At 43.0% G+C, this 141433-nt stretch overlaps 4 protein-coding genes across 11 annotated transcripts; 3 read left to right on the top strand and 1 right to left on the bottom strand.

Moving 5' to 3' along the window:
- Positions 1–10818: 10818 nt before the first annotated feature.
- Positions 10819–41209, top strand: NCK2 (NCK adaptor protein 2). Of its 2 annotated transcripts, XM_069970943.1 has the most exons (5): positions 10820–11073; positions 22772–22857; positions 31290–31529; positions 32755–33476; positions 40142–41209. In XM_069970943.1, exons 3-5 carry the CDS (start codon positions 31304–31306, stop codon positions 40334–40336), a joined length of 1143 nt encoding a protein of 380 aa, XP_069827044.1. In that variant the 5' UTR covers positions 10820–11073; positions 22772–22857; positions 31290–31303; the 3' UTR covers positions 40337–41209. The 2 variants fall into 2 exon arrangements, with proteins under 2 accessions (XP_069827045.1, XP_069827044.1); XM_069970944.1 differs by lacking the exon at positions 22772–22857 and having other exon boundaries at positions 10819–11073.
- A 2690-nt stretch (positions 41210–43899) lies between these two features.
- On the top strand, positions 43900–57176 carry LOC138793730 (otospiralin-like). Its single transcript, XM_069972416.1, has 3 exons — positions 43900–44147; positions 53814–53840; positions 56731–57176. Exons 1-3 carry the CDS (start codon positions 44087–44089, stop codon positions 56913–56915), a joined length of 273 nt encoding a protein of 90 aa, XP_069828517.1. The 5' UTR covers positions 43900–44086; the 3' UTR covers positions 56916–57176.
- Positions 57177–77065: 19889 nt separating this feature from the next.
- ECRG4 (ECRG4 augurin precursor) lies at positions 77066–95827 on the top strand. 3 transcript variants are annotated; one of them, XM_069972413.1, is made up of 5 exons: positions 77066–77145; positions 87838–87953; positions 92606–92653; positions 94736–94896; positions 95210–95827. In XM_069972413.1, the coding sequence occupies exons 2-5, from the start codon at positions 87869–87871 to the stop codon at positions 95369–95371; spliced, it is 456 nt and encodes a 151-aa protein (XP_069828514.1). In that variant the 5' UTR covers positions 77066–77145; positions 87838–87868; the 3' UTR covers positions 95372–95827. The 3 variants fall into 3 exon arrangements, with proteins under 3 accessions (XP_069828514.1, XP_069828516.1, XP_069828513.1); XM_069972415.1 differs by lacking the exon at positions 77066–77145 and adding an exon at positions 83513–83590 and having other exon boundaries at positions 94739–94896; XM_069972412.1 differs by lacking the exon at positions 77066–77145 and adding an exon at positions 83513–83590.
- A 5527-nt stretch (positions 95828–101354) lies between these two features.
- UXS1 (UDP-glucuronate decarboxylase 1) lies at positions 101355–141034 on the bottom strand. Of its 5 annotated transcripts, XM_069970939.1 has the most exons (16): positions 140769–141028; positions 131659–131686; positions 129693–129744; positions 129226–129269; positions 120833–120893; positions 119307–119487; positions 117386–117490; positions 116319–116378; positions 115913–116034; positions 110476–110595; positions 108986–109029; positions 105597–105657; positions 104332–104389; positions 102974–103077; positions 102191–102302; positions 101355–102086 (listed from the first exon to the last, which is right to left on the bottom strand). In XM_069970939.1, the coding sequence occupies exons 1-16, from the start codon at positions 140860–140862 to the stop codon at positions 102070–102072; spliced, it is 1263 nt and encodes a 420-aa protein (XP_069827040.1). In that variant the 5' UTR covers positions 140863–141028; the 3' UTR covers positions 101355–102069. The 5 variants fall into 5 exon arrangements, with proteins under 5 accessions (XP_069827040.1, XP_069827038.1, XP_069827041.1 ...); XM_069970937.1 differs by having other exon boundaries at positions 101355–102302; positions 140769–141034; XM_069970940.1 differs by having other exon boundaries at positions 101355–102302; positions 129693–129741.
- Positions 141035–141433: the final 399 nt, after the last annotated feature.

The following is a 141433-nucleotide window of genomic DNA, read 5'->3' as shown; positions in this document are numbered from 1 at the left end:
AGTAATATTAATCAGCTGAACTAGAAAGAATCTAGGGAAGGAATAGTGACCTTATTCACTTCTATGGGAGAGTTTTCTAGGAATGCTCTATGACCTGTTAACAGGCAATTGTGCAGTTTGCTGACAATGTGTAGTTGACAACGTTTTTATGTACCTCAAAATTAAATTTACTGCATTTTCCACATATGTTCATTGGTATGGGAGATTCATGGACAACAGGCTCGGACTGTGCCACCGGGGAGCCAGGGAAATCCCTGATGGGCCCCGCCCCCCAGTCAGGGGACACAGGGCTGGAGACTGCAGCAATGTAGTCTCCACTCCAGCACAGTCGGGGCCCAATGCTCCTGGGGGGCCCACTTGGGGCCCCCTGCTCCTCGGGGCCCAGTTGGTCGCCGGGTTCCTTTTGGTGCGCGCTGGCCGGGACTCCACAACAGAGCTGCTCATTGGGCAGTGAAGAGAGAAGAAGAAGAGACCAGCGACAGGGGAACGTGTGGTTAGGTGAGTTATGTGTTGTTTTTTTATCAGAGGGGGGAGCTGGGCAACAAAAGGGCTGTATGAGGAGGGGGGAGGCTGGACAACATAAGGGGGCTATATGAGGAGGGGGGAGGCTGGACAACTTAAGGGGGCTATATGGGGAGGGGGGAGCTGGGATAGACAACATAAGGGGGCTATATGAGGAGGGGGGAAATGGGCAACATAAGGGGGCTATATGAGGGGGGGGGGGGAGGCTGGGTCAACATAAGGGATATATGGAGAGGAGGAATCCTGACAACATAAGGGGGCTATATGAGGAGGGGGGGGGAGACTGGACAACATAAGGGGGGGAGGCTGGGCAACATAAGAGGGCTATATGAGGAGGGGGGAGGCTGGACAACATAAGGGCTATATGAGGAGGGGTGGGAGGCTGGACAACATAAGGGGGCTATATGAGGAGGGGGGATCTAGACAACATAAGGGGGCTATATTGGGAGGGGGGATCTGGACAACTTAAGGGGGCTATATGGGGGCTGGACAACATAAAGGGGCTATATGGGGAGGGGGGATCTGGACAACTTAAGGGGGCTATATGGGGGTTGGACAACATAAAGGGGCTGGACATCACTGGGGGCTATATGAGGGATGGGCAACAGAAGTGCTATCTGTATGGGGGATGGATAACACAAGGGGGCTATCTGTATGGGGGATGTACAACATAAGGGGGACATTTATAAGTGGGACAACACAGGGGGGGCATCTATAAGGGGCACTACACCGAGGGACATCTATAAGGGAGGCAATCTATAAGGTGTCTCCATAGAGCAGGCATACACTATAAGGGAGATTATATATATATACACACACACACACACACATATATACTACAAAAAGTCAATGCTACCCACTGAAAGAGGGTGATATACATGTGCAGTTTGTAAAGAGATGAGGATGGTGAGGAGTGAGGAGCCTAATATTTTTCTCTGGCAGATTCTGTGGATTTGTGGCTTGGAGAAGTTCTCATAATGGCCCAGGACAGATGGAGAAGAAAATAAAAAGGGAAGAACTCCGATCAGAGAAGACGTCCCCTGTGATTCACCTGATGTAACTGCACTGTAATGTATATGGTGTATAGAGCCTGTGTAGAGCTGGGGCTACCTCTTTATGACTGGATGAGGTGATAGTGATCTGTGCACAGTGAATCAGTATCAGCGGTGGTGTTAGTCAGTATGTGGTGGTGTTATTCAGTAGCAGCGGTAGTGTTAGTATGGTGTGGTGTTATTCAGTAGCAGCGGTGGTGTTAGTATGGTATGGTGTTATTCAGTAGCAGCGGTGGTGTTAGTCAGTATGGTGTGGTGGTATTATTTGTTACTTGTTAACTGGTACAGTGTTTATTGGATTAAGTATACTGGATTTGGTCAGTAACATTATAGTGGTGATGGTTGTGGTGTGGCGGTAATATTTCCCCCCTTGTATACTGGTATTATTGGTCATAGTACACAGGATCTGGTTAGTAACTGTATGGCGGTAATATGTATGGTGATAATATTTCCCTCCTATATACTGGTTTTATTGGTAATATCAGTCTTGGTATACAGGATCTGGTCAGTAACAGTATGGCGGTAATATGTGTGGGGATATTTGCTCTTTATATACTGGTGTTATTGGTGGCTGTACAACCTATGTATCTAAGCATACAGTATTATCATGCAAAGAAAATTGTCTTATAGCCCGATTATACAGGCCAATTATTGGTAATAAGCGCTATCAGGAAGCCCCATGTAAAAGTGCCAGAGATCAGCTGACAAGCAAATGCCCCATAGTCGGCTGATTTGATCTTTTATGCATCTTTAAAAATCATTGCTGTTGGCCGCACATCTCTGTGTATTCCTGCCCTGCGGATTAGCAATCGTTTGCAGCCCTACTCTGCCCCATATCACGCAGTGTAAATGGACCCTTATTAAAGGGGTAGTGCGGTGTAAAGCATTTATTCACTAAATAACACACATGTAATGTGTGTTATTTAGTGAATAAATTCTTTACACCGCACTACCCCTTTAATGTTACCATAGATAAGTATGGTGGCTGAAGGGTGGGCCCCAAGAATGATTTCCCCTGGTGGGCCCAAGGCACTCCAGTCCGACACTGGTGGACAATCTTACTCATTTGGAGAGGCGACGCATCTCCTATACCCAGGGCCGATTCCAGGGTTTCTGCCGCCTGAGGCAAACCTCATGCGACCCCCGCCCCCTTCCCCCCCGCAGCCAGCTGCTCACCTGTCCCATGCTGCAGCCGGCCCGCGCTCTCCGCTGTCTCCACATCCCGTCAGGTCCCGCGACGTCACCCTGCAGCTGTCACGGACCTCCAGGCTGTGGTGAGTGAGTGGGGTGATCGGGTCACGCGGGGCGACCCGATCACCCCAGCGCGTCCCCCACCGACCCCGGGCACTCACCACAGCCTGGAGGTCCATGACAGCTGTAGGGTGACATCGCGGGACCTGACGGGATGTGGAGAGCGCGGGCGACAGGACAGGTGAGCGGCCGCTGTCATTTTTGTTAAGTGATACTTAACAAAAATGACAGCAGGGGGGACATAATGCCGCCCCCTGCCGGACCTCAAAATCTGCCGCCTGAGGCGGAAGGCTCATTCCGCCTCATGGCAGAAGCGGGCCTGCCTATACCACTGTTCATGCAATACTGTACCTGAACAGCAATCAATATAATCAAAAATTTAGCCATAATTTATTGCAATTAAAGGGGAACTCCAGGTAGAGGTTAAAAAAAGAAACTTCTGCAGAAGCATAACGCATTACTTACATATCTTTCCCAGTTTTCAAACTACCAAAAATCCATTTGTTTGGGGGGTTTTGTTCTGTATTGTGTTTCTGTACTTCCTGGTTGAGCAGTTCCCAGAATGCAGTACTGGTTCCAGAATGCAATGCTATCCCTCAGCTGTTCATCACAGTCCACGTTGCACCTGCTTCTGGCCGGTCAGAGATGGTGAATCACTAAGGGGATGCAGCCAAGCCTCCTGAGACATCACGCCCTGCCCCCTGTCTGCATCATCAGCCTGTGCTCAGCAAACACACACAATGTGACACAAAAGCATGGAAGATTTGTCTCCTAAGGTGGGAGAGCAGAGGAACAATGTAAAAGGCACAGGGGCCATTTTTCTTTACTTCCTGGATTTCTATCAGCTACCAGTGTGGCAGAACTGTACAGGTATGGTAATACATTGTATAGACACATTTATATAACCTTTAAAGGGGTTATCTAGTGCTACAAAAACATGGCGACTTTCTTTCAGAGACAACATGACTCTTGTCTCCAGTTTAGGTGCGGTTTGCAATTAAGCTCTATTCACTTCAATGGAACTGAGCAGCAAAACCGCGCCCAAGCTGGAGACAAGAGTGCGTCTCTGGAAGAAAGTGGCCATGTTTTTGTAGCACTGGATAACCCCTTTAATGTACTATGAATAGAAAACAAATTTTCCTTATGTGGAGTTTCCCTTTAACAGGGTAAATGGATGTAAAATACTTTCTACATATCTTAAACCCATTTAGGGTAATACTGTATGTGGAGGGCCTCAGGTTTTATTTTTTATTTTTAATGGCAGGGCAAAAACAAACGGCACTAATTTACCTCTGTACATACCCTCAATCAGCTATTTGACCGGCCTCAGGACCCCTGCTGGAAGGCATTTTTCCATAAGTTGTGATGACTAGAGATGAGCGGACCGTCGGACTTTTGGTCCGATGGCATCGGTGCTCTCTCGTCATGCCTGTGATCTCGGCCGAATAGTTGCGATTCCGCGAACATCGATTCCCTGGAATATCCTGGCCGCATATTCCCGGAAGCGCAACTATGCGGCCGGGATCACAGGATTACGAGAGAGCGAACTGCTTTCGGACCAAAAGTCCGAACAGTTCGCTCATCTCTAGTGATGACATCATGACGGTGGGGAGGGGGGGGGGGGGAGAGAGTGCTTCTTCCGGCAGCCTCTCCTGTTCTGAGGTGGCTTCCTGGAGGATTGGGCTTACTCTAGTGGCAGGCGTGCACCTGTTCATCTGTATTTATAGCTCAGCCCACAGGTTATGGAGAATTCCAGGCTGTTCAACAGAGGATATATATGTCCACAACCTCCACACTTCTGTGCTCAGTTGTTGATGTCCCCCTTATAGATGGTCCCCCTTTCCCCCCTCCCTTATAGATGGTCCCCCCCTCCCTCATAGATGGTCCCCATCTCCCCCCTCCCTCATAGATGGTCCCCATCTCCCCCCTCCCTCATAGATGGTCCCCCTCTCCCCCCTCCCTTATAGATGGTCCCCCTCTCCCCCCTCCCTTATAGATGGTCCCCCTCTCCCCCCTTCCTTATAGATGGTGCCCCTCTCCCCCCTCCCTTATAGATGGTCCCCCCTTATAGATGGTCCCCCTCCCCCCTCCCTTATAGATGGTCCCCTCTCCCCCCTCCCTTATAGATGGTCCCCCTCTTCCCCCCTCCCTTATAGATGGTCCCCCTCTTCCCCCCTCCCTTATAGATGGTCCCCCTCTTCCCCCCTCCCTTATCGATGGTCCCCCTCTTCCCCCCTCCCTTATAGATGGTCCCCCTCTTTCCCCCCTCCCTTATAGATGGTCCCCCTCTTCCCCCCTCCCTTATAGATGGTCCCCCTCCCCCCCCCCCCCCTTATAGATGGTCCCCCTCTTCTCCCCCCCCCCCCCGCACAGCAGATAAAACAAAAACAAAAAACAGCACACAACTCACCTGCCATCCGTTCCCTCGTCGAGCCTCTCTGGTCTGGCCTCTCTGGAGAGCTCCACGTGCGCCTGTGGCTGTGACTTCCGGCGCACGGGGAGCTCTCTGATGCGCGCGCTGCCGGGGACAGGATGGGACACCTCCGGCAGCCACGCATCACCCCGGGGACTAAGGCTGCATTCCCACGTTCCGTGATCCTGACCGATTACACACGTGGAATGCCGGTACCGGAGACCCCCGCGCCCGGACAGCATCTGTAATTAGATGCTGGGAGCGGGGGAGACTGTATTCATAAGCGCCGCGCTGTAGTATCAGCACCGCGCGGCTGATTCATTACGCTTATGAATACAGTCTCCCCCGCTCCCAGCATCTAATTACAGATGCTGTCCGGGCACGGGGGTCTCCGGTACATGCATTCCGGGAATGCAGCTAATCAGTGGCAGATTATAATGTGGGCGACGGGGCATGGGCCCCCCGGAGCCTCGGGCCCCGGGCGGCCGCCCAAACTGCCCATATTATAATCCGCCATATGCCGCCCCCATGATGACAGCTGGTGGCGCCGCCTGAGGCAGACGACTCAGGTCGCCTCATCATTGCGGCGTCACTGGGTCAGTTCATAAATGGTAGCAGTTTCCTGTTCTGCGCAGTCAAGCTAGCACAATGTGTAATTTTCCATAAATTGTTTATAGATTACCGTCTCTCTTTTGCTTGTGTATTGTGACAACAAGTGATAATTTTCAAGGAGCTGTGCTCATTGGTGTGCTGCCGGCATTCCTTTTCTTCTTCCAGACCATCTCTCTGTCACCCTCTGATCATCTCCTAATTCAGAGGGCAGTATATATAGGTGTTGTCATATAGGTATGGTGCAAGTAGGTAAAATCACATCACCTAGCCTTATCCCAGGGAATCAAACTCCTTGTGCCTGGTCCATCTTTTACACTTTTGTAGTAACTTACACATCATGTGCACAGTGACTGCATTCACCTGTAGTTTATAACTATTTAAGGAAGGGTGTGACATTATGGAGCATCTATGATCAAGAGAATCCAGTGCTCGAAACAGGTCGTTCATGCTGCGGGGTGAATGCACTGAGATGTAATGTCGGAATTCTGTTGGAATATGGAATAAAGCTTATTGATTTTATTGACAACTTTTTCTTCAACGGAAACAGTGAAATGGAGACAAAAACAGTTAGGAGTTGAAACAGTTACTAAAAGTTCTTTAAAATATGTTTAACATAAAAAAACAAGATTTAATAGGCTCTTTTCAGATGAAACACTCCTTTTAGGGTAGATGCACACATGGCAATTTTACCTAAAAAGGTTAAAAAGAAAAAAACAAAACACTATGGGTGATACATGACTTTTCTTTTGGCAAAAAAGCCAGATTACTGACAGCCAGGTAAGGTTGAAATCCAGGGCAGCCGAAGATGATCTGGCTGTCATTTATTCTCCAAGGAGGAGGCCTGAAGACATAGTGCTGGCCATAGAGTGGGGTAGGGCAGACAGTGTCAGACCCGCCTCTGTGATATTGTCAGTGAAACAAAGACCGTTTTTTCCAAAGACGTGGGATCACAGAGACAAGCCAAAGGTATTTATGATATGCCTGCTTAGTAGGTAACTGAAAACTGGCAGCAGGGATATAAGCACATCTGTGCTATCAGTTTCCCTTTGAAACATATGTAAAAGTATTTAAACGCATACCACAAATGTAGTTGTATATGTTACAAAGTATACAAATGTACATCATATTTATATACATTTTTGACAAGATGTTTTACATACACCAATGCAACTTATGTGTGGTATAGATGTCTACACCTTACCACCACACTATGGTTTTTCTGTTTATTTCAATACGTTTAGTTTTAACGTGAAGAAGAACATGGCCAACCACATTTTGTGTGCAGGCTCAGGAGCTGAACCAGGGTGTATGTTACTGACACCTGCCTGCAACAACCGGGTGCGGACTTCTGTCCAAACCCAGCAGTTTAACAATCTGTATGCCATGATCAATAATGTCAGTACTGGACCTGTGGGGGTTCTGATCGGCAACACAAAAATGGGATGCCAATCAGTTGCTGTGGTTGCCAGAGGGTTATACTTACCTTCCGTAACAGCCATAGTGTCTCTGTTGATTAAAGTGACTGTACCACCAGGCCTAGGCTGAAGCACTGGAGGCGGGCCGACCCACCCTTAGTGGGAGGAAACCCCTGCCCCTCTATGATAGGGTTCCATTGATTCTAATGGAGTCACGTCATGGAGGGACTGGGGTTTCTTCCCACCAAGGGTGGGTCGGCCCGCCTCCTGTGCTTCGGCCTGGGCTTGGTGGTACAGTCACTTTAAGTCTTAAGTTATTGGCAAAGCATGGATCTAACCTGATCAATGATCTGCAATGTCATAGCATTAATCAGTAAATTCCCCTGGGGGGGAGTGAGAAAATAATAAATACTTTTTTAAAAGTACAATAAAAAATCTTTTCCAATAAGTAAGTGGGTTCACATGTAACGGAATCTCAGCAAATTTTACACTGAGTTTGCAGCTAAATCTACTGCAATTCCATTCCTGTCAATTTCAATAGTATTAGATACAGTGGAATGGTCATCCCGCTACCAATATGTCAGCGATAGCCCCCCCCCCCCCGGTGCATACATTTTTTGTCCACGCTCTGGCTTGTTCTGTGGCTCCCTGTGTCTTGATGTCCTGGCATCCTGCTCTGCCACTCAGTGCGCTCTCCCACCAAATCGCACTGATTGGCTGATCGGTTTGTCCAGATGCTTGGAGCCACAGAACATGCCGGTGCATGGACAGGGTAATGTATGCAGTGGGTCACAGGGGGTTAAGGGGGCTTCCTCTTACATATTTGCAGTGGGATAACAATTCCGCTGTGAATATGTAATCCTATTGAAACTGACAGGAGGGAGCAAACTCGCAGCATGAAATGTACTGAGATTCCGTTATGTGTGAACCTGCCCTAAATCACCTTTTCCCCCATTCTTCATATGAAAAATTTAAACAAAAAAACACCAAAACATATTTAAAATCGCTGCATGCGGAACTGTCTGAATTATTAAAATAACTATTATTGATCCAGCACAGTGACTGGCATAAACAAATAAATGCCAAAATTGCTGTTTTTTAGTCATTATAATCCAGGGTCCCGCTGACGGCCACCAGCAGTCATTTTTGTCTGAAATCCGGGTATCCCACGTACCCGGCTCTTTTAACTGCAACATCGCGTACATGGGCGACTGCCCGCTCAGCCAGTCAGTGACAGCAGTGGTGTACCGCCCCAGTTGCCGATTGGCTAACTGGCAGTCACTCACGTACGTGATGCTGCAGGTGGAAGAGCTGCAGAAGGCCGGTGGCTGTCAGCTGGACCCAGGAGCAGCGATACGGGGCATGAGCATAGGTAAGTATACTTTATTATGTTTCCACACACCCCTGTCTTTCTGCTTTTTTATCTTTAATGGGACTTCTCCTTTAAGGCCCAAACTAACCACAACATGGGAAAGGGGTATTCCACTAAAGAGCTAAAATCTAGTTTGTCTTACTCACCAAGTCCCCGAGTAATTTGAGACATATCCCATCTTTCTAGCTGCCGCTGTTCCTGAGCTACAAGTTTTTCTAAGGGTACAAACACACACACCGTATATGCAGCAGATTTGATGGAGAAGACTTGATGCTGTGTTCTGTTATTTAGATCTAATCTGCTGCATATCTGCTGCGTATCGCAGCAGTAAATACGCTGCGTATACGGTGTGTGTGTTTGTACCCTAAAAGCCACTCTCTATCCAAGATGGTGCCAACCAAGAAGCTACATTTCCCAGCATGCATTGCATCTTAGAGCCAACTGCCAAGTATCTGCCCATCACTGGCTCAATCTGCTTCTTTTTTACACTGTATACAAAATGTATATCAATCTGTTATCCACAGCCACTCTTTTGGTATGACAGCATGGGGCGTTGTGAGTTCTTTATCCTCTCTATAGCACACCTCATGAAGTTAGGGTGAACTGAACGCAGCATCAAATCTGCTGCGGATCCTGTAGGTGTGAACACACCCTGAAACAAACTCCATTGTAGTGAAGTTTACCAGGATTTATAACAGAAAGGAACATCAGTTGTGACAATAATGAAATGCCCCCTAGCACCCACACAGTCCGGCTGCCTCTCGCAGGGGGATACTTACAGGTACCTGAGTGTCACCAGTCTATCCTATAATCCACCTGATTCCCACTGGGCTGAATTCTCTCCCGTTATGGCAAATCCAGCTCCTGTGCTGTGATCTCTGGCTGCTGTTTCCACATAATCTGTACTTCTCTGTCCCGGTTTCTGCCTCATACACACATGTGAGCTTCATTTTACCTCACAGAACACTGACTGGACTCCCTTCCTGATTGCTGTTAACTCTCTCACTGCTGCACAACTGGCAATATTGTGTGCTGGCACTTTCTCTAATTGCCAGACAGGGGATTAATTTCCCCTTGACAGTGACAGACAAGCTTATGGTCATTTTACACGGAGCGATAATTCGCCCAATGGAACGATTAACAATTTCAAAGTAACAATGTGTTTTTTTTATAACGATCAGTGTTTAGACGGGACAATATCTCATTCAATATCAATATCTCATCTCATAACTGAACACACCATCAAATCTGCTGCTGATAGCCCCTAGCCCCTGCTGCACACTCAGGTCACCCCCTAGGAGCCGGTGTCCGCAGGGTCCTAGCCCCTGCTGCACACTGAGGTCCCCCCCCCCAGGAGCAGTACTCCGGGACCCCGTGCAGCGAGGAGAGGTAATGTATACAGCGGAGTGGGAGCAGGAGTTGGGCGGCAGCAGTCGTTCAGACAGCTGCGAGTATGTAGTGAAAGTGATCTGCCAGGACCTGACAGACTCGCAGCGAGATTTACGCTGCAAGTCTGTACGTGTGAACTGATCCTTAAGGTAGCTTCACACGTACCGTATCGCAACGGATTTTCTGCTGTAGATCCGCAGCAGATCTTACCCAAATAACTGAACACAGCATCAAATCTGCTGCGGATCCTGTACGTGTAAATGAACCCTACGGCTAGGTTCACACTACATTTTAGCAATCCATTTTTTTCAGTGTGCATGTTTTTTGTTTTAGTTATAAAAAAAAAGGATGAAAAATGCATCCTTTTTTTACGTACACAAAAATAAGGTCATAAATTTTCGTGTATGTTAAAAATCCGTTTTTTATCATGTAGGTTGAAGGAAAAACGGATCAAAATAGATGCACACAAATTCATCCGATTTTTAAAATAAAAATAAAAAAAATTCCAAAAATCTGTGAACCCAGCCTTAACCACAAGTAAAAGTACACACTGTACTGTACATTTCTTTATAATGTGAGTAGACGGGAAATAGATCGTGAGGGATAGATGCAAGCAATGTGCCAGGGATGTGAAAGTGACTATGAGGAAACTTGTAGTGCTCTCATTGGTGCCCCCGCTGTCAGGCTGTACCCCACATCGGAGGACAGGACAGCAGGGGATGAGCAGCCACATAGGGAGCGGGACCGGTCACGTGACGCAGGGTCCCGGGAGAGTACCGCGGTCAGGTGACGGCTCACTAGGAGGAGGCGCGGGCGCGCTGACGTGTGCACGCGCAGGCGGGAGGTGACAGCTGGGGAGCGCGCGGTGTCGGTTGGCCGGAGATCGCTGCCAGGAGGTGGTGGAGGAACGAGAGAGGAAGAGAAGGGAGCAAAGTGGGCAGGCACCGACAGGAAGAGCCGGAGTGGGAGCCGGGCCTGACACCGGGGGTCCCGTCACACAGCGAAGCTCCCGGGCGAGCAGGGTGGTGCGGGCTGCGGAGCCGGGAGGTGAGTGTGATGGAGATGATGGACCGGAGGTGTCTCCCCGAGGTGTCTCCCCGAGGCCTGCACGCTGGCCGTACAGTGAGCCGCCCCTGGCCGCCAGCACGGAGCCCCCCGATCCGCTGCTCTTTGTTAGGCGCCCTCCCCCTCCCTGCTGCCTCCGTGTGCGGCGCTCGCATCCCCCCATCTCTCCTCCCTTGGGGTCTCTCTTCCTGTCAGGGTCTCCTGTCCTCGGGTGACATATGGAGCGCCAGGGATGCGGCCCCCCCGGCCATATGCTGCTCCACTGCGGCCGGGGAACAACTTTCTGGCTGCTGGAAGTTTCCCGTACAGGGACCGTTATTAGTGTAGATGGCGGAGCGTGGCCGGGAGCCGGTGTATGCGGGGTCCTAGCCCCTGCTGCACACTCAGGTCACCCCCTAGGAGCCGGTGTATGCGGTGGCCCTAGCCCCTGCTGCACACTCAGGTCACCCCCCCTAGGAGCCGGTGTATGCGGGGTCCTAGCCCCTGCTGTACACTCAGGTCACCCCCCAGGAGCTGGTGTATGCGGTGGTCCTAGCCCCTGCTGCACACTCAGGTCACCCCCTAGGAGCCGGTGTCCGTGGGGTCCTAGCCCCTGCTGCACACTCAGGTCACCCCCCAGGAGCCGGTGTATGCGGTGGTCCTAGCCCCTGCTGCACACTCAGGTCACCCCCTAGGAGCCGGTGTCCGCGGGGTCCTAGCCCCTGCTGCACACTCAGGTCACCCCCCAGGAGCCGGTGTATGCGGTGGCCCTAGCCACTGCTGCACACTGAGGTCACCCCCCCATGTAACCGTAACCTTCCTTGCTGTGGTGCTGGCCGGTAGGTACAGGCCGGTGATGCACCTGCCCACACCTTCCACATTGTTGGGTTTACCTCAGGCCTCCTGTGGGAGACATGTCGCAGTTAGATGATGAGGTATTGAAGCCTGGGCGGCAGTGGCCCGCTCGGTCACTAATGACCTATATACACATTTCCGCCTTGGCTCAGACTCTTAAAGGTTTGGTTTGCTGTAAGTCTGTACACCTTCAGGAGTCACTGACGTTAATGGGGCCTGTGTCCGTCTGAGGTTGTGTATCCTGGCATCTCATTGTGACAGTGCCACGGAGCGCACACTTGTGATGCTTCTTTCTAGTGCCGGTGATTTTCCCCATCAGGTTGGCGCCCCTGTTGTAGGGCGGTTACACACACACCTATTACACGCACCTTTTTGCATCCGTGTAATGGGTTTATTACAGACATAAATTAGTGACAACCCTGACAGCTGTCAGTTAAGGTTATAAGACCTGCGCTCAGGTGGAGAAGTGGGTCCGTATAATACTTGTGTGAATCCAGCCATATATCGTGTGGTAACAAGCCGCCTTCTATCCTGTTTCCTGTCATTTTCTATTGGTTTACATGCTCGCAGCGGATTTTTCATTCTGCTGCGAGTATGTAAAACACCTTTCAACTTAAAGGGAACCTGTCACCCCCTCACCTGAGGTGGAACCCACCTGACCACCCCTAATAGAGCCCCCATACTTACCCACCCATACTTACCCTTAGGCCAGTTTCCCACGTACAGCATTGCAGCGAATTTCACGCTGTGAAATCTGCTGTGATTTCCGGTACTGTCATTTTGTATGGGTTTACATACTCGCACAGGATTTTTCATTCCACTGAGAGTATGTAAAGCCCTTTCTCCCTTAACCTGAAGCGATTCGGTAAATACTTTACCTGTCAACCCACCGGCCATCTTCTGTGGCTCCTGGCTCCCTTATGTCCCACTCAGCCAACCAGTGCGCTCTCCAGCTTCAGCCACCGATTGGCTGAGCGGGATGTCAGGGAGCCACAGAAGCAGGCCGGAGCATGGATGGGTAAAGTATTCACAGGGCAACAGTGAGTTAGGGGGATGGGGCTTTACATATTCACAGTGGAAGGAAAAATCCTCAAAATGACAGGAGACAGTCCTGGCACCCCTGTTGGCACCTGTAAAGCCATGCAAAATGACAGGACATGTGAAACTAGCCTAGCCTAAACTAGCCTACATGTAAGGGCACAGTCTGAGGCTGCATTCACACATTCCTTGTTCCGCATAGAACACGGACGTGGAATGCCTGTAACGGACTTCTCCTAAGCCCAGGCAGCATCTGTGATTAGATGCTGGGAGCGGTGGAACTGTACAGGTATGCGCCGTGCTGTAATGAATCAGCCGGGCAGCTCTTGTCATTACAGCGCATATCTGTACAGCTCGCCCGCTCCCAGCATCTTATCACAGATGCTGCCCAGGCTGGGGAGAGTCCGTTACAGGCATTCCGCATCCATGTTCCGTGAGGAACACGAAACGTGTGAATGCAGGCTTAGGGTACAAAGACACACAGCAGATACGCAGCAGATTTGATACTGTGTTCAGTTATTTAGATCTAATCTGTTGCGTATCGCAGCGTATAAGCCGTGTGTGTTTGTACCCTTAGGCTGTTTTTGTTTTAGGGTACAAACACACTGTGCGAATCCGCAGTGGATTTCTCGCTGTGGATCCCTGCCCTGTGCACTGAATGGCAGACAAACTTGCAGCAGGATGCAAATCCCACTGTATGTCAGCCCACCCCGTTAACCCCTGGCCGCAGGAGTGTATACATCACCTGGTCCCACCCCCCAAGCAAGCCGGACTCTGCGGATTCGCCCAGTGTGTTTGTACCCTTATGGTGCAGAAAATAAGCCACAAAAAGAATCAAAAGCAAATATTAGCTAAAAAAAAGAAACCAAATGGCTTTTATGGTGTTTTGTTGGGTGGGGGGTTGCAAAAATAACCTGTGAGAACATAGACTAACTGGCAAGGTAGCAGGCATTGGGGAACAGGGAGATTAATAAACATTTTTGCATGTAAAGCCGGTAACTGTTAGCCGCTGGCGTATCAAGATTGCGTCAAAAAGCAAGTTTTATTTGGGCCCAAGTGCCCTGAAGATGTTACCATGCTGCCTCACTGTCCTTTACGCCCCTACCTGTCTCCTTCCATCTTAAGTACAGCTTGGGTTTGGCTGTTGGTCCCAAGCTCAGTCTTGGAAGTCCTGTGCTTGATGCTGAAAACCAAGGACTACTGTCTCCCAGAATGGAAAGGGAGTGGCAGTGGAAAGAGGCTTGTGACACTTGAGTGGCCACACCTCCAGGACACTTGAGTGGTCACACCTCCAGGACACTTAGAAGTCTGAATAAGTTTGCCCAGTAACAACATCTGAGTATGACAACTGATTTACTAGCAGCTGTCCAGCAGTGGTTGTGGTTTTATATGTGGGTTTCAAAACCACATACCTATCACTTTTAAAAATGGAAATATATGAACACACTCGACTTATTTGCGTGTGCATGTTTATGAAGGAATTTGGGGTGAGAGTAATATTGGGGAGAGGGTGGGGAAAGTAGGTATGAGAGTAGTGCTATGCATGAAAGGTTCCCAGTATCTGCTGCCATGGTTTTTGTTGCTGCAGAAGACACAGGGTACATACAGTACCATCATCTGCATTAACTGCTTTCCTGTGAAAAATGAATATCAAGTAGTAGTATTGCTCCCACAGGGGTTTTCACTTGGTTTCCCTATATTCCTGAATGGTAAATCTCTCTGATTATGCAATTTACGTGTGTGTGTGTGTGTGTGTGTGTGTGTGTGTGTGTATATATATAATATTATATACACACACACACTCCAGCAGTGTATCCTATTTCATTTCATGCCAATGCTTGAAATCACTACCCTAATTGTAACTACAGAGGTCCCACACATAAACTTATCTACAAAAATTGGTATTTTATGCAGGTATTGGTGCAATTTTTGTAGATCAGTTTACACATATATTACACTCATTGAGAAATAAAATAATGTACCCAGATAGAAAAGTTAGTAGAGATGAGGGAATTTACAGTACAGGTACAAAGTGAATTGCTTTGTTAGCTCGGCAATCTGCTTATCAGCCAGCTGCTTTTGAAGTCTGTGCCGCTTCACCTCAGGCGCCTAGTAAAGCTGGATCCTTTCCTGGGAAACCTGTAATATTGTATTTGCTTACCTATATCATGATTACAGTCACATGTGTAAAGTTTTATTCCACTCCAACATCGCGGTGCATTATGGTACAGAAGCGCCAACATTTAAACTGTTTCAGAGCTCCACACATGATTGGATAGTGATGAGCAAAATGACAGTAATAATGAAGTAAAGTGCTTTGTTATCTCTGCAATCCGCTCATCAGCTGGCTGCTGCCTTATAACTGACTGCCGCTCCTCCCCGGGTGCTGGGGGAAAGCTGGATCCAGTCTTAGAAAACTTCTCCCAGTTTCCCCCGACAGGATCTAGCTTTTCCAGGCACCCAGAGGGGAGCAGCAGTGGGTTAAAAGGCAGCAGGCTGATGAGCGGATTGCAGAGATGACAAAGCACTTCGCTTCGTTGTTACTGTAAATTCACTCCCCTTTAATAAGGAATCATGGTGCCGTGATTCCAGTCTGTAGCATGTCTTCTTTGCATGGGCTGTAATCACAGAATATGTGAATGCCCCCTTAACCCGGACACTTTATTATCTTTACCTGATCTGCGTGCAGACGCTCCTGCTGCTCGAAGATCAGGTAACTATAGATAGGACCATGCTGGGTGAGTTCTGTGCCTGAGCCATTTTATGATGGAGTTTGTGCACAGAACTTGCCCAGCGTGGTTGTGTCTATAGTCGCCCTACCTTCTGGCGATTGAAGCGACTGCATACTCATCGGGTGAAGATGGCGAATGACGGGGACTCGCAATACTGCTGGCCAGATGCTGCGTGTATTGGTAGGAAATCTCTTGTCTGGTATATTGTCTTTCTGCTCTCCTCCTTTCACACAATGAGTATCTGGTAACCTTTATTATGTATCCCCTTTCCATATAATTGTATTATGTATATTTTCTATTACCCTGACCTATTCTGGTGTGCTAGTAGTTGTAAGGCAGCTGCTCTGCTGTCTTGGGTTTTGATGCAGGTTTCCGATGTGTCAGTGCATGTTGGCACACATACCCTCCACACCAGCTGTACTGTGTGCTGTATTAGAACATACCTGCTGCAACCCAGGCAAAAGCACTTATCGGAAATAGGGCCTTTGTGTTGCGTGACACATTGGAAACATTAAGCCACACGTACTTAAAGCTGTCATGAGATTTTCATATGACTGTCATGTGACAGATCTGTCAGTGAGAAACTGGAGGAGAACACAATCGCTCACAAGTTACCCAGCAAATGCTGTAGATGCGGAGTGTAATTATAACCTTAGGTCGGAGGCCCCACGGCCAAATATCACCTGTGCAGTCATTGTGGGATTGTGTACTTTTCCCTCTCATGGCAGCTTTATAGTTAACATTCCTGCAGAAATAAGGAAATGCTAAAGTACTTTCTGTGCTCCTTATCGATTCATGTCGGCATTTCTTTTAGCCTTAGATTCACCCTTTATTTACTATCTTCTTCTTAAATACATTGCTTCTGGGGTTAGTAAATGCAGCTCCACATGGGGTTAATAGGTTTGGCGCTGGGATAATATCCGTTGGCATTGATATTATCCGCTGGAGTTTCTGCTAAACAAAAACGAATATGCAGACGGTGGTAAATGGATTTCTACCCTCGATGCATTACATGTACATGCATTACCTCCGTAAAGGTGCCACCTATAAGCTGAATTTAGGGTTAAAAGGAAATGTGTACGCAGCAAATGATTACATTTCTAGTGTACAATTGCAGTGACATTTGATTTACACTTTTTGCACTGCCGCTTGCACTTCATTTTTGGGTTTTTGTTTTTTTTCTTTTGCTCACGTTTTCTATGAACTTTTATTTTCACGGGACAATAGGAGCGGATGTGGTGCTGTATGTATGTAGATTGTCCCTGTAGTATTGCAGAAGTGTTTACTGCTAGTTGTCTACTAGAGATGAGCGAACCTCGAGCATACTCGAGTCCATCTGAACCCGATCGTTCGGCATTTGATTAGCGGTGGCTGCTGAAGTTGGGTAAAGCCCTAAGGCTATGTGGAAATCATGGATATAGTCATTGGCTGTATCCATGTTTTCCAGACAACCTTAGAGCTTTATCCAACTTCAGCAGCCCCCGCTAATCAAATGCCGATCGTTGGGTTCGGATGGACCCGAACCCAGTTCGCTTATCTCTATTATCTACTCTTCTCTTTTTACGAGATTGCTGCTGGACCACGTGTGATCCAGTGCGCATGTGCAGCTGAAGAGTAGTGACGTGCGGAGGTGGCTCTGGCTGATGGCGTTGTAACTCAGGAGGCCACTTCTGGGTCCGTTTGGTGCCATGTTCAGGCACAGGGGCATGTTCGTGGAGCGCCAAGTAACAGATGGAACAACTTTTTTGATAAATTTTTGGTCAATCAGTATGTGGATGAGAGATATATAGGGATCCTTGGGCCCCCTTCTCACTACTCCCTGAGGAAGCAGGAGCTAAAGAGCGTTGGAGTGTGAGGTGGGGGCCATTACTCTGGGATAACAGGTTGCACACTGTCATTATCTGTGTTTGTGCATTAATTTTTTTGAATGGGTCGTCAGTGAGCTGGGATCCAGAGACTCATGCAGGCGCACAGGCAGGTAAGCATGGGTTGTTTATTATTTTTGCCGGCAGGGCAGCTAATCAGTTAAACATGGCTGTCACTACGTTCTTGCGGCAGAATGAAAATCTGCTGTGAGAATGCAGGGCCATAGACTATAATAGTACTGACTATTGCAACAGATTTCAATGCAAAACTTAGAATGCCGCTGCCAACTCATTATGTGGGAATCTAACCTTTAAGAAAGAACTTACACGTCTGTCAGAGTCAGAATTCTTGATGATTGGTAGGTGATCAAATTCTTATCTCATGCAATAAAATGCAAAGTAATTATTGAAAAATGAAACATTTAGATTTTCAGACAAAACACAACAATCACTGAGCTCAGGGAGAACAGCAAAAAAAATCTCCATTGATACTTTGCCCACTATAAAATTTGAATATGCAAGAAAGGGGTCCGTGGAGGCTCGGTTGCTCGTCTCAAAACACGGGAATAGACCGATATCCCTCGAGGGAGGGAAACCTGTTGCCAAGGGGTGCCTCCCAGTGGGGAGATCCCCAAACGACCCTGATATGTAGCCTCGTAAGTCCCACTCGGTTGCGAGTATTTTAAAACAAATCGCCAAATGCCAGAATGGCCACTTTATTGCATCAGTCTAACTCAGTTGCGAGTATTGCGACATGACAAGGGATTACCAGAGCAGGCATCCATCCACAGACAGCTGTTTTGAGGTATTGCCCCTCGTCCGTATGGAGCAGGATTCTGGCTAATGGTGTATTTACACACAGAGATTTATCTTTTAAGCTAAAACCAGGAATGGATTTAAAAAGAGGAGAAATCTGTCTTTCCTTTATGACCTGTTCCCTGCTTAGAGTCTGTTCCTGGCTTTGGCTTCAAAGATCTATATGATGGTACAGCTTTTTCTTTGTTTAACAGTGTCAATAATGTAGTCTGTCCAGAAAGTAGTTAGGTTCAGCACCGCTCCTTTTTAGGCCCTGTTATATTAATCTTCATATACTGCTGGTTAGTAAAGCCATTAAATCCTGCCGATGCCGTCACAAAGGTCAGTGGTAGCCTTCATAGACAGTGTGCTCATTCAGTGCCTGCCTCCGGAGACAATGGGGAACAGACTGCTTTCTATAGAAGCTGACGGAGATCACACTGCTATCATCTGTCCCTGGCCCACTATTTTACCCGGTCACACATAAAACCTACGTTGTTCAGCGGATATAAAATCTAAATGGAACTTCTGTTGTTCCGCACATCTTACAGCCCTGATACTCCTCAGTCTGCATGGGGACATGTTTCATGTGTGGGATGAAACCTTTGGACCAGATTTATTGCACTTTTAAGAGGATTCTTTTAATATAAGATTTTATATTTAAGATTCTCCCTGTTGCCCATACTGTCCAATCAGAGTCAAGCTTTCATTTCTTATTGCTATGATAAAATGAAGGCTAAGCCCGGCTTGGTTGTTATGGGCACAAAGTGAATTTTTCTATAGGACAGAACCATAAATTTTGTTGTCCAGCACAAGTGTGACTGCCATCACCAGCCCTGACTACTCAGATCTGTAATTGTAGTCCTTTACTTACTGAATCTGGACTCTCTGCCCTTTACTGACAACATTAAAGTAGAGCGACTTATCTGTATTGATGGACACTTTGGGTGGTATTACACGGAACGATTATCGTTCGGATTTGAATGACAATCGTGTAGAGTAATAGCAGACAACGCAGTGGCGACAACCGGACAAACGCAATAACTATCATAAGTTACAATCATCGTTCCGTGTAACTGGGTGAACGATTTCAGGTCATTCGCCATAGCCGTCGTTTGAGTTTGTTTATTGTTATTGGTTGACCGTCAAAAAAATCACTTCATGTAATTGTACACTTACCCTGGCTTAGATCTGTCAACTTTTTCACTCTACAGCAATATGAGTATAATACATTTAAATGAGAAAATTTTTTTGAAATCAACTGGTGCCAGATGAGACTAGTAAATTACTTCTGTTAAAAAAAATAATCCGCACAGTACTTATCAGCTGCTGTATGTCCTGCAGGAAGTGGTGTATTCTTTTCACTCTGATACAGTGCTCTCTGCTGACACCTCTTTCTGTGTCTGTGCAGAGCAGCAAATCTCCAAACCAAACCTCTCCTGCTTTAAACCGTTCCTAACAGGGGAAGAGGTGGCAGCAGGGAGCACCTTGTCCGTCTGGAAAAAATAAACCACTTCCTGCAGGACATACAGCAGCTGATAAGTACTGAAAGGCTTGAGATTAAAAATAAAAATCTGTATGACTTTCTGGCCCCAGTTGATTTAAAACCATGTTTTCCTCCTGAGTACCCCTTTAAGAACACCTTTGTATTCATAAGCTGCGAGCATAGAGAGAAAGCTGTCTATAAGCAGCAGGTGTACAGGGGGAACTTCTGAATATGCTGAACAACTACTTCACAGCGTCGGCATCACACTGCACCACATAAACTATAGAGTTCACCCTATTGACTGGTGACTGACAGCTGGCTGACATCACTGTCTGCCACTGCTTGTTTCCCTCAGAGAACTGCCTGGTCCCCTTTAAATCCTCTTGGTCTTGAGCAATAGATTATAAATAGCGGTGTATTAGTGATGTCATTAATTAGAGAGCGGTGCTGGATGTGGGGATCGCCTGCTGCAAGGAATTAATTATAAGATGAAATCAAATGTTGCTGTTGTATGGAAGCGCTTCAGAGGCGGCTGAGGAGCTGCACAATATCAGGAGAGAACTGATTTTTCAATTTGCATTTCTGCTTTCCTAATTAAATGGCTCTATAAATACAGTGTGAATGATGCCGTTCATCAGGTGGAGCTGGAAATAGCATTGCCTGCACCACATCTCACTCTGATCCTGCAAAGCCATTTGTCTACCTTCATTGTGTACCTAAATTTTTATTTCTTGATCTTTTGACTATTTGCTTAACTGCAGGATTGCATGCAATAAGTTACATGCAATGACTAGTGAGGAGGCCTAGGGACCACCATGATTTTCTAGGTAAGGCCCCCAGTAGAGAGGTTAAGAGAGCCCTGCTATACTCTCCTGCTTGTGGGTATGTTAAAGGGGTTATCCAGTACTACAAAAACACGGCCACTTTCTTTCAGAGACACAGCGACTCTTGTCTCCAGTTCGGGTGCGGTTTGAAATTAAGCTCCATTCACTTCAATGAAACTGAGCAGCAACCCCCCCCCCCCCCCCCCCAAAGCTAGAGACAAGAGTGGGGCTGTCTCTGGAAGAAAGTGGCCATGTTTTTGTTGCGCTGGCTAACCCCTTCAACCCTTAGGGGACACAGCCAGTTTTCATTTTTGCATTTTCGTTCTTCCCTCCTTGTGTATATAAGGCAATAGCGCATGCATTTTTTTCACCTAGAGACCCAGATGAGCCCTTATTTTTTGGACCACTATTTGTACTTTAAAATGGCAGACGTGATTTTTGCCTAAAATATGCTGTGACACCAGAAACATATTATATGTGTGGTGAAATTGAAAACAAAACACAATTTTTTTTTTTATTTGGGGGGGAGGGTTTGTTTTTACACCGTTCACCCTGGGGTATAACTGACTTGTGGAACATGTTCCTCAAGTTGATATGATTACAACGATATGTAACTTGTATAACTTTTATTTTATTTGATGGCTTTTAAGATTAAAACCTTTTAAAAAAATTTATGTTCCTTAAAGAGGATGTACCACCAGGTACATCCTCTTTAACCTGAAGCCACGGATCGAACGGCGCCAGCACGGGGAAGCCGGTATTGCGGTCCGTTTTTCGAACCGAGGCCCGCCGTTCTATGCACCGGTTCTATGTGCCGGCCCGCCTCCAGTGGGAGGGAATTCCCTCCCCTGTATGACGCGGCTCCCTTAGAATGAATGGAGCCGCGTCATACAGGGGAGGGAATTCCTTCCCACTGGGGGCGGCCCGGCCTACCTCCAGCTTGAACACAGGCTGGTTCCAGTGCATAGAACGGCGCCGTGCACGGGTACCGGCCTCGGTCCGGAAAACGGACCGCGGCACCGGCTTCCCCGTGCCGGGGCCGTTTGATCCGTGGCTTCAGGTTAAAGAGGATGAACCTGGTGGTACATCCTCTTTAAAATATTCCCATGCTTATAGCGCTTTTATCCTTTGGTCTATGGGGCTGTGCGAGGTGTCATTTTTTGCGCCATGATGTATTAATAATTTTTTTTTTTTTTTTTAAATTTACACACACATACTAGAAGTCCCCCTGGGGTTAGGGTTATTCCCCCTGGGGCACTTCTAGTATTACTACACTGATCTTAGCACACTTGCTGTTATTTTTTGTGTTTATTAAATGTTTAAACCTTCTTTTGCTCTGATAACCTAGCATTTTTTTTTTACTTATACCATTGAGCATGCAGTAAAAATAACATGTCAGCTTCCTTATTGTTCTAAATATTTTGGCCCAATAGAAACACTTGTTTCATTAAATAAATAAATATTCTCCAGATCCCTAACTTTTTTTTTCCCCCCTTTTTTCTTTTCGGACCTGTGTGTGGGTTTACGATTTATGTGAAAACCTTTCATTTGTGTACTCAATTAAAGTGTACCTGTCTCTGTCCAGTCTTCTAAAGTTCAGATGCGGCTTCCCACAGAGGTTTGCCATGGAAATGTCCTAAGTGTCTCTGAGTTCTGTGCAGAAGCTTCCGTTCTTCTTAAAGGGGTTATCCAGTGTTAGGAAAAACTTAGGCACTTTCTTTCAGAGACAGCAGGACACTTGTCTCTAATTCTGGTGTGCTTTACAATTAAGCTCCATTCACTTTAATGGAAGGGAGTTGCAAAACCTTCACCCAAACTGGAGAAAAGAGTGGTGCTGTCTCTGGATGAAAATGGCCACTGTATAATCCCTTTAATAGACCTTTCATCAGCAGCTGCATCTGCGCACACACAAGTTACGAAGACTGATCTATGACTAGTACACTTTATAGGTCAGGACATGCAATTACATTCCCTTCACTTGTGTGCTCCTCTTCAATGTATTACCTGTGATGGCCTTATTTATGGTCAGGCATCTGTATTAGGGAAGAATAGCACAGATCGATTTCAATGTTAACATATGGTCATTTTGTTCTTTTTTTTCTTTAGTACATCCATGTGGTGACATTACTACGTTTCAGTGGATTGCTCCATTGTTTTTTTTTATATATATATACTTGACCAACGTGAATCGTGTAAGTATTGAATGTTTTTTGGTAATTTTATGTACTTTAATGAAAATCCAGTATTTAACAACAATATATAACCTGAATCAGAGCTGTAACACCCTAGGTAATCTCTTATTAAACCCCCAGCGCCAAAGTTCTTGTTGTAGTAATTTTACAGCACTTTGTTATAACACTTTTTTTTAGAGCTTTGAGCTCGGTTTTACTCATCCAGAGTACTGGCACCCCTTCCTTTTTCACACACAGCTAGCAGAACTTTGGCAGCATGCCACCACATCTAGGGGATGTGTTATACAAATCATCAATATACACTTATTGCGGGAAATGCTTATACTGTGCTTTTTTCCCTGCACTTACTCCGTGCTCAGTGTCCCTTCAGTGCCCTGGGTCTTTCAGTGTCCCCCTGCCATTATCCTCTCCAGCAGCCACAGCCCGCACAGCTTTGGGAGTCGGGTCGTGACATCACCATGTTATCCAGGAAGTGAAGCCTTGATGCAGTAGTAAGTGCAGGGAAAAAAAGCACTTTATAAGCATTTCCTGTAATAAGTGTATATTGGTGATTTGTATAACCTTTGGGGGCAATACAATACTTTAATAAAAAAAAATTTGCCAGACTTCCCCTTTAATGTGTTTGACAACTGGTTATAAATCGGTTTCTGAGAGAGCTTCTAGTTCTTACATATTAAAGGGGTACCCCAGCGTGGGGGCTATTTTGGGATCTGGCCGGGGAGGAGGTGGCTGAGAGAAAAGACCTCCAGCGGCGGGTCCCGTATCTCAGCGCTCCGGTGCCCGGCCGCTTCCTGGTGTCTGACGCGGGCTCAAGACTTGACGTCTCAAGTCCGCTCAGCCAGTCAGTGACAGAGACGGGATCTGTTTCAAGTCCGTTCAGATCCCGCCTCTGTCACTGACTGGCTGAGCAGATTCGAGCCCGCGTCAGACACCTGGATGTGGCCCGGGACCGGAGCGCTGCGATACGGGACCCGTCGCTGGATCCGGGGAGGTGAGTGGACGTCTTTTCTTTCAGCCACCTCCTCCCCGGCCAGATCCCAAAATAACACCCCCCGCTGGAGTACCCCTTTAAGGAGAACAGCGCACTGGAGCCTATCTGAATATTTGGCCATTATATGGAATGGTCAAGAATTGACCAATCAAGGTCCTTTGATGGCTTTTAGAGTTGCAATATATCCAACCTTGATAATGTGGAAACTGTTGACACGACCAAGCTGCTGAGGTCAGCTGACAGCCCCCTACCCAATGGTAGAGTGTGCATTTGTTTTTATTGGAGAAAGAAGGACTCTGAAATTGCATCGAAGGCAGTACATTCCAGCTGTACATCGGAATACTGTCAAAGTGTATGCCATCGTATAGTGGGGAGGCCACATACCTTAATAGACTGAACATAGTCTGCTTTTTATTTTTGCGGGACACTGACCACTGAGTAGCTTTATTATGATGTCATCATTTTGACATGCTGGGGAAGATGTCCTAGTTGAGTTGGGGAAAGTTTATAAAAATAAATGATAGATAGCAAATCTTTTGGCCAGCTAGGGACGAATAGACAGAAGACAAGCCAGGCACCAGTGCATGATCTGAATGCTGTCATACGTGCCGTTGGCTAATAGCTCCTAATGATATGTGTGTTAATGACAGGTTTCAGGCAGACAGGTAATGAATGTTTACATACTCAGTACTGTCTATTGTGGTCACTTTATAAATATCAAAGCAACTTCTTAAACCTTTGTTGAGTGAATATTAAGGGATATCTATAGATATTTTTTTTTTTTTCTGTATGAAATTTTGCTTTCATGAATAAACAGCTTTTTAAATCTGCCTGCAGTCTGTCCACATCCCCACCATTGTCTCTAGTGTTTTCAGTTACTTTTAGGGTAAATATGCACCTACCTATATGAACCTACAATTATATATCAAGGAATTTGTGTAAGCAGCACTTCTACATGCAAAGGGTTTTTAGGGGAATCGGTCAAACTCACCCTGTTAAAATTTTCCACCGTACTATATTGCTGTAGGGTACAGCGTTTGGATGCTGTACCGAGTTGTCTGCTGTAGTGTGGTAAAATAACAAGCTTAAATCCCCAGTGCTTAAGGCCCTATTCCACCAACAGATCTGACGACAGATTATCTGCCAAAGATTTGAAGCCAAACCCAGGAGTGGATTTGAAAAGAGGAGAAATCTCAGTCTTTCCTTTATGACCTGTTCTCTAATTATAGTCTGTTCCTGGGTTTGGCTTCAAATCTTTGGCAGATAATCTGTCCTCAGATCTGTTGGTGGAATAGGGCCTTTAGTTAGTAGTCAGGGGGGTGGTGCCTCAGTGGCATGTAGTCATGCTACCTCTGCCCTCCACCCAGTGAGTGGGCAGTTCCATAATAATGGCATGGTTAGGGGAGCAGGGAAGGTGAGTATAGTTTTGTCTTCAGTCTAATTATTTATAAGGAAAAATACCTTATAAAATCTGACATACTTTGGATCTTACAGTCCATACCACAGGTCTCCCTAGCCTAGAGATGAGACTTTATAAAATCTTACCCACTTTCCTGTTAATGTATTCCACTGTGGATTGTACCTGCACAAACCTGCAGCATTTCTGTCCCATCTGAATTTACTTAGAGTGGACAGGGTTTCTGCCCTAAGGTGTCCTCATGTCCCACGTGCCACAGCCACCTCTGTTTAGTGATTGCGGGCGGTGCTGGCTCACATACCCCTTATTGATTGCTTATTCTGACATGTCACAGTGACTTGCCAGCAGATGTATTTTCCCTATTAATAATTCATTGCTGTTACAGATCCTTAAATATTTAAGCAGGAGTGAGTGCACAGATTAGCAGCGGTTGTAATGTTACCTACTCATCCAGCACCATCATGGTGTGGGACCTAGAAAGATTAGTTGGCCAATTAGATCTTTTTGAGAGGTAATATGTCCACATGTAGTAGTAAAGCCATTGATTCAAGCATCTTATTTTATCCACTATAATACTGGTGAACAGCAGTGTGATAGTTAACAAGGGCCAGAGCTTGTTATTTACTTTCTCTGTCCTCAAAATCCCTGAATCGTTCTTCCCTTCTCTATGGAGTTTGCTTGCTGGTGACCTGCTAAGAAGCTACCTTCTGTCCTCCTCGAAGCCCTATGGCTGTCAGATAGACCAGCAGCAGCTGTGATGTCCCTTCTGCTCATCCACCGCTTTTATCATATAATCCAGCAATGTTTTCTACATCACTTGATGCACTCTCCGCTCTCAGTGATGCCCTGTCTGTGCACAGCTTGGCCGTACAATAACACTGGGCAAGTGGCGGGAGCCCCGTCAGCATTTAGCAGTAGGAAAACGTGACAGGATGAGATACATTGCACCCCTCCCATGTATTTCTCTGGCTGTTGGTATATTGTGCTTCAGTGGCACACATCAGAGATCAGCCTGCCAATGTAAGTCCGCATGAGAGGAGAATATTACAATATGTTTCTCGCTGAGATTGTTCGGAAATTCAAGCAGTAACTGGGGAGATGGGAAGAAATTGGTTATCTTTAATGTTTTAGTCATGACTTTTTAAATTTCCTGTCTTAGCTATCTTTTTTTGATGTGCACATATTATAAAGCCAGCTTTATAGGACACCTATTGATCTGAATGTTTCTATGTTACACTACTGGGCATGCTAACCCTAGTGGGAGGTTATAAATTGGGAGGGCCCTATATATTTTGTATGGACTGTTTACCTATTTGTAGAAGTTTATCATGTCTTAGTAGATGTCCATTCTAGAGTCCAAATAAATTATTATAATCTGGTTCTTCATTCCCGTTATCAGCTTTGCCTGTGTGCTTTTTTTCCTATCTCCAGGACATCCTTGTTCTGTCCTGAACTGAACTGCATATTCTACATGAGGCTGCACTAATGCTTTCCAAAGCTGTAAGATTAGGTCTGTGTCTCTTGAGTCTATGCCTCTTTTATACACTACAGTATCACGCTGGCCTTAGAAGCAGCACATTGGCATTGCAAGCTGTTACTTAGGGTCCTTAGCAATTTTTTTTTCTTTAGTTTTCTCCGATAAAAGATTACAAACGAGCGCTTTTGCAAACAACTTAAAATTGTTAACCATAATACACAGAATGATAGTCGTTACTTACGATCGTAATTACATGCTTTTATACACTCTAGTATGCAAACAATCGTAATAATGAACGATGTGTACATACACTAAGGTTTGCAAACGATCAACAGTGATATTATGGTTAGCCCAAACGATTCGATCATTGAGACACAAACAAATTTTCATTAGCTGTTTGATCGCTGCCTGGAAAGATTATCGCTTAAATCTAATGATTTTTTGCACTATAACCTTAGATTTGATTATTGCTGTTTGGTAACCCCCTTCCTGCACCCTAGCATAGTAGTACCTCAAAAACATTTGAAGTTGAAGAAGACTGTCTGTAAATACACATATAGATATTTGTGGAGTCTGTATGTACAATTAGAGGTACTTATTAGTTGTCCTCTCCAGAGATAAGCGAATCGCAGATTTAAACAAAGTAAATTGTTTCACTTGTTTCATCTGCGCTCTGCTCATCAAGCCGCCGGACTGTCAGTGCTGCTTCCCCTCCTGACACTTCTCCCAGGATGCCGGGAAAAGCTGGACCCAATCCTGGGAAACTTGTCCCAGTTTCCCAGGATTGGATCTTGCTTTTCCTCAGCACCCAGGGTGGAGTTGCAAGGATCGGAGCAGTGCTCACAGCGCGGCGGCTTGATGAGCAGAGCGCAGATCAAACAAAGTGCTTTGCTTTGTTTAAATCAGTGATTTGCTCATCTCTAGCCTGTCCAAAAAGGGCATAGTTATTAAGGGGGCTAAAGAAAACCTGTATCCAGCTCTCAAAAAAGAACAAAAAAAAAGGTCTAAAAAAAAGGCAACAAACCGCAAAACGGTGTGTACTCATGATATTAACGTCTCGGCTTGTTGCCCTTTCATTCTTAGCTTATATGTGGGTTTATAATTTGACAATTTAGTTAATAGTCAGATGGGTGTTAATTTGATTTAAAGGGAAACTCCAGGTAGAGGTTAAAAAATTAATGAAACTTCTGCAGAGGCATAATGCATTACTTACCTGTCTATCCCAGTTTTGAAACTACCAAAAATCCATTTTTGGAGGGGAGGGGGGGGGGGTTGCTCTGTTTTGTATTTCTGTTCTTCCTGGTTTAGCATTTCCCAGAATGCTATGCTTTCCCTTATCACTGCACCCACCCATTACAATCAGTGAAATTAGTGCAGCAGCTGCTTCTGGCTGGTCAGAGATGGTGGATCACTCAGGGGATTGGGTTATCCAGCCAAGCCTCCTGTGACATCACACCCTGCCCCTGTCTGCATCATCAGCAAACACACACAATGTGAGACAGAGCCATGTAAGATTTGTCTCCTGGGGGGGATAGCAGAAGGAGCAGGAGACAATGTGAATTGGCACAGAGGTCATTTTTTTCACTTCCTGGATTTCTATCAGCTACCAGTGTTGCAGAACCGTACAGATACAGTAATACATTGTATAGACACATCTATATAACTTTTAATGTACTTTTAATAGAAAACAAGTTTTTCTTATTCGGAGTTCCCCTTTAACATTGAGGGACTTGTATGCCCAATACACGCCCCTTGACTATATAATCATGTCCATTATCTGTTATTTACCCTTTTAAAAAAAAAGTTAAAGAAGCGGGACTTGGCGAGATTGGTTAAGTATCAGAGGCTCTAGCTTGGGGTCGGGCGGCCTTCACCCCAGCACGAGGGGTGACAGGTTCCCTTTAACTGAAATGTCAGATAAGCCCACATACCTCAGAATGTATCGAGAAATTGTAAAAAGATTTGTGATCTGGGATCTACGCTTCTTTTTTGTAGATAAAACGTAGGCGGATTTGAGCACCGATTGCGGTCACAGAGATCCCCACACGACCTAATACCATTACGAATATAGCCTACGAAGTTTGCTTCTTTTCCTCCTTGCACATCTCTTTAGTAAGAAGAATTGTTTCATACAGTTTATTTTAGTCCATCTTTTCTCCTGGTCTCCTCTGCTGTGTGCAGACAGCAGGTGCTCTGTAGCATTAAGACTGAGATGTAATTGAAAGTATTGATTTTGTTATCTTTCAGCCATTTCTATACTGCAAGGTGTGTTTGAGGGCATTATCATGTTGCAATGTCCATCAGCACCCAAGTCATTGCTTCCTGCCCTTGGCTTCCCTGGTTTCTGTTCTTTAGTGGTTTTGCATTTCTAGCCTATTATACAATAGTGTATCTATATTTATGTATCCCATGCAAGGCCTTGTCTTTACCTTCCTCACTTATATACAAATCTCTTACCTGCTTTGTATCTAAACAGCACTGTGAGTGACAACTATGGGAGGTGTACACAGATTGAAAAAGAACAAAAAAAAAAAGCATTATTTCCTCTTAAAAAAATCTTTTTTTTTTGTCTCATTATAAAGGTTAGGGCTTTGGTGGCAGGTTAGGGCTTTTTTCTAGCCTGGAGCCCTGTTTTATAGACATAGATGTAAAACCTAGTATGCATTATGCATACTGTGTTATTATAAAAAGGCACCTATAATTTTACAAACTACGGACGTGTTGTCATAGGTTTGATTGGTGGGGACCAGTGTGCTGACACCCACATGTTGCTGAAATAAAGGGGGCTGAAGCACTCAGGTGAGCAATATGCTCTTATTCTTTCTGGCTCTCCTCCATGTATAGTATATGGGTTCATAAGAGGGTTTTTAGAATCTGAATCTGTAGCTGAATGCTCGGCATATGAAAGTTGAAGAGGCTCTTCTCAGCATGCATGTGTTATTGGGGGAAGGGCCGCCATCAGACACCTTTGGCATTGACTTATCACCTCCAGAAACAAAAGGATTTGGCATGTTGAAGTCTAATGGCAGATGTTAATGGAGACCCTCATGCACATTATTTAGATGGCAGTTTCAATAAATGCTAATATTATGTGTACAGCCAGCTGAAGAGTTATCTGTATACGGTTCTGAAGTTGGGACTTTAATCTAGGGATTTATTCCCTAGACAACCTGGAGGAGAGAAGGAATTTTTCCCTTAGTATGGGGTGGTTGGTGTTCACCTCCATAAACGTGGAAGATCTAAGGCAATAGCCTGTCACATTCTGTCATGTGAAATCTATCATTGAACAACCTTAATGGTAAGCCATAGTGCTAAGGAGTGATGACATAACGTTCATAAAACACAGTAAGACTATGTTCACACTACGTAAAAGTACGGCCGTACTTTTTGCGGGGTGGAACAATGCCTTATTTTCAATGGGATCCCGGCTGGAGCGTATACACGTCGTACACGCTCCGGCCGGGATCTGTGCGCCGCCACAAATAACTGACATGTCAGTTTTCTGCGGCCGCAATTCAATGAATTGCGGCCGTAGGAAACCCTGTCGGTTCACACAGTGAAGCAAGCGGCCGAGGTCACAGAACGGCCTGTCCGTCAAGTTGTGTGAACATAGCCTAAGAAAATTACGATTCAATACCCACAGCATGAATAGGGCAGAAAGGCAATTGTGTGCCGGTATTCAGTTTTGGAATGAGCCTTTTTTTGTCTACAGGCACATACCATTGTTGATGGTGAAATTTTAATGTCTTTATTTGCAATAGATTGAAGGGGTTGTCCAGTGAAAATCATTTTCTTTCAAATCAACTGATATCAGAAAGTTATATAGATTGGTAATTTACTTCTATTAAAAAATCTCAAGTCTTCCCAGCTGCTGTATGTCCTGCAGGAAATGTTTTATTTTCAGTCTGACACAGTGCTCTCTGCTGACATCTCTGGCCGAGACAGGAACTGTCCAGAGGGAGAGGTTCTCTATGGGGATTTATATAAAACCGAGACAGAGTTCCTGTCTTGGACAGCGATGTCAGCAGAGAGCACTGTGTCAGACTAAAAATAAAACATTTCCTGCATGACATACAGCAGCTAATAAGTATGGGAAGACTTGAAATGTTTTAATAGAAGTAAATTACAAATCTATATAACTTTGATTTGGGGAAAAAAAAATTTCCGCTGAGCAACCCCTTTAATTTCATTAATTCTCCTGGAGCATTGTACAGTGTCAGTCTACCTAATTCACAATCACTTGCTTTTAATTTCCAGATGAATAACATTTATCTCCTGTTCAGGAAATTCATTACACATTTTATTACAACATTTGATTCTCACTTCCGGAAAAAGTTACTGCTTTATTACATTACAATTTTTTTTGTTATTCAATGTGCTAAATTCCAGAGTGATCGGGCATATGTTTCTTGTTTGATAGAATTTTGTTTAATTACTTTTTTTTTTTTTTTCTTTAATTCTTAATTTCTTTTCTGTAGTGTTCTTTTTTCTCTATTAGATATCTCTAACTTGTGGTTATTAATTTAAGTCTTAACTTTTACTACCAGTGACTCCATGAAAAATGACAGAGGAGGTCATTGTTATTGCCAAATGGGATTATATGGCACAGCAGGACCAAGAACTTGATATTAAGAAAAATGAGCGCTTGTGGTTGCTGGACGACTCCAAAACATGGTGGCGAGTAAGAAACGCGGCTAACAGGACAGGATATGTACCGTCAAACTATGTGGAGAGGAAAAACAGCTTAAAGAAAGGATCGCTGGTTAAGAATTTAAAAGACACCTTAGGTAAGCCTATTCTTATTTGAGACCGCCATGGCTTATCAAAAGTATTAGAGTCTGCTGTAAATATTGTTCTTGTTGTGTTGTTTTTTTTTGTCACTAGTATATGGTTATAATGAAAGGAAAAAAAAACTATGCAAGGACATGCATGTAAATTTAAACACCTGTAATTACTTTTATTTTACAGTCGGACTGATCCTGTGTCACAGTTTTCTAACTTGTCCAGTCACCAAATACCTAACTATAACTTGCATCCTCCGGGGTTTATGAAATTTGCTGCTATTTGATCACTTACCGACCTACCATTGAGAGAAAAGCCTGTGTATTTTTCCTGCCAAACTGTGAACTCCTGTATGTGGGTTCTAGTCTGCCTGTGCAGCGTGAATACAGATTTATCCTATTACTATGCTAATATTAGATTACAGAGAACTAGATTTCTGCGTGGCTTCACTACGATTGTGGATCCATGGCCATATCATGGTAAGAATGTATAGCGTCCATGTCCGGATAATTTAGACTTCATTTAGATATTTTTTGATATTGAGATTTTGTGATGGAGCTTTTTTTAAAAAAAGGGTATTTTCATCACTTAGGCTGCGTTTACACAGAGAGATTTATCTGACAGCCTAAGCCTCTCTGTGTAAGTATTATGGCATAGCCCAATAGCCCAAGGATGTGCCGTCATGCTTAAAGTCAGACCCCTGTGGGTTTCCCGTCGATCAGCACAGCTTTGCCTGTACCTTTTTGTTCAGTGAACTACAACACTGCTCCATTCAGTTAGGTATGGTTTTGAAAAAGCCGTTGGATAGATAGATCCCCACTAGTCAAGTGATAGTATAGCCTAGGCATTCTAAAGTTTTACCTCCAGTGATGCCAAAGCAACCTGTACCACCCTACAAGTTCCATGCTCAAATTCTATTAATTGGAGTCCTGCCTGCACTACCCCTTTAAATTTACTTGTAATGGTGAAAAAAGCCCAATAAAGCTAAATGTCCTACTGCAATAATGCCTTTTACATATAAACTGGGAAAATGTTATCAGCTTGTTCCTTTTCATAGGATACATAAATACTTCTATTTTTTTTTTTACTTTTGCAGATAATTGTCCTATCATATCTTAAAATCATAAATTGTTGCTGTTCATAGTTAAATTGGATGGGACCTATTCATATTTTCCACTTCTGGTTCATATTTGGTTGTGGATCACTATTATTTCCCCTTTATTTTTTCAGGGCTTGGAAAGACCAAGAGGAAGACTAGCACTCGAGATGCGTCGCCCACTCCAAGCACTGAAGCGGAGTATTCATCAAATGGTACCAATGCAGATAGGATCTATGACTTAAACATTCCAGCATATGTAAAATTTGCATATGCGGCAGAGAGAGATGATGAACTCTCCCTTGTGAAAGGTTCACGAGTTATTGTTATGGAAAAGTGTAGTGATGGCTGGTGGCGAGGAACACATAATGGGCAGGTTGGGTGGTTCCCATCAAACTACGTAGTGGAAGAAGTTGATGAAGCCACAGCCGATTCCCCCAGTTTTCTAAGCTTAAGGAAAGGAGCATCTATAATCAATGGCCAAAACACTAAAATTCTCCATGTTGTTCAGACACTCTACCCATTTAGTTCGGTAACAGAAGAAGAGCTGAACTTTGAGAAAGGAGAAATCATGGAAGTCATTGAGAAGCCGGAGAATGACCCTGAATGGTGGAAATGTAAAAATTCCAGTGGACAGATTGGCCTTGTTCCTAAAAACTATGTTGTCATTTTAAATGATGGTCCCTCCATAAATAGTTCCCACGTTCACCAAATAAGCTATACTGGTCCTGCCTGCATAGGCCGCTTTGCTGGGAAACCTTGGTACTATGGAGGGGTTACAAGGCATCAAGCTGAATGTGCCCTGAATGAAAGAGGAATGGATGGAGACTTTCTTATCCGAGACAGTGAGTCTTCAGTGAGTACATTTTTTTTTTTTCCCCACCTCCATATTGCATACTATTTTTCCTGCACACCATATCACTTAAATAGCTAAATGTTTACACTTAATGTTCTGAATGTTCTGATTTTAACCTAGATTGAGACTATAATTTCTTTTGAAATCATCAGGTTTCTGTATAGTCATTTCTTCTTGTGGAAAAATTTACGTTGTGAAGTTACACATCTATTTGCATATGTGAGGCCCAAATTTTGTGTTTCATCATCAAGACGTTCCTACTTTTTGTAGGATTTAAGGGTTTCATTGCATGAAATGTGTCAGAAGTTTTTGTTTTTTTTTTCTCGCTTTCCCGGTATTCATTGGCTAAATTGATAAGTAAAAAACTTATTGTACCAGTAACAACATTTCATCTTTATAAGACCAAGATGAAAAGGACATAATTTTAGAGTCTAAGGCAAGCCTTCAAAAGGAAAGGCGTGCCATTTGGTTTTAGGAGGCTTGATTTAGCGGAGATGGATGTCAAGGGCTAAGACAGTGGAAACCCCCCACAAGTGACCCCATTCTTGGAACTACACCCCCTATGGAATCTAACGGGGGGGGGGGGGCTGTGATCATTTGGACCCCACAGATATCTAAAGAATTTTAAAACAATGGGCCATGAAAATGAAATTTTATTTTTTACAGTACCACTTTTTGGTCTACCCTTAAATCTTTCATTTAAATAAGAAAAAGCAAACTAAAATGTGTACCAAAATATTTGTTTTGACTCCACATCTGTTACATAGAAATTATCACTGGGCAGTGACAATGAACCATTGCAAGTCCAGGTCACATCTGCAGTTCACAACCAGGACTGGTAGGTAGTCACTAATGTAGTAGGGAAGAATGCTCTCCATTTACTAACATGTGCCCCCCCCCCTTCCCCTAAGATACCAAAATCCAGAGGACTACAGCGATGAGTGGCAATTTTATTTAAACAAAATGGTCAATGAGGAGGTGGAGGTGTTTTTTTATTTCAATAAAAAAAAAAAAAAAAATTATATATATATATTAGTGTTAGCCTGTAAAATGGCTAACAGTAACCCCCACATTATTGGGTACTCGGAAAAGACGTGTCCCAGTAGTCATGGAGCGTCAGAAAATGGCGCTCCTGGACTGGAGCGGTATTTGGCTGGGGAGGGCCAAAATAAATATCCCTTTCCACTGCCAAGTAATGCCAGAGTGGGAAAGGCCATTTATTTGGCCCTCCTTATCCTAAGAATAAAAACACCAGCCTGCTACTGTGCAGTCCAGAACGCCATATCTTGACGCTACAGGACTACTGGTACCTGGTTCTTCCCAGTACCCCTGGGGCATTGGGTACTGGGATAATAGTGTGGGTGTTAGTGTAAGCCATTTTACGGTCTAGTGCTAAGCTCTGGCTTAGTATTGGATGTCATCGATCAGACGACTTCCACTACTAAGCCTGTAAAGTAAATAAAAAAAGAATACACAATAGAATTTTTTTTAAATCGAAATAAAAGCACTCACACACCCATCATTGACCATTTAATTAAATACAGCAATTTTATTCAATACGGTATGCAGCAAGACTGTTCTCCACTTGCTTTGCTGAATGCACTAATTTACTTAACCCCCTTCCCTGCTGGGGCAGATGCAGTGCACTCAGCACAATAGGTGGGCTCTGGGCCCTGCACTAGGCTCACCCAGCAAGTGGCGTAAGAACTTATCCTATCTGGTCCTCAGCAAGCAAAGGGTTAAGTTGCAGAGGCTGGACCACCCCAGTCAAGTGCATGCAGCTGTGTTACAGTTCCCTGTGTGGTGCCCAGGAGTTGTTACTTGTGCCAGAACTGTGTCAGCACTGTATTGGTCACATGCAATCAAGCTCACACATACACCTATATGGACAAAAGGACTGGGACACCTACAGGAACTTTTAGAACATTTTAAATCTGTAGGCGTTAATATGGAGTTGGTCTCCCCTTCATAGTTAACAGCTTCCACTTTGCATTATTATTTAGAGCATTTGAAGAGCAAGAAGAGCATTTTTAGTATCGGTTACTGTTTGACAAGAGGGTCTAGCTCACAATCTCCATTCTAGTTCATCCCAAAGGTGTCACTGTCGTTACAACTTTCAAAATCTAAATCTGGGGTGGGGAACCTTTTCCCTGCTGAGAGCCAGTCGGCATTAATAAAATCATTTGAGGGCTGCATACTGTGCGGAGCAGTTAGTAGTGGGGGTTAGCAGCACCCGGGGCAAGGCAAAGTATTGTTCCCCTAATGCCCCTGCTTTTGTAGTTAACCTTCCTGTGATGCCTCTAGTACCGGATGTGAATCCTTAGTTATGCGGTTCACGGAAGAAAAAGAGCGCTGCACCTCACACCTATGGCTGATACTAGTGCCCCTAGGCTAAATAAAAAACACATCAGAATTTTGTGTATGAATTGATGAAGCCATACTGCCCCATGTACCTCGTGCCGGTATCTGATACACATGGGTCCCTACACTAAGTCCACACCGTGCCAGTCAGTGGCCACCAACCCCGCAGGCGCGCACAGTCAGGGAACGGGGGCCATGGGACGGCCCTGCGACCCCCATGCCACAGGACCAGACCCAAAAACACCACACCAGAACCCGGCCAGCACCGCCGGCGGAGAAGGTCGCCCCCAAACAGCACAAGTCTGGATGAGGTATTGCGCTCACCATAGCTGCTGCAGACAGAATGGGAAAAGACAGGAGGGATTAAAACCATGTGCACTCAGGTGTCTCCTGCTAATTGCGGTCATGTGGGTCTCACCAGGAGGAGTGCAAAACACTGGGAAAAGAGAGAAACAAAATGCGGTTCACGGAAGAAAAAGAGCGCTGCACCTCACACCTATGGCTGATGGTTTGGCCAAATTATATACTAACTTCTGATGTTGGTTTTAAATGTAGCTGAACAAGCTTTCGTGTCAGCCATGGGTGCGATGTGCAGCCATTTCTGTCTTTTTGGCTTGTGCATATTTTATGTATTCTGTCCCTTTTTTCATTGTGGCTAGCACTCGTGCTGTGTAAGACCCATGTGATCCAAATTAGCAGGAAGCACCTGTGTACATAAGGGGAGGATCTCCTAGTATTCTCCCATTCTACCTGCAGAGGAATGGAGAGAGGTAAGAGCTTGTTCACACTTGTGTTGCTTGGCGTCCACTTTTTCCGCTGGTGGCGCCTGCGGGGTTCGGGGGTGCCCTTTTGGGTCTGGTCCTGTGACAATGGGGTTGCAGGGCCATTCCGTGGCCCCTCTTCTCTGCTTGCGCACGTCTTGCGGGGATTGTGGTCGCTGACCGGCACAGTGATGAGGTTTGGTTAGGGACTCATGTGTATCAGAAGACCTGCACGTGGTACATGAGGCAATATGGTTTGGCCAAATTATATACTAACTTCTGATGTTGGTTTTAAATGTAGCTGAACAAGCTTTCATGTCAGCCATGGGTGCGATGTGCAGCCATTTCTGTCTTTTTGGCTTGTGAATCCTTAGTTATGCCCGGTAGCAAGAGTCAACCCCTAGTGATGCCCCTGGTAGTCCTAATTAACCCCCAGTGATGCCCCTGGTAGTCCTAATTAAAGGAGATGTCCGGCCAAAAATTTTTTTTTATGTTATTACTTATGGAAAGTTCTACAATTTTCTAATGTACATTTATTATGGGAAATGCTCATATACTGCTATTTCCCTTAATTTAGTGTATCAGGAAGTGTTAGAATTCTCTCCAGAAGCAGTGACGTCACGACGAATGGTGTAATTCCTATGGAGTGTCCAGCAGGGGGCGCTCTATATATAGAAGTCAATGAGTACCATTGACTTCTATATATATAGTGCGCCCCTGCTGGACACTCCATAGGAATTACAATGGATGTGTGTATTTAATGGAATGTTATGTACTGTACTTTGCGATTGAATACATTTATGGAATACTTTGGGGAGCAAGTGTCCTTGCTCCCCAAAGTATCCCATAAATGTATTCAATAAATACATTTGCAGGGCACCGAGCCGGGAGGGAGAGAAGTGCCATCTACCTCCCCCCTCCTTGCTCGGTGCTGGGCACATATACAATGTACTACTCTCCCATTATCTGCAGATAATGAGTGAGTAGTACCCGTGCTATCTATTGCCGCCCGTGCCGCCGCTCACACAAGTGCCGCTCTTCATGCCCCCTCCTCCTCTGCTCCCCCTCCTCCTCCCGGCTTCAAACACTATGGCACCGCTCACTCCCCGCCGCCCGTGCCGCTCCTCACACTATCCGGCCGGCCGCCGCTCTCTGCTCCTGCATGCCGGCCGCGTCGGCTCTCACCCACCCCCTCCGGGAACACTGCGCTCCCGGTGCTTCCTGGTGTCCCCGTATAGTGTGAGGAGCGGCACGGGCATCGGGGAGTCAGCAGCGCCATAGTGTTTGAAGCCGGGAGGAGGAGGGGGAGCGGAAGAGGAGGGGGCATGAAGAGCGGCACTTGAGTGAGTGGCGGCGCGGGCGGCGATAGATAGCACAGGTACTACTCCCTCATTATCTGCAGATAATGGGGGAGTAGTACTTTCTATATGTGCCCAGCACCGAGCAGGGAGGGGGGAGGTAGATGGCACTTCTCTCCCTCCCTGCTCGGTGCCCTGCAAATGTATTTATTGAATACATTCATGGGATACTTTGGGGAGCAAGGACACTTGCTCCCCAAAGTATTCCATAAATGTATTCAATCGCAAAGTACAGTACATAACATTACATTACATACACACATCCATTGTAATTCCAATGGAGTGTCCAGCAGGGGCGCACTATATACAGAAGTCAATGGTACTCATTGACGTCTATATATAGAGCGCCCCCTGCTGGACACTCCATAGGAATTACACCATTCGTCGTGACGTCACTGCTTCTGAGAGAATTCTAACACTTCCTGATACACTAAATTAACCCCTTAGCGACCCATGACGTATCTCATACGTCATGGCGCCGCGGGGGGTGTTCAGAGCGGGGTCCCGCCGGGACCCCGCTCTGAAAGGCGCTGATCCCGGCTGACACGTGCAGCCGGGCAGTGCCTCTGTTAGCCGGCGTGGGTCCCGTTGCCGCGCCGGCTAATTAAGCACTTCAATGCAGCTGTCAAACCTGACAGCTGCATTGAAGTGCTTTATGCACAACATCCCTGGTGTCTAGTGGGTCGGATCTCCCCCCCGCGATGCGATCGCGGGGGGGAGATCCGTTCTTCTGCCAGTGCCGGGCCTCAGCGTCGGAATGACGCTGATCCCGGCTCGGCAATAGATTGCTATGGCCTGCAGCAGGCCATAGTAATCTATGACCGATCTGATGGATCTTTGCTGTGTATATACACAGCATTGATCTCTATGAGAGATCAGTGCTGTCTATATACAAGTCCCCCAGGGGGGCTTCTAGTCCATTTAAAAAAAAAAGTAAAAAAGTGTTTTTATTAATAAAAAATCCCCTCCCCTAATAAAAGTCCAAATCACCCCCCTTTTCCCATTTTATAAATACAAATTAATAAATAAATAAATAAACATATTTAGTATCGCCGCGCGCGTAATCGCCCGAACTATTAATCACATTCCTGATCTCGCACGGTAAACGGCGTCAGCGCAAAAAAATTCCAAAGTGCAAAATTGCGCATTTTTGGTCGCATCAAATCCAGAAAAAATGTAATAAAAAACGATCAAAAAGTCGTATATGCGCAATCAAGGTACCGATAGAAAGAACACATCATGGCGCAAAAACTGACACCTCACACAGCCCCATAGACCAAAGGATAAAAGCGCTATAAGGGTACAAACCCACACACCGTATACACAGCAGATACGCAACAAATACGCAGCAGATTTGTTAGTACAGATTTGATGCTGTGTTCAGTTATTTAGATATAATCTGCTGCGTATTTGCTGCGTGTTTGCTGCGTATCGCAGCAGTAAATACGCTGCTTATACGGTGTGTGGGTTTATACCCTAAGCCTGGGAATTGAGCGATTTTAAGGAACGTATATTTGTTAACAATGGTTTGAATTTTTTACAGGCCATCAGATACAATATAAGTTATACATGTTATATATCATAGTAATCGTAACGACTTGAGGAACATGCATAACAAGTCAGTTTTACCATAGGACGGACGGCGTAAATGCAAAACTCCCCGAAATCAAAACAAATTCTTTTTTTTTTTCAATTTGACAGCGCAAATGATTTTTTTCCGGTTTCGCACCATATGTTATGGAAAAATAATGCCGGTCATTGCAAAGTACAATTGGTTTCGCAAAAAATAAGCGCTCATATACGTCTCTAGGTGAAAAAATGCAAGCGCTATGGACTTTTAAACTTAAAATGGAATAAGCAAAAGCGCAAAAACGAAAATAGGCTTTGACCTTAAGGGGTTAAGGGAAATAGCAGTATATGAGCATTTCCCATAATTAATGTACAATTGTATAACTTTCCATAAGTAATAACATATAAAAAATAAATTTTGGCCGGACCTCTCCTTTTACCCCCAGTGATGCCCCTGGTAGCTGATGTTAACCCCCAGTGAAGCCCCTGATAGCTCTAGTTAAGAGGGGAGTCTCTGGCTCACATAAAATACACAATTCTTTATTATAAATTCATTTAAAATGATTCTGTATGTATATTTGGGTATAACATTGTATTTTTTCCTTCTGTGTTCCAGCCCAGTGATTTTTCCATATCATTAAAGGCATCAGGAAAAAACAAACACTTTAAAGTGCAACTGGTGGACAGTGTGTATTGTATTGGACAGCGGAGGTTTAAGAGCATGGATGAACTGGTGGAACATTACAAAAAAGCCCCCATCTTCACTAGTGAACATGGACAAAAGTTATATTTGGTGAAAGCACTACCATGACACTGGCCTCACTCACACTGGCCTCTCAATCTTCAAGCCTTAGTTCCGAAAAATGACTTCCATGGAACAGAGCCATCATCACACAGGAATCAGTCTTAACAGTACGGGCTCCTCTGATACCGCAAACACTCTGACATAGTACTTTTATCTTTTTTTATTTGTGTTTGTTCTGTAATTTCTGTTTTGTAAGTCATCTTGCCCTCAGGTTAAAGACCTCACGTAAGTGACCATTGTAAGCACTCACTGTCATGCCTTGGTTGAAAGTCTCCTATTCTGCACATGTTTACAGTTCATAGCTAGGTATGACTAGCAAGAGGAATAGGGGGCAACTTGAAACAGTGTTAAGATACTCTAAAATTGTTTTTTTTTTTATCATATAAAAAAAAAAATCTTTATTGAAAGACATTAGGCACAATGAAATGCACTGAAGCTGCAGCAAATAGTAATAATAATGTAGACATGCTGTATCGGTTGTGGCTGTGAAACTTGTAGCCTTGTTGCTTACCAGGTAGTTTATTAAAACAGCTTCTAGGCTCTCGAAACACTCTCTACAATGTCCAGTGCTCTGCCACTACAATACAATACCTCCTCACCTCTTTGCAGAGTACATACAGTATCTCAGAATACCCTGGTAACATGATTCTAGTAAATAGTGTATTTGATATGTCATTACTGCAAAATAATAGACAGTTCATAAGCAAGTTATTTAATTCAAGGTTCTACATGAAAAGTAACCAAATGTGCCATCCTCATTTTTTCTATGCCCTATTCCCTGCCTGATATAAATATACTATTAAGTATTTAATTATAAAAGTAAAATGTATGTGTAGCTGTCTATGCTAATACAGACAAATAAAATTTTGTTTTTTGAAATTGTTGCAGTGGTTCTAATATTCCACTTGTAAAATCTGCCTATGGATTCCTTTCTTTATGAATGACATGTTATATTTGTGTACAACCTTTGTGGTATATGCCAGGTATGGTATAATATATTCATTACGACCAACATCAGTAAAGGTATATAGGGCAGTCCTTGTGATATATATCAGTGTTGTCTAATATTCTCTTCGGTGCAATTGGAGCCCATAAAGTAAAGGCACTATTACACAGGGCACTGTCAGCGCTCGTTTGCTCCTCGTTCTTTGCTCGCTGCTATTGCATGCGGGGGGGCTGCCCGGGTGATTGCTAGATAGTCCGGGCAGCCCATAGAGGATAGTGGCCGGTCTATTCCATGGAGTAACGGCAGCAGATCGCTGCTCTCACAGTTGTATGTTTTTCAACATGGTTGAAAGACAAACCACTGCAACGATCAGCCAACATGAACGATGTCGGACGATCGTTGTCCTCTATTCCACGGGACAATTATCGGCTGAATACGGTCGATAAACATTCCGTGGAATAGAGCCTTAAGGCCTGCCGTGTTGTATACAATTAGAAGTTAAAAAAATATAAAAAGGGAGAGACAGTCAATGTATTCAACTATCTTGCATAGATTGGGGCTATATTGTTGGTGTATGTATATGTACCACTTAAGGGGAATCTGTGAGCATTTGAACCCGTCTAGAGTTGCTGACAGTGTTATGTTAGGTCACAGCATCCTATTCAACATGGTACCTGTATCTTATCCGTTCATGTAGCCGGTAATGTGTAATCATAGTGCGACAAAGATGTTGCGGCTCTCCGGCTCTGCCATGCTCTGTCACGCTCCTCCTTGGTTCCTCTGCCCTCCTCCTTTTGAATAATAATTTCATATCAGCTTCCAGTTCCCATGCTGCTGTAGACGCATGTGTCCTAAACTCATTCAAGCGTCATAGCCAGGAAGAGCGTGAGCAGTGAAGCTTATTTCCATCAATGTGCAGGCTCCGCTCCTCCTGGCTACAGTGCTTGAATGAGTTTAGGATGCAGGACGTACAAGTCATCAGCGGCGTGACAAAGCGGGGCACAGCCGGAGAGCCACAACTCCTCTTTGACACACTATGATTGCACATTATTTGCTACAAGGACAGATAAGCTACAGGTACCATGTTGAATAGAGTGCTGTGACCTGTATAAAGGGTAGGTTCACACTACGGAATTCTCGCGGATAAAATCAGCGGAATTCCGTCGGCTGTCCGCGTGCCTTTCCACCGGCCATGCGCGCGGACAGCCGACGGAATTCCGTGGATATTATCCACGAGAATTCCGTAGTGTGCACCCACCCTAACACTGGTCGTGTCAGAGTGCCGGCAGATTCCCCTTTAAACCAGACAGATACATATTAAAGCTCTCCAACTGTTGCAAAACTACAACTCTCATCATGTCTGGACAGCTAAAGTTTTATCTAGTAGCTTTATGGTGGTCAACAGCACCAATGGGCCCAATAGTGCCTTATTAACGGTTGCCTGCTGGTGAACCCACAATCCCGCAGGTGGGTCAAAGCAAAGTATCCTAGAGAAGATCCAACAGCATCCACAGGAAATCTTCAATGCTTTATTTTGCAGAACAGCTTACATAAAATACGACGTTTCGACCCCGTCCAGTGGTCTTTTGACAAGGACCCTGGACTGGGTCGAAACGTCGTATTTTATGTAAGCTGTTGTGCAAAATAAAGCATTGAAGATTTCCTGTGGATGCTGTTGGATCTTCTCTAAGCTAAAGTTTTATGTGTCTAGGCATGATGGGAATTGTAGTTTTTCAACAGCTTTCGGGCTGTGTGTTTTACACCCCTGTGTTAAAGAATCTTGGGGGAAATTACTTAGACAAGCTTTGTAAGTGAAAGCTGGCCAGTGTCAGATGCGACAGATCTGTCGAAGCACCGACTTGTCAATAAACCTGTTGCATCTATGGCTGCCAATATGGAACACTTTCTATGACAGTAATAGGCTGGCATAGATTTCTGCTACAATTTATGGTGTAAATAATAGTTAATGTACTGGGCTAGTGGGACCCTGCTCCCTTTTTTTTTTTTTTTTTTTTTTTCTGCAAAGCTTCACCCACTTTTCAAAACTGGCGGAGGTGGTATAATGGGCAAACAATAGAATTATAAATATTAACAATACTTAGTGTTAAAGGGAACCTGTCACCCCCCATGCCGGGGTGACAGGCTCCCGACCCCCCGCTACAGCCCCCTATACTCACCTGATCCCGCCGGGTCCCGCTTCTGGATCCGGTCGGGTCACGGAGATATCAGCCACAGCAGCCCGGCGCGCGCGCTGAGAGATGAGTCCAACGCTCATAGAAAATGACGGAGCGCTGGACTCTCCGTCATTCTCTATGAGCGTTGGACTCGGCGGGATCAGGTGAGTATAGGGGGCTGTAGCGGGGGGTCGGGAGCCTGTCACCCCTGCACGGGAGGGGTGACAGGTTCCCTTTAAGTTACATATGAGACAGTGGAGTGTGGTCCACAATCAACAAGGACAAAGCAAAGTCCTACAAACATTACCTTTGTCATGTATAGTACTCATTACAGTACTCAATAGTGGCTTTAATATTATAATATAGTATGCTATTATAATCTGTGTAGAACCAGATGCGTACATGCTCCAAATCTCTTTTCTTTGCAGTTCAGATTCCTAGGTCACATTTTTAACACAGTCTTGTAAGATGTCGCTCTGACCATACAAATCTCGCAAAGCTACGTTACCTGGTAAAAGCTTAGTTGTTTCCTTACCCAAGGAGGGTGTGCATTATAGACTCAGAAGACCGCCGCTTACCGCAGTATATAAAAGTGTGCATAGGGATTTTCTAGCATTGAGAAACCAGACCATAGCCATGACTCCCACCAAAGTGCTGTTGCTGACCGTCATCTGCCTGGTCTACTTGACTGCATTTAGTAAGTACAATTTAATCAGAAGTTAGTATTTTGGAATAATCACTTATACACAGGTCTTTCCTCCACTATAATTAAGGAATGTCTTACAGTCCCAAACTCTAGGGGTTTTAGGTTTGTTTTTTTTTGTATGAGCTTTATTTTACCTTTTTAGTCACCGCATCGTACCATTTCTGAGGTCTGTTTGCTATCTGTGATTGGAAAAATTGAAAAAGGTTTTTCATATGTGATCAGTACAATTGTCATTGTAACACAGTGCAAAGTACTGCAGACCCTGACTGTCACTGGACTATGGGACTAATAGTGTGTTGCTCAAGCATCTTGTCTCTTTTGAAGGGTTTTATTTTTCTTCTTTCTTTAGCAAGTCCCTAAAGTACCTTTTCAATGACTAAGACAAGACAGGAGACAAGCTGCTTGGTTCAGTAAGCATGTATGAACAAAATTTGAAGAATATTGTCTTTGTCACCATCTGTCATAAATGAAGAATGTCCTTGCATTGCATTGGCTTACGTCTGGTCAGTACCAGATAAATATTCTTGCGCACTTTTTGCATTTTTGTGGCTTTTCGTGTGACTTTTTTTTTTTTTTTTTTGCAACTTTTTACTTAGATACATTTACTATGGCAGTGCTACATGTTAATAAATCAGTTACAAGATATTGGACCAAAATACACACCAGTCCTCATTCGATTAGTTGCACACATTAGACTCCTTAGTAAATGTCTCTCTTAGTGGCAAAGACGTAGTTTAAGAGGTAAGAAGTCACTTCTACAGATATTTTAGAAATTACATAGACAATCAAATAGAAAGAAGTTGCATGAAACAACACTAACCATTTATCTCTTCCAGCATTTCCCCAGTTTCAGGCCTCATACAATGGAAGAAGTGTCCCCTTTCTGGATAAGACAACATACATGTGATGTCTTGTCCATTAAAATGTCTGTCTCCTTCTAGACCTATTAATTAAAACTACACATTGTTTTCCTCAGTCTAAGACCATTCTTTATCTCCTGCCTAACCTGCTTTTTGTTCTCCTTGTCAGATCTTTCAAACCTGTATAGAAGAACTTGTCTTGTTACACCTGATCATCTCCCCTGCCGCTGCCAGCCACTAGTCGGGGCTAAATGTGCTCTGTTTCTAGTTTGATCTCTATGATAACACTGTGTCTGTATTACCTTAACTCCCCCTTAGTTGTGGCCAGAGACAAAATGTTGTCCTTTATATCTATGGCTTATGCATTATGTGAAGCACTGTACAGATACATAGACTGCTATAAAGATATGTCAAGGAACTACAATTTAGATACAGCTAAAAACTGTGTGATTGTAAAAGGAGAAATTTACATAAAGATTTCCCATCATGAAAACACCTCTAGGCATGTCTACTGCTCATACTACACTTGTATCCGCTCGTAAAAAGTTTTTGATCTGTTTTCTAGTGACCTGTAATTTTTATACAATTATCCGTACTGTGGACATTGGTCCTGGCGAGTAACAATACACAATCTCTAGTTATGGTTTCAAGTCTCTAGATTGTAAGCACCTGTGAGCAGGGTCCATCCCCCATTTTTATTGATGGTGGTTGTTTCTTTGTTTTCACAGGATAGTGTTCTGTTTCATAATTACAGGGGGATTACATTTATTAGTCTGGGTACTAATAGAGGCCTGTAACATTGTTAGAAAGCATGAATTGTCTACATGTAAGCCCAAAGGGCAAACTGGCTTATGTTCACACTCAATGACAGGTATTAACCCTATTTTCCTGAAAGGGCTCATTCTGATATTGTATTTAAAGAGATTTCTTGGATTAGCATAACAATGGTTACTTTCTTCCAAGAACACCTATCCGCAGGTAGTGACTTGTATTATAGTTTTACCCCCTTCATTTTGTGCAGAATTTAAAGGCACATCCCCTAGTTAGAACCAAAATATTTAAGATAAGGGGAGAGCATCTCTTTCGGGCATAGCTGAGTCCTTTTATTAATCATAATTCTATTTCTTTACACTACCGTTCAAAAGTTTGGGGTCACATTGAAATGTCCTTATTTTTGAAGGAAAAGCACTGTACTTTTCAATGAAGATAACTTTAAACTAGTCCTAACTTTAAAGAAAAACACTCTATACATTGCTAATGTGGTAAATGACTATTCTATGTTTGTTTTTTGGTGCAATATCTACATAGGTGTATAGAGGCCCATTTCCAGCAACTATCACTCCAGTGTTCTAATGGTACAATGTGTTTGCTCATTGGCTCAGAAGGCTAATTGATGATTAGAAAACCCTTGTGCAATCATGTTCACACATCTGAAAACAGTCTAGCTCATTACAGAAGCTACAAAACTGACCTTCCTTTGAGCAGATTGTGTTTCTGGAGCATCACATTTGTGGGGTCAATTAAACGCTCAAAATGGCCAGAAAAAGAGAACTTTCATCTGAAACTCGACAGTCTATTCTTGTTCTTAGAAATGAAGGCTATTCCATGCGAGAAATTGCTAAGAAATTGAAGATTTCCTACAACGGTGTGTACTACTCCCTTCAGAGGACAGCACAAACAGGCTCTAACCAGAGTAGAAAAAGAAGTGGGAGGCCGCGTTGCACAACTAAGCAAGAAGATAAGCACATTAGAGTCTCTAGTTTGAGAAACAGAAGCCTCACAGGTCCCCAACTGGCATCTTCATTAAATAGTACCCGCAAAACACCAGTGTCAACATCTACAGTGAAGAGGCGGCTGCGGGATTTTGGGCTTCAGGGCAGAGTGGCAAAGAAAAAGCCATATCTGAGACTAGCCAATAAAAGAAAAAGATTAAAGGACAAGTGCCATGAAAACCTTTTTCCCAGTAATTGAAGCACATTACAAAGTTACAGTGAGTCCAAGAAGTATTTGATCCCTTGCTGATTTTCTTTGCCCACTAATAAAGACATGATCATTCTCTTTTAATGGTAGATGTATTCTTACATGGAGAGACAGAATATTAAAAAGAAAATCCAGAAAATAAATCTAAGGAATATATATTAATTGATTTGTATTTCATGGAGTGAAATAAGTATTTGATCCCTTAGTATTCATTAGCAGTTCTGGCTTTTACAGACCAGTTAGACACTCCCAATCAACTTGTTACCTGACCTGAAGCCCCCTGTTCTCACTAATCACTTGTGTGAAAAACAACTGTCCACAGAATCAGACAGATCGCACAGATTTCAAGTCTCCAACATGGGTAAAACCAAAGAGCTGTCACAGGACCTCAGAGTCAGAATTGTTGACCTTCACAAAGCTGGAATGGGCTATAAAAAGATTAGTAAGGTGTTGGATGTGAAAGTAACAACTATTGGTGCAATTATCAGAAAGTTTAAAGAGTATAACATGACAATCAACAGACCTCGGCCCGGTGCTCCAAAGAAGATTTCGCCTCATGGGGTGGCAATGATGCTGAGAACAGTCAGAAATCGTCCTGCAACCCACTCGGCAGGAGTTAGCAAATGACCTGAAGGCAGCTGGGACCACAGTTTGCAAGGAAACAATTGGCAACACTTTGCGCAACAATGGATTCACATCCTGCAGTGCCCGAAAGGTACCCCTGCTGAAGAGAGCACATGTGGAGGCGCACCTCAAGTATGCCAATGATCATTTGAAAGATGAACCAAGTTATTGGGAGAAGGTTTTGTGGTCAGATGAGACCAAAATTGAACTTTTTGGCCTCAACTCCACCCGCCATGTGTGGAGGAAGAAAAATGCTGCCTATGACCCCAAGAACACTGTGCCCACCGTCAAGCATGGAGGTGGAAGCATGTTTTGGGGGTGTTTCTCTGCCAAGGGTACAGGGCTACTTCACCGCATCACTGGGAAGATGGATGGAGCCATGTACCGCACAATCCTGAGGGACAACCTTCTCCCCTCTGCCAGGGTTCTGAAAATGGGCCGTGGTTGGGTCTTCCAACATGATAACGACCCTAAACATACAGCAAAGGCAACAAAGGATTGGCTCAAGAAAAATCACATTAAGGTCATGGAGTGGCCCAGCCAGTCGCCAGACCTCAATCCGATCGAAAATCTATGGAGGGAGCTGAAGGTCAGAGTTGCCAAGCGACAGCCCACCAACCTTCATGATTTAGAGAGAATCTGCAAAGAAGAGTGGGCCAAAATTCCCCCTGGTGTGTGTGCTAAACTTGTGGTTAACTACAACAAACGTCTCACCGCTGTGCTTGCAAACAAAGGCTTTGCCACTAAGTATTGAGTGTGTTTGGCAAGAGGGATCAAATACTTATTTTCCTAATTGAAATATATCTACCATTAAAAGTGCTGAAGGATAGTGTCTTTATTAGTGGGCAAACAAAGAAAATCAGCAAGGGATCAAATACTTCTTGGACTCACTGTATATAACTGTGTAATATGCTTCAATCACCTATCTGCCTCCCTTCCCTGTCTTTTCCCCCCTCCTCCCCCCACCAGGAAGTGTCCTGACTCACACAGACCTGATTACTGTCGTCGCCGTCACCAAGCTCTTCTCTCAGCTCCTTCTCTTGTTACACTAGCCTTCCCCCTCCCCTGCCTTGTCAGGTGACAGGCTTGCTCACCTCCGATTGGCTGAACAACTGCAAGCCATCACTTGTCACATCTCCCTTGCTTATCTTCCCTCAGACTGACTCCGGCACTTAGGCAGCTCCCCCCTCCCCTCATACCCTCTCTCCCCTCATACCCTCTCTCCTGCTGCCGTGAAGGAGTCATGTCACTAGAGAAGATAAGCTGAGCAAGCAGAGTCACCTGACAAGGAGGGGAGGGGAAGGTTGGTGTAACAGGACCTAGAGCAGCCCTCCTGCTGATGACTCATCCTCACAAGAAGGAGCTGCCTGGTGTCAGTGACGACAGTAATCAGGTCTGTGTGAGTCAGGACACTTCCTGGTGGGGGGTGGAGGGGGGAAAAGACAGGGAAGGGAGGCAGATAGGTGATTGAAGCATATTACAGAGTTATATAACTTTGTAATGTGCTTCAATTACTGGGAAAAAGTTTTTCATGGCACTTGTCCTTTAAGATGGGCAAAAGAACACAGACATTGGACAGAGGAAGACTGGAAAAAAGTGTTGTGGACGGATGAATCCAAGTTTGAGGTGTTTGGATCACAAAGAAGAACGTTTGTGAGACGCAGAACAAATGAAAAGATGCTGGAAGAATGCCTGACGCCATCTGTTAAGCATGGTGGAGGTAATGTGATGGTCTGGGGTTGCTTTGGTGCTGGTAAGGTGGGAGATTTGTACAGGGTAAAAGGGATTCTGAATAAGGAAGGCTATCACTCAATTTTGCAACGCCATGCCATACCCAGAGGACAGCGCTTGATTGGAGCCAATTTCATCCTACAACAGGACAATGACCCTAAACACACCTCCAAATTGTGCAAGAACTATTTACAGCAGAAGCAGGCGGCTGGTATTCTATCGGTAATGGAGTGGCCAGCGCAGTCACCAGATCTGAACCCCATTGAGCTGTTGTGGGAGCAGCTTGACCGTATGGTACGCCAGAAGTGCCCATCCAACCAATCCAACTTGTGGGAGCTGCTTCTAGAAGCGTGGGGTGCAATTTCTCCAGCTTACCTCAACAGATTAATAGCTAGAATGCCAAAGGTGTGCAATGCTGTAATTGCTGCAAAAGGTGGATTCTTTTACGAAAGCAAAGTTTGTTTTTACATCAATGTTATTTCAAAAGCAAATCATTATTTCTAACCTTGTCAATGTCTTGACTCTATTTTCTATTCATTTCACAACGTATGGTGGGGAATAAGTGTGACTTTTCATGGAAAACACAAAATTGTTTGGGTGATCCCAAACTTTTGAACGGTAGTGTATATGTAAGGCCTTTCTCAGTCACGGCACACACCCCTACCTTTTTGCAAGATTGTTGAACCCTATGGACTGGCCTCATTCCCTCTCCCATCAACTATGTACGTGGTACCATCCTGTTCAGCTTTAGTCTTCAGCTTGATAATGTACAGTGCCACCTAAGCCTTTTCTGTTCTGCCTGGTAATATCTGCTTTAGGTGCATTTACAGGTTAAACAAGTACATTTTGCAATGCTTAGTGCAGCGTCTTAGAAGGCAGAACATGATACAAGGCTTCAAAGAGCATCAAATCCATAATACTCCTTATCTGCTGTCCTGTTAGGGGGATTCACTTGTTCCATGCACAGTCTGTAAATATAGATTATGTGTAGAGATGAGCGAACCTGAGCGTTCAGCATTTGATTAGCGGTGGCTGCTAAAGTTGGATAAAGCCCTAAGGCTATGTGGAAAACATGGATATAGTCATTGGCTGTATCCATGTTTTCCAGACAACCTTAGAGCTTTATCCAACTTCAGCAGCCCCAGCTAATCAAATACCAAACGCTCATGTGCTAAAGAACAGAATTCAGAGTTGCCGGCTTATCATTCATAATGATGCTGGGAGCTCCGAAACTTAAAATCTTTGCACTGCTGTATTGACGTCCCTAAGAAGCCATCCAACTTCTGCAGCTGCGGGGAATCAAACGCCAAGCATTTGGGTTCAGAGAACGTTTCCCGCACTGTTTGACAGGTCCTCTCAACACAAATGAAGACTGCTTTGAACGTTGTATTGAAAAGAAAGGATCACAATAAAGATCTGTGCCAGTAGTAAAATAAAAAGCTATATAAACTAAATTGTGCACTGCATAAACCCCCGCAAATTTCAAATTTTTTATTTATTTTTTTTTTTTATCCTGATTTCACCCCTCAAATATATAAATTTTGTTTTGCCATAGATTTTATGGTAAAATTAGAAGATTGATTACAGCTTAAAGTCTGTCCCACAAAAAAAACAAGCCCTGGTATGGCACTAGATGGGAAAATGTGAAAAGCGAGCATGAGAAATATAAAATTGGCTGCATCGTGAAGGAGTTAAGCGGCCATTTTTCCTGCCTTGTACGACATCTCTTAATTTTAAGGACTAAGGAATGTTTGTGGATGAAGGTTAGCTGTCGGTATGTGACATCGATGTCTCTCCATAGGGAAAAGCTTGGTGCCTCAGCATGTTCACCGTTGATAGACTACTTCTCATCAATGGGCCGTCTTGTCAGCTGTAGCAGCAGGAGAGCAATAGTTTAATTAACGCCGAGTTAATGATATCTGGTAAATGAAAGCCTGACATTATCGCACATCATTCCACTCTCCCATGAGTTGTAGCAAACAACTATTAAGTGATAATGCTTTGCACGTCCATCATACAATTGACTAGGAAACTTCTGGGCGCTATGTAACCTTGGCACACGGATGACATCTTATGGCTACATCTTCAAGGACTTATACTGACTATTCCTCTGACCTTCACATCCCGCACACTGAAGTCCTTGCCATGCGAACAGAAGTGTTTTTAATGAGATTTCACACTTCCTCTAGAAAGAATTTATTTGTGAAAATATTTTCAAGTAGTAATGGCTTGTTTATATATTGTGAAGATGTGACTAAAATTCCATTAACATTCCTTGTTTCTATAGGAAATCTATTTTGGCACATAACACAAACTTCATCTGATTGTAAAGCCTGTTGAAAAATAGCCCACATTCATTAAATAAGTGCAAGCTGTATATTTTCATGGCCATAAATATGGAAGCAGAAAAATACATTTTGACTAGAGAGGAGCTCAATGCAAGCGTGGTCAAGTCCGATCGTTCGGCATTTGGATCCTGGTGGCAGAAGAAGTTGGATGCAGCCGAGAAAAACATCTATACAGCCTATAGGATACGAACAAAAAAGGGCTGGTCCCGAACAGTTTTGACAAAGTCGGAAGCATATTCATATCTAAAATACTCCACCCCCACCCCCGGAAGTCCATAAGTCTAAGGGGGAGATTTATCAAACTGGTGCAAAGTAGAATTGTCTTGGTTGCCCAACCAATCAGATTCCACCTTTTATTTCTGACAGGTTCTTTGAAAAATTAAAGGTGGAATCTGATTGGTTGCTAGGGGCAACTCTACAATTCTACTTTACACCAGTTTGATAAATCTCTCCCTAAATCTTTTTTAAATTGCATTGGCTTGACTGCCATCTTGTGCCAACGCGTCATGCTGTAATGATTTGGGGGTCGGCTGTTCCCTATTAAGCCAGCCCCCAGCTCTGCCCCTGTTTATAACATGGGTGCCAGTGGTCAAATCATCTGCAGATTCCATAAATCTCTAGACAGTGCAGTTTTTGTGATGATTTTTATGTAATAAGGAAAGTCCACAGCTTCTTAAATTCATGTTTATTTCATATCCCTAAAAATGCTATAAATATGCCAACGCTATTTGGAGCTCAGTCCCTTAATCTTGGCATGACTGCGGCCTGAAATGCGTTGGTGTGTTTTTTTTATCCAGGTTGTACCATTTTTTTAAGAAAATGAAATGTATGTTTTTTGGGGGGAGCTATAGACTCTCCTCATTACATGATAATGTAGCTGGTGAACGGCCTGGTTTGGATTCCTTGGCCTACTGGGCTCCTACTCTCTATGGGTACCATCATTAAATGGACTACATTTGCACATGTTGAGCGGACATACCTCATATATCTGCTTTCAAGCTTATTTTTATTGCCAGATGAGATTTGGAACTCTGCAGTGTGTTCGGGACTTTTTGCAGTGGTGGCATCCTATTACAGTACCACACTCGATTTCATTGAGCTCTTTACAGCGACTCATTCTTTCACAAATGTTTGTTAAAGGGGTTGTCCAAGGTTGTCCAATCTGCTATGCTGCCAGGGTTTGCGGAGGAGTGCGGTACTCTTACTCAGAGGCAGATTATAATGAGTGCAATCTGGGCAACGGCCCAGGGGGCCCAGTGAGATTGCTCCCATTATAATCTCCATGCCACTGCTGCCCGCCATCGAATGGGGAGCTGGACATGTGGAAAACTGGGGGAGCTGTACATGTGGAAAACTGGGGGAGCTGGACCTGTGGAAAACAGTGTGGGACATGTGAAAAACAGGGGGGTTGGACATGTGGAAAACAGGGGCGTGGGTGGAGTGTGTGTGTGTGGGGGGGGGGGACAGGGGCCCATGCATTGTAAACTGCCCGGGCCCATAGGATCCTTAATCCACCCCTGCTCTTACCTGTCCTGCCCTGCTGCAACTGCCAGTTCCTGGGCCTGCTCTTTGCCATTGTCAGCGTTTTCACAACGTCCGGTCATGTGCCGTTCTAACTGGAAATGGATGCACAGTATATAGTGCCTATACAGTCTATAGTCTACAGTATAGGACCTCCTATGAAAAAACACCAAAGGCAATAAAAAAATGTTCATCGCACCTTGTCACCTTTTGGCAGTTTTTCAGTTTTTTTTTTTTTTTTTTGGGGGGCCAAAAAAAAGGCCACAAAAATGCTGTATCTGGGGGCATCCTGAGGGAGCCTGCTACTGATGAATTTATATAGCCCCTTTTGGGGACAGGTAAGTATGAATTGCTTTTTTCTTTTTTAAATCGCCTTGAGACAATTGTAAATTTTTCCTGGGGCTAGAAACATTTAAACATTTCTCCTAAATACAGTACTTATATGCTTTCTATTAATACTGAACAGTATCTAAGCAAACAAATATATAAGCCATTCATCTGGCACTGTAATCTCAGTAATATTTGATAATGTAATTTTTTCATTTTATAATGAAAGTTTAATTCACATTAATGTATAAATTGTTTCCCCTCAGGCCCGGCTGCCGTCATAAGAAACAAAGGTATGTGTTTCACATTCTGCATCTACTCATGCTTGCATCTGCAATTCCATTTCTTACAGTACATCATATTAAATGTGTGAAAATGCTTACGACCGTATCTGTATCAAAAACATTTCAATCGTTCTGCATGGTCTGTTGCTTTGTAAAAGAGAATATATTAGTCCATAAGTGATAACAGCAATGTAATGTGTCTTACCCCCAATGGGCTGTTAAGGCTGTGTTCGCTTCGAGTAAAGAAAAATATCAAAATATGGTCATAATTTTGAGTGGGAATAAAACAATGTGTGAACAGAAAAAAAATATCCATATTTTGTAAAAGCAGATGGTAAATATTATTTGGATGATTGTAATCAATTACGGCTAATATTCTATACTGTGTGCACTGCCGGCCAATTACCAATTGACTTCAATAAAGCCCATTATTATGTTGAAAATTTGGCTGTATATTAGCCTCAAAATTACGACCCTATTTTGTCATTATTTTACAGTGTGTCAACATAGCCTTATCGTTGTTCATTGCCCAATGAGAGAACAATAGTTACATAGTTGACGAAGCTGAAAAAAAGAAATACTCGGGTCCACCAAGTCCTGCCTGTAATCCTACAGAGTTTATTAAGATCAAGGCAAAAATTCCTGTGAAATGAATGCCAATTGCCCCATGTGTATGTGCACACTATGGAATCCCGGCGGATCATCTGCCGCAGATTTCACGGCTCATCCCCGCTCGCGGACACTGACGGCCATGTGCATCGCTGCTGCTCCTATAGGCCTCATTCTATGGTTTGCTGGTTCAGGTTCATTCTGCAGGCGAATGGTGTAATCTGACAAACCATAGAATGAAGCCTATGGGAGCAGCGGCGATGCTCGCAGCCGACAGCGTCCGCGAGCAGGGGTGAGCTGCGAAATCCGCGGTGGGTGATCCGCTGGGATTCCGTAGTGCGCACATACCCTTACTCTAAGGCATGGGTCTCCAAACTGCGGCCCTCCAGCTGTTGCAAAACTACATTTCCCATCATGCCTGGACTGCCAAATCCAAAGCTTTAGCTGCCCAGGCATGATGGGAGTTGTAGTTTGCAACAGCTGGAGGGCCACAGTTTGGAGACCCTTGCTCAAGGTCATGTTCCCACACAGTATTTTGCCACCAAAACCAGGAGTGAATTGAAAACACAGAGAGGCTATGTTCAACTTCAGCTATTTTATCCAAACTTACATGAAATAATAACAGCGAGAATACAGAAAGAAGAAATTCCCATTTTGAGGAGTCAGTTTATAGTCACTGCAGAATATTTTATATTTGTGTTCCTCTATCTTTATATTTTGTTTCTCCAGTGTTAGTCATTAGCAGTGATACTGTCCATCCACAAGATGGAGCCTTGTACTCTGCTAGGGATAGAAATGATGGAAACTTGTCTAGCAGCACTAGTAGATACTGAAATATCATTTGCCTCAGTCTTTTACATAAATCTTCAGTAATCTACTGACTCTTTACATTATTATTATATTGTATAAAGTACAGATTACAGTGTATAGGAATAAATGGAGAAAGTACTATGTATGGGCTGTAAGGTTTACACATGGCATATTTATTGCCAATGCTATGATCTCTGAGCTCCTGCCACGATCTTGCTTCACACTTCAGGTGCATTAATATTGTGAAAGAAGACCCTTTCATTTACAGATTGCCATGAAACAGACCCAAAGTGCATGCTAGGTTTGACCTGTTCCACATGCTTTCCACTTTTTAGTACAAAATATTGACACATTTGTCGCATATCTGATTAGTAATGGACTTCACCACCACCACCACAGCCCTTACTACTACCTCAAACCCAACAGGGTCACACATGGAAGAATGCTGTGTATTTTCCACAGTACATAAAAATCCTTAGCTTTTACAGTAGCAGAAAATTTAATGCAATTTTAAAAAGTCAGTTCCCTGCTTCAAAGAAAAAACGATTCTGCACAGAATTTGTGGGAAAATTGACCCGTGGCAGGGATTTCTAACCACGTCAGTTTTGGAATCTTATTTGCTGCAGCAAAATCCAAAACTGATTTTTGGATTATGGAATTAGTAGCATTTCCACAACTCCATATTTGCTGTCTTTTCTACATGTCCCAGAAACAATAATTTTTTACAGAAATCCTTTAAAGAACTATTTCTTAATGATCTCCAGTCCTTGTTGCCCTTGCTGCTAAATGGATCAGAGGGCTGCCAGGTGTCTTAAAGCAATAGACAAGATGGCAGAAATGAGGGGGAAGACATGGCTGGTGGCCTGAGACACATATAGAAGAGGCTGACTGTACATGTTGTGGCCATGGAGCAGTAGTCTCATAAGACTGAAAACTATGAGGTAAAGACACCCAGACACGTCTTACTGCAGACTGCTGCTGATAGGTGTTCTACACAAACTATCTAGTATTAATAGAAAACTTAGAGCCCCATTACATGGAGCGATAATCCGCTGAATCAGGCCGATTATCCGATCAGGCTTCAGATAAACCTTAGCCACCACTGGGAAAAACCTAAAAAAGGCACAAGAACATCATAAATAACAACTAGAGATGAGCGCGACTCGTGCATGCTCAAGTCCAGTCCTTCAGCATTTGAATACCGGTGGTTGAAGAAGTTGGATGGGGCCATAGGCTGTACCCATGTTTTCCTGGACTCCCTAGGGCTGCATCCAACTTCTTTAGCCACCAGTATTCAAATGCCAAATGATCTGACTCGAACATACTAGAGTTGTGTTCATCTCTGAAAACAACCTAATGGTGGCTTGGGTGGGTGACACATGCTTAGACCAATATTGCTTCTTTTGGAACACCAAGAGGTAAGTTCTTCACTTTAATAAGACAAGAAATGCATTGATTACTTTTTGTCATTGCTTTTTAGATGTTATTCGAGAGAAGCGAGCAATGCCAAACTGGAGTATGTCTGCTTCTGATTTCGAAGGCTGGGTGGATGAACTTCGCAGACTGGCTGCTTATGACAAGACAGATGAAATGGCCAGGATCTACTGGGCTCATTTTCCTATTGCATCTCATTTAGGTTACGAGGATCCTGAGGCTGAAGAATAATTTGATCTCTTTTCTTAATACTGTATATTATTTATGTTACCACTGCCTGTTTCTGTTCTCTACTTATGCAAATGTAACCCCTTTCTAATGCTGAAATATCACAACCTTAACAATATGCCATGTATGAAAAGACTGGGGTTACACAGTACTGCTATGCAGAGTCAAAAATGTATAAGTTACTCTATAATATGTATAAATTATGTCATTGTGTAAAATATATTATCTACAAGTGAACACGGCAAATAGATGTATGTGTAGGACCTGGATATTTGATATGTGTTTTATGTACTTTTTCATTAATTAAATGAAAAACTAATTTACAGTCTTGTTTTATGCCTGCATGTTTGGGTGCACCTTGTGCCCATATACCTATTGTCTTGCTAAAACCAATAAATGTCTGCCAAACTGGTCCTTCAGCCGAACTCCACATGAAAACCCACTTTTCTATAACTTATAATACATATAAAGTTTTTTGCAGCATTTAAAGTGTCACTGTCGTTTTAAATTTTTTTTTCAGAAATCAATAGTACAGGCAATTTTAAGAAATCTATTTGGGTTTATTAGCCGAAAAATGCATTTTTATCATGAAAAAGCAGTTTGAAGCTCCCCCCTGTCTTCATGGTTTTAACGAGAGGGGAGGGGATGAGGGAGATGAGGCACCAAAACAAGACACCAAAGAGTTAATTTAAAGCTACATCACCAGCTATCTCCTCTGAAGTCAGCACTGACCTCTGAATACCGTCTTTCACAGAGGTCTCGCTGTGTAATCCTTTGTTCTCTGCTCTCTGCTGGCGACTAATCTCCCTCCTACCCTCTCCATAGGTTACACAAGGCTTTTTAAATGCAGATAATGGCATATTTAGCTGAATAAACCCAATTACAAAGTTTTTTAAAATCGCCTGTACTATTGGTTTCTGCAAAAAAAAGAAATAAAAATACAACACAACATTTTAACATGTCAATTTTTTACTCTAATCCTCTCACTTGTATGCTCTAGTGACAATGTTCCTTTTAGTCATTTACTACATCAGGGGTTACTAAGATACTCATGGACAAAAAAAATAATGCACCCAGATAGAAACGTTGGATTGCTGCAAAATATAATGCATTTATGTCTCCGGAAGATATGTAAATGATTACAGGTTAGTGTGGTGAGATACTGGGTTTTGCCACAAAATGTTGTAAATGTGCTTTCCCTGCTGCCCTAGGAGGCTACTTTAAAGTAGTGAAGCTCTTGGTGTAAGATCCTTGACTGGTATATATGTCTCTACCACACACTCAAACACATTTTGGCCAGTTGGCAGACATTAAGAGGGGCAGCCTCATTGGACTGAGAGAAGCAGGGTGGTCATTTTAAGGAATTGCAGGATTTACAGGTCCAGCTTCAATTTCTATGTTCTATGGGTAATTGTGCCACAGGATGTCATACAGAACAGGTACTGTATGCCTCCATATCCAACCACATCTCATCCTGTATCTAGGCTACAGGTACTAGAGCCTCCTTAGTATAGTAGTATAGTTTTGCCCAGTAATCATATCCGTTACGCTTATATTGTGATCACTTACATATATTATACATAAATTGACATATAATGCTTCATTCGATTACAACAATTCCATCTCAATGTGTTATTTTTCTGCCCAGGGATGCATATGTGTGTTTTGTTTTTTCCAATTCCTTGGGGGAGGGGAATCAAAGGTGCTTTAAAAATCACATCTTTCCACACACCTCCACAGCTGCCACAATGCTCCCATCCCTGCTTGGCACCACTTCACCACCACTACTGCTACTTCCTGGTTCACCACAGGGATTGCCCCACTCAGCCAACAGGCTCCAGCAGTGTCTAGTCAGTGATTGACTTAGCGGAGTAATTGTTGCAGGGATGATGCATGAACAGGAGCCAAGTAGCAGTGATGAGAAGTGAGCGGGAGCATCAGGACTGCTGCTGAGGTGGTTCAAGGTAGGTAAGTATTGCTTCTTTATTATTATTTTTCCACCACCATCAGGCATGTATGATTCTTTTTTTTTTTTTTTTTTTTTTTGTCTTGTTTTTTTTTTGTTTTGTTCTTATCCCTAGGCAATCCATTTAACTAAATTAACACTGCAGAAGCTGGCTTGAAATCTAGGTGGATTGTTAAAATGTTTCAGTACAGATAAGAACAAGCTCAATGGCTAGCATTATGAGCAGTCCCTGGACATATACGGGAATATTTCCACTCATTGACAGCAAGCAGAGTTCTTACATAAAAGCAATTCAAATACAAACAATATAATTATTGCACCATCCCGTAAATGTGACCATCTTTAAAATTGGATAGCCATTTTAGTTAAGGAGATGTTTATGTGGCGTGACTTACCAATAATGCTTCCAACCTTAAACAAGTACAGTGTAAGCAGTCTTGTCTTAAATCTCTAAAAACTGCAATAATCCATGAACATTTGGCAAAGTAAAGATCACCGAGACAGTGACCAAGGCAGAAAATCACCCACTGTAAAATCAAATGAGTATACGAGCTCTGTGATATCGCTGTCAGCAAAGTAATAACGGGATCAGCCAAGCACGAAATATCAATTATACATCCACACCTGTGCACCAAGTTACTCTGAAGATGTTGAATCCTAACGCTGAGAAACACATTTAATTTAGCAAGATACTGGTCCTGCATAACTAATAATTGCTGAAAACAACTGTCAGGGGAGCAGAGTACATTACATTCTACCTGCAGGCTGTTAGCATGCCACATGCTTATCCCATGACCCCTAATAAGCAACAGAAACCTAAGACTGACACTTATAAAGGTGCAACCATCTGCACATTTGACACAAAACCGTTTTTAAGCCCGGGATTGCCCAGGGATCCTGATTTGGAGATCTCTGTGCTGCGTGCCATATTATGTGGCAGAAAGGTCTTCCTTCCGGTTAGGCATCAGGACCTGCATCATTTGCTCACCATTTAGTTACACCATAAGGCTATGTTCCCACACAGTATTTTGCAACCAATTCGAGGATTGGATTGAAAAGACAGGTTATGTTAACACACTTGAAATTGAGCAAATGGCCGACATTTAATAGCAAATAACGACCATTGTTTTCAAATGGTAATTATTTGCCATTAAATGGCGGCCATCCACTCAATTTCAACATTGTGTGAATATAGCCTTTCTGTGTTTTCAATCCACTCCTGGTTTTGGATGAAAAATACTGTGTGGGAACATAGCCTGCTCTCATTATATACGGCAGCACAGATAAGGCAATGCGGAGAAGGTCTGTGGGATAGCTGAGCATTGGAGTCATTACACTGGTCACTACGGCTTGATAACTTTCATAGAGGCTTCTCACACACAGGGGGCTGGCACAGGGTGTTGCACGAGGGATAGAGTTACGTGTAATTCCCTGAGGGCATACACTGTGTAAGTGTCCAGATTGGTGGCATTTCAGGGTGTCAGTGATTAATGTGCATTGAAAGAGCCAGGCACTGTGGTAACTTGTAACAACACTTTACTGAAGATCGTCAAGAGTATCCAACATTGAGGCACAAGTCTTGAACTTCAAAACAATCAGGCTTTAGGCTGAAGTTATTGTCTCTAGTGTTCCTGGAGCTGGTATTCTTTAGTCTAGATGTTTGTCATCAGTCCTATGACTTTTTTCCTAAGGCAAGCCACAGCTGCTTGGCTCATGGCTTTCTCAATAAATAAGCAATCATGGCAGACGTAGAGAGACAACATGCACTTGTTTCGCTGCTACTGCACTTCCCTAATGCTGGTTTCACACATGCCACTTTTTTTTTGGGGGGGGGGGGGGGGGGGGAGAAACTGCCACTGCAGTGTGTCCAGCAGACAGGAGACATATATTTTATGTCTTTATTTTGAATCCACTTCTGATTTTGACGATAAAACTGGCATTTGTGAAGCCAGCATTAGGCAGGTGCATATTCTGAATAGTTAGCGGCTTGAAAGGCATCATGCACTAGGCCTGGATGGAAATCTACTCTATTCTAGATTTTTTGCTCTGGGGCCCTTGTTCAACTTTCTCCACAAAGTCTCCTCATCTTTTCTGCTCTTAAAGTGTCACTGTCGTGAAATTTTTTTTTGCAGAAATCAATAGTCCAGGCGATTTTAAGAAACTTTGTAATTGGGTTTATTATCCGAAAAATGCATTTTTATCATGAAAAAGCAGTTTGAAGCTCTCCCCCCTGTCTTCATTGTTCTCCTATGGAGAGAGCTAAAGAAAAGACCAAAACAGGACAACAAAGAGTTAATCTACAAATCCCTCACCCGTTATCTGTTCTGACCATCACCAGTGACCTGTCTGAGCTCGGATTACAGCTGTCACCCAGCTCTGTGCCTGTAATCCTCTGTTATCTGCTTTCTGCTGCCGGCTAACTCCCTCCTTCCTCCTCCCCCCTCCCCTCTCTATAGGAGCAGACTGGGGACGTCTCCTGCAACAAGTCACAATTTTCAGATTTTTCAGAGTGGATGAAAAAGAGGAAGGAGGGGGGGACCTGGGAAAAGGCTTTTTACATGCAGATAATGGCAGATTTGGCTAATAAACCCAATTACAAAGTTTCTTAAAATCGCCTGGACTATTGATTTCTGCAAAAAAAAAAAATACGACAGTGACTCTTTAACTTAGGTCCAAGTGCAACTGGTGTCCTGAATTCTTGTCAGGAACTGTCATTTTAAAGTGTACCTGTCATTAACTACACCCGATTGGCATACAGTCCTTCCTGCTGCCAGAAAATTGGGTAATTATGGATACAACCACGCTGGATGAGTTTTGTGCACAAGCCCTATTCTGATTCAATCAAACTTGTGAAGGGAACTCATCCGGTGTGGTCATATCCATACTTACATGATCTTCTGGTGGCAGGAGCGTCCACATGCCGATCAGATGTAGATAGCTAATGACAGGTACACTCTTAGCTTTCTGAGACTACTGTTTACTGATAACCTCACATGTAAACGTATACTTTTTATATTGTTATTTTGAAGCAGACTTTGGGGGGTCAAGCTACTGTCTCTCTCTGCTGAGATATGAATGACACAAAATATTTTTTTATGAAGCATGAAGAGCTATATAAACCTGTAAATTAAGAGACTGTTACTGTTTAATGCATTGACACCACCTGTTGCTGGAGCTATGTAAACAGTAATTCTATTACATCTAGGAAAAGGCCTTGCTCACTGGTTAGGTCACAAGCTACAAGTCCTGTCCTGCTAAAATCTCCCTAGCCCTGCAGTGATGGAGTTTTGACCTCTTTACACTAGAACACTGTATGTATTCTTGCACAAGAGCCTTGACACAAAAGTTAAGCCTGGGGGCCACAGGTGTTACACATATACCTCTTTACATTCTAATAAACTTTATGGACGTCACAATTTCACTTTATGAACTTTTACCAACGGCTCATACATAAAATCTTTTGAGATTTGCTGCATTTTGTCTGGCCTATTGAACTGTAATTTCCTCTGTATTATCATAGTGTAGAGTATAGACAAGATAAAGATACACATAATTCTCCTTCGGATAACATATTTTAAGTTGTTTCATAAATATGAAGCTCTCAGAATGCTGGTTTCTAAGTTTCTAAGGGGACAACCTCTTGAGTTGTCTGCTCATTTGTACTTCGAAACCCAGCATATCCTGAGGGCTGCAGACTGTGAGTAAATGCTGGGAGTTGTATTGTTTGCAGCTGTTGTGGTAGAGGATCCTAGGTGCATTGTACACTGGATACTGTATGGGAAATGAGAATATATAGTTCTGTGGGGGCTCAGTGTGTGGAAGTGACCCCAGAACAGTGATAATATCCATCCATTGATTCACACATACAGGATCTGCAGCAGAATTTACAGTGTATTCCATCATCACGTTACATTGATATCTGCAGAATCAAATCTATGGCAAAATCTGTACCTGTGAATAGACCTTTAGGGCCCTATTACACAGCCTGATTTGGAGAAACAAGCGAGTGTCGGCCTGTTAGGTCAGCGCTCGCTTGCTCCTCATTCCCAGCTTGTTTTCGGTGCTATTACATGCACTGACAGTGAGCAGAGTGCCGGCCACTCTCTTCTGCCGCCGCTCCTAATATGCAGAGTGACGGCCAGCAGACCTTTGCTATTAGCATAGGGATTTTGGTTCTTGTTGTAAACCAACAATCAGCTGACATCATACATCTTGGCTGATCATTGTTTTAAAACATGAGCTACTACACAAAGTAATTGGCCGATTATCGCTTTGTGTAATAATAGTCTTAGGCTGTTTTTTTTTTTTTTTTTTTTAAGTCCTCACTTTATATTTTTCATCCCCTTTGAATTTATTTCTGGCTTTGGCACAAAAACTGCCAATAAACTGCCATGTGTGAAACCAGCCTAATCACTACATCCAGTAAACCAAGAATTAGTGACTCTGCCTACACCGGAAGTCCCGTCCACCTGTCAGCAATCACTCAATTGTCTATGCACGCACAAACAATTGAGTAGTGTGCACGGCAGCAGGGGGTCCAATGGGCTGTGGGGCAGGAGAAGGCTGTCACATCCTATCAGGTGCCTGGTGGCCTGTATCGGCAGTGAAGATAACACGGGTGGACAATATATATTGCCTGTGCAGCAGGGCCCAGGGCAATGGAGGGGCCCACCAGGCTCAGAGCCCAAGCCTGGCGGGCCCCTCCACTTCCCCAGGCTCCTGTGCAGCCTAACCGGCTGTACAGGTGATATGTCCACACCTGAATGTCAGGGATGTCACAATAATTATCGGGGTGCCTGATTTAAACCAAAATTAATGTTTGTAAAGTTGAGCCCAATAAGTATAGGTTCTACAGTTGTCCTTTTTAAAATGATTAAAGAATAAATTACTAGATAAGATTACTATTCAGGGGCCTACTTTCCCTATACACAATAGGGAACAGTTGGCTGAACTCTGCCCTGTTGACCTGGGAGGGATCGGCTGACTAATGTGTATGGGGCCCTTCCAACTCTTCTCCAACAGTCAGGGGAGAGAAGCATTGGGGATGTTGGGTTTCAGCTGCCCAACCCCTTTGTTTACAGACGCATGCCAACAGCTTATCCCTCCTCTTCACTAACATTATATAAATGTCTGGCCGAGCTGAAGGTTCATATGTATGTGTGGATCAGGAGGGAGAGCCGTTCTGCTGAGTGCTATTAAAATTATAAATTGTAGACTTACTTCAGGATGAAATAAATGCAATTTTCTTTACTTTATCACCAGGAATTGTTTCCCTCTAGCTGAATGGTAAGTAACATCATGCTGCTTGATATTTTCCAAGAAGTTCGGTAACCCAAAGTGTGCACATTTTATTCTTTTGTTTCTATTTCTAACACATAATCATCAGGCCTTCCAGATTCCACTGCTGACCTACTTTAACTACATTTCCATATTGTATTTCACAAGACTTGACCTCACCATGATCCTGCCAAGATTTTATGCTGACATTGACATTTTTGGGAACATGTCAGATGCCAAGTAAAAACTCATTTTCTCATGCTCTACAAAAGCAGTGAATCTATTCAACTGAATAAATAAAACTGCACCGTCTCTATGGAATACTCAAGTACAGATCTGTTTAACATTACACACTGGTTTATCTCATATGCTTGGCTGGAAGCTCAGTTTCATTCATTTTCCCCCATAGTCAGTGAAAGGGATGATTGGTGGTGACGTGTGACTTCAGCTGGATTTACATGAGGTCATCCAAAGATTTAGGGATCAATTAAAACAAAGAGGAAAATGAACAGGAAATGCTGAGAACTGCGGGTAATGGATTGGATGTCAGTATGAGAATGTCGCCTCTATCCAGAAAAAGATCTGAATATACAGTATGGCTGGATCAAGCCTATACACAATTAAAACCGTGAAAAAGGAAAGGAATAACTAATGGACCCTTTTCAGGGATAATGTTAAGTACAGACTTGAAAGTAAAATGCTTCTCTCCATTTTAAGACTGCTAAACCATTTAAAGGGGTACTCCAGCCAAAATAATAATAATAATAATAATAATAATAATAATAATAATAATAATAATAATTCTTTCAAATAAACTGGTGTCAGAGATTTGTAATTTACTTATATTAAACAATTTTCCAGTACTTATCAGTTGCTGGATGTCCTGAAGGAAGTGGTGAATTATTTCCAGTCTGGAGAGCAGGAGAGCTTTTCTATGGGGATTTGCTACTGCTCTGGACAGACCCTGTCATGGACAGAGGTGGCAGCCGAGAGCACTGTGCCAGACTGGTAAGAATACACCACTTCCTGCAAGACATACAGCAGCTGATAAGACCTGAAAGACTTGAGATTTGTGAATGCAAAAACAGATGCAATTCTGTGCAATTTGTTTGGATCCATTTTTCCATTGACTTCTATTTTATTTAAAAAAAAACGGATCAAAATGGGGTTTTTTTTGTCTGTTTTTTTTTTAGCGTACATAAAAACATGGTTGACGTTTTTGTACGTTAAAATTTACCACAATGGGATTTTACGCCCATCATTGCCGACAGGTGTCAAACAACGTCTGTTATTGCAATGAAAATGGCAGCTGTAAAATCCTGTTGTGTGAACATAGCCTTAGGGTGTATTATTGGGCCAATAAAGGTCTAATAATTAGTGTAAATGAGCACCGATCTAGTTTACTGGGCCTTTTACAGGACCCGATATTCGTTTAGAAAGGTCTGCACGGACATTGGTAGCAACCCAAACAGTTACCTGTCCCTTGTTCCCCGTCTTCTCCTGTGTCCTGTATGCGTCCTGGCACAACGTGCTGCAGCTTCAGAGTGGCCTGTCCCAGCTGACAGGACGCTCAGACAATCACAGCCCCGGGACACATAGAGAGCGCAGGAGAACACCGGGAACATGGACAGGTAAAGTTAACTGTTTGACCAATCATCAGCCATCAGCAGCACATTGCTATTACACGTAGTGATGCGCAGTCAGCGGCCAATGATTTTAGGTCTGGGCCTAAAGGAACAATCAGCTGATGATCATTTCATTAGCTGATGGTTGTCTCTATTACATGGAGCAATAATCGGCCAAATCGGACGATTATTGCTCAGTGTAATAGGGCCCTTAGCCTGTTGAGTCTGAGTTGAGACTTACTAGTTGGACCCAAACATTTGTGCCAGAACTTGGGCACATATTTGTTCCCACGGTGGCACATTTTAAGTCATGCACCCTTTACTATGGCCACACCCCTGCCTCACAAATCACACAAAGTAATTTTGCAGAAATTACAGCTTCAAGTTGCTTTGGATAACTCTTGCAACATCTTGCTTCTGAGATTATTGCCCATTCCTCAAGTTTAAACTGCTCCAGCTCCTTCATGTTAGATGGATTTCCCTGGTTAGCAGTAATCTTCATGTCTGACCACAGATTCTCCATTGCATTAAGGTCTGGGCTGTGACTAAGCAATTCCAATACATTTACACGTTTCTCCTTAAACCACTCGAGTGTTGCTTTTAGCAGTATACTTTGGGTCATTGTTCTGTTGGAAGGTGAACCTCTATCCCAGTCTAAAGAAATTGATTCAATCCAGAGGCATCAGAGCTTTTCTTTACTGTGTCTGCCTTGTAGCCCCATCCTGTAAGAAAAAGGAGGGCATGCACAGTTGTAGTCCTCAGTCCTCATGATTTGTAGGGTCAAATCATGCACTGTACCCCCCCCCCCCCCAACCCATCAATAGATTTGGCCACTGCTCACGACTAAACACCACAGGAATCTTGGATATAAGAGTCCCTGCCTCCCCCTGGCCTGTCCTTACAGGAAAAGACTCTAACTAAAGCCCTTAATACATGGGGCAATGCAGAGGAGCAAATGAGCACTGTCAGCGCTCACTTGCTCCTTGTTCCCAGCTCCCTGCTGGCGCTATTACACGCGTCACCAGCGCGTAACAGTCGGGGGGGAGGGGGGGGGGTTATGTGGCCGTCATTTAATGGCAAATAATTGCCATTATTTTAAACCAACGGACATTGTTTTAAAATAATAGAAATTATTTACTATTAAATGACGGCTATCCACTCAATTTCAACAGTGTGTGAACATAGCCTTTCTGTGTTTCCAATCCACTCCCGGTTTTGGTTCTAAAATACGGAGCAAAAATACTGTGTAGGAACATTTTTTCAGCTACTTCTTACATGGGAAAGAAAGAATGTAAGAAAGGTGGTCTATAAAGATGGGGGAGATTTATCAAACATGGTGTAAAGTAAAACTGGCTCAGTTGCCCCAAGCAACCAATCAGATTCCACCTTTCATTTTCCAAAGAGTCTGTGAGAAATGAAAAGTGGAATCTGATTGGTTGCTAGGGGCAACTGAGCCAGTTTCACATTACACCATGTTTGATAAATCTCCCCCATAGTATTTAATCCCCAGCAGTCCTGTGTAAAATCTCTAATGATGCTATGTGGTATGATATCGTATGTTTAATCAGGACAGAATTACAAAAAGTCTCAACCATCGCTTTACCCCCTTGCACAGCACCAAATCCTAGTAATGGTCCTAATGATGTTTCTATTAAAAACCACATGCTGTACTGCAAATAAACATGTCATGCGGCTTCTACATGTGGTTGTTAATACTGCAGTTTTCCCTCATTGAAGTCAATACAGAAATCACCACAGAGCATGCCACAGAATGATCTGCTATAAAGCCAGAGAAAACAAAATATGATAGTGTATGTGCATGGCAGTTCCTAAAATTCCACTTCACTAACCTTACACTTCTGGCTATGGCAGGAAAAGACCACAGTGGTGACTAGGATATGAATGGGCCCTGTGTAAACCCAACCAAATAGGAAATGAAATCAAACATATGAGGTTGTGTGGAAGTTTAGGGGTTGTGAAGTCTCCTGACAAAACTGATGTGTCTATAGGAAAGAAGACTGCAGAGGTGTTTAATATGACTCTATAGTGTGAGCTGTTCTATTGCATGGGAATCCACAAGGAAGCTCAGGTATGAAAGCTTTTCACTGTAGAAGCTACTTCCAGGAAATCCACTCCATCTGAGTGAGGTTTTTAAAAGATTTAAAACACCGAACCCTATATTCTGAAAAATACAAGGTATAATCCTTTTAGGTAATGAAAAAGAATGAGGTTATGTTCACATAACATAATTTTTCAGACTTTTCTTTATTGGATACCTGTCATTTTCAGGAACAATTACGGCCATATTTTCAGAATACAGCCGTATTTTTGCCTCAGAATGATAGCTGTCCAAAAAATGGCAACACCCCCCCCCCCACAGACACACACACACTGTGTGAACAAAGTCTGCTTATTCTGCAGCAGAGGTGCCAAATCACTCCCATGCAGTCACCCTCACTGCACTTGTGCTGCACAAATGACAGATCACGAACACTGGTGAAGAAAATGGAGCAGGAGCAATGACACATTAGCCTAGACTAAGAAGCCCAGCCCCATTAGTGTACCTGCGCCACTTTAGATCAGTACGGCACATGCACAACATTTCAAACAGCACTGAATAGGACAAATCCCACTTTGGGGCATTACTAAAGACAAGGAAAGAAGATAGTAAGACCCAAGAGATGTTGCAGGCCTAGGGCACAGACACTCTAGGCACTGCCTTCAAAAAAAGTTTTTTACCACAAAGAATGATTTTTTGGCATTTTTGATGTGATTTATTGACATTTAAGGGCACTTTTACATTTCTTTGCCCCATTATTTTGGCTAATTTAGTGTTCTTGCACACAGCGTATCAAGGCGTTTGCTCGAAGGCTGAAGCTTTTTTCATTTTTTTGCACAGAGGGGGCGTGGTTTTATGTTAGTTACTTTATTAGCCAGATTTATCACGTGCAATTTTTTTTAGTTTTTGTGCAAAGAATTGTGCAACAGTACTCCACCCTGGCATAGTTTTTTAGCCATGTTTTGTTAGCCATAAAATTGCACAAACATACAAAACAATGCAGATACATTTTGAGCAAGGTCTGTGAGTTTTTGAGCAGTACGGACAAAATGTGCAAGTGCAAAAAAAAAAAAAAAATGCGCAGATGATAAATGTGCCCCTTAGCTTTGAAGTATTTAGCCACATTCTTTAGCATAATGTGCCCGAAACCAGCCATATAAATTTTTATTTTAATTATGGCTTTAAAATAGTTATAAACTAATGGCATAATATGACTATATTGCACCCAAAAATATATCTAAAAATCCACCACAAAATCAACATCTTACAGGCAGATTTTCCTCAGACTTGCTGCGGTTTTACCCTGTGCATTGTTTTGTCCACATCATGAAATTATGCCATGTGATAAGACCTTATTTGGGATTTTATAATGTGGCTACATTTTAGCGCCTGTATTGGGGCCGCAAATTGCAGAACAGATGTAGGTCTAGTGAGCCAAACCAACAATATCATAGCGATCTATGATGCTGTCAGTTTGGGTCATTGAGATCTGTGATCGTAATATATGCAACAAATTATGGCAGCATTATAGCCGTAAATGAGTCCTAAGGTCTTTTTTGTTTTTAAATAAGTTATGAATTTAGAAGAGATAACTGCAAGCAGAGGACACCTGGGGAGATTTAGTCTTGGTGTCATGATTTGATATTACTGTGCTGATTTATTTTTTCTTTTCCAAACACCTCTCCTGACAGACACTTGAGATCCTGTATGTAAGAGTGCAAGTAAGAACAATGCTGTGGCCCAAGGTAACCTGATCTCACAGCTGCTGAAGGCAATATCACTATCTGCCTGTGTCATTCATATATACATTATGCCCAAATTGTTCTACTGTCAGTCACAATCAGCTATGTCAATATCAACCTCTTTACATATGGTCAATGACTGAATAATATATAATACAGTAATAGTAATATTTATATAGCACCATTGGCGGGTGACTAGCTCACCCAACACTTAAGGCCCTATTACACCAAATGATTATCAGCCATACTTGGCCAATTACCGTCCATTCCGGCCAATAATTCTTTGGTGTAATAGGTTATGTTAAAAGATGAGCAAATTTACAGTAATAAGAAGTGCAGTGCTTCATTATCTCTGTAATCCGCCTGCTGTCTTTTAACTGACTAACCCTCAGTGCTGCTCAATCCCCGGTGCCTGGAAAAGCTGGATCCAGTCCTGGGAAACTGGGAGAAGTTTTCCAGGACTGGATCCAGATTTTTCCAGCAACCATGGAGGAGCAGCATAGAACGGCAGTCAGTTAAAAGGAAGCAGGCTGATGAGCGGATTGCAGAGATAATGAAGCGCTGCACTTCATTATTACTGTAAATTTGCTCATCTCTAAAGGTCACGATCAGTCGACATTCGCAATGTTGGCTCATCATGGTCTTTCAACATGTTAAAACGCAACTATCAGTGCAGCAATTGTCTGCTGCCGGTTGCTCAGTGTAATAGGAACGACGGCAGTAGACTGATGCTGACTCGAATAGGCAGCCTGGATGATCTAAGGATATGAAGGAAAATCACAGCTTGACCTCTTTGTTCTGGAAGAGGTAAGCCACAGCCAGACCTCTCTGGCTGCAGCTTAAAGCGTAACTATCATTTCAGGGCCATTTTTTGAAAACATTAAATATCAACAGTTCAAGCGATTTTAAGAAACTCTGTAATAGGTTTTATAAACCAAAAGAGTTTCCTTCTGGACTGAAAAAGCAATCTCCCAGCCTCCCCCCTCACTGCAGAAGCAGCAGTATTTCTGTGTCAATTATGTGGCTATGGAGAGGGGAGGGGCTGTTAGGAGTGACTGAGCACGGAGCAGTCCTGCACAGCACAACACCCTGCAATCTTCTCTCAGTAAGTTCATAGATAAGCACTGACCTTTCTGACCCCAGAATCCTGCGGTTTAGGTGCCCAGAGAGTCTACAAACAGCTGACCTTCATGTCACCTCTTCCTGCTCCCTCATCTCCCTCAGCCCCTCCCCCCTTCAAAGGCTTACAATGGAGAGGAGAGAACCAGTCTTCACTGGCTTCTCTGTAATGAAGACGTGTTTGCCTGATAATGCACAGATAAGAAGTCAGGGGGGGGGGGAGGCTGGGAGATTGCTTCTTGAGTACAGAATGAGGCTTTTTTGGCTGATAAAACCTACTACAGAGTTTCTTAAAATCGCTTATACTACTGATTTCTGCAATAAAAAAAAAAAAATATGACAGTTACGCTTTAACCCTTCCCATAGTAAACACTTGGCAGTGTAGAACGTTCCTGTGTATGAGGAGAACAGGAGCCAGACAGGAAATATAATTGATGGCCAAACTATTGCTTCGCCATCTGTTAATGAAGGTGTATGCCACCTAAAGAGGTATTCCCATCACCTTTTTTAGGTTATATATTTTTTTGTAATATTGCTTTCTTTTAAAGTTTGCTCCCTTTACTGTTGTCAGCTCATTGCCTAGGTTCCCGACCACCGCTCTCAGCCCTGAGAACAGTGGCCGGACTGTGATGCACTCAGGTGCCTGAATTACTGCTTCTAGCTAGCCCACAGCATAACTCTCACCATCCTCTGTGTGTACCACATATCTAGAGGGGATTGTGCTTTCTGCCTCCCATAAGTGCTGAAATGGAGAGGACACCAATTTCACCATTATGTTTTTGCTGATTAAAGAGAAGTAAACGTTTATTCGAGAATCACCTTTCCCAGCCAAAGCCACATTCATTTTTAATTATAAGGAGGAAGAAACATTGAAGACAAGGTTATCATTTATTATTGTGTGCTGAATAAGATCATGGTGAAGAACAGATGCCTGCTACCTTTCATCTTAGAACTGTTTGATTGCATAAAGGAAGCTTGTTATTTTACCAAATTGGATCTCAATGGGGGCCATCAATGTGAGTTGACTTAAGGAGGGAAACAAATTGAAAACTACCTTCAATACGTTGGCTGTGACTGTTTTTTCTATATGTCAAATTGGAGACAGGTCAGTTTCTATTCCTTGGCTTTATGTGGTGAGCCCCCGGATGGTGTTATAGCGGTGGGAAGGCTGGTTACTTGCTAGATGGAAGTGTGACCGAGATATAGCCGGACCTTAAGGTTTTGTCACGTGACGCCAATGCCAGGTGGGCACACAGGTGTGATGGCACGCCTGCTTTTAAGGTGTAAGGCCAGTTGTCCCCTTTTTCCCTGTGGTCGGTGTCCTGTCGGGTTGCTACTGGGTCCCTTGAGATAGTGTAGTCACAGATGATGTTGTCACAGGTGGCCAAAGCGGTGTAATGACTCTTCCGGATAGAAACACCTGCCACCAACAGAAAGGGCTAATGTCCCGAGGTTGCGGTGTATATGCTGTGTAGGTGGTAGTGAATAATCACAGGCTCCGTGGATAACGTTGACTTGATTTACTATTGGCAAATATGCAACAGGTAATACAGATGAGCTCGGATATACATTTGATAAAGTTCCAATAACTACTTGAACATAGAACAATCAGATCTGTGTGATAAGTGCTGAGCAGGATGTAGTAGTGTTGGTAGAGCTGTACTGAGGTAGCGTAGTAGAGAGGAGGGTACTATGAGAGTCTCAACCCATAAAGTAATGTGCTCTGCCGGGATGTTAGAGTATATAGAATACTTTTAGAAGAAGAAGAAGAAGAATGAGACAACCTGTACCTGTGTATTGACCTTTCTATAGTCTTCACACCACTCTACGCCCACTAGCGTTGCTGAACCGTACTAATAGGTGACACAGGCCCCAGACCTTGTTACTTGGGATGAGAAGAGTGCTGAGGGTGCCCTGGCTGACACTCGCGCTGCGAGATGGAGTTCCTAGACTTTTACAGTAACTTTGCTCCACCCGGATCAGTTCCTAGGCTTTTTTTTAGTAAATACTGTCCTGCACTATTGTTTCTCCTAGTCCATGGCGTGGGTTGAGGTGATCTGTTGGCTAGTCCTCTCCTGAGAGGTTAAACACTGCATCATAGTGGGTATAGGTTCTGAGAGAGAAGTTTGTAGCATAGCACTGTCTTGCGTCCTACCAATGCGGGGCACTGACTAAGACTACTCCTCTTCCTTTCAGGGGGACCTGGCAGAGGGCCAGGGCCCAGGTAGGACCACTGTGAAGAGCAATCCCATCTGTGTCCTTACTCCACAGAATCCCGACTAAGACTCCTCCTTCACCCAAGGGACTAACTTCTTATCCAGCGTGTAAGGTGCGCTGTGGTTGGGTGAAAAGGGTGCAACAGAAGAATAAAGAGAAGAGGTGATAGGACAGAACAAAGTGAAGATCCTACTGGTCCACAGATTCTGGTACACACAAACACAATAATCCTTTGAGACACTTCAGCTGTGCAGCTTCCATACTTCAATACATAAAAAAGCGACATCTAGTGGTCATCTCTTAATACTACTTTGGCTGCAATAAGGCCACAAAACGTACAGACTCTTGCAAAGGGTGTAAACAACAGTAACACCCCTAGTGGGACACCACATATATCCTCTCCTCTGAGGGTCTTCCTATGGATCTAATCAAGGGTTCTGCTATCGAAAATTGGCCTTAACCAAGAGATTCCTGGGTATCACAAACTATTATATAACAATTTATAGAAAAAAACTTCTCAGGCGGTTTCTTCACTGATCACCCTAACCTCACAAGGAATTAATAGCTAGGATTGGCCATATTATTCAGTATACACTCTCTATTTCAAGACTACTTGGTTCATCTAGTCGGTCCTTATATTATTTTTACCATGGGATAGGTACTAGTGTTGCATATGTTGGCTGCCCCCCTAGGGAGTCTAGGAAAACATGGATACAGCCACAGACTGTATCCATGTTTTTCTGGCCGACTTAAGGGACATCCAACTTATACAGCTGCAGGGAATCAACTAACCCAAACCCGAACATTGTGAATGGTTTGCTCAACACTAATATGGACAGTAAATGATTCGGCTCTAGGCCTCTATCATCCTGGCCCCAAGACAGTTTTTCTCAGAAAGTAGAGTAGGAGTGCCCTATTTCTTCTTAAACAACCTGTTAATAATAAACCTTGCCATGGAGGACGGGAGATATTGACATTTCCACTATTTTATTTCCATTGACCAAAAATCTACCAAACATTACTAAACATGCTCTATCCAAAGTAGATTCTGGCTGGTTGAGGGTTCTCCTTATCCCACAGGCTGATGGATAGCTTTCCCTGTATACATATTGGCACAGAAAAAGCTGTCAACCTGTGTGAATGGGTAAGGTAGACTCTCTCTCCCATAGGAGGACTGAAAAACCATTTACCAACTCCTGTAAACCTACATTATACATATCATGGAGTCCAGCATTTCTCCTATCATTTCCTGCACCCAGACAGCGCAGCATAATGCGTATTAATTTATCCCTACCTAACATATGATGTACATGTATGTCATTTGTTGGGTGAGAAATTATGTAAGGGTCTCAAGAGCTTAGCCTGCTGCTTACTCATGAATACCAGCTTAGGCATCTGGTAAATCTCCAGTCTATGGTTGATGTTCAAACATATCTGCCAACATGGCAGTTTGCGATAACTTATGGACAGAGATCTATAAGAATCTAGAGATTGCTGCTGCTGCTAAGGTTAAAGGGTCTGCATTTAAAAGAGCTATTCCACATTCTTAAACACATCATGCAATGTATGTATGTATGTGCATACCTAATAATCTTCACATACTCATATACATATACACCAAATTGCCCTAAGTATACTAATGGAGTCCCTAAGCATAGAAAATACCTATAAAAAAAAACATAGATCACAGAAAAAAATGCAGGACAAGCATGTCTCCTGAAGGTGGCCACATTCACTAGGTGGGCAACCAGACACTTCTCATCCCACCCAAGAAATGGATCCTGTCATTTGCCTTTGCCCTGCAGCTCTCTTCCTTTGCACACTTGAGGGCTTTGCATCCAAATACTTTATGATATCAGGCCCAGGCTTTCTATTTGGAAAGGGCTCCAAGCTTCTACATCTTCTCTACAATCCTTGTCTGGATATTTGTAGCTGTATTAGTGACTCTATTCTTAACTCCTGATTCTCACTCTGACCTTGACTCTGGCCTTGTTTTCAGATTACTCCTCTGCCTCACTCTCTGCTTTGCTGCTTGGATCTCATGGCTCCATTCGGAGTACAGACCCTAACTTGTCTACTGACTATGTTTCCATTTCATCCTGACTGCTGCTCTGACCCCTGAATACAATAGTTCTTTGCTGCACCACACTTGTCACCTATCAGTAACTAGTCCTAGAATGGTTATATGTAGAATACAAAATACAGAACACCAGCACCAGAGAAAATGTGCAATCCAACTATAAAATATATGTATGAACATCCACTAGGCATATGGACTTACTATGGGGAAAGTAGCAAATAACTAAGATAGGCTGCTGTCCTCTCATGCACATACACCAGGTGAGGAAATAGTAAAAATGGGGCTCATCCTGAGTTTAAAGGGGAACTCCACATAAGGAAAACTTGTTTCTATTAAAAGTACATTAAAAGTTATATAGATGTGTCTATATCTGTGTGGTTCTGCCACACTGGTAGCTTATTGACATCTAAGAAGTAAAGAAAAATGGCCTCTGTGCCAATCCACATTGTCTCCTGCTCGTTCTGCTCTTCCACCTTAGAAGACAAATCTTCCATGCCTCTGTCTCACATTGTGTGTGTTCGCTAGGCACAGGCTAATGATGCAGACAGGGCGTGATGTCACAGGAGGCTTGGCTGGAATTGGATCCCCCAATTCGCTGAGTTAATTACCATCTCTGCCCAGCCAGAAGCAGGTGCAGCAACTTCACTGATTGTGCAAAACTTTGCAGTGAAATTCTGGCTATGTTCACACATGTTGGAGTTACATTGCAGTACTGCAGCGTATTCACAAAAATGATGCATTAACACAATTAATTGATGATAAACGGCACAGAGGATCAGAGTCGGCACTGCCAATCCCACGTGGACAAAAAACAAGGCATAAACAGTATATCCCATGTAAGATAATATTAGGATTAAGTCCTTATTGTGGGCTTAACTTCAAAGATAAAAGATGCTCAATCATAAAATGCGCATGGAGGTAAAAAAAATTTAAATTAAATTTAAAAAATTCTTTACTTTATTCCAATATCTGCGTTTCATGTAGAGAATACAGTGCGCTGTGGGGGTGGGAGCACAATAACATGATAAAGTACTGCAAAAAATTCAGTAACACAATGAAACTGCAATGTGTGAACACAGCCTAGATGTTCTGCAACAGATTTGGGTGGGGAATCGGCAGGGGGGAGGACTGTGATGAACAGCTGAGGGAAAGCATTGCATTCTGGAACCTGTAGTACTGTGTACAACTGCTCAACCAGGAAGTGCAGAAACACAATATAGAACAAAGAACCCCAAAGCAAATGGATTTTTGGTAGTTTCAAAACTGGGACAGATAGGTAAGTAATGCTTTATGTTTCTGCAGAAGTTTCTTTTTTTTTTTTTTTTTTTTTTTTTTTACCTCTAACTTAACTTTAACTATGGGTCCCTTTGATTTCTCTCTATGCTCCTGTCTTAGTACTTACAATTATTGGTTGACACAAAAAATGTGTCTTCTTGCTGACGTACACCATACTCGCCTAATGGGCGGGCACAGCAGTACGGGAGGATGCATAGCCTCCTTACACACCTGATTTATCATGGTTTACACCTGATTTACACAGGAGTAAATCATGGTGAAAATGTACGCCAGCTCAGAGCTGGTACAGATTTCTACAACTGCCATGCGGGAGATGTGTGCCTCTCAGTAAATCTGGCGCAGGGCATGGCTGTATGGTATGTAATTTTTTACCGGTCTTGACAAATGCCCCTAATTATGTATTTTTCTATATTTTAGTAGGTTTTTTTTAATTATAATTTCCCCCCCATCCTTTTTTTATTTCTTTTTTATATTTAAAATAATTTTTATTGTTTGATCACAAATCGTTTTAATGGGAGACAAAGAATTCAGAATAATACGGGGAGATACAACTTTTGTACACATCTGCAAGTAATTCTAGTTTGGGATGTGGCATTTGTAAAAATACAGAAACCTGATTCCGCCAGTCACAGCAGCTCTCGACAAACTTTTTACAGAAGGTCTGGTATTCATAAGCTGAGGGGTTTAGGTTTTTTTTAATGAAAGTGCCTTTCATATGAGTTCACCTCCTGTCCAACAAAATTTTAAAACACTACCTACAGCCAGAGGGTATATAAGGAATACCTTGTGCAGCAGCGGACACAAGACACCCTTGTATACTGACACACACTTGGAAAGCACATCACTTAAGAGGTAAAGTAATCAATAAATTTTCTCTTTTTTTCCAGGAGGGAGAAACACATGGAGAAAACAAACACGAGCTCATTCCAGAATAGTTTGCCTTACTCAGAAATATAGCGCTCAGTTAGGATTTTACATATTGCAAGTCTGTGAGCTATTTAACATGGCAGAGGGTGCTAAGCCCATAAAGTAGTGTACAGAGCTCTAGTTATGATTTATTGCTTTTTTTTTTCTTTTCATACGTTTAAACTCACATATGTGTTATTGTTTACCGTTTAGGAAGATAAAATGTGAGCAAATTTGGAATTTTTACATTTTTCTTGGAATTTCTACAGTCATTTGCAATTTTATTATTGGTTTTATTACTGGTTATGAAACTCTCTTTGAAATTGTATCATAAAGTAACCAGTTTATTTAGTTTTAAAATTAAATTAATTAAAATTAGAAAATTGTTTTGATTCGTAGTAAGAACAAAGTTGTGATTCATATTAGAGATATCTACAGGACCCAGTATTTAGATGTATGAAAGTTTAAGGGGATTTCTATAGGAAATCTTAAAGGGGTTATCCAGCACTACAATAACATGGCCACATTCTTCCACAGACAGCACTACTCTTCTCTCCAGTTTGTGTGTAGGTTTTGCTGCTCAGTTCCATTGAAGTGAATGGCGCTTGATTGCAAATCACACCTGAATTGGAGACTAGAGTGGGGCTGTCTCTGGAAGAAAGTGGCCATGTTTTTGTAGCGCTGGATAACCCCTTTAAGGTCAAAAGTTACTCTGTAAGCTAGAATCTGAATGTAGTACAGTAGGTAGGTTTGCCATTCAGAGTTCAGAGAAAGCTGTGTAAACACGGCTTCTATGCTAGGGTCAGATTGGATTTGATTGTGCTTTCCCAGATCTGTTTTACAGGTAGCTGAACAACTTAAAAGTAGTTTTTATTCATGTTTGAGGGAAATAAGACATCATTTTAGTGATTTTTTTAAAGGCCATTCACAGCTGACAGATTTATATGTCCTGATTGGATTACTGCATGTGAATCCCAGCAACACCTGCTGTAACTGTAATAGCTGAAATAAAGAGCAATGTAAAAATGCATACCTGGAGGCAAGGAAATAAGCTCAATAAATGGTAAGAAGCCCAGTGTTCAGAAATGAAAGAATCGTCCATGTAGGATGGGAAACACATAGTATGTAATACAATGTGTTCACACTAAGCAGAAAATAATATCAAGCATAAAAATAAACTACAAAACTTTGACTGAAAACCAGGTAGCATGTTTTCTAGTATATTATTGCGATAAGGAATGCATATAACCTTTCTTCAGGGTACGGAGCAGATCATAAAGGATATAGGGATTTGTCTAACACTGCTTAGACTCTTTATTCTTCACACTGCCCCATGGGGGAAAGTATCAGTCAAGTTGGGTCAAGTCAGACTTATACACATTTGCATGGGTTATTTGTCATCTTGATTTCCATTTTCCATCTGAAATGGTTCCTAATGCTGCCTACATTTCCCATGATGCCTCTAGCTTAGCAGAGTTGGGGGATTGGGGGTAGCAAGTGAACAGTGAGATAAAACTCTTACTATAGCACTAAATATGAGATATAGCTTTAGTCCCACTGTTACTGTAGCTCTTACATACAGGAGAGCAGTGTACCAGGCTGTATCACATAGGACATGGGGCTGAATCAGCATGTAAAATAAGCAGGCAGAATGATCAGGGGGTTTATCACTTTGCAGTTATTTGCTGAATGGAATTACCTACTATCATTGCTTTCTCTATCTCTCAGAGTTAAAGCGGCGGAATTTCACGGCGGAGCCCCACCTGCCTCAGTGCCTCTACTCCAGCCTCTATCCAATCAAAGAATTGACATGTCAATTCTTTGAGCAGAGAGCAACGGAAGTGGAGGCGTGAGAGCCAACCCATAGAGACACTGTGTCACACTAAGGCTGCCGGGATTATGTTTTTTTAAGCAACTGGTGTCAGAAAGGTATACAGATTTGTAAATTACTAATCAGATGATGTATGTTCATCAGAAAGTGAGGTATTTTTCTAGTCTGATATGGGGCTCTCTGCTGCCATCTTTATCTGTGACAGGAACTGTCCAGAGCAGGAGACGTTTTCTATGGGGATTTGCTACTGATATGGAAAGTTCCTGAAATGACAGAAGTGGCAGCAAAGAGCTCTACTTCCTGCAGGACATACAGCAGCTGATAAGTCATTCATAAATCTGGCACCAGTTGATTAAAAAAAAATAATTCTCAGGAGTACCCCTTTAACTGAGTGGGTAGAGGACAGATGTAAGCTGCCTGGAGGGATGTGAAAGGTGAAAAACATAATCCTGTAGTAGACAGGAAGTCAGTAACACAGGGCAGACTGACCTCCTGTCCATGCGGGTGCATGCAGAAGATGGATTTCTTCTGACTCATCATTTGCCTGCATTGTAAGTGTCTGCAGCCAAAGGCCAAGCTGGAAGAAAGCCAGACAGGCTGCTGGCAGGATTTTTGAGGCATTTCCTGCCGCCTGCTCCAAATGATAGGCACCCTTTAATGTTGAACTTGCCATCCAATCTGCCGGCAGGATAATATAAAGCAAGATGAGCGATGCAGATTATTAGATAAATTTGTGGAAAAAGCTTCAGGATAACTTGTCACTTGTTAATCACGTGTTAATCTCTGTTCAGGCTAAACTAAGTAGTCAAGTGGGCGGTCTTAATCAGCAACTGACAACTATCTGTTTATAAGTGCATAGAGAGAGTGCTGTCAGCCACTTCTTACTTTGGATAAGTAGTCAAGTGGATAGTGCTAATCAGATGTTAAATTAACTTGCCTGACGGTCTGTGCACTCTATGTAAATGCTCCAGTGATTTCCTATAGATGTCGGACTCTTCTCATTTACATAATTAGCGCGCAGATTGGCAGGCAGCAATTTCTCTGCAGCGAGACCGGCAGTAGTGGGTAAATATCGAGGGCTCTACCGGGGGTCGGGTGGGCTCTGCCCCAAGTGCTGGGATGACAGGTTCCCTTTAACTTGAATAAATGTCAAGTTATCTTTGAACTTTCCCCCACACGTATGCTCAGCTCCTCCTGTTTTGTAACATGATGACTACAATTAGACTGCAGTTTCAATGTGACAGGTTCCATTTAAATGCAGTCAGTGCCAAATATTTGAGAGCAATTTATTGTTCACTTAGTTGACATTGATGATAGGTCATTCCAAGGCTTATAAAATATATGTCTGTTTATGTAGCTGTATGGTGTGCCCCCCCCCCCCCATTGTCATGGCTAGACTATTAGGGCTATACGGCCTGGTTTTTATTTCAATTTATTTTTTATGTAAAGAATATACAAATTGAGACAGCGTAACAAATGAACATGTCTGATAAATATCTTAATATAGTATAATCAGAAAATGAAATGTTAACATTATATACAATTTATGCCTATGGGTACATAGGCATAAGTGATCTATACATAAAATCATGGATGTGTTGTACATCTCTAATTTTAGCCTCAGGCTATGTTCACACAATGATTTTCAGCACCCCTTTTCTGATACTTAAAACCACAGCCGTTGTTTTGAATATCAAGTAACTTTCATTGTTTAGCATACTGTCATTGTCTTTATTGGGCTTTGCGCTGTGCTTTTCACACAGCGGAATGTCTGTCCGTAAATTTCCATTGTGGATCCGCTTTCCGCCCAAAGAAGTGACACGACTATTCCTCAGTGTGAACCCACCCTTTATGTGACTTACAGGAAATAACAATTTCTCCTTCAGATAATGCACCTAAGGGTGTAGTGAATTTTTTTTTTTAAGCAATGGGCCATAAAAATGAAAATTTATATTTTACTAATAGGTATATTTAGAGACACAGGGTATAGGCAGCCCAAAATGTGTTATGCTCTTTCTCCTGAGCACAGCAGTACCCCTTATGTGACCATATACTGCTGTTAGGCCAAACAGCAGGACTCAGAACAGGAGGGCCGTTTTTTAATGCAGACTTGGCTAGAATAGTTTTAGTGCACCATGTCACATATGTACATATTTCTTAGGTTTCCCCTGATTAATGGCCCGGCCCACTTAACACAATCTGCCGTTGATAAAACATGACTTTTTACTTGAACAAGCACCATGACGTATGATATAAAATAAGGTATAAAAAACCACTAAATTTACTCTTTACACCTGTGTAGAGATGTCAGAATGCACAAACCATTAGACCTGACATGCTGGGTCTGCTAAAGTAGCTGGCTTTCTGCTCTGGCTTATGAAAAGAGTCCAAAATGGTGCTCTAATAATGTATATGGAAAGGTGTCAACTTTGAGACCCCCTTTAAGAAATATTGAATTTGAGCTTAATAATTTTGTTTAATATAAAACAAACAACTTTTTTTTCTAATTTATTATTAGAGATGAGCGAACCTCGAGCATGCTTGAGTCGATCCAAACCCGATCGTTCGGCATTTGATTAGCGGGGGCTGCTGAAGTTGGATAAAGCTCTAAGGTTGTCTGGAAAACATGGATACAGCCAATGACTATATCCATGATTTCCACATAGCCTTAGGGCTTTATCCAAGTTCAGCAGCCACCGCTAATCAAATGCCGAAACATCGGCCTCGGATGGACTCTAGCATGCTCGAGGTTCGCTCATATCTATTTATTACCTATGCTTTGATTCCAGTATAAGGTTGTTGTATGTGAATAAATCGGATTATCTTATAATAGATAAAGTTAAAAGCACTGAATAAAAAAACAAGAGTTTAATTATCCTATAAGGAACTGATAATGAATGATTTGCTTCTAGTACACTCAACCAGATCTTTAATATGAACCCATCAGGCAGACTGTAGAATATGTAGCGGCCACATGGGCAAAGCTTTGTATTGCATCTTCTGCCAAGCTTTTATGTTTCTGCAGGAATACTTAGCAAGAAGCTGTCATATAGATCTAGAATGACACACATGTGAAAGTATGCAGTGAAGGAATTAACATCTGAATCAACTCACCATATTTTACTGTGTGTCAATAAAACCAGCCATAAACTTTTGGGTTGCTGGGATATGAAGGAGAATTGGTAGAGGAAGAAAATACCAGGCCATTCAGACCTGGATAATAAACAGCAACATGGAGAACATTTTGATATTTCCTATGGCCCCTCATATCTTCTTTGTATGCCACTGACTACTTGTGATTTCTAAAATTATATTTCTCCTTGTATCACCCTCAGGAGACTACATGGAGGACAGAGTAAAAGGTTTTATCCTGAGAAGTGCATAGTAAACAGAATCTATCAACGTCAAAATGTATAAGATTATAAATTCACTTTTTTGAAAAGACAAATGACAATAGTAGGTAAAAAATGTTGACAATTGCTGATCTGACAACAGACTCCAGATTATTTGCTGAGCAGCGGTCTCTGCTTGGGGTATTTTCAGAGGGATACTGGGAATCTGAGCAGTCATGGTATTTTGCATATCTAAAAGATTAGAACTGCACATTTAGAAATCAGATATGACCTTGGTAAGTATTAAAGGATTCACTGCCTGAGAACTAGTATGAGAATATGAATAATGGATAGAAGCAAAAAAATGTACCCCTCATTCACCTCAGCTCATAGACTGGATTCACAACAGCGTTTTAGTTCTACAGTGTGAACCAGCAGCGTAGCTAGGATTCATCCTATACAGACTGCACCATACTCACCTGTTCTGGCTTTCCAGGAGACTGTGCTGGGGCAGATAAGTATGTGTATGGGGGGGAGGGGGACCCTTGTGGCTGGAGGTGCAATGCTGCCTCCGGTCACAAAAGAGACTGGCAAGGCAGGATGTCAGTGTTCAATACAATGCTCACAGTTAAAGGGCCAGGGGCCTGCGAGCCCCCTTAGGGCCCTATAGCAGTGCTGTGGTCCTATATGGTAGATAAGCTCCTAATGTGAACAATGGCATGGATTCCTATTGAAAATGTTAGATTGTGTTCCAACTGCTGCCAAAACCATAACTCCATTTCTTCTCCAATAGCCACGCTATGTTGCTAGCGCAGTGTAGCGCTGAGTTTCCCTAAGTTGAGTTTCCCTAAGGTTGGGCAGAGAATGAAGCCTGTGATGTATTTGTATGAGTTTATTTAAATGTAAGCCTTTTAATGTATTATAGAGATACAGTATAGTAAAGATGGGTCACTATTTACAAACACACACCACATACAAGGAATTGGGTAACACCACCACCAACTGCCTCCTTAGTGTACTGCAACAACTAATAGAAACATCTAGAAATTGGGTGGAGCTATTCTAATGAGCTCCACATAGAAGGCCGTTTTGCCAGGAACTCCCTGAGTAGTTGAGGCAGGCTGTGGTTGTGGTAACATCAGCAGCAGAGGGGAGAAACAAGCTGCGAGGAACTGTGAGGAGACTTCTAGGAGCCAGCTCACCAACTGAGACAGTGTGACAGATAAGAGTTACGAAACTTATTTCTTATTATTATTGACCAGAGAGGGAGCCTGATCAACTTTACTCTACTAGGTACTGTTTATGCTGAGTGATAATTCATCAACATGCCCTTAGGCTACATTCACACATCCGTTGTTCTGTCCGCAATTGCAGACAGAACATAGGATCAATGGCATTCAATGGCCCTGTTCACACGTACGTACCTGTGTACGGGGCTGCGATCCGTGCTGCAAAAAAAAGGGCATGTTGTAATGCGGACTGCATTTTGTGGCCCGGATAGCACTGGTAATGAAGTAGAAATGTAGTGCTCTGTGAAGCACAGAGCACTACAGTTGCACATTCGTAGTGTGGGCTGCGGCCGCAGGTCCACGGTTGCGGGCTGCACTAGGGGTGTGTGAATGTAGCCTTAAGGCCCTATTCCACGGGCCGACTGGAGGAGCAAACGAGCGATATTCCACGAGTTGGCAGTGAGCGGTTGAGTTGGGGGAGGGGGGGGGGGGGGCTGGAAGGTACTCTTGGAAGGTACGCTGCAGATAGAAACTGTTTATGTTATGTACCTCAAGTTTAAAGCAACTCTGTACCCACAATCTTCTCCCCCCCCCCAAACCACTTGTACCTTCGGATAGCTGCTTTTATCAAAGATCTGTCCTCCGTCCACTCGGCAGGTGATGCAGTCATTGTCCTAGAAAACAACTTTTAAACTTGCAGCCCGTGCCAAACGGGAGTATCTGTGCCCTAACTTTGCACCACCCCTCTGTCCCTCCTCCCCACCCTCCTCATCATTAGGAATGCTCCAGGCAGATTGCCTCCTATTCCCCACCTGTGTCAGCCCGGCACATGGGCTGGATCCTTAAGGATCTGTGCAATGTTCAGCATGGAGAAAATGTTCCAGTGGCATTCCTAATGATGAAGAGGGTGGGGAGGAGGGACGGAGGGGTGGTGCAAAGTTAGGACACAGATACTCCCATTTGGCACGGGCTGCAAGTTTAAAAGTTGTTTTTTAGGACAATAACGGCATCACTTGCCAAACGGACCCCAGGACAGATCTTGGATTGAAAGCAGCTATCCGAAGGTACAAGTGGTTTGGGAGGGTCAGATTGTGAGTACAGAGTCGCTGTTCTCTGCATCTCAAGTCTTCAACTCCCTGTTGTCTGCTTTACTCTGCATCTCACCAACTCCAAGGACGTCTCCACCAACACCTCAGGCAGCGTTAATAGAGAACCCCTGGGGGAACTACTCCATTACCAACCACCTAGGTGCAGTCCCTCTCTTTAACTTCCGTGGCAGTTTTAGCTCAGGAAGAGGGAGAGAGTTATTGCCACTGGGCCTGTAACAAGGATTTTATTTTATTTATTTATTTAGTAACTCTCTCTCATCCCCTTAGTTCACCTTACTCCTGTCTGCTACCCTGGTAATAAGGTCAACATTTTGTAGCTATTGAGGAAGAGGTTTGGACCTCTGTCTTACTGGTATGTGCTTTACATCCATACAGGATAACATATTCATACAAAGTGGTGAGTATGCTGCCTGCAAGAATCCCCCCAAAAGACAGTGCCGCTATGCAAAGCACAAAAACAAAAACAGGATAGAGGATACTTTTGCCTTCTACAGGCTGGGGCATAGGATAGTTTGATAGCTGGCACTGGAGAGGAATAATGAGCCTAAAATGGAGCCTAGACTGCTGACTAACATTTTAGAAGATTTGCATTGGCTATTGTGAAGTTCTGTATTGAATAATGATAAAAAACAGTAGCTGGGGATTATAGTTTTACATGAATTTAGCATAAAAGAGGGAGGGAGGAACCTGATGTGAAGGAGGGCTGGGAATGCATATATGTGTTTGCTGGAACGAAGGAGGGTAATGGTGCGTTTACACAGACAGATTTATCTGACAGATTTTTTAAGCCAAAATCAGGAACAGACTATAAACAGAGAACAGATCATAAAGGAAAGAGATTTCTTCTCTTCTCAAATCCATTCCATTCAGATAAATCTGTCTGTGTAAATGCATCATAAGCCTATGTTCACATCCCGTTTTTAGCCCCACGTTGCAGTCTATGAAAAAAGGATGCTGACATGCAGCTTTGTGTGCGACCAATGGCCCCAGTGATGTTAATGGGCAGGACGGAGTCATTTTGTAACTATGTTTTGTTCATTTGCCGGACATATACTTCTTTTTCTGGCTGTCATGGGCAATGTATCTCTTTTGAGCCATTTACATGCCAACACTGGCCATATTTTGGCACATAATAAAAGCGACTCTGTACCCACAATCTGACCCCGCCCAAACTGCTTGTACTTTTAATCTAAGATCTGTCCTGGGGTCCATTCGGCAGGTGATGCAGTTATTGTCCTGAAAAAACAACTTTTAAACTTGCCGCACTCTTCATCCATAGGAATGCCCCTTGAATAATTTCACCTATTCATCACCTGTCTGAACACTGCACATGGGCTGGATCATTAAGGCACCTGTGCAGTGTTCAGACAGGTGATGAATAGGAAAAATACTGCCTGGGGCATTCCTAATGATGAGGAGGGCGGGGAGGAGGGATGGAGAGGTGTCGCAATCCTAGGGCCCACACATTCTAGGCAACGCCAATTTGACACAGGGATGCCTACAGCTTTGTATAGTGAATGCACTGATGGAAAACATGTAAAGTGAGGGCCACAAAAAGCCCAAAAGGAAAGAGGCTGGAAAAAAAATCTGAAAATGAAAATCAGATGTTTGTGAGCCATAAAATATGTCTCAAAATGGTGTGTGCATGTAGCCTTAAAGAGGCTAAGCTAATAAGTCATGAGTAGAGATGAGCTTAACTTGAGCATGCACAAGCATGCAGCCCTAAGGAGTCTGGGAAACCATGGATACAGCAAATCCATGTTTTCCAGCCTTAGGGCTGCATCCAACTTCTTCAGCCACCGGTATTCCGACCCCGATTGGACTCAAGCACGCTCGAGTTGTGCTCATCTCTATTTGTGAGCCTATTTAACAGGTTTACTAATCCTGCACAACAGACACATATATGATAGGAGACTAAATTATTCTTATAATTGTGGCTAAGTATTTTTGCGCTTAGTATCTAAAGGGGTTGTCCAGCCAAATAGTGCCAAAAAAAGTTGTTTAAATGTGCCCCATGACACTTAAAGGGGTTATCCAGCATTAGAAAAGCATGGCCACTTTTTTTTTTCGAGAGACATGACTCAAAACCCCACCCAAACTGCAGACAATAGTGGTGCTGTCTCTGGAAGAAAGAGACCATGCTTTTCTAATGCTGGATAACACTTTAAAGGCCCGATTACACGATAATCGTCCTGTGTAATAGAAGAAAACAATTAGCCGACATGTTGAAAGACAAACAACTAATATAGCAGCAATATGCTGCCATCGCCCCATGGAATAGGAGCTGAGGGAGCAGACCGCCGCTATCTGCTATGTCCTGCCCGGACGATCTAGCGATCACCGAGGCAGTCCCCCGCAGCTCTCTGCTCACCCACTTACTGCCAATGCGTATAATAGCGTCGGCAGCAAGTGGGGAACGAGGAGCAAGCGAGTGCAAGGGGCTTTAATCTTCCAGATTTGCTTTGACATGGAAAGAGGATTTCCTTTGCCCCTCTGAGTATAGTGATGCTTGAAGGCGGCTGTGTGGCTCTGTTCAATAGCTGAGCCAGCCCCCTTTTCTGTCTCTATATTAGCTGTAATGGAGAAGTGGGCTGGCTCAGCTGGCTTAAGTGAAGCCTCTCAGCTGGCCATCTTCAAGCAAGTCACCTGCCAACACGGGGATGGGAGGTGGACCTTCTCTGTGACACAATAAATTGTGGAGGTGGAGTGTGATCAGCGCTGATGGCGTGACATCAAGGTGGCAATTGTAGTGAATGTATATTATAAAGTAAAATCAGTTAAACAACATTTTATCTGACTGGACAAACCCTTTAAATATAAAACGTGTGCCATGCTTCTGGATCATAATCTGCATCCTGATTAAATTATTACATGAAATCTGTCAAGCAATCTGTTTAACCGCAATGTGAATCCCCGCACACATGCCTAAGAAAACAGCTCCAGGAGATGTGTTTACACCTAAATGTCTGGTTGTTACTGCCAGCATTCATTAGAAATGGCCTGAAGTAACCTTTTATGAAAAGAGGTCACTGCTGAAAAGATTATTCTTTTCTGCACCCTCCCTTCTTGCCCACCTACTTAATGGGGTTTTCTGACATAGGAAGGTTAATAGACATTCTCCTCTCATTCTTTTCTAGGTAAGGGATAACAGATTTCTTCACCAGCAAGATGGGACTTCTCCCCTTCTTCGGGCAGCGCCTTGGACTATCATGTCTGGTTTTGGTCATTTTGGTCATGGTGCTTGTATGCCCGGGTGAGTATTGCAGTTTCCTTATTTATAATATGGTTCCTGTACATTTTTGGGTACTTAAAATAAATACTACTAAGTAATGTTATGATGCACTTGTTTATTGTTAATATTAAAGAAATGTGCAAATGAATGATACCATAGTACACATTCTGCAGAGACTTTTCTAGGCAGAACAAATTCTATTTTTTTTTTATTCCAAACTCTTTGTTTATTTTCTGCAAGACTTCTGGTATTCTGGAATACAAAAATAGCATTTGCATCTTAATATTCAGAACTATGGCTTTCCATTCATAATCACAAATTGATTTTTAGAACACCAACTGTGACGGTTGTCAGTAGAGAGGAGTAACATTCACTTCCCCATTTATTCTCTAGAAGAATTTGCCAAATTCAGCATAAATCGACATTTCCATGTCTCCTTGTCAGTCGAAGACACAGCCGGGGTATACTGAACAGTCTGGCAGTTCTCATAAATAAAGATGCATGGGCTAGGTGTTATCTCTATGTTCAGGAAATAGTTTCCACCTATAGTGTAAGATTTGTACAACCTTGTGGTATGATCACTGCCTATAGAGAATCTCTAGACTCGTTCTAGTGCTGCAAGTAATATAAAGAGCTATCAGCTACCTATGTTATAATTGGTTAGCAAACTCAGATTTCATTGATTATATCAACTACAAAATAGCAATAACAGTATAAAGAGAGAGGATCATTGTGATGGAAACAAACTATATACTGTGATATAACAGAACAATTTCACTTCTGGTTATTTATTTTTGCAAGATACATATACACTTATATCTCAGAGTCTAAGAGACTGGAAAGAAGTATAGACATGCTTATATATACTCGATGGGGTTTTGTTGTCAAAGTCAGATTAACAGAAAAGTAATCTTGAAGTTTCTAGTAATTGTGTAATTATGTGGCCAACAAAGCACCCAGGCATTTCTTTGGGTGACAGAGTACTATTTGCATCCATGGTCTAAAGACACCATAAGCTATTATCCAAAGAAATGCCTGGGTGCACAGATATAACACATTTGAAGGGTTTGTCTGATTTTTTAAAGTTGTTACATTGCTAAAATAAAAAAAAATATGCCATGTGCACCGATTTTACCCCCATGTAAAGTGTTGCTGCTTTTGTCTTTTATACTGGCTTTCTGACAGGGCAATGCTGTGCCATTTTGCCCAATGGCATGAAACCAATGAGGGCAATGTATGAGCGTGATATTGTTGCAGCTCTATAAAAAAAAACAGAACCACGGAAAGACGTAGTGGGGATTAGATAGATGAGTATAGCTTATTTTTATTAAGCAGTATAACAACTCAGTAAGAAAAGGAATTCGTGTCTTTCTTGTTCAAAGTACCATAGAGACATTTCAAGGATGGACAAGAACTGTTAAAAGCAATGAACCTTTTAAATATGGGATGTACTGGAAGAGTGTAGGCCTGAATCTGCCAAGACCACCATGAGTGCAATCAATCATTAGCCTGCTAAACAGGAATCTGAGGTACGACTATCTGCACCCCCACCAAATGGAATCAATAAACATAACCCCTTCAAGTTCAAGGATGTAAATGTACGTCCATTTTTACGGTGCATTGCTACTCATGTACGTACAGTTACATCCTCAGATAAAATTGGCGCAGAAGCGGCGATCATTCCTTCTGCTGTGGACACCCACCGTAACTGCCGAGAACCGAGCCGGGCTCGGATCGAGGTAGAGTTGACCCTATAGGTGCTGCTATCAGTACGATGGCAGTATCTACAGGGCGGAAAAGAAGGAGAATTCTCCCTCTGTTCACATCAGGTCTGTGCGAAGCAATTGCACAGTCCCAATGATAGCTATGAAAACTGGAGGCCTCCAGTGTCATAGCTACGTTGGCCCTAAGGCTGAGTCTGATCAGCAATGCTTACGACAGGCACATTACACTGCAACGCAGATCAGCATTGCAATGTAGTGTGCCTGTAATTAAACAATCAGATACTGAAGTCCCCATGGTGGGACAATAAAAATGTTAAAAAAAATACACAAATATAAATCTAATTAAATAGTGTAATAAACACATAGGGGGAGATTTATGAAAGGGTGTAAATATACACCTGGTGTAAACTGCCCACAGCAACCAATCACAGCTCCTGTTATATTTACTAGAGCTGAAAGCTGAGCTGTGATTGGTTGCTGTGGGCAGTTTACACCAGGTGTATATTTACACCCTTTCATAGATCTCCCCCATAATGCCCATATCCCTTAATGCTAATAATAAATGCAGGAGAAATAGAAGGATTTGCGGTTGGTAAATGTAGGGAAAAAGGACACATATTTAGTATTGTTGTGTGCATAATGTCACTGGCAATACAATTATTATGATCTAAATATGTACTATGAGCGCAGAAAATACAAAGTGAGAAAAATTCCAATCTTCAAATTTTTTCAAGAAATGTGGGCATTTTATGCCAAGAAAATTGTACAGATATTGGCCAAATTTCAGAATTGTATGCATAAATGATAGCATCATGGAACTATAACCACATAAAATGAGATAAGTCAGATTTAAAAAATGAATATGCAAAGAAAGAGCCAGTGGAGCCTTAATTAAGAGTCTCAAAACACAGGACAAGCCAGATATCCCTCTGGGGAAGGACCCTGCCAAAGGGGTGGCTCCTGTAAGGAAACTACCAAAACCATCATATTAAGTGGCCCTATAAGTCAGTGTAATGACAAGGGAAAAATCAAGGCCAGGCATTCATCCACAGACAGCTGTTTCAGGGTGTTCTCCCTCATCAGTGTGGAGCGTGGCTACTTAACATGGTGGTTTCCCTACAGGAGGGGGGGGGGCTGGTCACAGAGGGTGACATTACTCAGGCGTCCTTTAGTTTTCTATTTGCTGTGGTGAAGCAAACAGAATCCGCTGAAGTAGTATTAGTGGTAATACTATATTAGAAAGTTTTATATCTTGGGATGATAGTTTTATCGAAGTGCAATTTTCTGATACTGGTGTACCCCTTTAACACAATAGTGTTCATGCAGAGGATAGACCATGTCCAAGGATCACAGCTTGAGCTGAAAGTCTCCACAGAACACTACTTAAACTTTTTGCCTAAAGCCTCTATTACACGGGGCGACTAAGAGGAGCAAACGAGCGCTCTCAGCGCTCGCTTGCTCCTCGTTCTCCGTTTGGGGAGGTGCAGGGGGCCTGCCTGCATGATTACTTGAGTGCAAGGGGGCAGTGGGGGACTGCGGGGGACTGCCTGCGTGATTACTTGAGTGCAAGGGGGCAGTGGGGGACTGCCCGCGTGATTACTTGAGTTCATGGGGGCCGAAGGGAACTACCCGCCTGATTACTTGAGTGCGGGGGGGCTGCCCGGGTGAGTACTTGAACATCCGTTCTGCTGCTGCCGCTCCTTATTCATGGAGTGAAAGGAGCAGATCACTGCTATAATAGTCGTTTGTCTTTCAACATGTTGAAAGACAAATGACAGCAACGATCAGCCGACATCGTTCATGACGGCTGTTTGTTGCCTTCTATTACACGAGACGATTATCGTCCGTAATGGCCGATAATCGTCTCGTGTAATAGGGCCTTAAGAATTGGGGAGTAATAGAGAAGCAGCAAATAGAAAACAATCAGTACTACCCCCCGCCCCCCAATAAAATCACTAGCTCAGTGGTCACACCCCATACTTACTGTAATCAACGCAGAGAGCTCAGTGGTAATGTGACATGGTAAACAACATGGTATTGTCACGGCCGCCCGCTCCTCCTCCGCTGTCATAGTCCCCAGCTCCACTTCCCCGCTCCGTGGCAGCAGCCCCCATGTGTCCCCCCAGGCTGCTGCAGCTGTCTCCTCCTCGGCCCCTTCCTCCTGGTCTCAGCGCCGCGGCGTCCCGGCATTTCTGAGCCGACGCGCGCGTCCCCGCCTCCTGGGCCTTAAAGGGACCACGTCCCAATTATTGCTTGTGGCCTTTCCTTGCCCCAATAAAGCTCTGCCCCTTCCTGTCCCCCTTGCCGGATCTATAGTGCATACTGCCTATCAGAGAAAGCATTCCTCGAATTACTGTGATTACCAGTGTACCAGTCCGTTGCTCACGTTATCTGACCTCGTTCTTGTCTGCCGCCTGCCCTGACCTCTCTGCCTGCCCCTGACTACCTCCCTGCCTTATGTCTTAATACTTCGCCTCTCCTCGCCACCAACAAAAGCAAGTCGCGCCTTGTGGCAGGCTCTGGTGAAGACCAGCGGCCCCTTAGACTCCGCTCCCTGGTGCGGCTTAACTCATCGCTTGTGTGGGCTATGCGGATTCACTACCTCCGACCATTACAGGTATTACTGACAGCCTGTAAACACAACCTGGCAACTAGCATGAGTACTGAGGTTTATTTCTTTTTAATACTTTGCTGCTTTTTTTTTCAACTCTCAGAAAAGCTCTCTGTTACATTACAGTAGGGAAAAGCCTTCCCAAAACTGTCCTTTAGGGCCGCCGCTGCATGCCTTCAACCAGCAGTAGATGTTTTCTGCTGTGTTTGTTAAAGCTTCACTCACTATAATTATACTGTGCTTTTTAGAGATCTCAGTGTGGATTCCATGAACTCTATAAACTAATGTAAGATGCCATTTTGATTGTTGTACAACACTAAATTGAATTATATTTCTAGATGTTTCAAGGGGAAACAAGCTCCGAATGATGCTTCAGAAAAGAGAAGGTGGGTCAGTTTCTTCCTAATACTAACATGCCACTTATTATCTTATACATGCCCTAGTCAGTTCCTCTTTTAGCTAGAGATGAATGAATACATTGAATACTATACGTTACCTTTTGGGAGAATTCTTACGCAGTCCAACATTATCCAATCAGTGTGGCCAGGACTGTATAGTAAGAAAAGATGCCCCCAAAATGTTTTTCCACGTGGAAACAAGTATCCTTGTCAAGAGTTGTCATAAGTCCTTTTTAAGGACTATTCTCATGGCAGATATTCATGGATAAGTATAGAAGCTATCGGAACTATTGCTCTAATGGAGATGTCCTACGAAATGTATAAATCATCAGAAGGCAGGGGTTGCAGGAACATAATAAAGTATACTTACCCATGCCCCTCTGCTGCTGCAATGCCACACACACCTTTGATGGACTGCCCGCTCAGCCAATCGGTGACTGGGGTGGGACATCGCTGCAGTCACTGAGTGGCTGAACAGGCAATCCATTAGCAGGGCCGCAGCGTTTCAGCAGCCAGAGTCTGGTACATGACATACCCTGATATCAGCAGAAAATGGCATCTGGCGGCCTGCCAGAGAGGGGCAATATGTAGGCACGGGAACGAGTAAGTTCTTTATTATATCCCCCCCCCTACAGCCTTCCTGTGATATTTACATTTCGTGGGACTTCCTCTTTAATTTATAATAGTAAAAGTGCATATTAAAAACCTTGTAATATATCTTTCCTGCTCCCATTTCCTCTTCCTAAACTTATCATTCACTCTAAAAAAGGAAAACAATTTAAGGCCATGCTCACACACTGTATATTTTCAATAAATAATGCCCGTTGTTGCAGATTGAACACCGGCCGCTATTTATTGAAATGCAAAATAACATTAGTTTCTATGTAACAACGGCCGCAGTGTATACATGCTGTACACATGCTGTATACATTGCAGCCACAGAGAAAACTCGCATGTCTATTTTGTGCCACCATGCACACAATGTAAAGCACGGCTCCAGCCATACTTTACATTTTGTGCTATGGTTTAGTGGAGCACGGGCACACCCGAATGTGCCCCCATTCCAGTTAACATGAAGTGATGTTCACCCGGCCTGTACTGCAGTACCGCCAGGTGAACATCACAAACAGCGGTCACTGTACGATATGGCTGTGTCACATAGCGCCTGCTGTTTTTACAGCCTGTGAACCTGTCCCTAAAGAGATCACTGATAAATCAGCTCACATACTGTCCATAATATCTTATAGAGCGGGGAGGGGGGAAGTGACTGGAGAGAGCCACAGATAAACAGCAGAGACACTACAGGGCATGTAGTGAGTTTTGGATCTCAGATTTCACTCCATGCTGGATTTGACAGCTTACACTGCTCAGTACTGCCTCCATGCTGCTGTTGCTTTGGGGGAGGGAGGCAGGCAATAAAGACATAGGGGAGCATTCTGTGTGTGTAGTGTATGAGAGGCATCATGGTAGCTACCCTTCACCCACTAGCTCAGGGAGCCTGCACAGCAGAAAGTTAGTAAAAAATCCATATAAAAGTGATATAATGGCCAGATAGTGCTGCTTCTCATGCACACACATTGCAGCTCATCCGAAAAAAAATCACCTAAAATGACAGGTACACTATAAAGATACTTGACACTGAGTAATGGTACTTTTACACGGAGCGATAATTTGCCCGATGGCACGATTAACGATTTTGAATGAACAATGTTTTTTTTATAACGATCAGCGTTTAGACGGAACGATACATCGTACGGTAAATTCGCTATGCGATCATTTTGCGATCGTTTAAGCCTATCTCACACATAGGTGAAATCGCTGAAAGAATGTTTACACGGAACGATCTGCCAATTTTTTGCGAACGATCAACGACGAATTGAGAACATGTTGAAAGATCAAAATGAACGATTTTTTGCTCGTCGTTTGATCGTTTGCTGCGTTTACACATACGATTATCGTTCAAATTCGACCGTTATCGTGCAAAAAGGAACAATCAATCGTTCCGTGTAAAAGGACCATAAGTTATAAAATAATCTTTGATTTTCTTTTTTTTCTCCCGTTGGTTGAAAGCAGCGAACGAACCAGCAAAAACTATTGTATCTGTAGATGGGAACAAAGCCAATGAGTTTTTAAATACACTAAAACGATCAAAGCGCCAGCTCTGGGATAGGAGTCGCCCTGAAGTGCAACAGTGGTACCAGCATTTCCTCTATATGGGATTTGATGAAACAGTAAGTGATGCTAAGGGCTTCATTCTATCATTATATATTAAAATCACTATTAGACTTGAATTTAAGATTTTCATTAACAGATATAGAAATCTTTGTACACTATTTGCTTGTAAATATAACTAAACTGGAAAGGCAGCTACATTATCCTAGAATATTAATATATTTGAATGCAATACATCAAGAACAAAGAAAGGCTTTATTCCTTTATGTTATTTGTTCTAGAAAGGTATAGTAAATGTTTTATAATGTAAGTCAATGGGTGATGTATGGAACTGTATATGATATATCGTATATGTTTTTTTAAAAAATACAGAAATATGAAGATGATGCTGACTACTGGATGAATCAACGCCGTGCTGGAACTGAATACTATGGGGGATTTCACCATCACCACTATGATGAGGATGCACCAATTGGACCTCGCAATCCAAATACATTCCGACATGGAGCTGCGGTGAATTATGATGACTATTAGTCCTACCCTGAAAGGCAATAGGCAAAGCTTTTTAAGAGAGCTTTTAACCTATCAGTTACATGGATCATAGCTGCTCTTTCCAACCCCACAAATTTATAGCTACAGAATGCACTACTGACAATGAGATTAAAGGGGGGCTGTCAGATTTTGAACATCATAAATCTTCCAACAGAGCCCCTTTAATCCGACTGGCAATAATGCATGTTTATAAGCAGTAAACCTGTGGGATTAAATAGAATGGCTATAATCCATGGAAATGATTTATGGTGCTGATTTTACAATGTATGGATCCCTACTTTAGTCTTGCTGCATAGCACATTTGTGTATGGTCACATTTAGCAGAGCTAAATACTTGTTATGCAGATTAGTGACAGAAAGAAAGTATTAATATTTTTGACGCACAAAGACAAATGGTGCTTTCTATGTTTTCACTACAATAAAACGTCTGTATAGAAAGATGGTTTGTTTCCTTGTATAAACAGCCACACAAAATCCCAGTAAAAGTAGCTATGAACTCTTACTGACCTGCCCCAGCTTCAATCCACATAGCATGCTGAGTAGCTTTGCTATACTGATTATGTACAGATTGCTAGTTGTATGGTGCACTGAACTCTGGGAACAGGGAAATGGCAGAAGTTTGAAGCCTTTGATGTGAATGAACCGAACAACAATCCAACATACTAATAAGAAGCATTAACATTTAGCATTATTTATGACCTTACAAGACTTCTCTAAAACATTGACAGTCCATAGGATAGGCCATAAATATTTGATCTGTGGGGCGCTTTGTGACTGGATTAAAGTGTGTTAGGTTACATCTATCTGTGCTCAGATGCATATACTGTACCTAGTCAGCCAAAGGCTGGGTTCACACTAAGGAATTTTTGCGTATTTACCAACGGATTCCGAGGCAAAAGGCGCGTGGAATCCCCCCGTAAAGAATGAACATTGTGGCTTTAATGGGCTTTCCGCTTATTTGTTCACACAGTGGAAATTCTGCACTAAAATTTTTGCCGCGGATCCGCTTTCCGCCCAAAGAATTGATATGTCAATTCTTTGGGCGGATTCCGCTAGAGGAATCCTATAGAAGTCAATGGGGCTTGAATTCCGCTCGAATTCTGCTCCTATTCTCCCAGAGCTGAATAGGCGAGGAATTTCAAGCAGAAAAATTTCCTCTACAATTCCTAAAGAATTCCTGTGTGAACCCAGCCTAACCTGTGGTAGCAACTGAGACTATACACATCAGAATGCTAAAAAATGCTTGGGAAACAACTGTAGCTATGAAGCGGGTGGTTTAAAGATGTACTCAAGGTTAGAGCAAGAAAATCTCTGTTAGGCAGGGTTCACAAATCCCACTGCATTCGCACTATACTTTTACAGTATGATGAGAGCTCTCCTCACTCACGTGCCCAATGTGTCCATAGGCTTTCATTGTCAGGCCAATAGTATTCTTTTGCCTCTGGCTGAATTTTATGTGTTAGTATACTGTACAAAATGAAGGATGGAAAATTGTAGATGACTACACTATGTTTTTCTAAAGGATACCATTGAATACTAAACAACCAAAAAAAAAAAAATGGATAGCTTATTAGTGAGGATGCCACAATACGGCTCAAGTGAAATCATTGTCCATTTATGAATATTATAACTGCAGTTTCTAAAGGCAGAGATACAGGGTACTTCTTCCTCTACTCCAGTTTGAATTAAAAATTAGTCAGGTGGCAGCCAGCAGTACCACCACCACCACGTGGTTCTCAAGGAAGACAGAATGGCTTAATACGAAAACGAAGTATGGCAACTCCCCACATATGCAGTTACATCATTGGATTTTTCCCCAGGGCCTCCATCAGCATATCCAATTGTCAATATCGGGGAATATGCTGCAGCCTATTATTGGTGGTAAAGGTCTCTGTTCTTCCCAATGCCTTTCCTCAACAAAAGGCTAAAATGCAATTGTTATGTCCACTACTAGATTATTCCCACAGCCCTTCTGGTATATCGTTCATGCTCCACCCCTTGACCCAAGCACTGTACATAACCATTTATTACAGTCAGATATTGAAAATGTATCTTCTGGTTCAATGAATCTCAATTTCTGCATCATGATTTAGTCACATCACAAGAAACAATCCTACCTTGTGTCAGCAGACTAGACTGTTTCGGCTGATGTGGTAATGGACCTGGAATACCACTTGTATGGCAACAGAGCAAACACTAGTTTTCTTAAACATGTAATAATACCAACCAGTAAGTTTATGTCATATATCTGTAATATGCAAGGGGTGCCTTCCAGTGGAGATCATCAAACCACCCGATACATAGTCCTGATACATAATCCCACTCGGGAATTACTAGGATGGCCCCTTTTGCATCAAAGTCGAACTCAGTTGCGAGTATTGCGACATGACAGGGGATCACCAAAGCCAGGCATCTATCCACAGACAGCTGTTTTGGGGTATTGCCCTTATCAGTGTGGAGCTGTTTTTTTTTTTTCATATTTAAAGGGAATCTGTAAAGTGTAATTTACATGGAACAGAGCGCACTTCAAAGCACCACAGAGTGAGGAGAGGAATACAGATAGGGACGAAGCGCTTCGCCCTTACTGTATACTCGCTCATCTCTACTTGTAACTAAGGGCTATGTATCAGGGTGGTTTGGGGATCTCCCTACTGGGAGGCACCCCTTGGCAACATGTTTCCTTCCCTGGAGGGATATCTGGCTATTCCTGTGTTTCAAGACTTTCAACTGAGGCTCTGCGGACCCCTTTTTTTGGTTTATTACAGCTTAGCATCTAGAAATAAGAGCTTCCGGTTGTTCCAAAAGAAAATGCCATGATAGCATTGAATAAAATTTTTTAGTGTACAGTATTAAGTGTACTTACTGACAGCAGCTCCCTGTGTACCTCATAGAGCTAAAAATCTCCCTTCCTCCAAGCTGGGCTGTTCGGTGGTTAGAGGAGCATGTGATCATGCCCACCCCCCAGTGTGCACCACTGAGCCTGTATATGCCTATGGTGGACACTGAAGGCGGGTCATGGTCACATGCTCCTCCATGTCGGCCATCTTAAGGCCAGAGTAACCACAGAGCAGCACAGCCTGTAGGAGGGGACTTGGATTTTTAGCTCTATGAGGTAAACAGGGAGCTGCTGTCAGTAAGTAATGTTAATACACTTACTTACACTAAACACAAAACTATTTTAATATAAATGGCCAACCCCTTTAACCCTTAGACGACCCAGGGCGTATAGTTACGCCATGGAAGTCTGTCCCCAGACGACCTAGGGCGTAACTGTACGCCCTGGGTGTTTCTCCCGCTATGAAGCGCGCTCCGGAGCGGAGCGCGCTTCATAGCAGGTGGGGGCCGGCTGCAATCAGCAGCCGGGACCTCACCGGTAATGACACGCTGCAGCGATCGCGCTGCCGCGTGTCATTAACTCCTTAAACGCCGCGGCGTTTAAGTGTAAGTGACAGGGGGAGTCCCCTGTCACCTACCGATCGGGACCCCCGCAGTGTGACTGCGGGGGTCCCGATCGGTAAAACGGACTGCCGGAGGTCTCTCACCTGCCTCCGTGCGGTCCGATCGGCGCTCTGGTCACCGGTCAACGACCGCGGCGTTTAAGTGTAAGTGACAGGGGGAGTCCCCTGTCACCTACCGATCGGGACCCCCGCAGTGTGACTGCGGGGGTCCCGATCGGTAAAACGGACTGCCGGAGGTCTCTCACCTGCCTCCGTGCGGTCCGATCGGCGCTCTGGTCACTGAGCCTGCACAGGCAGGCTCAATGAGCAGAGCGCCGATAACACTGATCAATGCTATGCCTATGGCATAGCATTCATCAGTGTAAAAATCCAAGTAGTGAATGTAAAAGTCCCCCAAAGGGACTTCAAATGTGTAAAAAAAAAAAAGTTAAAAACACTAACACACTACCCCAAAACCCCTCCCCCAATAAAAGTTGAAATCACCCCCCTTTCCCATTATATAAATAAAACATATAAAAATAAATAAATAGATAAACATATAATATACCGTAGCGTGCGTAATTGTCCGATCTATTAAAATATAACAAGCGTCATTGCGAACGGTAAACGGCATACACGAAAAGAGGGAAAAAAGTGCGCGGATTACCGATTTTATGTTACATTATATATATAAAAAAATTAATAAAAAGTGATCAAAACGTCCGATCTTCACAAATATGGTATTAATAAAAACTAGAGATCATGGCGGAAAAAATGACACCCCATACAGCCCCGTAGGTGAAAAAATAAAACCGTTATAAGCGTCACAATAGTCCCATTTTATTTATAATTAATTGCCAAAAAAAAGGATTTCATTTAAAAAAAATATATAACATTAGAGAATCTGTGTAAACCTGCTTATGGTTGTGTTCGTACTGACCTATAGAGTAATGGTATCATGTCGCTTTTACCATATAGTGCATTACGTAGACACAGGAACCCCCCAAACGTTACCATATTGCATTCTTTTTTGCGATTTCACCAATTTATATCTTCATAAATAATATATTTGGAATTCCATCATACATGTTATGGTAAAATGAAAGATGCCATTACAAAGTACAACTATTCCTGTAACAAATAAGCCCTTACATGGCTTGTAGATAGAAAACTGAGAGTGCTGGAGCTCTTAGAAGGGGAGGAGGGAAAAACGGAAACACTAAGATCAAAATTTGCGCGGTCCACTGGGTCATTTTGGGCCTGGTCCTCAAAGGGTTAAATAATTTATTAACTGCAATTCTACGAATACAGGGGGAGATTTATCAAACATGGTGTAAAGTAGAAATGGCTCAGTTAACCCTAGCAACCAGATTCCACTTTTCATTTTCCAAAGAATCTGTGAGGAATGAAAAGTGGAATCTGATTGGTTGCTAGGGGCAACTGAGCCATTTCTACTTTACACCATGTTTGATAAATCTCCCCCATTGTATACATTATAGAGTGCTTGGATTTTTGCAAACAAAATACATTGGGTGCACAACTTGTACATTAAAAACACACATCTTGGAACATCTGAATGATGTATGTAACAGTTCAGACAGGAATAGGTGAGGTGCATTGGTATAGCGAAGAAATTTAGGCACCCTAGAGGCGGTGATATTCACCGCAAACTTTTGGATAAAGAAGCATTCTGGCAATTTAAATTAAAATACTACATTTCCAGCAGGTCTCAATGTAAGGGTCCATTTACACAGAAAGATGATCTGACAGAGTATCTGCCAAAAATTTGAAGCCAAAGCCAGAAACAGACTATAAACAGGTCATAAAGGAAAGCCTGAGATTTCTCCTCTTTTCAAATCCATTCCTGGCTTTGGCTTCAAATCTTTGACAGATAATCTGTCAGATAATCTTTCTGTGTAAATACACCCTTAGACATTAATTACTTTTTCAATATTGATTGTGCATTTATGTTACAACAATAGTGCGTATATACGTCATTGTTCTTAGTACCACATATTTTATTTTATTTTTAACATGTAAGACTTACACCAGGTGTAGTAAATTTGTAATGTGTATAAGTAAAGTGTTAACAGAGAGTACCTCATGTGTGAGAAAGGGCGCCTACAACGTGTAGAGCTGCAGATGGTGGGGACTGAAAGGTGCCTTGCTGAATTTTAAGCTCGCAGAACAACGTTCTGGACCCATCATTTTTTCCTTGTTCTTCACTGACTGAATGCAGCTTTATCCGGATCAGAGTATACATAGTAGGCAGAGGTGAACTGGCTACTTTGTGTATACTTATCCAAGGACTATACAGCAGCCCATCACTAACCAGCTCGAACAGTAAAGTGCAGAAAGTATGAAGCATATGATGTTTACATGTGACATCAAGTACTGATGCAAACTGGAGCTACTTAATAAACAAGTACAAAGACAACAAAAAATAAACCAAAGCTTGTATGTATAAGTAAAACCACAGTAGATCTTATTGTTCTTATTTTATTAAAATAGCATATTCAACCACCATAAACTGATAATACTTTATTTTCTTTATCCAAGAGTACACCTGACAACACAATAGTGATTCAAAATATTATTTATAATAGCTGCTTTTAGATTCAAATTTACAGCTCAGTGAACATTGAGGAGAACAAAGATCATGTTTAAGTAAAAACAATACAAAAACAAACAAACAAAAGAAAAAACACAAAGCTTTCTCACATGTTTTTTTTTTCACTTCTCAACCCCTTTACCTGTCAAGGGGTATATCTAAACTGGCAGTATTGTAAGAGTGGACCCTCTGACAAGACTGCCACCATGTAATGCATAGAATACATACCATATGTAAAAGTACCCACCATATTTTCTTTAAACATATATAAATAAAAATTGGCATTTTATTTTTTTTTTTTATTTCCATGGTAGCTGCAGCTTCAAAAAGAAACCAGTAATTTAAACCCGTTGTACTCGGCGGAGTCTGAAAAAAGGACTACACGGTTATTCTCAGCTGGCCCCACCACCAGCAATAGGGCTGACCTGTCCCGAGACAGTAGTCATAAACAGTCACAGCAAGATATATAAAATGTGGAGAATTCCATGTATTTCCTACACTACTGTACATAGAAAGACAAATTTAAAAGTGCAAGGCAATGTTTGCTGTTCTCAATGTTATTAGGCACATCCATTCCTTTAAAGCAAGCTTCATAGGGAAATTCCAGTTTTTTTTTTCTTCATGATACTCCCTCAGAAGTCTCTCTTTTCTTGTAAAGGAAACAAAGGGGAGAGGGAGAACAAAAATTACATCCTGTAAACCATCAAGATATCCTCGCTTCTTTATGGAGTGTTCAGTTATGTCGCGTTCTACCTTTTTTTATTCTTGCCGGTTTTGGCTTGGGTATATATTGGTTGTTTGCTTGGTATTCAAGTTCTTTGCTAAAGTAGTGGATTGTTTTATTCAAGCCTTCCTCTAGAGGAACCTGAGAGGAGCAAGAGATACAATGTTACCGTAGCTTCCTGAACTTACATCAAGGGGTCAACCAGAAATACAGAATAAAAAGAAAAAACAAACAATGTAACTTTGCACAATATAAAGTTACATTCTTTCTACCGAACCTGAACTGAAGGGGAAAAAAAATCCTTTAAACGAGACCCGTCACCCCCCGTGCCGGGGTGACAGGCTCCCGAACCCCCGTTACAGCCCCCTATACTCACATGATCCCGGCGGGTCCCACTTTTGGATCCGGTCGGGTCACGGAGATATCAGCTCCCGAAGCCCGGCTCGCGCGCTGACAGGAGAGTCCGATGCCCATAGAGAATGACGGAGCATCGGACTCCCCATTCATTCTCTATGAGAGTCGGGCTTCAAGAGTTGTTATCATCATGGCCCGACCGGATCCAAAAGCGGGACCTGGCGGGATCAGGTGAGTATAGGGGGCTGTAGCGGGGGGTTGGGAGCCTGTCACCCCGGCACGGGGGTGACAGGTCCTCTTTAAAATAAAGAAAGCTTGCAGACATACCTTTATGTATATGTTGGCATTAGTAATATATTACTTTGTTACTCTATTAGTTACTTTTTACGCATGGTTTACAATCTATATATACACAGACATCTAAATCACAACACAGGTTTAGGTTTCACTCTACATACCACAGGTTCCCATCCAAGCAAAAGCTTGGCTTTCTTGATATCTGGTTTTCGCCTTTGTGGATCATCCTGAGCTTCTGAAAGAAACTGTATTTCTCCACCACTCCCTAAAAAGAAGGAACATGTACTTAAAAGGAGTCGTCCAGGATTAGAAAAGCTCAGCTACTTTCTTGCAAAAAAACAGTACCACACACACATGTTCATAAAATGTGTGTGATATTACAGATCAACTCTATACACTTCAAAAAAAGTGAGCTACAAAACCAGACCTCTCACATCTCTTTGTAAACGCACCCTTTGTAATTTCTTTTGTTTATTTTTCCTCACCTTCCAACAACTGTAATTTGTTTTTATTATTAGTTGTATATTTAAACAGAACCCTTTTGGGATTCATATCTCACAGGTTAACTCTTACCAATTCTTTGTGGGAAAAAATGGAAAAAACGCTATTTTGTCAAGTCTTTGGGGGAGATTTATCAAAGGGTGTAAAATTTAGACTGGTGCAAACTACCCACAGCAACCAATCACAGCTCAGCTTTAGGCAGTGCTGAAAGGAAAGCTGAGCTGTGATTGGTTGCTGTGGGCAGTTTGCACCAGTCTAAATTTTACACCCTTTGATAAATCTCCCCCTTTGTGTCTTAAATTTATACCTTTCAGCATCCTGTAAAAATATTCAGCTTTCTTCTCTGGGTCAGAATGATATGTATTACTACATTCCAATTTTATCTTTTTTTTCAGCATTTTTTACTGTACAGGATAAATAACAATCAGGATGTTATGGACATGGCGATACCAACTTTTTGTATGTTTAAAAAAATAAACAAAGTCGGTGGGAGATTTATTTTTATTAACTTTTTTTGTTAATCCCACAAGGGAACTTCAGTGCAGTGTATTATGCCTGTCATAATAATGTTGTAGCAGAGTAGTAAGGCCACGGCACTCTTAAATCATGCAAATGTGAAAGTTTATTTTACAGTGTGTAGGTACACATATACTCTGACCAACATAACAATGAAATGAAACAGTGAAACCATGTGATGTAGCAACGTTTCGGTCCTACCAGGACCTTCTTCAGGCTGTGAAGATCTATATTACAGATTTTTTACCAATAAATTCATCTAAATGTTAATGTACTGACTGATTTCTGATCAATTTCACAGTATTTTTATTGTATCAATACTGACATTTATCAGCAGTTTAAATACAACTAGTAGCTGCTGCCTTTTAGCATGCTGTGAAGAGTGGCATGGTGATGAGCGGGCCCCCAGGTACAGTCCCTGAGGGCTGGCAGTAATTATCCACCTCGTGATTACACATCTAATCAACAATTGGCAGGATTTCTCTAGGGGCGCAGGACTCACCAACAAGGTGTTTAATTAATCTGGCAAATTCCAGGATGGTGTGCTCTTCTGGGTTTCCCTGTGGAGGAGATGAAAGCATATTACAACTTTAATTGCAAATTGTAATTATCAACTTCACTCTGAAGTGAATTTATGATTAACCTCCAACTTTTTTCTTATGGTTATTTAGACTCCATTTCACCTGGAAAAGAAATAGAAATTGGCCAAATAATACAAAAAATAATGACATTGAAGAAGATTAGTTATATCCTTCAGTAAGTTCAATGTACTATCTACCTCACCAATATGGGCTTCCCTAGACCTGCGTAAGATGGCACCTGCTTCCCACAATGGTCCAGTACACAAGTCTCATAGGTGTTATTAACTGGCATCTATTTCAGGGTATAGTCTAAAGGTGTCTTTAAGCCAATTCTAACGGCAAAAAGGAGGCATGGCTACAGTAAACCTTAAAGGAGCGCCGGGCGGGCAGAGGGGGATTACCAGACGCACTGACATGACAGGCGGTCGGGGGCGCTCTGTAAAGCCGCGCAGGATGGGGACTAGGAGTGCTCTGACACATACAGCACACCAATCTGTGCAGCGCTGAAATACAGCAGATACTGTCCTGGCAAAGTTGAGCTCAGTTTACCGACACCAGAGACAGTATTGGTATTTTCACGGCAAATTGCCCAGCCCTATACAAAACTATCACAGACCGCTTCTGTTAGACCGTTATGTTTGGTGGTCTCCACTTCCCCCGGCTTCGCGCTCTCCAAATCGCTCCATTTCCAGTTTAGGAGCTCTCTTCTCCCATATCTTTGCGTGTGTCCTCAGTTGTCTTTGTCACACATTCTAGCTGTAATCCCAGCTCCCCATGCCCGCCCAGCTTCCTACTATGTCTGTCCATCTTTAGGCTAACAACTAAATGGGGAGTGCTGCTCTTGCCACACGTCAGAGAGGGGAGTGGTGTATTGCCCAGGATGAGAACTGTCCGATCCCAGTCTGTCACATGTAGCAATGAGTCACTGACACAAGATGGCAGCGGTCCAGAAGCGGAGTCGATAGTCAAGGTTGAAAAAGAAGGGAGAGTGACTTCAGGTGCTAAGTATATTTAGAAAGACAAGGAGAGGCGCCATATCGATAACTACAGCATATTAGAAAGTTATATAACTTTAATATCAGAAGCGTTACAGATAAAAAAAATAAAAACACCGGACTACACCTTTAATTTATTTACGTCATGTTAAATTACTGTGGAATGCCAGCTCAGAAAATGGAAATCTTACCAGATTCACAGGACTGCTAACGTTGCTGTTCATTAAAGCCACAAGCCCATTAACCAAGTCACTGGAAGAAAGAAGAAACAATACATTGCTACTTACAATATATATATGAAACAATATTCTTACAACCATTCCTTTGGCATTTACATAAATGATAAGTAGCAATAACATATATAGCGCCCATCAATGCCTACCCAATATCTTGGTTACCAGTTTTATATTCTGTCTGATTTTTATATAGGAATTCTGGGGGGCATTTATAAAGACTGGCGCAATCATATGACGGTTCATTAAAGCCAAAGCCAGGAACAGACTAAACAGAAAACAGGTCATAGAGGAAAGACTGAGTTTTCTCCTCTTCTATTTGACTTCAAAAATCTGGTCAGATAAATCTGCCTATGTAAACACACCATTAGAAAATACAGCGGACTACATGGAGGTGGGGCTTTATCTAAGAGGCTCTAGAGCAGGTGAAGATTTTCCCCATGGTTTATGCCTGTTTGCAGGTGTAAACTATAATAAGTCAGGTGCAGCAAGTGGCCACACCTCCTCTTCACTTTACCACACACCCTCTGCCCCCCTTAAAAAAAAAAAAAAAAAAAGGCCACGGAAAAAAGAGCAGATCTGCGCAAAAATCTGCTCATTTTCCATAGCGTATGCCAGGGCCCATAATGATATACGTACCCCAATATGTTTTTAGGTAGTAATCTGGAATAAGGCCATGTTCTCACTGTGCAAGACACCGGCTGTTCCGTCCGGTCACGGAATGGCCGGTGTCAGAGAAGATCATCACGGCTGGTATTGCAGTAACGGTCAGATGATCTTCACTGCTGCAGAGTTCGGAAGCGGGCGCATCAGTGTGCGCCTGCATCTGAATTCCCTGCTGCACACAATGGAGCGTGCGGCCGTACCCGCACGCTCCATTGTGTGCACTGACAGGTTCTCTGCGGCTACTATTCCTTGAATAGTGGCCAAAGGAAACTGACAAGTCATTTTTTTGCGGCGCCGCTAGGGATCCTGGCCGGAGTCTATATTATGTGTATACACTCCGGTTGGGAATCCATAGAAGGCAGCACTATGTAAGCTACGTAGTAACCACAGTCGTTGTTTCCGATTTGCAACGTAACTTACGCAGTGTGAACATAGTCTAAAAATGTATTATATAGAGAAAAAGCACAGCATAACCATTATACAGACCTAATTTTTTTTTATAATATCTCTCATATATATATATATATATATATATATATATATATGTATATATATATATATATATATATATATATATATATATTAGTGCCTTGGATTACGAGCAAAATCCGTTCCAGGTCTGTGCTTGTCATCCAAATCCACTCATAAACCAAAGCAAACCATAAGAAATCATAGAAATGCAGACAATTGGTTCCACACCACAAAAATAATGATTTATTTTTCTGAACAACATGTAAAACAGATGAAACAAATATTCAGAAACAGCAGAATATGTGATATTATAAGTTACTGCACAGTAATGGAGAGGATGGGAAACACAAAGGCTGACAAGAGACTACAGGGAGCATGAAGGAATGAGCAGGACATATGTGGGCACAGTATAGCAGCACTCTCTGTCCGGGGAGAGAGGGGTTACCGCTATGAAGAGATTAGCTCCACAGTCCTGTCCCCTGATGTGAGCCCCAGCCTGAAGTGGATCTGCAATGATTTGGAAGGTGAGGGAGACTTACTGGGTCAGAGTACAGTGCTGTAGACCCCGCTATACACACTATGTCCCTCTCCCACTCTCACCCAGTACAGGGAGCTCTTAAACCAAAGCAATGCTCTTAAACAAAGTCACAATTTTGAAAAACTGAGCTCTTAAACCAAAACACTCTTATACCACGGTACCACTGTATATCTACACACACATATACATACATACACACGCATAGATTGTACAGAAAAACCATGGCTGGATTATCCTAAATTATGCTTACAAATGCAGTCAGTAAACTGAGGATCTAAATCTATATCCTGTGCAATAAATCATTACTGACAGTACAGTAGCATTATAGAGGAGATAGGAGATGATGTAACATAGTTGCTCTAATAGGTCTATAAATCATCCTGATATTTAGTAGCTAATGGTGTTTCCTATTAGCAGGTACCATTAAGTCATATCACCATTATAGAATTTATTACTGGTAATCAAACAAACTACCATAACATGAGGCCAATCCTATCTCACTGAAAGAAATGTAAAAATTTCAGCTTTAAATTTCAATTTTGGCTGCTGGAGAGGATGATGGCAGGGGGACACAGGGCACTGGAGGGACACTGAGCATCCCTCTGCCATCATCCTCTCCAGCAGCCACAGCCCGCACAGCTCTGGGAGTCGGGAGTCGTGTCATCACCATTTTAAGTAAGTGCTGCTTATGAGGTTGAGTGCCAGCATGGGCCCTGGAGCTAAAGAAGTAGCCCCCCTCTCCAAACAGGAAATAATATAGAAAAAGGTTTTAGCTCAGAAAACCCCTGAAAATGTTATGGCTGACTGGTGTGTGTGATTATATATATATATATATATATATATATATATATATATATATATATATATATATTTATATTATGTATACAAATTTTACTGTAGAGAAAGAAAAAATAAAAAAATCACTCTCCACTGTAATGTCACATTTGGGCTAACAAAAGTCTAATCTCCAAGGAGAGAGAGAGGGAGAATCTCCATACACAGGTATACAAACATGCATATTACACACTTACACAGATTAGCCACTAGAGGGCAATAACCCATTACCATTTAGGACAGAGCTTTACACTATCACAGTATGAATAGGCCCATAGTTACATACTTTATGAGGCATTCGTAATTAAACCTCATGCTTAGTCGCAACTCCCAAGAAACTCTATACAGCATGGAATGCCTTGTTCATACATAACTTCGTACATATTACTTCTCCCACTTTATTGGAAATTTTCAGCATTTTACGTGTGACCCTATTCTGTTTTTTGTAGAGGCAATATATATTACTGTAAGCAGCGTTCTACCAATTCTAATTTACTTTGTCCTAGAGATCCTAAATTGAGATGAGCGAACCAGAGTTCATCCGAACCCGATCGTTCACCATTTGATTAGCGGGGGCTGCTGAAGTTGGATAAAGCCCTAAGGCTATGTGGAAAACATGGATATAGTCATTGGCTATATCCATGTTTTCCAGACAACCTTAGAGCTTTACCCAATTTCAGCAGCCCCCGATAATCAAATGTCGAACGATTGGGTTCAGATGGACTCCAGAATGCTCGAGGTTCGCTCAACCCTAATCCTAAACCATTTAGTAGAGACTTTTATCATATATAAATATGGGTGAAATGACAGAAGTATAATAAAAAGCAAAAACACTAACCTGACATATTGAAATGCTCGGGTCTGTGATCCTGATCCATATACCTATAATTATATACATTAATTGAAACATATTTCAAATGTACAAGCAACATAATGCATCAGTATAAACCTTGTTTTCTTTGTGACTCAACCCCTTTAAAAACTAAACTTCCACCTTAAGGGTATGTTCACACTGAGTAAATTAGGCGGGATTCCGCTGCAGAATCCTGCCTGTCTCAGTGTGCCATAGCCAATCTGAGTGAGAGCGCATGCTCCTCCTCTCGAAAAAGTGAAATGTTGCTTCTTTGAACAGAGTGACCACAGCGGAAGAGTGCGTGCTCTCCCATAGAGATGCTATGGCACACAGACAGGCGGGATTCTGCGGTGGAAAGTTCAGCTGCGGAATTCCGCCTAATTTACTCAGTCTGAACATACCCTAAGGGTCCAATCACACATACAGGACTGGCCACGGCACTGTCCCATCTTAATCTGTGATTGACTAAGCGCCCCTCAAAAGTTAAGTGCCCTAGATATTAATGGTAACCAGATTCACAGCGGACTTTAGTGTGAAACACACAGCCTGAAATCCGATGCGATATGGTATACGGTGTAAAAAGAGAATATAACAGCACAAGCCTAAAATGGCCACTAATGGCTCACTGGCAACTGGTAAATAAAGCGTATGCACCGGATTAGCAGAAGGTTGGCCACTACCATTTGTTATTTTGGGGCATTTACTGTCTCCTATTTTATGTTTTAGACAACTTTAAGAATCAGACATTCTTTAGGTGGCTTTGATTCAACTAAAAAAAAACAAAAACACATATATTCATGGTTTCAATTCTGTCAATGCTCTGCTGTCCTGATGGGTAAAACTGAATAGAGCTATTCCCTCTGGAAAAAAATCCAATCAAACCAGATCCAACATGGTTTTTACCTAAAGAGCACATTGGGGGAGATTTATCAAAGGGTGTAAAATTTAGACTGGTGCAAACTGGCCACAGCAATTAATCACAGCTCCTCTTTTCTTTCACCAGAGCTGGAAGCTGAGCTGTGATTGGTTGAAGTGGGCAGTTTGCATCGGTCTAAATTTTACACTCTTTGATAAATCTCCCCCATTGTGTCAGTTTGATCCAAGCCTAATAAGCTGCCTAAAGTTTCAGGACAATGGAAATAATATATTGACACTCCGTTGTCAACCATAACTAGTCGACAGATAGCTATGCAAATTTCATGATGAAAGAACTGTTACTATGCCAGATTTCTGCTCCCAAAAGATGACAGAATTTCAGAAACCTAATGGTTTTGATGTCTCTCCCTGAAACATGCCAAGAAAATTTAGGCTAATCTTATTTGCTAGAGTCTCAGTCTCAGTCTCAGTTAGCTTATTAAGCTCTTTCATAGAGCTGATGTCACAGTATTTATTTTCCTTATGTACACTATGGAGCGTTACATCTTCATCTTCAAGTAAATGAACCCATTAGGGTAACTTTGTGATTTTGTACTTACAGTTAAAGGTTCTCCCTGTAAAGCTTGCAGTACAAAGTTACTGACTACTCTTCCATCGTTCATGTGCATACGTGGCCCAAATGTATTAAATATCCGAGCCACTCTGACCTCCACACCTTCCTGCCAACAAGAACAAAGCAGTTTATTTTCAAAATAAATTGGTCATTAGGAACAAGGTATGCATAAAAAGGAGACATCTTTGATAAAAGATAACACCCCCCCCCACAAGACTCCATGAGCTGCAGTATAAAATAAAAAAAATTGTATTAAAAAGGCATACTGGCCAACCACAAGTTGTGGATGGGGATAACTAGCTGATCAGTGGCAGTCCCAGCGATCCTTAGAATGAAGGGCTTGCTTTGCTGATCCACTGGGAGTGGGGTTAAGCGGACATTAGTTTTAATCCATTCCCTTACCAGTCATTGCGAAAAAAGGGATCCCGGCCAGAGTACCAAGCAGTATGATCATGCTCATATAGCTCCCAGCTGCACCAAATACAGTAGATCGACAAAGCAGCTCCCCAACCATACCAGCATTTCCTGTGTATATGCAGGAAAAACAAGTAATCTGGGCGAGAGCCGCCCATGACTAGTCATAGCCCTCTGCCTGTCAACACGCTCTGCGGGAATGATTGACAGGCAGACTCTTTAGTGGCCTCTCTGCCTGTCAATCATTCCCGCAGAAAGCTGTGACTAGTCACTGACGGCTGTCTACCCAGATAACTAGTTCTGCCTCTCTCCCAGCCTCGCGTGCCAAAATAAAACACCTTTTTCATTATACACACACATACAGTTCGTGCTGAAGACAGCGCTGGTATGGTATTGGAGCTGCATTGTCGATTTAATTGGTGGAGCTGTAAGCTATATTAGCCCGATCTTGCTGAATAATTCACTTTAAGATATTGTTACTCTTCATTAAACTAATATTTACAGGGAAAAAATGGACAAAGCAACAACTAAGCAAGGTCTGCTGGATAAACACTACTTTTGTTAACATATTTTAGGGGTATTTTTTTTTTATCTACTCAACCTATGAGATTTTACCTTCCTTTTTTGTTGCAGTTTGAAAAAAAAAAAAAATGAAACAAAAAAAACAAACAAAATAAAAACAGAAAACAAAACAAAACAAACGGATGGATTGAGGAGTCCAGTTTTCAGAGGCAGTATGTATTGGAGACACCATATCTGTAAGCCTTTAGTCATGTATGGTAGATGACCAGAGCATGTTTGGGAATGTATAGAACCATGTAGCAGAGGATTTGCTTTTGATCAATGACATCAAATACAGAAAGTTTTATTAAGAAGAACTAGTCCTCCCTATGGGTCTGTTTACACTGAGTAAAACAGGCGGAATTCTGCTGCAAACTCTGTTCGGAATCCTGCCTGCCTCAGTGTTTCAATGTGATGCCTCTTGTGCCTCCGCTCAAAGGACTGACGATTGAGTGTCGGAAAGCGGAGGCGTGCGAGGCATTATATTGACACACTGAGGTGTCGGAATTCCACCTGTTTGTGAATAGATCTGTGTGAACAGATCTTATATCAGCAATAAAGCACTGGCCCTATTAGATAGGGATGGTCAGATTAGATACAGAGAAGAATGTAAGCTGCAAAAGGTGAGTTGAAAACTTTCTAACACCAACACTAACAACCTTAAAGGCTTTTCGGAGTACATACAGATAAACATTTTGTGACAAGTCTCAGCCTCCTGGGAGAGAAGTCTAGGGAGGTAGTGAGAGGTCACCACAGCACTTAAAGCCCATCGGTAGCCGCTGCTTCTCTGCAGTCACTGACTTAACAGTGAACACTCACCGCAGGCTGCACTCTTCAAAGAGTCTCTTAATGTTCACTGGGTAACATTTGAGGAGAAACTAGCTGATATACATTTCAAAGCAAGTCCCAAAGGTACATAAACTAGAACCATAGTAGTTGCTCCTTTTATTTTGTTCAAAGTCTAACATTTGTAACCATTACATGAATAAATAAATATATATTAAAGTATGATAATGTATAATATTAAAAAAATAAAGAAAGTATGATAACGTTTTTCGAGTCTCAGATGAAATGGCACTCATGTTTTCTACTGAGAAAATCCATATTTCATTTTTAGTTAGATCCACAGTCTAACTGAAATTGTACTTTATTCCATTGTTAGATGCACTCTGGTATCCTCTAATAAAATCCCCAGTAACATAATGTCCTGTGATAATCTGACGTATAACTGGCTACTTTTGGGACAAATGTTTGGGAAAACGGCTTCAAAACTTTATTTAAAGATCGGTACCTTTCTTGGACCATCTACAAAGCACAGTGTATTCCCAGATATATATTTTATAAAGTTTCCTACTTTGACAGTAATTTTCTTAAACAATTCTCCAACGATAAACTGAAAGCAAGATGCCCTTCAGCTGGGACTCCCTTAAAGATTTCAGATATAGGCCATGTTCACATTATGTATAACACCGGCCGTATCACAGAACGGCCGGTGTTACTGGTGAATTCGGATGCGGACGCATCACTGCGTGCCTGAATCCGAATTCCCCGCTGCACACAATGAAGCGCGTGGCTGGAGCCGCAAGCTCGATTGTGTGAACTGACAGGGTTCTCTGCAACCGCTATTCAATGAATAGCGACCGCAGAACATGGACATGTCTGGTTTTCTGCGTGGTCGCTAGCGATCTCGGCCGGAGTGTATACACTCCGGACGGGATTTCCTATAGCTGCAGCACATTGTAAGTTCCATAGTAATCACGGCCGTTGTTGCCGATTTGCACTGATTAATACTTTACTTACGTTGTTTGCACGTGGCCCTATTCTGTGAGTGAACATGGCAGCAAACGTTCAATCCACTTGCAACACCAGCACAGGAAAAATAAAGCATTAAACGTTATATCAATCTGCTGTCTGTGTAATGCCAGGTCCTCCAGTAGAAGGGTTGTCTCTCTAGTTAACAAATGGGGGCCTCCCTTCAAGTAACTCAGAATCCCTAATAGAGTCTTAGAAAATTAGTCTTCTAAGAATAAGGCCAAATGAAACAGAAATGCTGAAATTTGCACAAGTACCTATATGAATTTTGTCAAAACCCCTTCAAACAAAAAATATATGTATTTGATACCAGGCTGCAACAAATATACCGCTATGCTATTTTTAGGGTACAGCTAGACGTAATAGAAAAAGTAGCAGAAAATCCCCAGCATTTCCAAGCCAAATCATGAGCACTTTGTGAGGATTTTGAGTGAATCTATATTTAAAAATTTACTGCTGCAGGTATTTAGAATTCATATCATGGCTAAATGTCTCATTTTCCCCTTTTCAGCAAAATCAGCAAATCTAACCCACTATGCTGCCATTGCAATATGCTGCTGATTCCAAATCCTATCTTTCACAGGTCAAATAAAGACAACCTCTAGTGGCCTTGAGTAGACATGACAGGATTCCAAAGAGAAAAAGAATAACTATACAAAGTACCTATAAGCTCATTCCTCCAGTGTTACGTCTTTATTAGAGTATAACTAACTAAACATATTCAAATTGTGTGTTTAAGCATCCTCTATACCTAGGAATGTAGATAAATGAATCAGCTCACCATGTGTGCAGTAGCCGATGGTGCTGGTCCTTATTAAGTCTGGAGCAGGTGGAGACAGAGTCCGGGCCATTTTCCGGTGGCAGTATACAAAGAGTGGAAGTCCACAGCTCCAAGTAAAATGTAAAGTCTTTATTTAGAAATTCCTCTTAAAATCCAATACACAAAATAAAAGACACGCGTGTCTTTTATTTTGTGTATTGGATTTTAAGAGGAATTTCTAAATAAAGACTTTACATTTTACTTGGAGCTGTGGACTTCCACTCTTTGTATCCTCTATACCTACCTAAATGGAATACTATGGTCTATAGATGTGTCGATGAAAGGGGTATTCCAGTATATAGTAGGTTAACTTAGTTTGAAGTATGTGATATAAAATGAAAATCCTAATACATAGTAATTGGATAAGGTTATCCATCCTCAGGATAGGCTATCAATATTAGAAATCCAACTCTTTTTTTTTTTAATCAAATTTTTTTTTATTGAAAAGGTTTTTTTTCCCCAAAACAAGTCATCTCCCAGTGCAAACAGAAAACCCCCGAGAGGGAATACCCTTTATCCCAAGCCCACCCCCCAAACCTTCCATTTCTCCAAGTTAGGTAAACAAGCATGTAAAGCAACACACTAATAACCATAAAATTCCTGTAAATTATAAGTGTTGTCTGGTAACTGAAGGAGAAAGTCCAAGCTGAGACCGTCATAGTGCCTACTGGCAGACAACGACGGAAAGGGGAGAAAACACAAATAACCATCACAACCTGCAGGTAATATAACTTATGTGCAGGAACTCAGGGACGCAAGATCAGGAGTAACCATCCATTTACCCCAAAGCTTGCCATATTTCTTGGTAGCTTTTCGTTTCTCATATGCATATTTCTCTATGCCTATCAGCCAACTAACCTTTCCCATGAATTCAGCTACCAAGGGAGGGGCCTCATCAAGCCAGTGTTGGGCAACAAGTTAACGTGCCATAAATAAAATACGAGCTACTGCAGTTTTGTCCACTACAGTTATCGCTAGATCTACATATCCCAATATATAATCAAGGGGGGATTGCTGCAGTTCCACCGAATAGGCTTTACGAGAAATCCAACTCTTTACATCCCCCCCCAAATCAGATTTGTAGTGGCCATGAAAAGGTACTGAGGCGATGCCCCATTTACCGGAATGAGACACAGCTATATACCTAGTACCACCGCCAGTAATAGTATGGCCATGGAAGGGCAAGTAGTGCCACAGTTGCATGAGCACCACTGCCCTTTCAGAAGTCAATAAGCAGAGCTGCCGGAGGTCAGATCACCATAATCTAATATCGATGGTCTATCCTGAAGGCCCTATTTCACGGGCTGACTGACCGGAGCAAACGAGCGCTATCAGCGCTCTTTTGCTCCTCATTCCCTGCTCGCTGCCACCGCTATTTCACGTGGCAGCAGCGAGCGGGTGAGTCCAGGGAGGGGGGGGGGGGGTCTGCCCGGGTGATTGCTAGATCGTCCGGGCACCCCATAGCATACAGTAGCGGTCTGCTGCCTCCGCTCCTATTCCACGGAGCGGTGGGGGGGGGGTGGGGGGGTTACTGCTGGGAGTATAAAACATTAAGGAATAGGAACTGTATTCTGCTACGGCATGGACTGCTGCTGTAGCCCTGCTTATTCTTGTTGCACTGAGAAGGACCGATAGAGAATGACAGCCGAGGGTAGAAGAATGCTGAGTGTATATATATATATATCATTTTTTCCACACTTGGTGGGAGAGATACCAGTACAGTGAGGTTTGTCACAATGACAGAAAAGAATATTTAAAGAAAATAGGCGAGATGTATTATGGATTACATTGCATAAATACATAAAGAACAACCAACCTGTTTCATATATGCATAGCACATTGTCTCTGCTACACGTTTTCCCTCATCGTAACATGCTCGGGGGCCGATGGGATTCACATGTCCCCAGTAGTCTTCATTTTGAGGGTGTACTTCTGGATCTGGTTGTACATATAAAAGCATACTGATTATTATTCAGGATATAAGTAGTATGATCAAAAAAGTTAAATAAAAATTACAAAAGGTGATAAGATGACAAAGCCACGTGTTACATCATTTAGTTTATCTGTAACAGTTTATCTAGATACAACTGTGGTAAAGGAAGATGAGACACAGGAACAGTGTTGAAAGCCATTTCAAGAGATTTCCTCTAAGTATAGGTTTGTCTATGCAATGCCAAAGCAGTAATATTCTATAATGTAATTTCACAATATTTCAACTTCACCTCCATAGACCTCGGATGTTGATGCCAGTAGTAGGCGAGCGCCCACTCGCTTTGCTAATCCTACAAAAGAGAATAATGACAATGAGCATGATGCACCAATATAAAAGGGTTTTCAATTTATTACGAAGTTAAATCCCTGTACAATGACACAGCACACATAATACAGTATATATAATATTTGGGGTAACAACAGCTGTAGTGGAGCTGTATACTTGTACAATATACTGGGGGTAGCAGTGGCTGTAGTGGTGAAGCTGTATACTGCTGTAGTATATTTATGGTAGTAGTAGCTGAAGTATTATATTAGTGGTAGTAGTAGCTGTTGTAATATTAAATTGGGGGTAGTAGTTTATCATTATTGTCAGTATTTACTTATCACCCAGCCCTCAAGTTCTCAGTATGTTATACATGTTTCCTATAATAGAGCCAATACAATAATACAAATGGGACCAGCAAAAACAAACTTTTTTTTTTAATGATATAGATAACGACATAAAATTAGAAACTTCAGAGCCTGCACAACAAACTGTTAGTTTAGAAAGAACATAGCCTATTTCCACAGAGAAAAAAAAAAATATATATGGCTACAATCCACAATCACTAACATTGCTGCATGCTGGCCCAAGAAGGGATAGAACAAACACACTGGCAACTTCACTTTACAGCAGGGGGTGCACAACCTTTTTTGTCCGCAATGTCATCTGTCATATTCTTTCTACTTTAAGGCGCTACAATAAAAAGTAATAATGTCCCATGTGCCAACATTGTTATATAGCCCCAATGCATGCACCCATATAGTTATAATGTCCTCTCATTATTCCCCCCAACACTAAAAATGCCCCATGAATGTCAAATGCAGCCCATGATCCACAGAAATGGGATCTCCAGTGTGGAGCCTATGACCGCAAATGGGTGAAGGCTGGCAGACTAGGCTGCCCAGCACTAGCTACACCACAGTGTCTGCAACAGTGTGGGGCCATGGGTTGTACACTACTGCTTTAAAGAGTTCCTGTGAAACTGAACTCTATTCTTGAGTTTAGCGGTGTACAGATTCTATATAAACTCACCCAACATGTTTAGGGTTCCAATTGTGTTGGTTTTTAAAGTCTTGATTGGATTATACATGTAATTTGGAGGAGAAGCAGGAGAGGCTAAATGGTAAATCTGGTCCACTGTGGGGAGGAAAACACACATGTAACACTTAATATCAACTGTAATAATACCACATTTTTGTCTCTCTAAAATTTGCCATTTTTTACTTCATTCCTGACTGCTTTACAAATATTACCAATACAGTTTGCTTCTTTTCCATTCAGAGTATTAAGATTTTGTCCTTCAAATACAATTTAATGATGCTTCAATTGATTCCTACAGATTATTGCCCCTGAACCTGAATGTTGTTTCTCATGAATTTGTCCTGTATAAATAAATACACCAGGATCCCCCCCCCCCCCCGCCCAAGGCAATACTTTGGTTGATGAAGTGCTCCATGCAAAGTAAAAAGCTGCAGTTTTAACATTAAAGGAAACAGCTGTAATCTCTATAGCATGGTCATAGCGTAAGGTGTGTTGGTAAGCCAATGATAGCCACAGAATCTGTGCCATTTGTTTAATGGAAGCAAAAAGGTAAATGCAACAGAAACATCCCTGCCCCCCCACATCAATGTTTTCCAGGACTCCCTAGGACTGCATCCAGCTTCTCAGCCACGGGTATTCAAATGCAGAGCGTTTGGGTTTGGAAGAGCTTGAAGCTTTATCTCTACTGGCCATCCAATGTGCATGGGAGCTTTTAGGCCTTATTCACAAGTCCCGTAAACTCGTCTGTAATCACAGATTTGCTCTCATGGACAACTTGGAATGATGTGGCATCTGTGGAATCCATGAAACATAGTTCCCATGTGACCTGTGTCCCCACAAACATCTCTGTAATGATACCAGGTTGGGAGGGGAGGGGGGGGTGTTGTGGGGACTAGCGGAATACACAGGTGATTGATGTTAGGTGATGAGGTGATGTATTTGACATTACTGAAAAGCAGGGACACTGATGCAATCACGAATTGTTTGCAACGGATCTAGCTAGCAGGTCTAATGCACCTGTGAATGAGGCCTTTGGCTTTCCTCTGATAACAGATATTAGGTGAGGGAAGCATCAGGTGTGTTAAATATTAATCTGGGTACGACTTCACCATATTACACAGAACGATAGACATTAGTTATGAACATAACTATGATTATTTACTCCATCTGAGCCAAGCAAATGAACAAATGATGTAGAATTACTGTGAACAATTAATGAAGATTTTAGGTTCAGCTCAAAAGATGCAATGACATCACTGACAATTTTTTTCGCATGATACTCGTCCCGTGTCATAGGGCCCCTTATGCATATAACCAGCTTAAATTGGAAGAGGTGACAACCTCTTCAAATAGGCAACAATGGTGAATACGGAATTAAATATACCAGACAATCCAAAATTAAAATAACTGCTGTTATGAATTATATATTTTCATTGCATTGTTCTAGTCCCGCTCTGCATAAGTCTACATGTGTACTATTTAGTGGCTAAGCAGGATATCAAGACGCTTCCACTTTATAACAATAGAACTTACAACTGACTTGGGCAGATCTAGAGGATCAGAAACCTTACAAACTGACTGGTAGGATGGCGTCCAACTGTACATTAGCAGCACATTTAGTCACTAAGTTTTTCTGTACAGCCAATGCTACTACTTCGATGACTAGTGTTTCTTTATGGAGATTGCACACCTGTGCGTTTTTTTGCAAATGGTATGACTGAAACAAGTGAACTCAGGAGGTTATGTGACCATATAGTTTATATCCAAGATACCTGTTATGCATACAAGATGGTAACAATGAATGTTTGAGTAAACCCCTTAAAATGAATGAAAAATTTCTGAATAATGCAAAAAAAAAAAAAAAGTCAGACTGATGAAGTAGGAATGTCTTGGGAAAGAATAAGGTCTTTACCTTCAATGTAAAGTGGTTCCACAACATCATGATTTATAAGTTCAAAGTTCTCATGGCCAATCCAGTGCTCCACATTTCTTTTCCTACCAGTAAAAAAGTTGTCCACAACGGTCACCTCATGACCATCCATCATTAGTTTGTCTGTGAGATGTGACCCCACAAAACCAGCACCTCCTGTGATCTGCAAAGACAAAATGATGAATAAGATTGCAAGATTTTAAGCAGTATTTAATTCAGGCCTTACAATGGCCTCAGGACTGTCCTGTACTGCTGTGTGTCCAGTATCTCCTCTCTACAGTATAATGTGATCATACATGTCCTGTACTGCTGTGTGTGTCTAGTATCTTCTCCCTACAGTACAGTGTGATGCTAGAGACACACAGCAGTACAGGACATGTAGTATCACACTGTACTGTAGGGAGGAGATACTAGAAACACACAGTAGTACAGGACTTTAGTATCTCCTCCTCCTGATACTGTACTACATGTCCTGCACTGCTGTGTGTGTCTGGTATCTCCTCTCTACAGTATAATGTGATCACACATGTCCTGTACTGCTGTGTGTGTCTAGTATCTTCTCCCTACAGTACAGTGTGATACTAGAGACACACAGCAGTACAGGACATGTAGTATCACACTGTACTATAGAGATGAGATACTAGAGACACACAGCAGTACAGGACATGTAGTATCACACTGTACTGTAGGGAGGAGATACCAGACACACACAGTAGTACAGGACTTGTAGTATCTCCTCCTCCTGATACTGTACTACATGTCCTGCACTGCTGTGTGTGTCTGGTATCTCCTCTCTACAGTATAGTGTGATACTACATGTCCTGCACTGCTGTGTGTGTCTGGTATCTCCTCTCTACAGTATAGTGTGATACTACATGTCCTGCACTGCTGTGTGTGTCTGGTATCTCCTCTCTACAGTACAGTGTGATACTACATGTCCTGTACTGCTGTGTGTCCAGTATATCCTCTCTACAGTATAATGTGGTCCTACATGTCCTGTACAGCTGTACTGTTGTGTGTGTCTAGTAGCGCCTCTCTACAATAAATTGTGATCCTACATGTCCTGTACTGCTCTTTACCTCTGCCAGCATAAGTTGCACCTTTGGGCACCAGGTGAGGACGGCTTCTTTTTTTTTTTTTTTCTAGGACCCAGTGTGATCTTTGAATTTCTGAATGTTATTGTAAGGACTTGCCTTATCTGCTTACTTTTCTTTGAACCTTATTTTTATTCTCATTTTGGCGGCTTCAGAACCAATTACCAGTTTTCCATAGCGTTATGGACTCAACATACAATGGTTTCTACATACTGTTATAAGTCCTCTAGGGGTTAAAAGACTGTGAAAATCTTTTTTTTGGCGCATAAACTGAGCCAGAAATATGGTGCATAATAATCTCCCAAAGACCCCAAGAGCTATTAGCAACCTGTCATTTACATTGCACAACTGTACATAGAAATAGAAGGTGTAGAAAGTAGTGTAGACCAACCAGATGTTCTGCTATACACTTACCAAAATTCGCTTCCTGTCCTTTTCTGATAAGAATTTCACAGGTGGGTATTTTTGTGTAAAGCTGCGATCAAGAGAGTCAAAAAAAGTATTACAAATTTTACATAAAACCATGCTCGATGATATCACACACATTATGCTAGTAGTTTTATAGCTGCCATTTCTGCTTTAAACTATCTGCTGCATTGTCTTCAGCTGATGTCCTCTCTATACAGGGTATGTACGGCCGAGAACAATGCATGGCCACAAACGATTCAGCAATCTTTGTGCAGCCTGGCCGCACGATTAAATCGAGCCTTATAAAGGCAATGCAACTGAGTGGTTGCTTGCTACCCACTGGGCCATGTAAACAGGCAACTTAACTCAAAACAGGCCTCCAAAACAAAGATATTTTGTAGACATAATAAGTTGCAAAATTCCTTGGACAGCCAAGTTCTTGGTACATTTGACACTCACATTATGGAGGTCATATTTTTTGCCGGTGTATTAAATTTACAAACGTGTTTGTGTGTTGCCATATTCTCCTATAACGTTATTTTATCACGGACGGCTGCGTGAGGGCTTGGTTTTGCAGAACTAGTTGACATTTTTTAATCATACAGATCACTTTTTTATTTTATTATAAAAGTTTTAAGCAATCGCACTCCTGATAAAACACTAAAAATAGTGTGCGTACTGCTGCGAGCTACAGCTAGTGGTATCTGCCTCCACTAAAAATAGAAACAATATAAATAAATAAAGAAGATGCCGTGCCGCGCTAAGTACTAATGTTAAAAAACATAGTTTAGAAACATAGTCATTAATATCAGTGCATAATAGGGCCAGTGCAAGATATTAAACCAGACTGCTCACCGTTAGTGCGTGTATGGGCTAGTTTGGATCTGTAGTCCTCCACGTTCGTGAACCTGTGTGGATTCCTACTTGATACCAAGAATGTCCTGTTACGGTCGGTGAGTTGCTGGTCACTGCGTCCTTACTGGTCCTTGCTCCAATGTCCTTTGTACCAGGTAAATCTCCAGATAGGGCGCGCGCCCCGGCCCTTAGCTACAAGAATCCCGGATGAGAATCCTTCTGTGACGTCACAGATTCTACGGATCGCTACGAGAGGCAAGATACTTCATTGACGCGTTTCAAAGGATACGTCCTTCTTTCTCAAGAGGATCTTGCTCGTGTTCATGCTTCTCCTTTATAGGTATGTATTCCCATCTCAGGATTAACCCGTTTCTTTCCAGATGATTTTTTACAGGAAAGCAAACTGTTCAAATTCTGCATTTAGCCCGACGGGCTGCATGCTACTAAATAGAAAAATGTATTCACTCTCTTTTTTGGACATTTTGTGAATATAATTTCCACCCCGCCATTCTGCCTTCACTTGCTCCAGCGCTCCAAAAGTCGACTCAATCTTGCCATTATGATACTCTTTATAATGCCGTGATAGAGGATGGCCATCAAACTGTCTTTTTATATGTATATATGCTCCGAGACTCTTCTATGTAAAGTTCTTTTTGTTCGCCCTATATATAATTTATTACAAGGGCATTTTATAAAATAGATCACCCCTTTGGTCTTACAGGTAATATGCCCTTTTATATTATGACTTATATTATGGTGAACAACTTTGTTAGTTCTTTTTACATTCACCATACTAGTACAGCATTTACATTTCCTACAGGGGAAGAAACCTTCTGTATATGATATTATGCCTGTACATTTCTCTTTATAGTTAACATAATCTTGCCGGATAGTAGGAGCTATTTTATTACCCAGGCTTTGTGCTTTTCGATAGATCATCCTAGGTTTGTCCGGGATGAGTTCCCCTATAATCTTATCCTGTTTTAAAATGTTCCAGTGTTTCTGTACAATTTGTCTCACATTGTTAGCTTGATTAGAATATGTGGAGATCAATGGAATATTAAATTGGTTATTTTGACTGTTATAACCTACTTTGTCTTTTTCTTTGCTCACTATTAGTTGATCCCTCTCTATCTCCCCCACTTCTTGTCTGATTTGTTCTAGTTTATCTAATTGATATCCCTTCTGTACAAATTTAGTTTGTAAAGCATAGGCTTCTTCCTCATATATTTCTTTATGTGTACAATTCCTCCTTAATCATAGGAATTGACTTCTTGGGATATTTAAGAGCCACATCGGGAGATGACAACTGGCAAGTGAGATAAAACTGTTACTGTCAGTGGGTTTATGATAAGTCTTAGTGCATAGTTGGCCTTCCTCTATATAAATAGTTAGATCCAAAAAGTGAATACTAGTAGTTCTGTATGTGGGTGTAAAATTAAGATAAAATTCATTTTTATTAATGTTAATTAAAAATTGATCTAATGAATTCCGGTCCCCCTCCCAAATAAAAATGACATCGTCAATAAAACGTTTCCAAAGGACCAGGCCCGCACCAAGCACCCCCTGTGGGTATGCAGTGGACTCTTCCCACCTCCCCACATAGAGATTGGAGTAACTTGGTGCGAACCTGGTCCCCATGGCTGTACCCCACGTCTGGAGGTAAAAAACATCATCATACATAAAAAAGTTGTGTGTCAGTATGAACTCTATACACTCACCTATGTATTAAGTTTGTTCAGGGGGATATTTCTGGGAATTTTTTAAAAAATATTCCGCCGCCTCTCTCCCTTTCTGATTCTCTATGACCGTATAAAGATATGTTACATCTAAAGTACCCATTATATAGTTCGGTTTCCATTTTATTGTTTTCAAGATCTGTAGGAGGTGGGTGGTGTCCTTAAGATAGGCAGGCAGCATTTGCACACATTCTTGTAATTGGGTATCCACGTATCGTGATAGATTAGAAGTTAAGCAATTAATGCCCGACACAATGGGGCGTCCAGGTGGTCTAGTGGCATCCTTATGGATCTTAGGGATATGATAGAACATAGCTATTCTAGGATTCTTATTATAGATATAATCAGCTTCATTTTCAGTTAATAGTTGTTCGTTTTTCCCTCTTTCCATTAATTCTTCTAATTGTTTTAAATATTCCCCGGTGGGGTTCTTTTTCAGTTTACAATATGTTTTGCTGTCACTTAAAAGTCTCTCTGCCTCCATTTCGTAGTCTTTTGAGTTCATAATCACTATCCCCCCCCTTATCTGCTGGGCAAATTGTTATCTGTTTATTTTGTTGTAGTACTTTAATTGCTGTTTGTTCTTTACGAGTTAGATTATTATCAGAAAAATATTTATTAGGTTTACTTTGTAATTTTCGCAAATCTGCAGTTACCATATTCTCAAATGTTATAAAAGCTTCTGAATATTCGTTCATTGGATGAAAAGTAGATTTTTTAGTTGAGTATAAATATATGGTTTCTGTTCTATTTCGTAAGTTTTTGGAGTTTTGTCAATAATTTCTTTTTTAGAAAAATATTTTTTAAGTGATAAGTTTCTCATGAATTTCTTTAGACCAACATATGTGTCAAATTTATTTAATTTATTAGTAGGTGCAAATTTGAGTCCTTTTTGTAGCAATTTTAGTTCATTATCATCCAAAGTGTGATCACTAATATTAAATATTTTTTGTATTGTTATATCTTGATCTAATTTACTATATTCATTGTTACTATGAATTATTTTCTCTTTGGAGAGTTTCCTTCCCCTCCTCCGTTTCTTTTTTGAGGGACCTGAAAAAAATCTTTTTTCACAGTTTATTTAATTCTTTGATTAGTGTTTACTCTTTTTAGATTTTTATTTCTCTTATTTGGAGGGTGATTGGCTCGTCCTATAGTGTTGTGATTTCTATTATTAGTGTTGCATACTTTAGACTTATTTGTACTGGTGCCATTTCTTTCTTCCTCTACTTCACTTTCCTCCTCTACCTGAGATTCTTCTATTATGTCCTCATCGTCATCTTCGTTTTGGTCTTGTATTTGGTCTTGTATTGCTGAGTATCTGTTGGAACTACTCTCTAGATGGTGGTTCCTAGGTTCCCTATTCAGAGGATTGCGTGTTTCCTTTCTTATTATTATCGTGGATAGTGGTATATGGGTAGGTTGTGAATCTATTATAGTATCACTATTCTCTGGGTATGTGCTAATTTGACTTACTGGTAAAAAATCAGTTTGTGCTTCCATAGTTTCCATATTCTAGTGTATACTGTGACCTTGTGTTTCATCCAATGTTTGAAAATGAGATGATTCCTCCAGATAGTTACTGGTATTGTCCCCCCTATCCTTTGAGTTGTTATTTTGCTGGTGATCTGAGTATAAATCTCTATTAAGTTTCCTTTGCTTTTTTTCCCTCACTTCATCTTCCCTATTCCTTATCCTTTGTTTAATGTTGATGATTAAACATCGAATTTCTGTATGTTACTTATATTTATCGATCTCTTTGAAGAGGGAAAGGATTTCTTCATTAGTGTGTAATAGGTTCTTTTTCCTTTTTTCTATAATAAAGTTTACCGCCTGACGGGAAAAATTGTGAAACATTATTTCCCATTCTTTCAGTGTGGCTGGATCGCCTGGTCCTTTGGAAACGTTTTATTGACGATGTCATTTTTATTTGGGAGGGGGACCGGAATTCATTAGATCAATTTTTAATTAACATTAATAAAAATGAATTTTATCTTAATTTTACACCCACATACAGTACTACTAGTATTCACTTTTTGGATCTAACTATTTATATAGAGGAAGGCCAACTATGCACTAAGACTTATCATAAACCCACTGACAGTAACAGTTTTATCTCACTTGCCAGTTGTCATCTCCCGATGTGGCTCTTAAATATCCCAAGAAGTCAATTCCTACGATTAAGGAGGAATTGTACACATAAGGAAATATATGAGGAAGAAGCCTATGCTTTACAAACTAAATTTATACAGAAGGGATATCAATTAGATAAACTAGAACAAATCAGACAAGAAGTGGGGGAGGTAGAGAGGGATCAACTAATAGTGAGCAAACAAAAAGAAAAAGACAAAGTAGGTTATAACAGTCAAAATAACCAATTTAATATTCCATTGATCTCCACATATTCTAATCAAGCTAACAATGTGAGACAAATTGTACAGAAACACTGGAACATTTTAAAACAGGATAAGATTATAGGGGAACTCATCCCGGACAAACCTAGGATGATCTATCGAAAAGCACAAAGCCTGGGTAATAAAATAGCTCCTACTATCCGGCAAGATCATGTTAACTATAAAGAGAAATGTACAGGCATAATATCATATACAGGAGGTTTCTTCCCCTGTAGGAAATGTAAATGCTGTACTAGTATGGTGAATGTAAAAAGAACTAACAAAGTTGTTGACCATAATATAAGTCATAATATAAAAGGGCATATTACCTGTAAGACCAAAGGGGTGATCTATTTTATAAAATGCCCTTGTAATAAATTATATATAGGGCCAACAAAAAGAACTTTACATAGAAGAGTCTCGGAGCATATATACAATATAAAAAAACAGTTTGATGGCCATCCTCTATCACTGCATTATAAAGAGTATCATAATGGCAAGATTGATGAGTCGACTTTTGGAGCGCTGGAGCAAGTGAAGGCAGAACGGCGGGGTGGAAATTATATTCACAAAATGTCCAAAAAAAGAGAGTGAATACATTTTTCTATTTAATAGCATGCAGCCCGTCGGGCTAAATGCAGAATTTGAACTGTTTGCTTTCCTGTAAAAAATCATCTGGAAAGAAACGGGTTAATCCTGAGATGGGAATACATACCTATAAAGGAGAAGCATGAACACGAGCAAGATCCTCTTGAGAAAGAAGGACGTATCCTTTGAAACGCGTCGAGGAAGTATCGTAGCGATCCGTAGAATCTGTGACGTCATAGAAGGATTCTCATCCGGGATTCCCGTAGCTAAGGGCTTAACGCGCCACCGGCCGGGGCGCGCGCCCTATCTGGAGATTTACCTGGTACAAAGGACTTTGGAGCAAGGACCAGTAAGGACGCAGTGACCAGCAACTCACCGACCGTAACAGGACATTCTTGATATCAAGTAGGAATCCACACAGTTTTAAACTATGTTTTTTAACATTAGTACTTAGCGCGGCACGGCATCTTCTTTATTTATTTATATCACTTTTTTATTTTAAATGTGTGGTATAAATGACATGATACTTTTCTGCAGGTCAGAACAAACAAGCCAATACCCAATTTATTACATATACCCCATAAAACTATGTATTAAAAAACGTTTCAAGGCCTTGATGTAAACAACCTGTACTATGCTGTACCTGGATACTATTTAATACTACTGTATTTGTCTGAATGGTCCTACGTGTACATTTCCTTGCTGTATGTTAATATGTACCTGATGTTCTGTATGCATCCGATGCACAGTGCCCAGGTTCCCAACTTTTCAGCTCAATAGCTACAAAGGCTTAGAGGGAACATTGCCAGTTATGCACCTGACAATTACAGGCTGTCTGTGGTCATAAACACCACCTGTATTCTGTTGCTCTCTGGATGATAGCTGCATGGTGTTTTATTTCCCCATGGTTGCCCTGGACCTTTATTCGTTTCACTCTCACTCATTAAGGAAGCAATTACCATTCTAAATATAAACATTAGGAGACTTCAATTTCTTTATGTATTAAGAGTAAGTTCACACTACGGAATACAGGCGGAAATTTCAAGCGGAAGCTGCTTGGGGCACTCTGCGTGAAATCCCGCCAGTCCCATTTCATGCATTTCTCAAGCTCAATCCGCAGTCCTCCCAAAGAATTGACATGTCAATTCTATCAAGGAAGGAAGGAAGGGCTTGAGAGCATCAGAAGCTGACAGAAAGACTAGAGGAGCTTACACTGCTTAGAACTGATCTTTAAAGTGTACCTTCCAGATTAACAGTGAAATCCTCTGCTAATCCAGAAGTTCAGGTCTCCATTGATACAGAGACGCAATCAGTCACTAATACGCACTACCCCCATTAGACCCTTTGGAGGTCAAGATCTGAACTTCCGGATTAGCAGTGGATTTCACCACTAATTTGGAAGTGACTGGCAACTAGAAGTCATGGTCCCTGGGTTGGCCTGGCCGGCGGGATTACAGCGCTGGCCAGCCTCACAACCGCAACTAATTCAGCCGGAAAGAATGCCTAAATGAACATGAACATTATCATGGGGATGGGGGATGTATTAACAAGGTTTGTTAGCGTAAGTGTGGTTTTTCGGGTGACTGGTTTCCTTTAGGAATGGTAAAGATTAAAGAGGTTATTCAGCCTTAGAAAAACATGGCCACTTTCTTCCAGAGACAGGACCACTCGTCTCCAGTTTGGGTGGGGTTTTGCTACTGAGTTCCATTAAAGTGAATGGAGCTTAATTGCAAACCGCACCTGAACTAGAGACAAGAGTAGTACTGTCTCTGAAAGAAAGTGACCATGTTTTCCTAAAGCTGGATAACCACTTTAAACTTTTCACACAGACATGTCAGAAGTTTAGATTGTCATTATCCCAGTGCTGAGACCCCCTTTGACCTGGAGTTATAGTCTGAAGCAGGAGCTAACTGGCGAATCAGAGGTGGAGGCAGGCGGGCTTGGACATTTGTAATAGACAGTAGTATAAAATGGAATCACTAGCTGTACTGTTGTGAATGATGGTAGAGGGCCCCCTGCTCCAAAATGGCGCACCATTCTGTATCACTCCCGGATTCTTTCCCTTATCTCCAGGTGACAGATGGAAGTAACGAATGACCAGAAAATATGATACACTCCACCCCTTGCTTTGTTAATGCATACTATATAAACTGCTTGCAACTAGAGATGAGCGAACCTCGAGCATGCTTGAGTCCATCCGAACCCGAACTTTCGGCATTTGATTAGCGGTGGCTGCTGAACTTGGATAAAGCCCTAAGGCTATGTGGAAAACATGGATATAGTCATTGGCCGTATCCATGTTTTCCAGACTTTAGAGCTTTATCCAAGTTCAGCAGCCGCCTGTAATCAAATGCCGAACGTTCGGGTTCAGATGGACTCGAACCCGAACCTGGTTCGCTCATCTCTACTTGCAACGCAATAAAGCTCAAGTATTACTCTGACCACAGAAGTTGTGCAGAGTAATTCTTCCATATACATGTATACCTCTTCCATTATCTAATCAGGAGCAGGTAGACAATCACTTGGATACAGCTGGTATCCACAGAACGTTCACCTCCATTGTGTTTACATTAGTATGTACATACCTTTTATATACACTTTATATGTTCTTTTTATGCATATGTGGCATGGTTTTACTGCCTGTATACATGTTTGATGCACTGTTAGCACTTTGTATGGTATATATTAGTACCAGCAGTCTGGCCTCCTCCTCCCTCAGTGCTCTTTGATGTTTTGCATATAACACATTTTGCATAATTTGTATGCTCATTATTCCAGTAGGAAATTTTGTTATAGGTGTATAAATTGTTGACAGACGACTTACCTTTTTTCTAAATCTCTTATTTTATCCCTTAATGGTCCGATCACCTGTAGAAAAGAAAGGAGACTGGGCTGTAGCAAAACATGTGACCTCTAAATACAGATTTAGCAGATCAAGCCTCCCTCTATATTAGCAATTTATCATTTAAATAATTATGGAGTTTATAGTTCCAGTGATCTTATATTTTTGCAGGCTTGGACCCAGAAAAGAGTAAAGTAAAAGAAATTACACATTTTTTTTCATGCTAGAGCACTCCAAGATGATTATCCAGGTATCCTTAGAATAAAGTTTTGCAGAAGAAATAAATACTATCCAATTCATACCGCCAGTCTCTGAATAGCGCTGGGTCCCATGGCCACATAGGGCTACTATGTTAAATAAAATAACATGATGGAATTGGCACGCTAATTTAAAACAGAACACTTGTACAATAGTTGCTGGGTAACACATGAGAACATAATATAACAGACCTCTTCTATTTTCTTTTCCATTTTCTGCTCCCCATTTTCCTGGATCGACCTGCTGAGAAGAAATAAGTAGGTAGGTCAAGACAATCAGAAGTAAAGAATGAGGCCATCTGTACCTGTTAACATTTAAGTGTCTGATTTTTTTGTGGCCTTTAGTGAATCTATTGTGATATTTTATATACCTGCATGAGCAAAGGTTATCAGAATAGCTACTGTACCCTCAAACCCATCAACCAATCTAAATTATGCTCATATTAGGTTTTTGATACATTTTTGCCGTGTACGCCAGAACAGCTCCTGACGCACATGACTAAAGCATCCATGAAGGTTACAAGATTGGCCTCCCACTGGCTTGGATATACTGTATCATTATCCCGAAAAGAAAGCATGGAATAGATCTTTTAGCGTTCCAAACTGCGGCCCTCCAGCTGTTGTAAAATCACAATTCCCGTCATGCCCGGACAGCTAAAGCTGTGGATTTGGCTGTCCAGGCATGAGGAAAAATGTAGTATTGCAACAGCTGAGGGGCAGCAGTTTGGAGACCCATGGTTTAGGTGAAGAGAATACCCCTTTAGGCCATGTTCACACAACGTATCTTTTGCATAAAAATGGCCATTGTTGCAATTTGCAACAACGGCCGTGATTTATGCAGAAGATACTTTGCATGTGAATAAATGGAATCGGCCAGGATGATCTTAACTGACACCGGACGTTCTGTGACACCGCTGGGTCACAGAATCGCCTGGTGTCTTACATAGTGTGAACATGGCTTTAAAGAATAGGGACCTTGGTAACGGGTTTACTGGTCAGACACTTACCAACCAGCTAGTTATCCCCTATCCTGTGGATTCTCCTAGGTTGCTACCTCTGGTAACTGGAACTAAATGTGGGTGCAGGCATGTCATGGTGGATTATAGGTTGTGGTAGTAAAAGTATTTTTACATGAAGACAGCTGGATGTTTCATGAATAACAGATGTGCAGAGTGTTTCAAGGACCAGGAAAAAAAAAAAAAAAAAAAAAAAGATATGACACCAGAAGAAACAGCACAACATCTAAATTACAGCACATAAGAGCAAAAAAGTACAAAAAAAAGTAAAAAAAAAAAAAAAAAACTGTTTCTCAGGGATTCATAGGGGCATGAGACAGCATTACAGTCTCTGTAACTGCAGGGAAAAAAACACTAGCAAGCAACCCTCATGTTTTGTGGTTGTAAACAAGCAGTTTGCTGTGGTAACACTGCCCACCATAAGAATTGCAATGAAGAGGCATACATCGATGCTGCACCCAATCACTAGCCTCTGTGTTCTCTTTAAGGGTACAAACCCACTTGACGTATTTGCTGCGTGAATCAGTCTTAAAAATAAGCAGGCAAAACGCAGGTTAGCTTTATACAATTGTTCTGCGTTAAAATACGCAATTGCGTATTTTTGAAGCGTGAAGCTTGTTGTTAGCAAAGCATCAGTTGTTAACAACCTGTGCGAAAAACGCATGTAGCTTCACGCTTTAAAAATACGCAATTGCGTATTTTAACGCAGAACAATTGTATAAAGCTAACCTGCGTTTTGCCTGCTTATATTTAAGACTGATTCACGCAGCAAATACGTCAAGTGGGTTTGTACCCTAAAGGTTATGTGCCCTACATGCAGTAAGGCACATGACCACTGAGTTCAGTGATTGCACAATGTACATGTCATCACAGCAGTGGATGCTGGATCTGGATCCCCCCTCCCAAATGTGATGACATCACGACTCAAGGGAAAATGGCCGTCCTCGGCTCTGCTGGATATCCCAGAGCCTAGCGGGGGTCCTGAAACGGCAATCTAGTGCTGGAGAGGTATGTGGTGAGGTGAGTTTGTATCATTTGTTATGTTCTCCACTCATGCCCTGCCTTTTGAAAAAAAAAAAAAAAAAAAAAAAAAAATTGCTGTGGCCGGACTTCTGCTTTAATGATGGATGAAACAAACTTACCTCATGTTGACAAAGTTTCCCCAAACAGCTGGAGAGAAAAACAAAAACAATTAGATGATTGCATTTTTTGGCTAACAGCCCCCCAAATATGTAACGGGCAGTCACATCCCTCACATTGGCAGTCGCTGATGCAGCTTGGGTTTATATGTTTTGTCACACAACCCTGAAATAGGTATTTCACTTGAAGACATGCAAGTCACATTGCCCTCTGCCAGCCTTTCAACAGAAGTCATCATGTTCCCTTACACAAACTCTATGTATAACCCAGCAGCCATACTCAAAACTGTTTTCATGAAACCTGAGGCGTTGTATACTTCTGGATAACCTTCTCCCACTCAGTTCTACCCATAGTTCATCTGCATGTCACAGGGGAATGTGGTTTTAGCATAAGGGTATGTTCAAACAGGACTGAAATGCTACAGGTTTGTTGTTGCAGATTCTGATTTTTTTATTGAAGATAAAATGTGTGTGGAAATACCCTAACAATACCATATGTAATAACCTTAGGTTAGGCTCCCTTCTGCTTCTATCTATTTTTAGCTTCCTGTTAGAAGCACATATCAATACAACGCTGCAACCCCCCGCCCCACCAAATGATTGAATGTTTAGCTTTAACTTGGCTGTTAAAGTGTCTGTCTTTGTAACTTTTGAAATCTAAATCAACAGTAGATAATATAAAGCAAGTTTGCAATTACATTTTTGGGAAACACGGAAAAAAAAAAAAAAAACTAAACACAATCCAATGTTTCCCAGGTCATCTGAGCGCTCACAGAGAAGGCTGTCATGTGACACATTGATGCCAGGACTTCCTGTGTTCAATTTCCTTTTTCTAACAATCTGCCTTTAGAAGACTGGACATGGCATTCTGGGAAGTGTAGCTTTATGTTACAGCATGATACCTAAAGACGCAGTAGCCATAACATATCAATAATAAGAAAAATGATTTTCCACATGAATAATAGCTGTCATTGTTGCAAATACTTCCTATTTGACCCATTAGGGCCCATCTGCATCAGGATTTGATGATCCCGCTGCCCCCCCCCCACCCAACACGCACATATCTATCTAATGCATAAAAAATAAAAATCTGCACCAATGTTTGTGCCACAAAAAACAATAATAAAAAATAAAGAATTTGCAAGAAGGAGCATGTTCATTCTTTTTATGGATTCTAAATAGAAAAGCCATGGATTTGTTTCTGCAAAATTTGCAAATACACATCAGATCCGCATTTTGCAAAAGGCTACACTAAGGCCTCCTTCACACATACTATTTTCATGACTTATGAAGCCATCCTAGTGTTACATTCACATGTATATAATCGGTCATTGACCCCAATGGGTTTGCAGCAAACGTGTAATATAGGGAAACATATAGGGAAGCATATGTACCTTTTGCCACAGGGCTGCACATTCTGGCACTGGTCTTCGTATTTTCCTATGTGGCGCCTTTCAGGGGGTTTAAATCCTTAACAAATTTGCTAATTAGTCAGTTTGGCGCACTGGGGGCATTCCTTGGGCCTCTCAGTTCCCTGTCCCGCCCGCTTGAGCGTCCCCTCCCACTTATGCATAGGAGGAAGACATGCTTTGATGAATATGAATAAGTAGGAGGCTGTACAAGCTGGCAGGCGGGTGGAGATTGGCACTGAGGGACCAAAGAATACATAATATTTGGAAACTATTTCACCTACGAAAATAAAAAGACTGATGCCAGAATGTGCAGCTCTGTCGAAACAGATGCATGTCAGTTTGTATGTGCATATCAAGTTCATATGAGCTGCACAGCTGTATCAGTTAAGTTCCATGAAGACTTAAAGGGGTATTCCACTCAAACATAACTTTTGATATGTTGCTTTCCATGGTGAGAATAACAATTCTATTAGTATCTATTAAGTCTCCTTCCCCCAGTTTTCAGCAGAAGTAGCAGCTGAGGACACAAAAATCTTAGTGTGAGCCTCCTTGTCTCCTCCTCCTCCTTTCTGAGATAGTGGATGTAAACAAGTCCCTAGCTGGCTTTGCAACTTTGTAGCTTCTTTTAAATGCTGGGTTATTTTAAGGGCAAGTTGCTAATGAACTCATTGGGATTAACCCTCGCAGCATTACAAAGAAGCTGCAAAGTTGCAAATAAAGCCAGCCAGGGACATGTTTGCATCCTCTGTCTCAGAAGGGAGGGGGAAGGAGGGGGAAGGAGGGGGAGACAGAGAAAGGCTCACACACATATTTTTGTGTTTTCAGCAGAAAGCAGCAGCTCAGAACAGGGGAATGGAGACTGAATAGATAATAACAAGTATGAAAGGAATTGTTATTCTCCCCATGTGCAGCAACATATCAAAAGTTATGTTTGAGTGGAATAACCCTTTAACCTCCCAGCATCATAATGATGCAGGAAGGGCTGAGTCCACTGTGCAGCTTCACGTACCGTAACCTCCGTGGATAACGATGCATGAGAATAAGGTCTAAGGGCGGCTCATCACTAACAAGCATTCCTAAATCTGCAGCAGAGAGCATGCAGCGACTCTGCACCAATACAAATCAGTGATATAGAACATAGATACAGTTGCAGACCTGCTGCAGAACAGTTGTAGAAAATCTTCAACAAATCTGCTTGTGTGAACATACCCTAAAGTCCTTTTACTCGGCCCGACATGGTGCAGTGTATAGACACCAATAATTGAGGATTATTTCTCGTCAGCTGATATGATACTTTAAGGCCGATTAACTCACTGAGTGTTCCAAGGATTGCAGTTAGCAATAAGTAGCCTGTATAAGATGGCATTATGGGTGGACTCGGGCACTAATGCAGTGGTCAATATCAGTGTGATTTTGCAAGTATTATGTACAATATAGGCAGGACCCTCACAAGAAAGGTGTTTTTGAGTGGGCCTGCTGAGGATAGCTAAATACAGTTTTTTATTAAATCTTTGTCTCATAGTTTGTAGGTAGTGCATATACTCCAAACAAGCACTCAAAATCACCATTGTCATGGTTGGACCCCCTAATGCTGTGTTTACAAGGAATGATTATCGTTCGAATTTTCACAATAACGATCGGATTAAAGCGGTAATCGGCTGGTGTAAACACAGCGAATGATCAAGCGGCGCGCGAGAAATCGTTCATTTTGATCTTTCTACATTTTCTCAAATCATCGTTGGTCGTTCACTGAAAATTTGCAGATCGCTTTGTGTAAACAGTCTTTTACCGATTCACCCTATAGGCTTAAGTGATCTTAAAACGATCGCAATAACGATTTTTTCAAACAATATATCGTTCCGTCTAAACGCTAATCGCTCTAAAAAACACATTATTTCAAAATAGTTAATTGTTCGATCGGCCCAATTATCGCTCCATGTAAACGCAGCACGAGAGTCTCATATCACCTATCAGATTTCTTGGGAAAACCCCTTTTACATTAATTAGTTGTGCTACAAAACGTATTGCTACAGTCTTAGCCCTAGGCATCTTCTTGACTAATATGACAAGAAGTAGTTATAAAGATGTCACGTAATAGGAGATCATCTTGTATTTTCGGCTGTGGCTATGGAACAGGTGTGCAGGAGTTTCAGACGTTTATCAGGTCAATTAAGTGGCAGGTTCAGAAATAGATGCTGCTGATGAGAGCCCCAGCCAGCACATATTACCTACACAAGAGAACACAGCAGACAAGAGGCTAAGGGCTCTATTACAAGGGACGATTATCGAGCAAGAAAACGTTAAATCGTCCGAATTTAAACAATAATCATTTTGTGTAATTGCAGGCAACAATCGCAAAATCGTTCATATGTCGTTGATTTAGATCTGAACCTAAAAAAAAAAAAAAAAACGCTAATCGTTCGCTGTAATTCCTCATTCGTTCAAGTTCCGCATTTGTTCACTAATCGTTCAGTGTAATTGCACATTGTTTTGCTGGGATCAGAAGGAGTAAACGATCGTAGTAACGATCGTAACTAATGATTATCGTCCTGTGTAATATGGTGAACAATTTCAGGTTAACAATAAACAATCTCGTTTGCGATCATTTATTGTTAGCCGTTAAAAGTCGCTCTGTGTAATAGGACCCCAAGGGTCCTATTCCATGGAGCGATAATCGGCCCGTTTCGGCTGACTATTGCTCCGTGGAATAGAGACAACGATCAGCCGACGATCGTGTCATCGGCTGATTGTTTATTTAGGTTCAAACCTAAAATCATTGGGCACAGGCCGCGCATCGCTGCGTGGAATAGCGACGCGCAGCGGGCAACCAACTTCATTTCACAAGCACCATACTTTACCTAAGCATGTTGCAGGTCTTCTCCTGCTCTCCTACTTCCTCCCGGTCCCGTGCGCAGCAGCAGCCTTGGTGCGGCCTGTCTTAGCGACAGACCGCTAAGCCAATCACTGGCCAGGACCACCGCGGCCAGTGAGGTGTGTGGGGGGGTGGCTACCCCCTGTTGGCTTGCACTCCACCAATGTCCCAAGGTTGCTATAAAAAGAGATCATTTGGCTCCTATCCACTGGACGATTATCGTTAAGTCGTTTGAATCTAAGCAATAATCGTTCGGTTGAATAGCAGTTAACGATTAACAACTGAACGAGAAATCGTTGAATAAGACCTGGACCTATTTTTATTGTTGCTCGTTTGCAAATCTTTTGCATGGAATAAGAAGTCGTTCAGTCGCAGTAGTGATGAACGCAATAGCGACGACAAGACGACCGCAAGAACGATCATAAGTAACGATTATCGTTCCATGTAAATAGGTGAACAATTTCAGGTCTTTCGCAATAGCGGTTGTTTGGATCGTTTCTCGTTAATGATTATGCGAACAATAATCGTCCCGTGGAATAGGGCCCTTATTCAGCCCAGGAGAGGCCATCGCTAGTGTAAAACTGCTGGAGTAGGGACCATGTCTCTGAGGACGCCTTAGCGTTGGCGACATGGTACACTCTGTTTGATCAAATAGTTTGCCAAGATCCTCACGTTTTATCTATAGAGTTTATCGTGTGAAAAGATGGATCAGTCCTGGGAAACTTCTCTCGGTTTCCCAGGACTGGAACCATCTTTTTCCACCAGCCGGGGGAGGAGGGGCATGGAGTGGAGCAGCACAAAGCAAATCTCTATTGGCAGCTGTAGTCATTCTCCCATCCCAGTTCTATAATACCTTCTATGTGTCACTCTCCGGAAAGCACCAGGTAAGTGATGACACCTGTCACCTATATTGTTTTCTACTCGATGAGAAGCGCTCAGCAGGTGCTGCAGGTAAGTCCTGTAAGTGATCCCAATCTCTCACATCCTCCTCAGGGTACACAGGCTGTGCTGGGATGGCACACTCCAGTCACATCCTCCTCAGGGTACACAGGCTGTGCTGGGATGGCACACTCCACAGTCACATCCTCCTCAGGGTACACAGCCCGTGCTGGGATGGCACACAGTCACATCCTCCTCAGGGTACACAGCCCGTGCTGGGATGGCACACAGTCACATCCTCCTCAGGGTACACAGCCCGTGCTGGGATGGCACACTCCACAGTCACATCCTCCTCAGGGTACACAGCCCGTGCTGGGATGGCACACTCCACAGTCACATCCTCCTCAGGGTACACAGCCCGTGCTGGGATGGCACACTCCACAGTCACATCCTCCTCAGGGTACACAGCCCGTGCTGGGATGGCACACTCCACAGTCACATCCTCCTCAGGGTACACAGCCCGTGCTGGGATGGCACAATCCACAGTCACATCCTCCTCAGGGTACACAGCCCGTGCTGGGATGGCACACTCCACAGTCACATCCTCCTCAGGGTACACAGCCCGTGCTGGGATGGCACACTCCACAGTCACATCCTCCTCAGGGTACACAGCCCGTGCTGGGATGGCACACTCCACAGTCACATCCTCCTCAGGGTACACAGCCCGCGCTGGGATGGCACACTCCACAGTCACATCCTCCTCAGGGTACACAGCCCGTGCTGGGATGGCACACTCCACAGTCACATCCTCCTCAGGGTACACAGCCCGTGCTGGGATGGCACACTCCACAGTCACATCCTCCTCAGGGTACACAGCCCGTGCTGGGATGGCACACTCCACAGTCACATCCTCCTCAGGGTACACAGCCCGTGCTGGGATGGCACACTCCACAGTCACATCCTCCTCAGGGTACACAGCCCGTGCTGGGATGGCACACTCCACAGTCACATCCTCCTCAGGGTACACAGCCCGTGCTGGGATGGCACACTCCACAGTCACATCCTCCTCAGGGTACACAGCCCGTGCTGGGATGGCACACTCCACAGTCACATCCTCCTCAGGGTACACAGCCCGTGCTGGGATGGCACACTCCACAGTCACATCCTCCTCAGGGTACACAGCCCGTGCTGGGATGGCACACTCCACAGTCACATCCTCCTCAGGGTACACAGCCCGTGCTGGGATGGCACACTCCACAGTCACATCCTCCTCAGGGTACACAGCCCGTGCTGGGATGGCACACTCCACAGTCACATCCTCCTCAGGGTACACAGCCCGTGCTGGGATGGCACACTCCACAGTCACATCCTCCTCAGGGTACACAGCCCGTGCTGGGATGGCACACTCCACAGTCACATCCTCCTCAGGGTACACAGCCCGTGCTGGGATGGCACACTCCACAGTCACATCCTCCTCAGGGTACACAGCCCGTGCTGGGATGGCACACTCCACAGTCACATCCTCCTCAGGGTACACAGCCCGTGCTGGGATGGCACACTCCACAGTCACATCCTCCTCAGGGTACACAGCCCGTGCTGGGATGGCACACTCCACAGTCACATCCTCCTCAGGGTACACAGCCCGTGCTGGGATGGCACACTCCACAGTCACATCCTCCTCAGGGTACACAGCCCGTGCTGGGATGGCACACTCCACAGTCACATCCTCCTCAGGGTACACAGCCCGTGCTGGGATGGCACACTCCACAGTCACATCCTCCTCAGGGTACACAGCCCGTGCTGGGATGGCACACTCCACAGTCACATCCTCCTCAGGGTACACAGCCCGTGCTGGGATGGCACACTCCTACAGTCACATCCTCCTCAGGGTACACAGCCCGTGCTGGGATGGCACACTCCACAGTCACATCCTCCTCAGGGTACACAGCCCGTGCTGGGATGGCACACTCCACAGTCACATCCTCCTCAGGGTACACAGCCCGTGCTGGGATGGCACACTCCACAGTCACATCCTCCTCAGGGTACACAGCCCGTGCTGGGATGGCACACTCCACAGTCACATCCTCCTCAGGGTACACAGCCCGTGCTGGGATGGCACACTCCACAGTCACATCCTCCTCAGGGTACACAGCCCGTGCTGGGATGGCACACTCCACAGTCACATCCTCCTCAGGGTACACAGCCCGTGCTGGGATGGCACACTTCCTCTCACATCCTCCTCAGGGTACACAGCCCGTGCTGGGATGGCACACTCCCTCTCACATCCTCCTCAGGGTACACAGCCCGTGCTGGGATGGCACACTCCACAGTCACATCCTCCTCAGGGTACACAGCCCGTGCTGGGATGGCACACTCCACAGTCACATCCTCCTCAGGGTACACAGCCTGTGCTGGGATGGCACACTCCAGTCACATCCTCCTCAGGGTACACAGGCTGTGCTGGGATGGCACACTCCACAGTCACATCCTCCTCAGGGTACACAGCCCGTGCTGGGATGGCACACTCCACAGTCACATCCTCCTCAGGGTACACAGCCTGTGCTGGGATGGCACACTCCAGTCACATCCTCCTCAGGGTACACAGGCTGTGCTGGGATGGCACACTCCAGTCACATCCTCCTCAGGGTACACAGCCCGTGCTGGGATGGCACACTCCACAGTCACATCCTCCTCAGGGTACACAGCCCGTGCTGGGATGGCACACTCCACAGTCACATCCTCCTCAGGGTACACAGCCCGTGCTGGGATGGCACACTCCACAGTCACATCCTCCTCAGGGTACACAGCCTGTGCTGGGATGGCACACTCCAGTCACATCCTCCTCAGGGTACACAGGCTGTGCTGGGATGGCACACTCCAGTCACATCCTCCTCAGGGTACACAGCCCGTGCTGGGATGGCACACTCCCTCTCACATCCTCCTCAGGGTACACAGCCCGTGCTGGGATGGCACACTCCCTCTCACATCCTCCTCAGGGTACACAGCCCGTGCTGGGATGGCACACTCCACAGTCACATCCTCCTCAGGGTACACAGCCTGTGCTGGGATGGCACACTCCAGTCACATCCTCCTCAGGGTACACAGGCTGTGCTGGGATGGCACACTCCAGTCACATCCTCCTCAGGGTACACAGCCCGTGCTGGGATGGCACACTCCACAGTCACATCCTCCTCAGGGTACACAGCCCGTGCTGGGATGGCACACTCCACAGTCACATCCTCCTCAGGGTACACAGCCCGTGCTGGGATGGCACACTCCACAGTCACATCCTCCTCAGGGTACACAGCCTGTGCTGGGATGGCACACTCCAGTCACATCCTCCTCAGGGTACACAGCCTGTGCTGGGATGGCACACTCCACAGTCACATCCTCCTCAGGGTACACAGGCTGTGCTGGGATGGCACACTCCAGTCACATCCTCCTCAGGGTACACAGCCCGTGCTGGGATGGCACACTCCCTCTCACATCCTCCTCAGGGTACACAGCCTGTGCTGGGATGGCACACTCCACAGTCACATCCTCCTCAGGGTACACAGCCTGTGCTGGGATGGCACACAGTCACACTGCCTCTTACTAGGGGAGAACTTCCAGCATGGCAGCTCCAGCCCCGCGAAGCTGAACAGGGGGGCATTGTCCTGTGTAGGCCAGGACGTCCCCGGCTGCTGTCAGTGTACAGAGCCATTAGGGCTCACAGTGGCCGGGCACACACGTCTGGGAGATGCTGCGGCCGCCACCAGCACGGCTCCCCCATGCCCAGCAGCACTACCCGGAGCCGGCAGTACAGGGCACACAGGGCACTGCCATGTAACAGAGGAGGCTGGGGCACGGGAGACCAGGGGCAGGATCCCACACCGGTGCACGGTGCCCAGCCTCATACTGCCCCCACCACACGGCCCGGGCTGACGTGCAAGGAATGAATGGGCACTCACAGGCTACATAGGCGATCAGGGCGAGTGCAATGAGCAGCTTCATCATCCTTCTATTGATTGCAGTCAGTAAGCGACGCATTCGGCTTTTCACCATAACCGGCCGGACCGCGTTCCGCACCCGAACTCGGAGCCGGGGACATGGAACCCGGCGTCACGACTGTGTCCCGGGATGAGGGCCAGGACGGTAGAGGCTAGAATGGAGCGGCTCCCGGTAGCTGTGATGTCACAGTGGGGGTGGAGCCTCTCAGAGGAAGGGGCGGGGATTCACAGTTACTAATGTGCGGGCTGTGCAGAGCAGGAACAAGCTGAAGCAGAGAGCAGAGTGCAGGGGCGGGGGTACAGGACGGAGGTTGCAGTATCAAGGAGTGTTATATGGGTAGGTGCCAGAGTGTATCCTCTCCTGTGAGCGTGATGTCACCAGGAGGGGCGGGGCCTAGGCCGGAAGTAGGAAGCAGTGAGCTGCTGCACCATTCACTGAGCAGAAACTGGGGGAAGGAAGCTCCAATATCCACAGTGACAGAGGGGGGGATACAGGGGAGAGGACTGGTGTGTGTGGTCTGTATACAGGGCGAGAGGACTGGTGTGTGGGGTCTGTATACAGGGCGAGAGGACTGGTGTGTGGGGTCTGTATACAGAGGGAGAGGACTGGTGTGTGGGGTCTGTAT

The sequence above is a fragment of the Dendropsophus ebraccatus genome, chromosome 5, assembly GCF_027789765.1.
Source record: "Dendropsophus ebraccatus isolate aDenEbr1 chromosome 5, aDenEbr1.pat, whole genome shotgun sequence".
In the NCBI taxonomy this organism is placed as follows: Eukaryota; Metazoa; Chordata; class Amphibia; order Anura; family Hylidae; genus Dendropsophus; species Dendropsophus ebraccatus.
This window is presented reverse-complemented; position numbering and strand designations above follow the sequence as displayed.

What these genes read in the sequence shown, in the direction of transcription:
- NCK2 (XM_069970944.1), top strand. Translation starts at nt 31,304, where the DNA reads ATGACAGAGGAGGTCATTGTTATTGCCAAATGGGATTATATGGCACAG. An exon ending in GAATTTAAAAGACACCTTAG is followed by an intron (nt 31,530 to 32,754) that starts GTAAGCCTATTC and finishes TTATTTTTTCAG; the next exon opens with GGCTTGGAAAGACCAAGAGG. An exon ending in TCCGAGACAGTGAGTCTTCA is followed by an intron (nt 33,477 to 40,141) that starts GTGAGTACATTT and finishes TCTGTGTTCCAG; the next exon opens with CCCAGTGATTTTTCCATATC.
- LOC138793730 (XM_069972416.1), top strand. Translation starts at nt 44,087, where the DNA reads ATGACTCCCACCAAAGTGCTGTTGCTGACCGTCATCTGCCTGGTCTAC. An exon ending in GGTCTACTTGACTGCATTTA is followed by an intron (nt 44,148 to 53,813) that starts GTAAGTACAATT and finishes GTTTCCCCTCAG; the next exon opens with GCCCGGCTGCCGTCATAAGA. An exon ending in TGCCGTCATAAGAAACAAAG is followed by an intron (nt 53,841 to 56,730) that starts GTATGTGTTTCA and finishes ATTGCTTTTTAG; the next exon opens with ATGTTATTCGAGAGAAGCGA.
- ECRG4 (XM_069972413.1), top strand. Translation starts at nt 87,869, where the DNA reads ATGGGACTTCTCCCCTTCTTCGGGCAGCGCCTTGGACTATCATGTCTG. An exon ending in GATGCTTCAGAAAAGAGAAG is followed by an intron (nt 92,654 to 94,735) that starts GTGGGTCAGTTT and finishes GTTGGTTGAAAG; the next exon opens with CAGCGAACGAACCAGCAAAA. An exon ending in ATATGGGATTTGATGAAACA is followed by an intron (nt 94,897 to 95,209) that starts GTAAGTGATGCT and finishes TAAAAAATACAG; the next exon opens with AAATATGAAGATGATGCTGA.
- UXS1 (XM_069970937.1), bottom strand. Translation starts at nt 140,862, where the DNA reads ATGGTGAAAAGCCGAATGCGTCGCTTACTGACTGCAATCAATAGAAGG. An exon ending in AGGACAGGAAGCGAATTTTG is followed by an intron (nt 119,488 to 120,832) that starts GTAAGTGTATAG and finishes TTGTCTTTGCAG; the next exon opens with ATCACAGGAGGTGCTGGTTT. An exon ending in CGAGCATTTCAATATGTCAG is followed by an intron (nt 105,658 to 108,985) that starts GTTAGTGTTTTT and finishes TCTTTCTTCCAG; the next exon opens with TGACTTGGTTAATGGGCTTG.